Source organism: Oryza brachyantha, chromosome 3 (assembly GCF_000231095.2).
Source record: "Oryza brachyantha chromosome 3, ObraRS2, whole genome shotgun sequence".
In the NCBI taxonomy this organism is placed as follows: domain Eukaryota; kingdom Viridiplantae; phylum Streptophyta; class Magnoliopsida; order Poales; family Poaceae; genus Oryza; species Oryza brachyantha.
The window spans coordinates 10412480-10534375 of NC_023165.2; the positions used below are offsets into that span (position 1 = coordinate 10412480).

The window sequence follows — 121896 nt, forward strand, 5'->3', positions numbered from 1 at the left end:
CTTAGTGACATAAAAGCTATTGCTGAAAAATAAACTTCGATAACCCCAAATTAACTCTAAATTTAAGATTGAAAATTTAAATTTTGGATTATAAACATAAGCAGAATAAAAACGATGAGGTTAGTAGAGTAATTGCACATTGTGATACTCCTTAACTCGCTTCAGGTCTCTTATATGAGGTACCTATATCCTCTGCAAGTAGAGCCCATATATCAATGAGTAGCTCTTTGGAAGCACTGTTATAGAGGATTGTTTAGTTTTTTTATGGAAAAACTAAATGATATATTTATAAACGGAAAATAAGAATAACACTTATATATATTTATATACTTTTAGAAATCTAAAAGTTAATGATAGAAAATAAACTTTTGTTAAAAAAACTTAAAATCAACTTTAAATTTATGGTTAAAAATTTAAATTTTGGCTTATAAGTATAAACAGAAGCAAAAAGATGGGTGATAGTAATTAATTGAGAATAATGATTACAAACTAGATTTCTTTCTTTCTAAAAAAGTCCTAAAAAAGGTCTTTACAAACATCACACTGTAAATGATTTAACATACGTTAACGCATTAACCGTAGGAGTGAGTGCGATGAGTGACGTCGGTGAGTTTAAAGAAATGACATATATGTGCTTATATGATGGAGACCAAAGAAAAAATAGCATAGATTTACCTCTAGATTTATATTCAGGTGTAGTATGAACTTTAAGACATTCAGAGATAAACTATATATTAATAAATTAATATATGCTTATCTGGTGTTATTGTACAAGTTGAATCTCTGTTATAGATGTTACGAAATTTTTTAGAACTTTTAATTGAGCTTGCTCTAGTCAAGAATAGAAAATTTTTTTTATCTCAGTCAAGAATAGAAATTGGCCTAAGCCATTCTAAACCAGGGTCATCACTTTTACTTATCCGTTCTGTGCTAGGAAAAGTAGTAATAGATTAGTATATGATTAATTAATTATTAATTACTTAAAAATATAAAATACATTAATATGATTTTTTAAAATAATTTTTCTATAAATTATTTTTAAAAAATACACTGTTTAACAGTTTAAAAATCATACGCGTGAAAAAAAGAGTGAGATTAACTTACCTCCCTGCCCGAACGCGGCCTAGGACGAGATGCAGGCATCCAGTTGCCTGTGTGATGCAAATCTGAAATGGGGCAAACGAGCACAGTAGAGTTGACCGGTGTCTCCAGCTTCCGTATGTATGTTTCGCACACGCACAGCAAGATCGCTTTACCGCTGTTCGTACTTTGGTACTACTTTTTTTCGTAATAACTTTATTTTTTATTTTTTTATATCCAACTATATGTTTTATTTAAAAATTTTGTATACAAATTTAAAAAAATTAGGCACGTATAAAGTATTATTCATATTTTATCGTCTAGTAATAATAAAAATATTAATCGTAAGAAAAATTTAAATAAAACAAATAGTTAAATATTTGATACGAGAAAAAAATAAAGTTATTATTAAAAGTACTTAGTACAGCGTATTACGTGTACCTTTGCCCCGGTTTGAAAATCCAGAGATGGGATGGACCCACCGGTGGGTCCCAAGACTCGCTATGCATGGTCATTCCCATGTGACCTGTGCATAGACAACCCGACACCCAGTAGGTTTTTGGCTATCAGGAGTATATCGAAGAGCATGCTAACTTTTACCAATTCAAATTTTAATTTAATTATTCATATAAAAAGTTTTCATCTTCAATTGAGTATAGTTCAACAAACTCCCCATCCCAACTCTACAAATCTTAACGGCCAGTTACCACTATTCAAAATTTACGAGCCTAACTCTAACCAAACCTTCATAATCCACTTCTATATTTCTTATAAAGTATGGATCCATCTCTATGAGAGACATTGGCCGTGTTCGGCAAGCTTCTTAACTTATCTTATCTTTCTCATTTTTCACGTATACGTTTCCGAACTGCTAAACAGTGTATTTTTTGCGAAAAAATTCTATAGGAAAGTTGTTTGAAAAAATCATATTAATCTAATTTATATTTTTTAAAATAATAATTAATTAATTAATCATGTACTAATCTATTAATATGTTTTTCGCGCCGGATAACTAACACCCTTCTCCCCTCAAACGAACACGGCCCTATAGATTGCCATCCAACTTGGTAGAATTGAGACATGCTAGATTTGATTATTGAGAGGACAAGTTTAGCAATTCTTGGAGTTTTTTCAATATAATTGAAAGAATTTGGTAAAGAGAGTCATTTAATCATTCTTTTCGAGAAAGTGTAAGGGATTTTGGGGTTGGAGTAATTTCAAATATATAGAAATAGAAAATAGCAATATGAATGCTTCACATACTAATTTATAGGAATTTATTCAAGAAGTTAGAGTAGATGTGAATTCTTTTTGTTTTTCCTCTACAACTTATAGAAGAGGTAAAATTTCCTCGGTTTACTGTACCTCGGTCCTACAACCTGATTAATAGGAATTATTTCAAGAATCCAAATATTTTATTTTTCCTCCAAAAGTAATGAGCCCTACTTAAAAGAGTCATATATGATTTAATTCTGGTACTAGAAAAAAAATATCTAAATGAAGGTAGGTTATTCCACGATGTTATGTTCAAGAGTGGACCCGCCCCTATGACATTTAGGTAACTCTCGATTTGGAATAATGCATCATGTGCTTTGCAAGATTTAATGATGGGTAATGTAAAAGTTATGTCAACAATAGTATATTGGATACTCTCAATATCGTGTGCCACGATTTACATAATTATTATTTCACGTCCTGAGGGTAGTGTGTGGCCTGTCCAAATTTAGAACTAGTCGGTTAACCCTATTTATGTATAAGCGACATGAGAATATATGTCCACTGAGTATGGTTTTACGTCTTGAGCCTGTTTAAATGGGGAGGTTGGTATGAAGATTTTAAATTAAGTTTCACATGGTGATGGTTAAAATGAGATTATTATGATGATGGTGATTTAAGTTCTATTATTGCCTTGCAAATTACTCAAATTATGCCATGTTACTGTACTCAAATTGCTATCTTACCATGATTTAAAATGTTTCTTTGAGGCTTGAAAGCATTGCAAATAAAACTAGATTTATGTAAATTCTACTCTAATATAGCCATGCCTCGTTAGCCACCAACATTTAACATAGACTCTTGTATAGTAGTATTGCCGCACTGAGTCCCATTTTATTCTCTTTGTGTATGTCTTGCTTTTGATATGGATGCAAGAGTTGTTAATGCTGAATGAATTGAGGGTGAGCAGGATGTACCAGATGGTCCAAACGGAGGGATTTACCACTAGTCAGCAACATGTTGGGTTTTATGTAGTACTATGCTTCCAAGGATTGTAATATAATTAAACACCAAATATATATGAATCTGTACTTATTATCAATATAATTAAGTTTGTTACCCTTTGGGTTTTAACGTGAGTGGTTAGTTTTTCCTTGGCGAACAATTCACAAGTATTATATGTATATGGATCCCACTTGCATGAGCCTATGTGGTAATTCCGTTTAACATAAAGCAACCTAAATTTTGCAATATTTTTGGAGAGAATATCATGAAAAATTTAAAAGTTGAAAGTCAGGAACTAGGATCGGAGATGTCAATGCATCGGGTCAGATAGAACTATACCCATCTTTGTCGGCCTGATCCATACCCGATAGGGTTGGCGGAAAGAACTCTACGCTTGTACCAGTCTCCATCATATATGAGTATGATTGATGGGTACCTAATTGGTTCCATATGAATAATTTGTCAATATATGGAAACTTAATAAAGAGCAACATGAAAAAAATTGGAAAATTATCATCAACTATTTATAATAGCAACCCAAAATATCACCAAGCTAGCATAATTGCACCAAAAATCAAGATTTTAATGGTCCAATAGAAAAGAGAGAGGATAAATAGACAGGTTTACACATGGATAAATATAAAACTTGACTACTGCTCACTGGTTTTTTTTGCCATATGCGGGCATGTCCATAGGAAAAATAAAACAGCCCATACGCATGATTATCAATTTAGGTACCCATGGATACCCGGACTCGTGATAATGTTGTCAACCCTAGCCTAGGATGTGTTCGGAGGAGCATCTGTAACTTATGTTTTGGATGGGGTATATAAGGAGAGACAAAATGTTGGTACCAAAAGCACCCTAAGGACCGTCGATGTTGCCTAGAAAACGGGGGGGGGGGGGGGGGGGGAGGTGAATGGATGATTTCTAAAATTACAAAAAAATAGTGGAATTAGCATAGATCGAGTAGACCGGGATTGGGTCCTAAATAGAACGTCAGATAGTTCGGCTATACTGTGTCAGACAATTTGACTTTCACATAGAAAGACAGTAACAAATGCAAGGGATATAGTCCAAAATAGTTTAACTAAGGGTGGATAAATGACTCCCACTGGATAAATGACTCTACTAAGTACGACCTTAATCATCTTCACTGGAACAGTTCGGCACGACATTCGGACTATCTAGCCTTCTCCAGAAAATGGTGTGCCTGGATTTTCCAACATGGCTCTAGACTGCCCAGCTTACTACATATCAACAACACCTGGATATTCAGACCTTGTTTGGATAGTTTCATCCAACTTAGTGGCTTGATGGCCATATTTTAGACGGATTGTCTAGGTCGACACTAAACTGTTCAGTCCGTTACGATCTTAGCACAACCTTCTCTTGTTCGGTCGGAGCTTTTTCTCGCCCACTTCCACTATAAGAAAGATGGGTGCTCAACAACGTGTCACTCCTTTTAACCTTGACTAGCCCGTTGGTGTTGTGCCAAACACTTGCTGCTTCACCACTGCATTGGCTCTTTGTTACCAAGCCCTCGCCTACCCTTTCTCATGCATAGTCATTCACGTAGCCAAGTCTTGTCAATCCTTTAGCTTAGGTTGCTATCTCTTGTCACTCATTGTGTTGCATCACAAACATAGCATATTATACTTTATTTTTTGTCTTCCTCAGACTAATATACTACTTATCAACTCGTTAAACACCTTAATGACATAAACGTTTGTCATCAATCCTTCCAAAAGTTGTATCGGGGTTGGATACACTTTCAGATACTTTTTTTACACACATAAGGCTTGTACTCAACTAAGCATTGCATTTGTAGGAACACCTTCCGTAGCACCACATACTTGCTTATGAAAATGTTTGGAGGCCCGTTTGTCAGTCTAAAATGAAGAAAGAGATAGATTGTCAGTCCAAAATGAAGAAAGAGATAGATACAATAGTACTAGAACGTCATCGTGTGGAGAGAGGTCCGTTATTTGTTTTTATAATCAAGTAGCAACAACCTAAGAGTAAACCCAACAGCTCTTCCAAATTTCATCATACATATTATCATTTGAATGATCATCTAAAATAAGTTCTCTATTCATATCATACATCACTCCAACAGAACATCTATTTTGTATCATCCATAGATATTTTGTTAATATTTTTTAACCGTCTACTCTCATGTTGATATTGCTCTATGCTCTTGTGATCGGATGTTAAAATATAGATGGAGGAGAGAGAACATCTAAATTTGGATGACATCTATATTTTTGTATGATGGGATGCATGATCCGCTGGAACATGTTTTTATCTTTATATTATCTATTTTCAATATGAATGATACGATGCACGGGCTGTTGGTTTTGCTCTAAGATGTCTATACGCCTGCAGCACTCTTGTGGTGACCTGCAATAGGTTAAATACATTTAGGGTGATAAACAGTATTTTCCATTATTTTTTCACTGTTGTAAAAATAACTTTATTATATGAAGAAAAATACTAGAATACCTTTTATTTTATCAAATGCCAACGCAATTATCCATCGCTTCATGTACCTGCGATTCGTTTTATTCATTAATTTTACAAACATATTTGCTATAAACGAGATAGACAAAAAGTAATCTTAATTTAGGACATAGAGAGTAGAAGAAATTTTATCATTCGAATTTGTTCCACGATACAAGAGATTTTATGATCTCGAGACCCACTTATTTTCATCGATCAACTTGTATATTATTTTATTATTTACTATATCGATCCAAAAAAAATTTACTTTTAGTTACTCTTGTTTCTCACCTAAAAACTTTACCTTTTGAGCAGTTATTTTATTGAAGTTTGAAAATATAAAGAAAAATGCATTAGGGTTCGGAAAAAAATAGTCGTCTTAGTATCGGCAGCTTTGCATAGATAATATACAGTGAGCTAAGTTGGTAGCTTTGCATAGATAATATACAGTGAGCTAAGTTGGTAGCTTTGCATAGATAATATAAAGTGCGCTAAAAATAAAGTATTACTTATTAACTTGTATAATCACTTTATCTCACATCAGTAACCTTCTATATTGTTTTATTTGTTCACATATAACTTTTTTGTGATATACTGTCTTCTTCTTGTGGATTTTCATGTGACTCATGTTATTTATAAAATAAATAAAATATTTAAAAACAATAGTCAAACAGAGTGTAATATTTATATTTTATCATCTAATAACAATAAAAATATTTATCATAATTTTAGACGTCAACCTCGCACATAAACCGTGAAAAATGTGATACGGAGACAATATTTTTTATTATTAATGCTTTCTTACTTATTGTAAAAAGAGCCGTAAATCCCTTCATGCTTTTACGAAAGTTTCGTAGCAGGACTCGTCACAAAAAAAAATCGCAAAAAGGACTTTTAAAAAGGGAGTGTCCAGCCAAAAGTTTCTTGTGAAAGCTTTATACTGTAGACTGCCAACAAAAGCCTGCAAAGTTTGCTGGACCCTGAACATGCACAGCAGCCACAGGCAATCTTTACCCAATGAACAAAATAATTGGCAGGACACGACATTTGAAAAGCACTGGTCGAATTCCAAGAAAAAATAAATTATTTTTTATTTTTTTCGTGTCTAAGATTTGACCATTCGTCTTATTTAAAAAATTTATATAAAACTTAAAAAAATTAATCACGCATAAAGTATTATTCATATTTTATTAACTAGTAACAATAAAAATATTAATCGTAAAATAAAACGAAGAGTTAAAATATTATATCAGAAAATTAAAAATGAAATTATTATGTACAGAGGCAGGAGTAAACAGAGCGTCTCTCGGTCACGGGCAACGGGAGTACTAACAAAAGTGAAAAAGTTAAGGGCCTCAATGAAATTTTTGGGAGTAGCGTACTAGTAGCGTTTTGGTCAAACCTAAATAAGCAAGACCAAATCTTGGAGCCGCAGGCCCACGGCCCACATCCCCGCCGCTAATCTAGTATTCCTACGTTGTACTATAGTATATTATCTTAATTTGGTAGTAATTGCAAGTACTAGTATCTCACTAAAACGAAGCTACGTCGTTTGCATTAGCTATGCCTAAGTTAATATCCTAATGACCAGATGACGCCACTCTGGGGCGAACAGGAGAACAAGCCCGTTCGGGCCCAGCTCTCACCCGCTTCCGGTCCCGGAGCCTGGTCCCGCGGGGCAAAGCCCTGTTGGGTTTTGTTTGCTCGCCCAGTGGTAGTCCAAGATGCAAACCTGCGTGCAGATAAGCTCAGACGCATGCACGCCGGCTCGGGGCCACGGCTGCTGCCACGGCACAGGTGTGGGCAAGCGTGGTACGGTAGAAGGGGATAAGCAGGGCGTGATACGGTATCGTGGTGCTGCGCCCTCTCCTCTCCAAGAGTCCAATTTGGCCTGGGCTTGCCTTTACCTGTGGGTGTGGCTGGCTGAATGGACACTGGAGGAGCCGGCTGTGCCCGCCCTGCGTGCGCAGCGGCTTGCATGTGGCCGCCATGTGCACACGGTCTGTCCTAGATTTGCTGTACTACGGCGGCTGCCGGCGCTCGGTTTGCATGTGGATTACGATCAGGATTGGGATCGTCCACCGATCTGTCTCCTCGGCCTTGGTCGCGCCGAGCGAACTGCGGCGAACCTTCTGCCGTTCTGCCCTGCGTGTGTGCACACGAGTGCACGAAGCGATGCGCCGGCCGCCGCGCCGTGGCTGTCAACGCGGCTGCCTGCACGCGCGGTAGATACACATATTAGGCCGAATCTGTAATAGGGGTGTATGCTACGTACGCTATGTGTAGTCGTTTAGTACCTCGCATCCGGTCATCCCTATTCGGCATTCGATCCATTGACCCGTAATTTGTACTCGCGGGAGCACAGAGCAAAAGAACGAAGCCGGAGACAAGACAACAGATCGAAGGAGAAGAGGCCCCTAGTTGGCGCCGACCAAATTCGAACGTCCATTATCCAAAAGCAGACTCGGCTGGTGGACTGGATTAGGGCAGCGGGAGACCATTAGGTCAATCTCAATGGGGTTTTACGGGCAATAAATAGTGTGTCGCGTCGCCTTTTTTGATAATGTGACAAAGTATTAATAAAGAGGAAGAGATGAAATAAGTTTCATGGAGATGAAATAAGTTTCATGGAGATGAAACCTTCTATACATTGTTACCTTGACAGTTTGTATCTTACATGTAACCTAATAAACAATAATAGATAAAACTATGTATTGAGAGATATGTTTTATTCTAGTTTTAAATTTTTTTATAACATATCACTCTAGATAAGGCATTAATTATGCGGGCGAAGCCAAGCCAACTGGGCCGGTCGGTCGTCAAATCCAAAAGAAATCGGAGCGAGGGTGCACTTAAAATCCTCAACGGTGCACACCACACCAATCGATTTGTTCTCCCGCTCTCCCGCTTGCTTGTTTCGGTTTGGCGTAGTAGGCGCTTCACTCGCGGGTCCCGATGGTGGGATTCAAATCGCGCATGGGAGACCGCGCTGTTTCTCTGCTCCGCGACTGCGTGCGGACCGGTGCAGTGCGCACTGCGATCCTGCGCGCATCGATGTGCTGCGGCCGCCAGCGTTGCCGTATTTTGCTTAGAGCAAGTTTCGTATTATAACCAACTACTATCTCAAATTCATATACAGTTAATTTAATAGTCAATTCATATAAGGGCAAGACTAATAATATAGGAAACCGTTGGCTATAAGAATCCTTATAGTCTTCTCTTATCCTATCCATATAATAGTTAGCTATTTACAATTAATATAGGGTCCACTTGTCTCTCACGGAGTTCCTTGTTTCTCATGCCGGAGCTGGCTATAAGCTTATACGCTATAGCCCGCTTCTCCTCTCTCTCCTCCACCTCAGCATTTAGTCAGCTTATAGTCTGCTATTATACTTGCTCTAATATTTACCGATAAAACATCAATATATGGTTTCACATGTCATACACATATTTTATCTTAGAATCCATGTGTAGCTGGCTATAAATTAGTAGTTCACCTCTATTCTCTCTTTCATCTTATCTCTTTAAAATATGTTTATAGCTGGCTTATAGCCAGCTATTGTACCTGCTCTTACGGTATACTCCCTCCATCCTTAAAAAACCAACCTTTTGGTTTTTTGTCAAGCATTTGACCTTCCGTCTTATTTGAAAAAATTTTAAAAAAACTTAAAAAATTAGTCACACATAAAATACTATTCGTGTTTTATCATTTAATAAAAATAAAATTATTAATCATAAATTTTTTAATAAGATGGAGAGTTAAACATTGTATTAAAAATTAAAAAGTTGATTTGTTTTGATATGGACGGAGTAGGCCTCGTTACTTTCGTTACTTTGGTTCCCAAAATTGCAGATGCTGTGAGTATCAAACATTATAGGCCGATCTATGCTTTAAATGAATGTTTCAAAATTATTAGTAAAGCTATTACGAATAGACTAACTAAAGTTGCTAGTAAAATTATCTCTCCTACTCAAACTGTTTTTATTCTAGGTAAATTCATTTTAGAAGGGTGTGTTATGGTGCATGAGGTAATTCATGAGCTGAAAAGATCTAATAGAAAAGGGATTTTATGGAAATAAACTTTGAAAAAGCCTATGACAAAGTTTGTTGGGAGTTTGTTATAGAGGTTACGAGGAAGAAAGGTTTCTCTGATAAATGGTTAGGCTGGGTGAATGCTTGCATAAGAGGTGGCAAAGTTAGTGTAAAAATTAACAATGAGAATAGTCCTTTTTTCAATACATATAGAGACTTAAGACAAGGGGATTCTCTCTCCCCCCTACTTTTTAATCTTGTTAGTGATGCTCTAGCAGCTATTTTTGATAGTGCAAAGAATTCAGGTTTGCTTTCTGATTTGGTTCCTAATTTAGTACCAGGGGGATTACTCATTTGCAATATGCTAATGACACTATTATTTTTATTTCTTTGTGTGAGAAAGAGATTGCTAGTACAAAGTTTTTGATGTACTCCTTTAAAGAGATGTCAGGTTTAAAAATTTATTTTCATAAAAGTGAGGTTTTTGGTGTCGGTTTAGAGATGGATGAGCATTATAGAGTTGCTAATCTTTTAAACTGCCCGAGAGGGACTTTCCCTAGGAAGTATCTAAGTTTTCCAATTGGATCTGAAAAAATTTCTAATGAACAGTTTAGCTATATTCCTGAAAAATTGGGAAAGAGATTGGGTTCTTGGATGTGTGGAAATATGTCCTATGGAGGTAGAGATATATTGATTAATTCTTGTTTGTCAGCTATTCCTAACTACACTATGGGTCTGTATTTAATTCCTGAAGGCATTCATAGAAAGATGGACTCGATTAGAGGTCGTTTTTATTGGTCTGGAATTAGTGATAAAAAGAGATATCATATGATCAAACGGAAAGACTTAGCTTTTCCAGAAGAATTTTGGGGCTTGGGCTTTACTAATACCAGATGCATGAATATTGCGTTGTTGCCTAAATGAATTTTTGAAAATCTTTCTGGGAGAGATAGTATGTGTCTTGATTTACTTAGGAAGAAATATCTGAGAACAACACCTTTTTTCCGTAGTTCGGTAGAACGAACCTCACAATTTTTTTAGAAAATCAGGCATGTGATTTGTAAAGACTACCCAAAGACTGCATACATGCCATCTTTTCCTACTACTTCCCCCACTCTTATGTAATGTCTCGGATGCCGACGTAGCGCTGGCACCGGAGGTGGTGATGAGATTGATTGTCGCATGACAAGGAAGAATGTCAACGGGACATTCGCATCGATGACGGCGCCGAGCACCTACTGCTAAAAGGCGTCGTGTCTCCAGTGACGGACCCAAAACAGAAATTACCGGAGGTCCAATATGTACTAATTATCTAATTTTTATACTGGTATCCTAATTAATATGATATAATTTAGTAAGAATTGGATAATTTACCCGGGGTCCGAGGACCCCGAGAAAGTGTATATAGGATTGTCACTGGCGTCTTCCACTAGATAAGGCGAGTGTACATGTTGCACGACGTCTGGGCAGAGCTTAGCTATGGGATTGTCGAGCAATACGACGTTGCCACCATGGGTAAGTAGGAGACTATGCTAGACACGAAGGCTTCACATCTTGAGATGGTTGTGACGAAGATGGTGGAGGGACGGTCAGGGATGTTGGGGGACTTTAAGTAGGGATGATAATTTGGCCCACAAGTGTTGGTATCCATGGGTACCACGCCTGATGGCTCGTGTATAGGTTCACTCGTGTATAGGTTCACTTTTTTCCCATGGGTGCATCCATGCCAAACCTAAGAACCTTGAGGGCAACAATTGACTTATATTTTACCCGACTAACCTACGCCTGACCCGACATACGTGTAATAGTTAAGTTAGGTCATCCCTGATATCCCTTTGTACTTGTCTCATTTGATGTCTTTGAGATTTAATGAAGTTATGCTAACTTTGTGTTACTCTTTGAATAGTTGGTGGCTTTACAAGAATAGATTGTGTTACTCCTTGTTATGAGATCTGCTCTGTCCAACAAAAAGTACCTCGAGGTACCAAATCGTTTCCCACCACTGGATCTAGCTGAGTAGGATGTGCACTGTTAGATCCAACGATCAGAAACGATTTGGTACCACGAGGTACCGGTACCTCGAGGTATTTTTTGTTGCTTTTTATTAGACTGAGGGAAATCTCCTTTGTTATATTACCTGTCTATTGAGATATTATTAATATGAAACCTACTAGTTACCCACCAAGCATACATGTGCTCACTGGGCATGGATTTCGGCACGAAGTTCTACCTAGCAACCCTATCGTACGTGGTTGGGTGCACGAAGTTGGGTGATGGGTCGGGTATGGATATTCTCTACCCGTGTTATGGATATGGGATACCCCATAGACATGTACTTATATTAGTAGAAATCCTAAATATTGAATCCTATATGGAAACAACGCTCACATATGTGGATAGAGTCCTGAGCAAACAAGGAGACTCGGATAAGGAGTAAAATATAGATTCCAACTTGGATTATACCAAGACCGTTCATATAGTATACATACTTATCGTCCTAGTTCTACTCAGACAATGGGATATCATAGGGTATAAATACAAGACCCTATGAGGAAGAATTCAGTAAGCCTTGATAGAACAATAGACTTTGAGGGACAACTAGAAGCCAAACAACAATCACATTGAATCAATATAGGAGTGGCCTGACAATACCTAACCACCTACATAGCTATGACTAGACTAGGATTTCCTCCTTGTATATTGTACCAATGTGAGATTGATATAATAGTAACACCAACATTTGTCAATAGGAGTATGGGTATAACCCGTCATCAGAGGGTCCAGACCTACAATCTCCGTATACTTTAGGCATTAGCCAAACCCTACATCCTCGAATACCATAGTCGGATATCTATTCGATAACCATGTTAGACTAGATCCATTGAGATCACTATATGTCTAGGTCAGCACGGCGGTTGGCTTGTCAACTGGTAGCAGTGAAATATGCTAATGGAGTCTGAACTTTCCCCATAGCATCATACATGAATGTCATACGGCTGTCGACCCGGTCCTGACCAAGGCCACCCTAGTACTCCCCCTTCTTGTTGAGGGTTGGCAGAGGTAGCGGCAATATAGTTGGCCATAAGGCCCGAGGCTCAACGGCTCGGCCCAAGCACGACACGGCCCGGTCAGTGTCGGGCACGGGCTGACCCGGCCCGATGGTTGGGTCGTGCCTAGGCCGTACCCTCGGCACGGTGGGCTGGCCCGGCACGGCCCGGTTCAATAAAAAATATTTAGGTACCTAAAATAGACTTAATTTATTTATATATGGCCTAGCCCAAAAAAGAAGTATGTAAAATAGACTTATTCTAACCATATGTAACACAACCCCAAGAAGAGGGAGCGAAAATAGACTTATTTTAACAGCCCAAAGAAGTAAGCGGTTGAAATATAGACTTATTTTTTGAAGAAGCACGATGGACCATCGTGCCTTCGAGCCGGCCCGATACGGCCTGAGTGATATTAGGCCATGCCTAGGCCGTCGGTGCCGCCCGTGGGCTAGCACGGCCCGGCATGTTGATCGGGCCATGCCCAGCCTGCCCATTTGGCCATCTATAAGTGGCAACGGCAGCCAAAGCTCGATATCCTCGCCGGCATGGGTTTTGCCTAGAATCTGTGGCAAAAGTGGAGAAAGGTAGAGAAGAGGAAGTGCAGCTAGGACGGAGAGGGAGTAAAGAGGAAGAAGTTTTCTTAAGAGCAAGTATAATAGTAGACTATAAGTTGACTATAAGCTGATATGGAGGAAAGAGGTAATGAAAAAAGGGTGGAGTTGGCTCTCATGCAAGAGCCAGCTATACACCAACTCTAAAAAAAATACATTAAATGCAAAGGTAAGAGAAAGAAATAGGAGATAAAAATTATAGCCAACCTTATAGCCAATCTATTATATGTGTTGATTATAATATAAGCTTATAACTAGTAAGTTGGCTTTACTATTAAACTTGCTCTAAGGTGACCACTTACATCTGGGTTCCACTGTAATATTCTTTATTTTTCTTGTTGAGTGTACTCCCACGTTGAATATGTAGTATAATCCAGGTCAACATGCCATGTGTTCACTGAGTAAGACAAAATTACCCTTCAAACCGCTCTGAGAGCCAAAATGCAACCGGTTTCGTTTCAGTAGATAAGGGAGGCGGTATATGTGACCAAGGGACGTAAATCAGACTAGGATTATAGTTCAGGGAGGTAAAAAGGACTTTTTGTGCAGCAACAGTTTTTCCTCGCTGTACTTAGGAAGTTTAAGATTTGATGAAGCAACTCAGCGTCTAAAAACACTGGGTTTTTAATTTCTAACTTGTTTATTTTCTGAATTAATTACATACTATCAAAATCTGGATGAGAATCTAAAATATTTGGAGAAACTGGAGACTCTAGAAAAAGTTACCTGTTAAATGCTCCCCAATCAGGCCCTTAGACTGATCCAAGAAATCATAACCTTAAAATACAACTCCCACAAAAGCAAGAGGAAAGATATTACTAATTAATTAGTAAGTTCATACCACAACACCAGAATATTACATGACATGGCGATTACAAGTATACAACAATGGGAGAACAAAGATAAAAAAAAGGATGCCTTCTTTTGCTGTTAGATTTTCCCCGGCATTACCAGAACAAGGGAGAATAACACTAATCTAAACACCCCCGTATACAAAATGAATCAGGATCAGATAGTGTTCGTGGCAGCAATTACGGTTTCCACGGTGCAGGAGGCGGTGGGGGCGAAGGGAACATCGGCGGCACGGCAGAGAACATAGTGTTCTTATCCACGCCATGGCCTTCCCCTGACAAAGCTACCAATGCTGCAACTAGACCGGCATTGCCAGCTAGAGTTGCTTCCGTGTAGTTGTAATTCCTGCGAACATCCTTGAAGCCGTCATGGTGATCAGGGCCAGCAACCATCGCTCCGACGATGATGTTCGGGTTTGGCTTCTTGGTTTCCCTCCATTTCCAACCTCCTTTGCAGCCGTAGTGGACACCATTCTTGGGGATCGAGGCACCGCGATGATGAACACGCTTTGGGTAATGTTTTCCGTAGCCAACCACAAAGCTCATCTTCAAAGGATTTTTTCCTAAGATATATTCAATCTGAAATAAGTAGGAAATTAGTGCTAGGAGTTAAAAAGTAGCAGAAAAAATATTTTAACATTTGGAGTCTGCAAACCTACTTGAGTTCTTGCAAAATTGCGAAGAGTTTCAATCGGGTAGAAATGGGGGCCACAATACCACCCAGGGGTATCTGCAGCCTCAAGATAGTCACTGTACAAAGAAGCAAGGAATGCAGCGTTCACCACATACTGAAGAGGTTGTGCCTTCCCGTGATTCAACTGGATCAAACCACCTGAAATACAAGAATATTATGTAATTGTTCAAAATTTCAAAGTGTGAGTGTGATTCAATGAGTTGACAGTCAAACCTTTTGTTCTATTGAAAGAATTAAACATTGGAAGATAAGAACACATGATAATGCTTGTTTGATTGTGGAATGTTCTAAGGATCTCCTCGTATGGATAACCAGGACTCAAGAAGAGCCTTAACCTGCTCAAAAGAACCTGCAATGCCAGAACAAAAATAAGTACCGATAGATATCTTAAATCCATTTATTTGTTCAAATACATTTATTTTTACCAGCAACAGCTGTGCAGCAAAAAATATATTTTGTTTGGCTTTACCAAAGCATTACTTAGCTCTTCAAAGTTCACTATTACTAGCATATAAACTAAAGTTACCAGGTTCAATGGTACAAGTGGTTAAATTGTGTTGTGACCAGTAAAGGTAGGAAGTGGTTTACAAGTGTGTGCTGCTTTGATTTGTCATACGGACCAAAAACTGAAAAAATAACATATAGGAAGTGGTTGTATTCATTTAGATCCCAAATGCAGATTGCATGCTGAAGACTATCCTTATCATGATGGCCATGTTTTTAAGAATATGCGATTCCAAAGAAAACAAAGATGGAAAATAGGACAACACTGATATTGTACCAAATCTTAGTCAAACAAGTTGTGAACCTCTTTTGTCTATAATTGTTACTAATGATCTACAATTCTTTAGTAATTAATACTTGATGTTGACTCCACACTAGTTAACTGCAACTAACCGACCTGGCATATTGTATAGTAGAAAATTGGCGTTTCAACAGATACTAGTACTATGTTCTAATGAGAAGCATGTTAGATAAGGAATCTTCATGTCCAGCATCAACCAAGTACCAAATTAAATGCCAATGGGTCAACCTGGGGAATGTCTATATCATTACTTAAACTAAAGGGAAAAAAAGGAAGCAATTACCTGTGCACCGGTGAGCTTATTGTCCCAGCTGAATACACCATAGTCTGGACCACCCCAGTAAGCACCAGCATGCTTCGCAAGCTTGGGGTGTGTTGCCAGCTGCAGGTATGATGAATTGCCAGTTGCAAGGTACATCCATGAACCACCCCACACAAACTCATCCCAGTAGCTGGTTGAGTTGTAGAATTTTGCGGCATCCGAACCACCTGCACTATATCTTCCACGGTTTTGCCTTGCAAACTTGAAGAGGGTGGTAGCACCATGTACCAGCTTCTGCGAGTATGCCTTATTGTCCTTGAACACAATGGATGCTGCAGCCAATGCTGCAGCCATCTCAGCAGCAAGATCTGAACAAGCATGGCATTCAACTACAGGGCGAGGGTAGTCAATGTCCTCCGGTCTCATCCAACAATAGTGATCATTCGGCTGAGTTGAACCAGGCGATGTTGCACCGCTCCCCACCTGCACCCTCCATAAAACTCCATAAAATTCACATTAGCAATGGCTCTGATGGCAGGAACTATACTCCCTATGCATCCATGTTTGCATCTCTGTTTTACCTGCATAACGACGCGATCAATGGTATCCGCAGTTGAGTTGAAAGTTTTCAAGAAGTAATCGGCGCCCCACTTGATGGTGTCACGGATATGGCCAAGTTCCCCAACTGCCTCGTATTTAGCACTGTACTCGATGACGCTCCAGCTGAGGAGGGTCATGGAGAAGGCAGCTGGAAAGTTGAACTTGACGGCGTCGCCGGCATCAAAGTACCCTCCGACGAGGCTGCGCCGGACTGCCGGGTCCGAGAGTCCGTCCTTCAAGCACGAGTTACCGCGCCATGGTACATTGTTGTGCTTCGGAAGCTTTCCGGCTGCACCAAAAACGCAAACGGGGGGTATCATCAAAATGTGATCTTTAAGATGGAGAGACTATTCTTCCAAATAAAATTCTTGACATCTTTACGGATGGATCTGATGGACAGAACGGTTTGAAGTCCACTCCCATTGGTAGAGATCGAACGGAAGATATCCAAGCTAATAACCTAAAAATACTACAGTAACTCTCAAGCCATCGGAAGAAACCAAGCTAAAACTTGAAACGCTGCCCCCCGCAAAATCACCAGAAGAAAGAACAGAAAAATCTGATCTTTCCTGTTCTGCCCAGAAAGCCAGAAAACAAATCGAATCTTCAGAGCTTGTCAAAGCTCAGGCGCACAATAAATCAAATCCTAAATGCTCCCGAACAGAGATCACACAGATCGCCGTCAAAAACCACCATTTGTAACCTAGAACCACAGCAAACACGCAAAAGGGGAACCGGAACAGAGCGCGGACGCACTCACATTTCTGCGCATTGAAGAACATCAGCGCCTTGCGGAGCGCGACGGTGAAGTCGTCCGGCGGCGGCGGCGGGCGGTGGTGCCTGGGGATGGCCTTAGCGATGCCGGCGACGAGCCCCGCGAACATGCCGGCGGCGAGGAGCACCCCGACCGTCCACACGAAGTGCTTGCGGCTGACGACGAGGCACCCGAGGTCGACGTACTTCTTCTTCTTCCTGCCCTGGTCCCCGGGCCCGGCCAGCAGCCAGCTCTGCTGCGTCTCGTCGAGCGTCCGCGACAGCGCGCCCCTGTCCAGGTCCAGGTTCCGGCTCCGGTCGTCGTCCGTCGCCGAGTCGTGGCATATCTCCAGCGGCCCGCCCCACGGGTCCCTCCCGTACATGCTCATCTCGCCCCGCCGCCTCGCCGGTCGCCCCTCTCACAAAACCCTCCGCCACCGCCCACCACCGCACCGCCCAACCTCAGAACCCCTCGCGGTTCTTGCAATGGCGGCTGCAGCTGCACCGCGTGGTTCTTGGGACGGACAGTGAGGAGGAAAGGAGAAGCCTTTTGGTGTGCTCGCTTGCGTTTTGTGCGTGGTGGTGGTGGAGTGGGATTTGTTAGGGGGGATGAGTGTCAAAGTTTAGTACACTTGGGCTGTTTTTATTTTTTCTTGTTTGGTAATCAGGTAGTAGTGTTGTGTTGGGTCGGGATAGAGATGGACGCTTACGAGACAATCTTTGATAGGATTTCTGTTTTGTTTGGATCTTCTGGTCGTCTGGGTTTAGGAAGGGCAGTTCCAGTCGTGCCGTGCGAGTGCAGCTGTTTGAATGTTTGCTTAGTACAGAGTTTAATACTAGTACTGTGATTCTTTATTGAGTCAGTCACTGTTGTTTATCAACTTCTTTATTGCTAGTGAGAGTTAACTCTACTTTAGTATGACTGTGATTCTCATACCGGAATAAGCTCGCTTCAGAATTTTTTATTGGTTGTGTTTGGAAGGTGTTTATTAGAGTGTTTTTTCAGTTTTAAACATATGGTCTAGGAGTTTAAAAAAAAAGCAATTCTAAAAAAAAACTGTACATGCATGTGAGTTACAGTAAAAAATTGAGGGAATGGAGCAGGTGTACTTCGGATGAACGCACCTGCAGCCTGCAGGATACCTCAAACTGCCCTCTCCGATCGATCTCAAGTGCATAATCTGGAAGCACCTGGACTTAACTATAGTTGATTTGATGACTCACTGTGCTGGGAGGGAGTTACACACAGCTAATAAAGGCGACCGAGACAACTCACGGATTCTTCCATATGCCGAAGAATGAATGAACAGTGAATCGTTATGGTGATATCTTGATGGAGCAGGAGTATTAGCGTATAGGGGCTGCTCTCTTACAAGGCAAGGTACGGTGGAGGCCGATGGGACTAAGCAACAATGCAACTTGGGTCATGTTTAGACGAAAAATTTTTTGGAAGGAAGATCGTATAGATGTTTGATCGGATGTCGTAAGGGGTTCTTTGATACGAATGAAAAAATGAATTTCATGACTGGCCTGTAAATTGCGAGACGAATTTTTTTAGCCTAATTAATCCGTCATTAGCGCATGTTGGTTACTGTAGCACTTATGGCTAATCACGTACTAATTAGGCTCAAAAGGTTCGTCTCACGATTTCTCATATAACTGTGTAATTAGTTTTTCATTTTGTCTATGTTTAATACTTTATTTAGGTGTTTAAATATTGATGTGATGTTTTTGGGGGAAAATTTTTGGAAACTAAACAACCTTTTAGTTCTAAAAAAAATTCAAAAACATCACATCGAATCTTTGGACATCTAAATGAAGCATTAAACATAGATAAACCAAAAAAAACTAATTGCACAGTTATGTAAGAAATCGTGAGACGAATTTTTTAGACTAATTAGTCTATGATTAGACATAAATACTATAGTATCAATATGTGCTAATGACGGCATAATTAGGCTCAAAAGATTCGTCTCGCGGTTTCCAGGCGAGCTGTGAAATTCGTTTTTCATTTGTGTCCAAAAACCCCTTCCGACATCCGGACAAACGTCCGATGTGACAATCGCACCAAAAAATTTTTGCTATCTAAACAGCGCCTTTGTTAAGAGTCCAAAAGCCGAGTAACACTTTCTGGATTCTACTTTCCAGCCGCTGGATGGTTTAGGGGTTGTTTAGATAGGCTAAACTTTTTAGCCCCATGTCACATCGGATGTTTGGACACTAATTTGAAGTATTAAACATAGACTAATAAAAAAATAATTTCATAAATGAGTGATAATCAGTGAGACGAATTTTTTAAGCCTAATTAATTCATAATTAGAGTATGTTTACTGTAGCATCACATAGACTAATCATGGATTAATTAGGCTCAATAGATTCGTCTCGCGAATTAGTCCAAGATTATAGGTAGATTTTATTAATAGTTTACGTTTACAATTTATAATAACTGTTCAAATGGGACAAGCCCAAACACCCCCTTAGCATGCAACTGGCATGCTGAACAGTGAAGCAACCTTCTGGTTCAAGCTCACCCAGGATGAGTCATCTCTTGATGATCACGTATGGCCTCCTTTCGTAGCTTAAACATAACAGCGGCATCCTTTCGTAGCTTAAACATAACAGCGGCATGTTTTTTCACTGCTCTACCGCCCTTGGCCGTCCTTTTACCATATCAAGCTTCGGTATCTGGGACTTACAGTGCAAGCAAACTCCGTGTTGTTACTCATGGAGAGAGAATTTCTGAGAAAAATTTCAAGCTTGGTCCTTGGGTACAATGGGGACCGCACCATCACGTACGGTATGGCCACTTAACTTCGTTTGTGCAGTCCCCTGCAGCATTAACCGGACGCCGATGATCCAGCTGGCTGTCTCCGACGTGAACGCATCAACGGATGATGAGCCGCCGGCCGGTTTCGCCCTCTCCGCGTCGTGCTTTCCGCAGGAGAAGAAACCGCACCGGTCTTCTTGCTGCTGCTGCTGCTGCTGCTGCTGCTCCCGCGTGAACAGCCGCGAAGAGCCGTGGGCGAGCGGCTTGTGTGTGGTGCTGGAAGAAAGTGCAAGTGCGTACAGCTTGGATGGATGGATGTTGCGCCGAAATGGTGAGCGCGCGTCGCGAGGGGGGGTCCAGCGGCTTCGGTGTTAAGCCTGGTCTGGGGTTTTGGACCGGTGGCGTGGAGTTGGAGAGGTCCACCGGAGTTAACCGGGGCGCGTGATCTGGGGACGGGTTGTCAATGGTTGGATTCACGTGCTGCGGTGCCGGGTAGGCTAGGATTTATGTCGTTTGGATAGACAGATATAGGATTCCGTGTGGGCCGTTCGCTTTTCGTTCAGATCGTACTACTTCATCCATTTTTTTAATAACGGTTTTTATTTATATATTAATGTTTTATCATTCATCTTATTTAAAAAATTATATATAAGTAATCATTTTGTTATAATATATTTTATATTATCATAGAAATTTTAAATATATCTTATAATTGTGTATATTTGGATATAAATTTTAAATAAAATGAACAGATAAATATAGATTTAAAACTTAACTGTGTGATATATAAAAATACAAAGAAATTATAATGGTAGTACTTGGTCGATGAAACGTTAGCTCATGTCAATAAGGATGAATTTGATGGTGGCCACAAATGATTTGAATTATTCCATTTCTAGTAGTATTTTATTTTATCTTTTAGGGTTTACCTTTGTAGTCTACTCCTTACGTTCCAAAATAAACTATTTTTTTACGTTTTACCTATAATGTTTAACCCTTCGTCTTATCTTAAAAAAATTATGATTAAGATTTTTGTTTTTATTAGATGATAAATCATAAATAGTATTTTATGTGTGACTTTTTTTCAATTTTCTGAATTTTTTCCAAATAAAACGGATGGTCAAACGCTAGATACGAAAATCAAAATTTTATCTTCTTTAGGAACAGAAAGAATATGTTTGACTCATTTATCTACCATATCTAACTGTACTTCTAACATATATTTGATCATGGATTGATCAACCAAGCACTGAAACATGCTGCCATCAATGGTGAATCATCTGGTTGTAGATTTTGGGAGAACAGTACTAGCTAAGCTATTGCTCTCTTCATTTCATATTGTAATATTCATTACTTATGTCAAAATTTTTCTATTGATTGTTGTATATCGATAGTATATATGTTTATATTTATTAAACTATGTGCAAGTCTAAATACAGGGAAAGAATCTTATATTATAAAAGAGAAAGTCATACGTATATGGTGTGAGCGTGAATTAACATAGGGAGCAATTGATGGCACGACCAATGCCATTATTGAGGCATTTTTTTAGTTTCCAAAAAGTTTCCTCAAGAATATCACATTGAATCTTTGGACATCTAAATAGAGCATTAAATATTGATGAAAATAAAAACTAATTATATAATTATGGGAGAAATCGTGAGACGAATATTTTGAGACTAATTAGTACATGATTAGTCATAAGTGCTACAGTAACCTATATGTGCGAATCACGGATTAATTAGACTCAAAAGATTCATCTTAGAGTTTGCAGGTGAGTCGTGAAATTTGTTTTTTTATTTTGTGTCAAAAATTTCTTTCATCGTTCGGTCAAATATTTGACGTGACCCTTTTTCCAAAACTTTTTAGAATCTAAACGGACGTTGATAGGCGAAGGCAGGTAGCTCTCTTCGTCCTCGATGTACGTATATGGTGTGAGCGTGGATTAGCCATTAGCCAAGGGAGTGATTGATGGCATGGCCAATGCCCTTGTTGACAAGGGCGAAGGCAGGGTAGCCCTCCTCATCCTTGATGTTGGCGTTGCATCGCATTCTTTTGATCTAGTGTTGATACGTCATCGGGTTTCGCCAACGCTCGCACTATCGAGTTGTTGCGCATCATGGTTGGGGTTGGCACATCCATACACCTATGGGGTATTTGGTTGCATACCCAAAGTTACTGGGCCAAACTTTAGGTACAACATTGTCTGTTTGGTGTCATATTTGTGACGGGTCATATCTTTTAACCTATATGATCTCAGCATATTTTTTCATTAAACACGTCAAAGGTGTGACAACCATTTTACTAGCCAAATTTCGCTTGTATAAGGTGAGATTCGGCAAAATTAGGCATCAACTAAACAACCCCTTAATGTTGAATGGGACGTCAGTGGAGAGTGAGTTGAAATAAGGCCCGGTTTAGTTTTCAAAAATTTTCTAAAAACATGACATCGAATCTTTGGATACTTAAATGAAGCATTAAATATACATAAACATTAAAGCTAATTACATTGTTATGGGAAAAATCGTAAGACGAATCTTTTAAGGCTAATTAGTACATGATTAGCCATAGGTGCTACAGTACCAACATGTGCTAATGACGAATCAATTAGACTTAAAGATTCATCTCGCGGTTTTCGGGCGGAATCTGAAATTTGTTTTTTTATTTATGTCCAAAAACCTCTTCCGACATCTGATCAAACGTTCGACGTGACTATTTTACCAAAAAATTTTGGTAACTAAACAAAACCTAAAGAAAGATAAAAGAAAGATAGGAGCAAGAAGAGAAATTGGTTGATAGGTAGGATCTATTTTTTTTTCTTTGAATATAAGTCAACGTGGCATGTAGTCATGTAGACCACAGTCAATACTGCAAAAACGGATTCGAATTGCACTAAGAGCATCTCCAATAGATGACTAAAAACTTACCCCAATAATCTTGGATTGGGGTCATCTCAAAAAAAAATTGCCTTAAAAATAACTCCTAACTCCAACGATTCCCCTAAAATTGGATTCTAAAAAATTGTTAGTTGGCCACTTAGGAAATATTAGCCTGGGCAATTGTTCTTCTCTGGTTCCCATGGCGCTGTGGCAATTGTTCTTCTCTAGTTCCTATGACATTGTTTTAAGTAAGAGAAAATCTGAAAAATATCATTGACAAACGTCTAAGTCTAAAAAATACCATTGACGAATACAAGTTCTAAAAAATGCCATTGTACAAACGAACTTGTCTGAGAAATGCCTTCGCCGTTAGGGTTCCATCCGTTTCTACCGTTAAATACATTGTTCATGCTATAGCACTTAACGGAAAATTTGGACGGAACCCTAATGGCGATAGCATTCTTATAACTCGCATTCGTCGATGGCATTTCTTAGAATTAAGTGTTTGTCAATGTCATTTGTTAGATTTTCTCTTTAAGTAATTGTTCCAAGTCTCAAATAAATAAAATCACATATGGAAAGTATTTCACATGCTAGTAACTAGTAGCATATAGCCGTCATAAAGAAATGTTTTTTTCAAAGGTATGCATACCATCTCAATGACAAGGTTGGTGAGAATACCAACGGTCCAACATAGATATTGTGAGATTGAAAACCCTACTAGAAGGCCAAAATTTGGTTCAAGGAATATCTGATTTTGGGAATGCTAAAAACTTAGGAGCTTTCTTGGACAATTGTTGGAGGAACCTTTTAGCCCTCAATGTCAATATTTGATTTTTGGGACTTATATTGGTCTGTTGTTGGAGATGCTCTAAGGCTCTGTTTGGTTCCCAAAAAGTATTTCTAAAAATATCACATCGAATTTTTGGACATCTAAATAGAGCATTAAATATACATGAACATTAAAACTAATTGCATAGTTATGGGGAAAATCATGAGACGAATCTTTTGAGTTTAATTGGTACGTGATTAGACATAAGTGCTATAATAACTTACTTGTGCTAATGATGGATTCATTAGGCTCAAAAGATTAGTCTCGCAGTTTTTTGATAGAATCTATAATTTACTCACTCCGTCCCAAAATAAACCAATTTTTTATTTTTTACCTATAATTTTTGACTCTTCGTTTTATTCAAATTTTTTTTGTGATTGATATTTTTGTTTTTATTAGATGATAAATCATGAATAGTATTTTACGTGTGACTAATTTTCTTCTAATTTCCTAAAAAAATTTCAAATAAGACGGATGGTCAAACGTTGGACACGGAAACCGGAGAATTGACTTTTTTAGGGACAGAAGGAGTATTTTATAATTAAACTACGTTTAATACTTTAAATATGTGTCTGTATATCCGATGCGATGTTTTTGAAAAAAAATTGCAATCTGAACCAGGCCTAATATTAAAAGTTGCACTCTGTTTTACGATTGAGGAATGTAAATGGAACTCAGCCTAATAAGAGAGCGTAAGTAGACTTTTTCTTCAACATAGAAAAAGAGAGGGCCGAAGTACGAGAGAACGGGCTGCAGCAACGGCATGCTGAATTGGGCCTGAAAATCATTCCATTGCCAAGCAGGGCAGGCCCAATAAACAGCAGAGATATATTCAGTTGCAAATCATGTGGCGCATGAGTTAACCGACTGTTGCTACTTTGTTTACAACATATCTCAAGGATTTTTTTATATATATTTTGAGGATATTTGGTGCCATGGTTCAATGAATCAGCCTGTTTTTTTGGGCACATAACTTTAATAGGAATTTTTGCATGAAATGATTTAATTTACTCAGAATCTGTAGCATCATCTTTTTAGTTATGCTTATGCTAACAAGCCAAAATTACTTTTTATCTTAAATTTAGAGTTGACTTTGATAATTTTTTTCACTATAGTTTATTTCTCAGCCTTGACTTTTAGATTGTCAAGAATACATATATAATAATTTTATTCACAAATATTTTGTTTTCTTTCGCAAATACGCTGAACAATCACGTGGACATTTTATTTACATGTCTATCGGTCTGTCTTTAATTGTGTTGACCGTAAGATTATCCTAGATATACATCCCAGTCAAACATTAAATTCGACTTCAGTGATATGAAGAACGTGAACGTCGCATTTAATTAACTTTCATTGTGGGATGAAAAGGCTGACCAAAACATGGCTTTTGCAAATTTAGCATTGTTTAAATATTGTAAGTATGCCACTGAATGATAGTTCTAATGTAATTTTGTAATTTTCTAAAGATAATTTTATAAATACTGATTCAATCGGATGGCAAATTTGTTATCGCCCCAAACATATATTTCTTAGAATTTGCACGTGTACTTCTTAAACTGTAAAATAATATATTTTATATAATTTTTTATATAATAGTTTATCTTAATTTTATAGTAGTTAATTTCATTGTTTATAGTATTAAATAGCTATAAGAATCACGTTATTTTATCTTTCATCAACTAGAATAACACGCACCGAATTTATTGTGCGAGAGCGTGCCCACGAGTCATGATCTCACATCAATATAGCTTTGCGTGGTCAAAATCCGTCACAAAGCATCAGCAAAACGCAGAGTTATGTAAAGATAGTGGTTTTCTTGGGTCACGAAAAAAAAAAAGGCAAATATGTAAGTTGCCGTGCTGTGAAGTAGCACTAGCCCAACAGCCCATTCCCCTGTTGGCTGGAGACATGGAGCTTTATGCTCCACTTAAGATTATGGTAGGTGCTAGTTGCTGTTTATTGAGCGCACCAAGAGAGATGCAGTGGATTACTACTAACTAATACATCCACTACAACAACCTTGGTGTTTTTCTCTAACAAGGGCATGAGGCCCATTTAGATATACATCTTGGCTCCATCTTTTGCAGCCATCCTCACGTTCGTCGTGGTTGTCGTCATTTGAAGCAAGCAAGGTACCATGGTAGGCTTCGAGCCGATACCTCGGGCGCATACCTACAAGATCGCATATCCCCTATTCATCCACAAGTCAAGAAGAAACAAATTGACACAGTTGATAAGTTTATATATCACCGCCGTCCCCTCGTTCCGTGTTTGATGTAAAGTCAAATCGAAAGAATGTATATGAAATCATCGAAGGAGAGCAGATCCAAGAGCATTGCTCATCGTGTTGACGACGACCCGCTTGATAGTGAGGGGATGAGGGCATTGTGATATTCTATCTCGTTCGTGGCGATACGAAGGAGGCCCATCTAGATCCTGGAGTGGGCGAGCTTCATCACCCGCATCAGCTCCCCAACTGTCACCGACCAGCGCCACCACACCCTCCATGGACTACACGGATGACCACAACCTACCCTTAGTGCTTTTTTCATTTTTCTTGCCACAGTAGTGCCTTTGGCCCCTTCCTTCCCTAGCCACCATTCCCAGGGCACCCATCCTTGGACGACACCGACGACCTCAGCCTGAGCGCTCTAGGAATATATAATAGTGGAGAAGGAGAGAGAGAGCACACTCAGGAAAAGATGAATAGAATGAGGATAAGATGAGACTAAGATAACCATCGACTCTCTTTTTTAGGGTTAAAAAATATTGGTTGGGCTCGTTTTTACGGTGTTGGTTCTTTTAAAAACTAGCACACATACTAAATTATAGGTGTCGGTTTGAACTAATAACCAACACCTATAAGCCATCATCTATTAGGTGGTCTGCAGTCGTGTTTCGGTTGAAGTTTAAAGACTTTGCCGATATCACCGTAACCTCCATCCTCACGAGGCACCAAAAGAGTTTGCGGCTTGTTTTCATATGCTGTTGGAGTTGCATTCTTCAAAGTTGTCATCATCGTTGCCCTCAAGCTGACTGGAGCAGAGAGAGAAATATAACTAGGGACCTCATTGCTTTTGTCAAATCTATTAGAAGTCTAGAACCCTTCTTTGCAAGTTTGTATACCAAATAGGGCTGGATAACGAGCCAGCTCGGCTCAGCTCGTTAAGATAACGAGCTAGCTTGGCTCGGCTCGTTATCGTAACGAGCTAAAAACCCAGCTCGGCTCGTCTCGGCTCGTTATAAAGCTCGAGCTGGCTCGTTAGGCTCGTGAGCCATGCATAAAAAGTTAACCTAAATAATTTTTCAATAGGTTATACAAGAAAATTTTCATTTCAAACATGTAAATCATATGAAATTGTATTTAAATATTAAAGTTTGAACCAACAAATCACACGGTGAACCTATGAAGTACTGAACACATGCATTGTAGGGTGAAATCAATGAACGCCGGTGAATCTTGTGTCTTTGGTCTAGCTCGTTAGGCTCGCGAGCAGCTCACGAGCCAGCTCGAGCTGGCTCGTTATCTCTAACGAGCTAAAATGCTAGCTCGGCTCATTAAAAAAATAAAACGAGCCGAGTCGAGCCGAGCTAAGTTTGTCACGAGTCGAACGAGCTAACGAACCACGAGCTTTTTGTCCACCCCTAATACCAAAGTGTAATATGCGTAGTGTACCGCAGTTTCCCTGCAAATCTAGCTTCAACGCCAGCTAGCATGTTGCAATAAATTTCCCAGGCTTCTGGCCTCTGATTCCACTTATTTATGTTTCTTTCGTTATGGCTTTATGATAAGTCTAGCTAGAGCTGCATACATTTGATAAATTTAACTTAATTATAAAAACAATATAATCTTCCATCAATAAAAATAACTCATTCTTTTGTTTAGTTTCCTAGCTAATTCTAGGTCTTTAATGTTGTCTTCAACGCCGGCATCATCGCAGCCAAAGGCACGAGTCGTGCCGTGTAAAGACCTCGTGATGGTGTTTTGATTCTACCAGGCACTCTCAACGCAGGTTGGTCACTGCCTGAAGGATTCCAAAAGAGTTGAGAGACAAGGTTACTTGATGTATTTTTTTCATAAATTATAGTTTCATAATCTAAAATTACTGTAAAAGTAGCCCAATCATGCTACGAAATTACTCTGCTCCGAAATAACTATCCTGCTAACATGATTCAGGATTAGCCATCATCATCGACGACCATCATGAACTAAAACGCATGAGCCAGCCAGTAAAAAGAAGAGCTTCGCTTCATTTAACTTCTGAATTTTTAGTCCACCTTACCGAGTGTAAGAAAACAAACATGACTCTTTTCAAAACTATTTACCCATCGTTAATAATCTCTTTGTGAGTATATATTCAGATGGAAAAAAGTCATGTTGGATCAAAGCTCTGTTTTATCTATAACCTGCTGTGTATTTTCCCTTGCAGCAGGCATCAGTCCCTCTTCACTGTTGTCATACGGACTAACATCAGTGAAGTCCAAGAGAGTTGACAAAGTCTTGCAATACTAAATACAGTACTCCCTCTATATTTTTTTATATGACACCGTTGACTTTTAGGTACACGTTTGACCATTCGTCTTATTCAAATAAAATATATAATTATTAATTATTTTGTTATAATATGATTTATTATTATAGAAACTTTAATTATGCATTATACTTTTGCATATTTGGATATAAATTTTAAATAAGACGAATGGTCAAATATGATTCCAAAAGTTAACGGTGTCATAAATGAAAATATGGAAGGAGTAGTTTTTTTGTTCCTAGTTAGGCTGCATGACACTGACATCTTTGTACAGCAATATCTCATCTTGCCTAACTCCCAGAACAAGACATGGTTTTTACCCATAGAGCATATCTTGCCTGCAACAAAACTTTTCTCCCTAAAACTAAGACACCCATCTTTTATTTTACTTATGCTTATAAGTCAAATTTTAAATTTTTACCGTTAAATTTGAAGTTGATTTGGGGTTTCAATCACAATTTATTTTCTAGCCTTATCTTTTATATCAATAAGAATATATATATATATATATATTATTCACAAATTAATGTTTATTTACAAATATATCGTTTGTTTTTTCCTGTTCTAAGGGCCAACGTAAAAAACATCCAAACAACATTCATTTCCTTCTGTCAATCTGTCTACCCACAAACCTTTTTCTCCCTGTGCATGCCAAAGCTATTCTAGCACTTGATCATGGACATAATGTTGTTTAATCCCCACCAAATTGTCCACCCTCGACGTACCTTGGATCACACTCCCCCATCAGCACTAAGCTCATCCCCATCATCATCATCACTAAACAAACCATTTCTTTTTCTTGGCAAACTTTGTTTTCCTTTAGGCACCGCGAACCACCAGTCCACCACCAGGCGCTAGCAGTAGCACTGTCTACGACGTACGTCGCTGCCACGGTACAGGGGATCGAGGACTTGCCGTGGAGCGAGGGGTATGTTGATGAGGGCCGCGGGGCGTGTCCTCTTCCTCCTCGATCGATCCCTCCTTTTGACCCCTCGCGCGGTGGCTTCCTCGCGCGCGCGAGCACACCATGCACCTCGGCGTGCTTAGCTAGTGTGGTGTGGCGCCGGCCCGGCCGGGAGCTTGCATTGCTTCCAAGTCAAGTCGTCCTCCTGGTCTTCTCTCTCTCTGTCTCACTCTGTCGCTGTGTGCATCTCTCCCTCTCTCTCTCTCTCTCCCTCTCTCTCTCTAACCTCCAAGCTTATCATGCCGGCTTCTTGAATGCCCGTCCCATCATGAGGCGCATCATGCCATGCGGTTGTGGTGCCGGTGGTTGCCTTGGCGCTGTGCCTGCCGATCTAGATATAGCCATAGCTCTTTTTTTTTTTTTCTGAGCGACCGGGGCGACCTAAAACCGCACCTCCGGTAGCAGCTAGCGAGCTCGCACCGTTGCACGCAGTTCGTGTCGTCTGCATGCATGGAGGCAGCGACGGCGGCGGCGGCGGCGGCGGCGCCTGGAGGCTGTGCGAGGATGCGACGGGTGGCTCTCGGCTTCGTGCTGCTGCTCTCGGTGTGTGTCCGTGCGAGCCATGGCGTGACGGATAGCCAGGACAGTGAGTGCCATGATTCAACCGCTCATCATCTAGTGTTAAGATCGTTTTGTTTTTCAGTTTGGAACTATTGAGGGGCGATGTCTGTATGCATGCAAACCTAGTTTGCGATTCTTCGATGATTGGGATTGGAAGGAAAAATAGCAGCAGGCGTGTCTCCATGATTGTCCAATCCTGAAGGAGTGGGATAACCTTGTTTATGAAGCTTGTTGCTGCTCTGTAATTCTGATCTTGTTAATTATGTTATGTGATATCTTTACCTGGAGTAAAGAAATGAGCCATGGAGTTGGTTTGCAGCATCTGTTCTCCGCGCGCTGATGGATCAGTGGCAGAACGCGCCGCCAACCTGGGGGCAGTCTGACGATCCATGCGGCGATGCGCCGTGGGATGGGGTGGTATGCAGCAACAGCAGAGTGATCTCCATGTAAGTGCTCTGCTTCTATTAACTCTGCGTGTTTCCATTGCACGCTTTGCTCTACTCACTGCATGCAACGCGACTGTTTCAGTAAGATCTCTACCATGGGCATCAAGGGAGTTCTAGCTGCTGACATAGGGCAACTGACTGAGCTGCAATCCCTGTATGTAGCAGAGTACATACATCAAGATTGATCTTTCCTGAAAACTTTTGTGCTTTTAGGCTTGCAACGGTGAATCATGAGAGAACTTCGTGTGTGCAGGGACTTGTCATTTAATAAGGACCTTGGCGGTGTGCTCACTCCGAACATCGGAAACTTGAAGCAGCTTACCACCTTGTAAGTTCTGAAAAGTCTGTTATTAATCTATCATCATTGTTTTGCTGTTTATAAGCATAACCAAAACCATTAAAAAATAACTTATGGGTAAAACTTTTGAGAGTAATTTTACGGTCCTTGAGTAGGTACTAAGACGTACCAAAATATTTTGGTACTTCTAGTACCTTGAATGTAAAATTGCTCAATTTTTAATACGTGCTCTTAGTGGTCTAAAAGCAAATACTTGAAAATAAACTAAGATAGAAAAACCCTCAGAATCAATTCCAAACTTAAGTTTTCTGCCTCCTGAGAAGCTGGCATGTTCATGTGCTGCATGTTTTGCAGGATTCTGGCCGGTTGCAGTTTTCATGGCACCATCCCTGATGAGCTAGGGACTCTGCCAAAACTGTCATACATGTAAGACTTGGATACTGGTTTAGCAATTACAACTAGATTGTGCAATTGTGTTTCTGCAATTTAGTTTGTTCAGACAAAAACTGACATCAATTGTCTTCCAGGGCATTGAACTCAAATCAGTTCTCTGGAAAAATACCAGCTTCTCTGGGCAATCTTTCCAACCTCTATTGGTTTGATATCGCCGATAATCAATTGACAGGTCCCTTACCGATCTCGACAAACGGTGGAATGGGTCTAGACAAGCTTCTCAAAACCAAACACTTGTAGGTTCCTAAGAAGTTTGTTCATTCCTATTCCTTAAGAGGTCATACTAAATGGAATGTACCACTGATCATGTTATTCTGGTTCTCTGTAGCCACTTCAACAAGAACCAATTATCTGGTTCAATCCCAGATGCCCTCTTCAGTCCTGAGATGACGCTGATCCATTTGTAAGTTACTGACGTCCTGCTTCTTGATTTAGTTTGCAATTCAGTTAACACCGTACAAGTTTTGATGCAGGCTTTTTGATGGGAACAAATTCACTGGTAATATCCCAGACTCTCTTGGGCTTGTCAGTACACTTGAAGTTGTGTAAGTTTTCATCCATACAAAATGCTACACATGAAACTAAGCAAAAATTTCTTTGTTATATTGGATTTTATAAAATATTCCATTACTCTGTTGTTTGAACAGCCGGCTTGATAGAAATTCCCTCTCAGGGCCAGTTCCAGAGAATCTGAATAACCTCACCAAAGTAAACGAGCTGTAAGTTGTTCAGTAACCGCATAGATACAATTGACAGTTCCAGTGCACTTGCATACTGGAATAATCACACAGCAATCTATTGTGATGTTTCAGCAACTTAGCCAATAACCAGCTTACCGGCCCATTGCCTGATCTATCGCAGATGACCCAACTCAATTATGTGTAAGAAACTAGCACTGTACAACATTTCTTCTTCCAACTTAAAAACATACCACCAGTCAAGTTTGACCTGAATCTCTGTCCAACTTTACCACACAGGGATCTGAGCAACAACACGTTCGACCCTTCTCCCAGTCCACAATGGTTTTGGAGGCTGCCACAGCTCTCAGCTCTGTAAGTGTTCTCCAGTCGTTTCAGCTTTCAGAACATGCTCACGCATGACATAAACCAAACCTGACATGATAATCTCTGTGGTGTGCATCAAGGATCATACAATCCGGGAGGCTTTACGGCTCCGTGCCAATAAGGCTATTCAGCAGCCCACAGCTGCAGCAAGTGTAAGCTCACGGAACAAACTAGCTTGGCAGCAATGGCCTCAAACCCCACTCTGAAACCCACCATTCGCTGCAGGATCCTGGACGGCAACGCGTTCAACGGCACCCTGGACATGGGCAAGAGCATCAGCAGCGAGCTGAGCATCGTCAGCTTCAAGGACAACGAGCTCTCCTCCTTCACGGTCACCGCCAGCTACAACGGCACCCTCTCGTGAGTCCCGAGTGCGCCGATGTGTGCGTCCTTTGCTCCAACAATTTGCTGCTAAAACCTCTCTCGGCACGTCTCGGGCGTCGATCAGGCTGGCCGGCAACCCGGTGTGCAACCAGCTGCCGAACACGCAGTACTGCAACGCGACGCAGCGCGCGGCGGCGGCGGCGGCGTACTCGACGAGCCTGGTGAAGTGCTTCTCCGGGGCGTGCAACGCGGCGGCGGGGCAGAGCCTGAGCCCGCAGAGCTGCGCGTGCGCGTACCCGTACCAGGGCGTCATGTACTTCCGGGCGCCCTTCTTCGGCGACGTGACCAACGGCACGGCGTTCCAGGAGCTGGAGAGCCGGCTGTGGACCAAGCTGGGCCTCACCCCGGGCTCCGTCTTCCTGCAGGACCCCTTCTTCAACGCGGACTCCTACATGCAGGTCCAGGTCAAGCTCTTCCCCTCCGCCGGCGCCTACTTCAACCGCTCCGAGGTCATGCGCATCGGCTTCGACCTCAGCAACCAGACCTTCAAGCCGCCCAGGGAGTTCGGCCCCTACTACTTCATCGCCTCGCCCTACCCGTTCCCAGGTCAGCCCATGGACTGAACGGATTCAGACATTGTTTCAGCCCGATCGTTACCAAACCGACCGGTGTTGCGGTGCAGAGGACCGGTCGTCGTCGAAGAGCAGGAGCGCCATCATCGGGATCGCGGTCGGCTGTGGCGTCCTGGTCGTCGCGCTCGTCGGTGCCGCCGTGTACGCGCTCGTGCAGCGGCGGCGCGCGCAGAAGGCGAGGGAGGAGCTCGGCGGGCCGTTTGGTACTGGCCACCCTGACATGTCCGTTCTGGCAGCGGCGGCGGCGGTGACGCGCTGGCTGACACCTTGTGGGTGCATTCCTTGCAGCGTCGTGGGCGAGGAGCGAGGAGAGGGGCGGCGCGCCGCGGCTGAAGGGGGCGAGGTGGTTCTCGTACGAGGAGCTGAAGCGGAGCACCAACAACTTCGCGGAGGCGAACGAGCTCGGGTACGGAGGGTACGGCAAGGTGTACAGGGGGATGCTGCCGACGGGGCAGTTCATCGCCATCAAGAGGGCGCAGCAGGGCTCGACGCAGGGCGGGCACGAGTTCAAGACGGAGATCGAGCTGCTCTCCCGCGTCCACCACAAGAACCTCGTCGGCCTCGTCGGCTTCTGCTTCGAGCAGGGCGAGCAGATGCTCGTCTACGAGTTCATGTCCGCCGGCACGCTCCGCGATGGCCTCTCCGGGAAGAGCGGCCTGCACCTCGACTGGAAGAAGCGGCTGCGCGTGGCGCTCGGCGCGGCGCGCGGGCTGGCCTACCTCCACGAGCTCGCCGACCCGCCCATCATCCACAGGGACGTCAAGTCCAGCAACATCCTCATGGACGAGCACCTCACCGCCAAGGTCGCCGACTTCGGCCTCTCCAAGCTCGTGTCCGACACCGAGAGGGGCCACGTCAGCACCCAAGTGAAAGGAACACTGGTAAATTACACCACGCCCAACCGTTCCATGCTGCATCCGTCGTCGCCGGCGATGGCTGCTCGAGAGATCTGACTTGCTGTGGGCTGTGTTCTCCCTCTCCCCTACTTGCAGGGTTACCTGGATCCTGAGTACTACATGTCCCAACAGCTGACCGAGAAGAGCGACGTATACAGCTTCGGTGTGGTCATGCTCGAGCTGATCATCGCCAAGCAGCCGATCGAGAAGGGGAAGTACATCGTCCGGGAGGTGAAGCGGGCGTTCGACGCCGGCGACACCGAGTTCTGCGGCATCAGGGACATGATAGACGCCAGGATCATGAACACCAACCACCTGGCCGCGTTCAGCAAGTTCGTCCAGCTGGCGCTCCGGTGCGTCGAGGAGGTCGCCGGGGCGCGGCCGTCGATGAGCGAGGTCGTCAAGGAGATCGAGATGATGCTGCAGAGCGAGGGGCTGAGCAGCTCCTCCACGTCGGCCTCGACGTCCGCGACGGAGTTCGACGTCACCAAGGGCGCTCCTCGCCATCCTTACAATGATCCTCTCCCGAAGAAGGACAAGGACATGAGCACCGACTCGTTTGACTACAGCGGAGGATATTCCTTCCAATCCAAGATCGAACCCAAGTAGTAGAAGATAGCCGGATTGGGATTCTGTTTTTGGTCGACCTTTTCTTCCTCCTCACCAAGTGGATTATCGAATATGTAGAGATCCGACGAAATTTTCATTTTATGTGGTTCGTACATTGACACTCTCTTAAGAGTGATTTTGGATGGTGATTTTCTAATATATATTGTTAGAAGCATCATGAAAGATGCTATTTTCCTCTGTGCTAGCTGTATCAATGAAAGCCACCAAATCGGCCAAGACCAGAAGGACAATTCACAAAGGTGATTGTTTGTCTTTTTTTAAGAAAAAAACCAAACGTTATTTTAAATGAAAAAAATATGAATAGAATTTTATGAACATGCTTTCAGCAATCTAAAAACAAATGCTAAAAAATAAATTACGATGAGAAACCTAAAATTTACTTTAAATTTAAAATTAAATATAGCAAAAGCAAAAGGTAGGGCTGCAAGATTTTCACGGACAGAGATGACATAAGAACCAGTCATCAGAACAAAAACATAATGTCAGTACTGGAAAATAGCATTAAATAGTATTGAAAGTTCCATTCCAGCCTTCTCGTATCTCCTACCACTGCCAGTCTCCCGCCATGGCCACACTCCACTACCCTGGCTGGAGATAGTGTGAGAGACTTTGGAGGAGTTTTAAGATCTTGAACAGCAACAACCGATGAGAAACCAGCTTCTCAAAATCTAAAAAAAAGCTGGTTTCCTAGTTTGTGGCTCCTTAGTTTATTTTCTGGCTTCTAATTCATCTCCGAATTCTTTAACATAATCTAAGTGTTGTTTGGAAGAAGTTCTAGCTTCTATAGATTATATGAGAAACTGCAGTTGCTAGATGCTCTCCTAAACATGACCTTACAGTTAAATTTCATAGGGATTTAACCTAAATTCGAAATTATGTTCGACCCTTTCGAACAATTTCACCCCGATTATATCAAATTCATTCGATTCCAACTGAAATTGATTTCCCTCGTCTGCATGGTCTGAATTCTGATTTCTAGTGATCATGTGGTAAATCACACAGCAATTACTATCATTTGTGTCCTACATGTGTATAAACACATTCATCCTTTCAATAAAAAATGAATCAGTTTCATTACAAGAGAGAACACACAATGTTACATTAGCTTTCAAAATTTTGGATCATACATCCTTCTTCCTACGTATCGATCTGGAATGGGAATCCAACATCCATTGCTTATAATTGCTGTACAGTGTTAGAATGACGAATTGTGAAAAACAAATGAACATTATCAGCGCATCAAAGAGGAAAGGCCACCTCTTGGGGGGCTCTATTCGCAGGTATATAATTTGGAGTAACAATGAGCACAACAATGTCAGACTCATAACTGCCTTGGCTCCAGATGGAATGTTCACCCCCTTTTTGTAGCTCCCACCAGGTGAGTAGTAAATAAGACCGTAGAGACCAAGAATGGCTATATATTGTAGAAGAAGCTGATCACGGCAGATAAGTGGGTACATTGAGAAAAGGGCAAAGTACATGAACCATCCATACAACTGAGGTTCTTCTAGTACTAAAAGGCTTGCAGGCAAAAGAGGAAGCAAAATTGATTTCTCATGCACTGCAAACAGGTAAAAATGAGACAGATGAAACATTATATATCTACAATAAAATCAGAACCACTCAACTTAGCAAGGTTGAACATACCTTGGTATGAGAATAAGTAGAACGAAATTGAGCTGTTCAATAGAGAATAAAGAAAGCCAATATTACTTGGTGATCTGACTTGCTGAACAAATGAAGGCAGGAAAGCCAAGATGGTGGCAGAAAGACTCATGAGTTTCAGGGGTTTTATTGCAAACAGCCTCTTCCACTTGATAAGGACTGAAGTGCTACACCAAAAATTGGCAACATAGTCCTCGTATATGCCTCTCTCGAATGGAGCTAATCGAGAGATCACCTAAAAAGACACGCCTAACAAGATTAGAATAACTTAACAGGCTATGAACTAAGACAGCCATATGAAAAAAAAAATGTATGAAGGATTAGCAATAGCTCAAGGAAAATGCTATAGATCACAGTTATTTTATAAACTACAGAATGCTGCTTGCTTGGAAATAAAAATAGAAAATTGTAACAAGGATGATACGTATACCAATACCTGCATAGCAGCCTCATAAGAATGAAAAAATGGCCACCAAACAAGAGCAAATGTTCCCAGTACAACAAAACCAAGTTTCATGACCTCAACAATTGGATACTTTCGCTTCATACATTTTCCCAGAAGATGCCCAAAAAAAGCAGGTGCAAAATACAGGCTCATCTGCAACATATAACATATAAGAACCTAATAATAACTTTCACATTTATTCAATATGGCAGATAACAGTACTAATGAAGTGTCACAAAGAAATCATATTAGATTGTAGTTCACTTATTAGATTGGTTGTTGATCCATCATATCTTACTCTATTTGCCAACAAAGTGGCAGGTGGCACCTTGCATATCCATCTCTCTAGCAATTAGTATTGCAGCAAGCCAGCAACACTATACGCATGCCTCATTATTGTTTACTGCTCTATTGCAATTTCAGGAGATATATTACAACCAGCATTGTGTATCCTTGAGGTCTCCAATCACTAAGCACCCTTGAATCATTGGTACCGTGCACTGTCATAGTGACATTGCCATTTACGGGGAACAATTTTTAGGTGAAGCTAGTGTGGGTTTGCATGACAAGGCATTATGTAGGAATTAGGAAATATAAATTTTCATATTTGGTCATACAACATAAGAATTAGAAAGTAATTCTCCAGGTAAACGAGGAAACCTGCTTGTGATTGATCGAAAGACTGAAGAGCGCAGCAGCAACAAGCTCGTGCCTTGAAAAAACACCCGCAATAGCTCCAAGCGTCAACCCAAGGCTGATGCAATTATACTGAAACAAAATAGCTGCTTATCAGCGAATGGATGAAATACTCTGAGATAATCTCTGCATTATAGCCCCACTCCAATAAACACAAGTTTTCCTTGTCAGTACTATTCCAACCTGAAAATGGCCGTGATCGATCAATACTAAACATGGGTTAATCAGGCAAATGGCAAGCAACCACGTCCAACCCGCCGCTCCCTCCTCTCCAGTTCCACCAACCCCATGCTTAAAGTATGCCCACACGAACCACAGCGCCGCCGGGAAGAACACCACCAGATCGGACGACAGCACCGTCCAGCGCATCAGAAGCTTCCTGATTGAAGCAAACACCGAAGAAGGGTTTCAGCGACGCATCAACACGCACAATTCTGCATTGTCATAAGCAGCGAAGCTAGTAAATCGCGAAAGGAACTTACGATTCCGGGGACTCGAAGCCGCGAGAGGAGCGGAGTGCGACTGCGTCGGGGAGCGATGAGTTCAGCAGGAGGCCATGGAGGCGGCTCTGGTAGGCGGAGAGGGGCGGGTAGTCGAGGCCCCAGTAGGCGAGGTCGTTGTCGGAGGTGTTGCGGTACCAGTCGGAGGAGGGGAGGTGGAGGGTGAGCTCCATCCAGTGTCGCTGGGCCTCGTAGTCGCCGAACTTGGGCGCCACGCCCTGGCCGGAGTAGGGGCCGACGGAGATGAGCACGCGGACGAGGAGGGCGGCGAGGGAGATGAGGAGCCCGGTGGCGACAGGCGGCGCCGGCGGGTGCCATGGGAGGCGAGCATCGCCGGTGGGCGGATCTGGGGCCGTGGTCCGCGGCTTCTTCGGCTTCGCCATCTGGTTCCCCTCTCGCGGATCTCGAACTGCTGGTTCAAATGTTTGGAGAATTTGGGGTAGGTTTGTTTTCTCCGCAATCTGGTACGGAACTACGGATCAAATCATGTATCCTGTAAAGCGAAACCTTTCGAAAAACAAACACTGTTTATTTTTTAAGTTTGAAAGAGATAACTCAGTAAATTCAACGAAACCACATATATTATGACTGGGTTTTAAAAAATCACGTAACAGAGAAGAGTATTATTTTGGACCGAATATGAGTTATCGAAGTACATATAAAACTATCTTAGAGATATAAGTTCTTTAACACATTATGTGCAAGTTACCGTCACTTAATATTAATTATTTTATTTTATTTTAATATAGCACCAAAGTCAAATTAGTTAATAGTGTGCTTTTGTGAAACTCGTGAACATGTGTCTAGGGTTATTTTACATGTGCCAAAATCTCTATATTTTTATTCAACTTAGATCATAATATGTGCGATTCAAATTACAAAATCTTTTTTATGTACTCTCTACAATTTTTACGTTGGACTCTATTGATTTTAAACATTTATTTGACTACTTGTATTATTCATCTTTTGTAAGTACGTAAAATTATGTCATGGTTAAAGTAACAGTTATTTAACTACTTGTATTATTCACTACTGTATTAAGTGAATATAAGGTCATCTGGTGTAGAAAATAGTCGCAAAGATGCAACTCGAAAGAACTTAAGTCCCTATAGTGTATAATAGCCAAATCTAATTTATATGGTTTATAGTCGATATAAAATCACACCAAGTATAATGTATAGCAACTGTCTACCTGCCCTTCCAACTTATCATGTTGAGGACTCGGAAGCTATATTCAATGTTTGTAGTCGACGGCTAAGCCTATATTTGATGGTGACTTGTCTTCGTGTGGTATGCGGTGTATAAGTCTTGAGTTGATTTTGCGATGTTCTCCCCTCCTAGAAAATCTTGTATTTATACTATCTGTCCCTCCTCCAAGCAATACTCAAGACAACCTTACCTTTACCTATACTAGTAGGATAATCCTATTTTTACTTGGATGAACTACTCAATAACCGTCATTCTCTTAACTATCTTCCATCCATCTCATACTTGTGTCCATAACTAATAATTCTCTTCTATGCAATATTAGCTACATGGTATTCTCGGTGACCGTATTGTACGCCACATCTAATATTCGAACAATGACAAAATAAATAACAATATAAAATTTTGAATAATACAAATTGTCAACAGTAGATATAAAAGTTCAACTTTGACGTTGTTATCGTCTTCATCACAACCCTAGTTCCAATCATCCAAATCCACAGCCACAATTGAGCATACTCCAAGTGGCATCTCTTCTCGGTCGTTGTCATAGACATATGTCCCTAAAAGAAATTCCACTTCCAAATACCCAAACCTCAAATCTTAACCCGTTGGAGTTTATCGGAGAAGCCATCACCTTCAATGCTTCATGCTCCCTTGTATCATCCGAATCCGCTTCACCGGAGCACCAAGCCCTACACTACCCTTTGCCTCCAGATCTCAAACGCCCATTGTGCCTCTCCTGTGGCACTAAGGGGTTGTTTGGTTGACATACTCAATTTACCTAAGATTGTCACAATATTTTAGCCAACTTGTCTAAGGTTTGACTAGCAAAAATGAAGCTACGTTTTAGCTATCACTTGATAAGCTTGCCACAATTTATTGTGTCATTGACATGTGAACCCTATATATTAGAAGAAAATCTTGTTACAAGTGTGATAAAAACCAAACTCACACCTAACTTGAGTTATGACAAGCTTAGAGAGGTTATGATATACAACCAAACAATTACTAAATCTTCGGATACATGATCTATTATCTGACACAGATCTGTTCCTCTACATGTTATGAATAAAAGTTTTGTATGTGTAGTTTTAGCGATCTAAAAGCCAATACTGACAAATAAACTATAGTGAAAAAAATTCTAAATTCAACTCCAAATTCAAGTTTAAAAATTTAAAATTTGTCTTATAAGTATGAGCGGAGGCTAAAAGATGGGTTGGTTGCTTCTCATTTTTATTCAGTAGTGTCCCTGTAGCCATTGAATAAATTTATTCTGGTTTAGGTGTTTTAATTTTTGTGACAAAATTTATGGTCTGGCCCACTGTTTTATCATGTTTGGGCCTTTTCTACTACTGGCATTGCTTCTTGCCAAAACTGTAGTTTGGTAGTGCATAGAAATACTTATGCATTGGTCATGTTCTTGCTTGAATGTTTAACTGCACTGTATAACTGTCATTTGAATTTCAGCCCAAATATGGTTGAGGAGTTCCCTGTTGTTTCAGTCATAGCACCGACAGAGTGACATACCTCATTTGTGTTTTAGATTATGTAACATGTAACTCATATTCATGTACCCTCATTATTTTTATCTACATGTTTTTAACAAATTAAAAACAGATACTGAAAAATAAACTACGATAAAAAACTAAAATCAACTTTAAAACAAGCTACAATAAAAGCTCAAAAATCAACTTTACATTTAAAATTTAATTTATAATTTCGCAGAAACGAAAAAAAGCAACAGGAGAAGATAAAAGAAAAGATTCCTATTATAAGAGCCAGCCGTCCAAGTTGGCCGCACACAGCCGAACAAGAAAAGCCTCCATGGTGGAGTACGCGGCGCTGGTGCGCCTCACCGGGCTGCGCACCAGGTTCTTCTACCACCCTCCCCACGAAATCTCGATCAATCTCTCCTCCCCTCCCCTCTCCTCCATTCCCGCAGCCTCTCTCTCCCCCCCCCCCCCCCCCCCCCCCCCCACATCTCCTCACCGCCGCGGCGCAATAGATAGATAAATAAAAAAAATAAAAAAGCGATCGACACAACCAGATTTCCCCTTCTCCCCCGCTCCCCCGTCGCCTCCAGAAAAGCCGCGCCGATCGCGCGGCTCTCGCCGCAGACCAGGGTACGCTGATCAATCCCCCCCCCCCCCGTCCGATACCGATACTCTTCTCCCCCCGTCTCAGTCCACGCCGTCGCGATCGGTTCCGGCCGAAGTCGATGGAACAGGGACTGGACGAGCGCGAAAGCCGGGGAGAAGCTTGGGGTTTTTTCTTTTTTCGGTTTAGGGTTTTGATCGCGACACGTAACGGTGGGAGTTTGGTGTGGGGTGGGGGGGGGGGGGTGGGGGGAAGCCGGCTGTATACGCATGCTCGTGAGTTTTGATGGTGTAGCGTGATGGTGGTACAGGGAATTATGGGGCTGATTCTGTAGGGTACGAACCGGGGAAGCTTCACAGCAGAGTGGTACTGTGGAGTGGACGAGTGGCTGTGATTGTTTGCAGGTACAGTTTGCCTGCTCCGTTGGGTTTATTACAGCGCTGAGGATATTGTAGTGCTTAGCCATTGTTGCCATCCTGTGAGTTAATCCTGCATGCATGATAAATTGGGCGGCTTGGTTGACTATGGCACACAAATTGCGGAGTATAAAATTAAATAAAGAAGTACACATTGCATGTGCGTGTCTGTGTGGCAAAAATGTCTAAGGTAAGCGTTCTGTTCTTGATGGTAGGAAGAAGGTTGGGGGCCCGTTTTGCCACCACATCTGGTCATCATTATGGCATCCTGTTCCACAGAGTTCTGCATGCGGGTTTGCTATGCAGAAAGGTATGGATGTCATCTTTTAGGTTTCTAAAAGAAAAAACCAAACAACATATTTGCAAACAGAAAATAATTTGCGAATAAAACTTTTATATACATGTTCATATCGATCTAAAAGTCAAGGCTTTAAGATAAACTTCAGTACAAAAACCTCAAAATTTACTCCAAGTTAAGATTGAAATTTCAAATTTTGGCTTATAAGCATAAGCAAAAGCCAAAAGATGGGTGTCACTTTCTACCTTCAAGGAAAGTTTGATGCATTTTTATAATTTAGCTGGATCTGGAATCAGCATGATGGGTATTACATTTTTACATTTTTAAAAGCATCTGGTTGGTAGTACTAATAAATGATATTTTACATAATGATATCTACCATTTGAGAGGTTGAAGACGAAGAAGTTAAGAAAGGGAGATGAAGGAAAAGTTAGGCGTGTGATATGTTATGCACCAGTATACAAAAAGTTTACACCTAGATGACTATTTTCTAATATACATTTCATTAGTCATGACAGCCGTTTTTTGGTTTTTTGTGTGTGTCATCCGCGTGACACTAGCAACACTGCTGCTTATTCATGATTATTTCCAGCATGCTTAAATGTGTGAAACATTATTTAAAGTCTATATATGTTCATTACACTTACATTACTTCCATGACCTCAAAATAAGTTCCCCCTTTTAACTCTTCATTTCTTAATCATGTACAGAGTGATGGATTGACACTTGAGTGAGTTTGACCTGTAGGAAGACATTCAAACCATTTTATGGGAAAGAAGCAAATTTTATACACTATTTGCAGTGAGGAAGTTTGATCTGAGGCAAAACAAGTATTTCTGGAGAGATGTCATCCTCCTTGCCTACTCTACCAAAATTTATGAAAGATATCACAAGACCCCGTAATACCCAGAATATTCTGATGCCAGCGCAACTGCCAAATGATTCTATGGCTTTGCACCCAAGAGCCAGTGTTGTCAGATCACCATATTTACCCATGTTAGGATACGATTGTAACCCAATTGATCCTGTTTCTAGCCATGAGAGACAATTTATGGCAGCTCCCTTTATTTCTCAGTCATCAAATGTCGAAGTATTTCAGTCTTTATGTAATAATAATACCCATGGAGGACACACTGAGGCAACCTGGTTCCCTGCTGTCAGTGATGCGCCAGATTACATGGATACTATAACTATCCCTGATAATCATACCCAGAGCGGCACGTCTACTATTACATCTGATGTTGCTAAACAAAATGAATGGTGGGCAGATATAATGGATGATGACTGGAAAGATATTCTAGATGCAACAGCTACTGATTCCCAGTCAAAGGTATGCAATTGCAATACCATAAAGAGTAAAGTTGTAGCCCTTCTTGTGTCCTTAAAATTTGATATATTCCTGTTTATTTTAACATGTTGGCAAAAGTTTATAATATTGTAACATATTGAGTCTTTTGACATCAACCCTACTGGTAACAGTGGTACCGTTTCCATGTGGCCAATCAGGTTTCTCTTTTGTATTTAGTGGTTGAATTTGGAGAAATTTTGCCTGTCCAGCAACATAATTCCATAACCACAGAGTGGTATTTTATTTTTCTTATTGGAATTTGGAACACAAGGGGGTAACTATCTATTAATTTATTGAAACTCAAAAGCTTAAAAGTTGTGTGAGATATTGCTTGTTAAAGTGATTACCTGTACAACAGCAATGCTTATTCCTTGGTTGAATAGGATTGTGTTCTTGGTAGATTAAATATTTTGATTTAGCAAATCCTGTAATGAATTGTACGTGTTCTTGACATTAGGCTGCCACTGAAAATTCTAAGAAATGTATGCTGCATCATACTTTAGCACAATAGTTTTAATCCCTGATGCTATAGATATGCTCTCCTTTTTGTTTCTACATGGTTAAAATGCTAAATGTTCATGGATCTCTTTTGTTGCAGTCCATGGCCCAAGCTTCCAACTCGGCTGCATCACATCCCACTTTCAATCAGTCAACCTCATCCCATAGTGGTGATATTTGTCCTGTCGCAAGTCCTCCCAATAACAGTAATGCCTCTTCAAGTAAACAACGTATGAGGTGGACCCCAGAGTTGCATGAATGTTTTGTCCATGCTGTAAATAAGCTTGGCGGTAGTGAAAGTATGTCTTCGGTGTTGTAAATATCCCTCACACAGTTTTCTTATAATTATATATGAACCCTGTCTGACATTGACTAATAATTTTTTAAAAAACAACTTCAGAAGCTACCCCAAAAGGTGTGCTCAAGCTTATGAAAGTTGATGGTTTGACAATATATCATGTCAAGAGTCATCTGCAGGTTTTTTTTAACATCGCTGAATAGTATAATTGCACAAAGGAGACTTTAGTTTTGACTTTCTTATCTGCACTTGTTTTTACTGCAGAAGTACCGCACAGCTCGATACAAGCCGGACCTATCAGAAGGTTTATATTATGTGGATTTTCTCTTTCATTTTATTTGTAGATATTCTTACATATTGGAACACATTTTTTCATGGCAATGGCTTGAGTACAATTTTCATGATAATGGCTAAGGGCTGTGAATTTAATTGTAAAAACGTATTCTTCTGTGGTGGAAGGATCCCTTGTTGCAAACAGAACGCATGCAACCATATTCTAGTTTATGTGAGCTGTTAACACAATTCTAACCTTTTCATAATTCAACATGCAGGTACAGCACAAGAAGGAAAAACTACTGAGGAGTTATCTTTGGACCTTAAAACGTGAGTGGTCCATCATCCGTTCTCTTGTTTCATTGTGTTTTTGGTACACTTCACATTGCGCTAACTAGGAGGGTACTGTATGTTTTTAGCAATCAACATGCATTAAAGCTCAGATCAGGAGCTTAGGCATGACTATATGGCAGATTGTATTAATGACTACAATCAATAATTGTCTCGAGAAAAAGTTGGCCACACATATATACTTGTGATTTACTTACTACCATGATTTCAAAATAAGTGTAGTATTCTCCTACTAGCGTATGGTTTCAAAACTGCAGTTTGCTCTTGTAAGTTATGGCAGCATAGAAAATATACCATTTTTACTTGAAGTTATAGTGAGGTTACTATGATTGCCAAGGATTTAAGGTTGTTTTTTTGGTTATTACTGTACAGCTTTCTAAGTTACAGTTTGCTGCTTGAGGATTTTTTTTTTCATAATAGTGTTGAAGTATATTTCGGCAAGCAAGTTTTACTTGCATTATAATAGCTTTTATGCTGTTGTCTTCCATGCTAAGACCTTTTGCTTGCATTCAGTTTCATGATGTAAAGAAGCGTGTGTTGTCAATTGCGTCGAAACTGGTCTAAATCTGTGCTTAAATGCAGTGAAATAAAAAAGCAATAAACGCTTCTGCAAATAATTCTCTGATATCTACCTTCTAGATAAGAAAATTTGCTTTTGTCATTTATACTCTAAATGTAAATGCATCTGTGCAATACTTTTTCTGGTAGTTGGATTACCATGGTGCAGTATTGAGGGAATGTTGGTATTTGTGTTCATTTTTCTGTTGTATCAGAAAGTGCATGTTCTTCCCAGTCACCAGTACTAAATTCTCTTGCACTATACTGTTTTGCTTATTAGGAGCATGGATCTTACTGAAGCACTGCGCCTTCAGATGGAAGTTCAAAAGCGCCTTCATGAACAACTCGAGGTACTAGCTGATAAGAATGTTCCGTGGCTCTAAAATATATTCCCTCTGTCCCAAAATAAGTGATCATTTTGGCACTTAAAAGCCATATGAGGGAGGGGAGAGAAATGACCTCGATGTCCCTTACAGAGGATCGGTCGGGAGTACGAGTGGTTGGGGATAGGATGTGAAGAAAATTGAATGAGTGAGAGGTGGTTAATGGGATAAATAGTACTCTAAAGTGGTCGCTTGTTTTGGGAAATTTTGAATTCAAAGTGGTTATTATTTTAGGATAGAGGGGGTAGTTGAAATAGGCTCATTCTAGATGGAGCCTTGAGAAAATAGAAGAGGCACGCCACAGTTGCTAGCTGCTGCACTTTTGGGGAAACAAATGTGAAACTAAGGGGTTGTTTGTTTGGAGGGACTTATGAATAAGTCCCTTCACTTTAGTCCCTTTTAGCTCATAAACTATTAAACAGGAGGGACTAAAAGGGACTAAAACTATTTAGATCCATAAGTCTCTAAGGAAGGTACTAAAAGGGACTAAAGGCCTATAGTACACCTATTCTACTACTTTAAACCTTTATAGCTATGTGTGTGTGGTGTGTACTATTGAGTAGGTTATTTAATGAGGTTTTAGCCCCCTTTTAGTCGCTCCAAACAAACAGGATATGACTAAAAGAGACTTATGTTTTAGTCGTAGGACTGATTTTTAGTCCTAGGACTTATGGAAATAAACAGCACCTAAGATTGCTCTGGTCTTAATAATACAGGGGTATGGCATGCTTATATCAAATTCACATACCTGAAGCACATTTGATTGTTCAATTGCAGATCCAGAGGAAATTGCAGCTTCGAATCGAAGAACAAGGGAAATATCTGCAGAAGATGTTTGAAAAGCAATGTAAATCCAGCACACAGAAGGTGCAGGATCCATCATCAGGAGATGCAGCTACTCCATCTGAACCAAGCAATTCTGTAGACAAGGACAGTAATGCTGCCTTGGACCAAACAGAATAGGAGACAACCACCCTGGCCTTGCAGAATTTGGAAAATTTTCTACTAATGTAGGTGCCAACCAGAAAACTCAAGAAACTGACTTCCCTGATTCCCTAGCAACTGCAACTGATGGGTCGGAGCTCTCCCAAGAGAAGCGCCGTAGAGTGATATGAATCTTGATAGTTTGCCCACGGCATTCGGATTGTATCTGTTCTGCCCTGCCCATATCCTTGGTGAAAGAAAATTGGTTACATCTAAGTGTGAAATGTGAAATTCTAGTGCTGATCCAAACCTGGCTATTTAGAAGGAACATAAAAAAAAGGCCTAATGGAGAAGAGGAACCGTTTTGCGTCCGATTGTATAAATTAGTAGAAATAACTCATTTATCTCTGATACAGCAAAATAAGGAGATCTTGAGATCTACTGGGCTAGAATTTTTATTTCAGGGAGTCAATTGTAGAAGGCTATGGAACTCTTCTTCCTCCTCGTGGCACAGAAGATATTGAACTAGATACTTCCCTGTGTTCGACAATGTAATATTTTTTAGTTTTGTTCAAATTTATATAGATACTAATAAATTAGACAAATACATAAAATAAATATATTAATCAATGGATGAATTTAAACAAGATTACAAAGTTTTACGATATGGAACAAAAAGAGAGTAGAGTACAATATGAACGAAGAGAGTACTGAATATCGAGAGTCACTGGTATGTGGATTGAATGTGGACCAATGCTTATAAGGTTGAGCTGAACCTGTTTTAAGCTCTCAACTTTCAAGTCGAATAGTCGTGGGCTGCGGCAATTTCTCCTCAAGCTCAAGCACAAGGGCTCCAAACTAAAACTGCAACAGCGTAGCAGCTGGTACGAGTCTGCTGCTTCCGTACATCCATTGGCACGACCGAACGAGTGTGCAATGCAGCAATGGCACCCATCCGAACGGCAGCAGGTAGGTGATGCTGATTGCAGCGCTGGATGGTTTCGGAATCGGATTGAGATCACATACCGTCCCTACAAGGACAAGTTAAGCTACTGTACATATTAGATTATTAGCATCAGTATCAATACCCTGGTACCCACATGAATTTCAGCCCTTGGATTTGAATCCGATAGGTGGCAATGGATTTACACTACCAACTGCACTTGATTCAAATCCCTGTTAGATGGGGGAGGAGATATGCTATTGTGCACGCACATGTACATGAGCATAACATCAATAGTGTATGTAGTAGATTGGATGTGAATCTCTAACTTGTGCCATTAATCGGAATAAAAACATGAGATCTAAGGAATATCATATCTTGGATGTATAAATAAGTCGTAATAAGCTTGTTAAAATGAAGATGAAGGGTTTAAAAGCTTGGAAAGGACATCAACATATACAATTGATAGGAGCTCAAGAAAACATTTGGTGGAGTTTCCCGATTCTGGAGTCTATATAGTAATTTGAGAGATTAGCATGTCATCTATGGTTCTTGGTGCAACTCACTGATTTCAAAGCTAATCTTTAGAAGTCATAGACACGACCGGTCATGACTTTTGAGGGTCTCGGTACAAAACTAAATGTAGACACTTATCATACTATATAATAATAATAAAGCATATATAAATTATTGTGTTAAACATTTAAATTATATTCAGAAATAATATTTACATAGAAAATATAGTACATGCTACCTCGAAAATTTGGTACGAGGGCCCTGTGACCCCCCTAGTGGAGGCCCTGCCCATAATACGAGTGCTTACCTATCAAACAGTGGATTGACAGGTTATTAGAGGATGACTATGCCGATGGTTGCGCCTTTTTATACCTCCCTCTAAAACAACTGATACCACCCAACCTGCTTGCCAGAATTTGGAACATCGCTAGTGTTGCACTGTGACTAGATAAAATGCTGCCCTTGTACACTGTACGTTCTTCCATCCAACACCTTGCTCATGCCTTTGCATCGGTTGGAGGTTAAAGACGACTTACAAACATCCAACAACTAGGAAGCATGTGATTGGTATTAGAGGATATATCAGTTATCTACACATTGTTTCCCCTATTTATTTTCTTTTGCTCTACTAATATATGAGGTAAGCCCTTGCCTTATTTTTTCATTTTCAAAGAATTTTTTTGGATGTTTTTCGTATTTTCCCATGTAATGAGCTCTGAGTTAATCACGGGGCATCATTCTTGGGTACCATCACATCTACCTAGTTGTCTTGCTATCTATAGGTATAATAGGATAACTCAGTGAACTGCAAAATATACTATTTCACCTTATTCCTATGTGGAGGGAGAGAATTGAAGAGAGAACCTGAAGCGATGCACTAATCTATCACATGAGGATAGTACCACTTTTCACGCAGAAGCACACACCTGCAGCCAACCTTGGTAATAATTTACGCATTTTGCCCGGGGGGGTGGGGGGGCTAAGCCCGTATGATCATGTGCTTCCTCCTTTGAAACGTTGTGGCATTTGAATCATTATAACCATTTGGTCTATTGTCTAAAACCATGTCCAATTATCTATCTAGCTGAGTTGCTGTCATCGATTAGGCTGTAGATTAATTTGTGGTACACCAAAATGACTACAGAGATAGAGGTTAGTACTAATTACAACATTTGGTTTACTCTTGCAAATATTAAATTGATGGACCGTTGTAAGAAAGGATGGGTATAGCCAACTTACAGTTAGCATGTTGTATCTATTGCCTCTAAGCTCATGGTGATTTGGAGAAAAATAGGCAACAACTTGTACTATTGATCTTGTTCTTATAATCAGCATGTTGTATGTATTGTTTCTAAGTTAGCTCTCAATGATGTGGAGAAAAATAGAGCTAGCAACTACTTGTACCACTGATCTTTCTCTAATAGTGCTTATTACAACATTACAGCCAACATTTGGTGCATAGCAGGCGCAAAAGATCGTGAGAGTTATTGACCTTAGCTGAGTAGTTAGCTGCATCTTGGCAAGATTGTTCCTCTCCTTTGGATTTATTTTTCATACATGCCCTTGTGATGAGTTATGAGTTCGCGAAATCATGATAAACATCCATGGTGCCATCACATCCACACAACCACACACATTCTTACTACCTCGGTCGCCTAGCAAAGCACCAATGACTATCTTCCTCTGCCCCGTGTGGAGCAAATACTCGTCATGCCTTCATGGTCCGGTTTATTTTCCAAGCCACGCCCAATAGTTTCATGACCACTCACCAGCGTGGTGTAGTGTCCATGGCTGCATAGGCTCTCCTGGTTTTGGGGACAACCTAGCCTTATTGATCTCGCTGTGTTAATACTTGGATAGTAAGGGGTTGATTTTTTGAGTATTTTAGGGAAAAAGACAAACGACGTATTTATAAATAAAAAATAATTTGTGAATTATATATGTGTTCTTTATGATTTAAAAGCCAAGACTAAAAATTAAACTGCGTTAAAACAAATTCAAAATCAACTCCAAATTTAAAGTTAAAATTTAAATCTTGGCTTATAAGCATAAGCAGAAGCGAAAAGATAAGGCTGTAAGTTAGGGATGAAAATAGTACGGAAAGTCCTAAATCATTTTTGACCGTTTCACATGGTAATGGAAATGGAAACACTAAATGTTACCAGAAATAGAAACACATTTTTTCCGATCATTTTGTCGGTATCCTTTATTGAGCCGGTAATCACGAAAATTTATGAAAAATTTCTAAATGCCCGAAATAACTCCAACAAAGCAGTCTAGTAGCATGTTTTTTTTTTTTGAAAAATATCCAAAGACCCAAAATGGCATGGTACATTAGCCTTGTTGTGGCTAACCCTAACCCCCCTAACCCACCAAGCCACAACTCCCAACTGCATCCATCATGATCTGTCCTAGCCAGCATTGACGACTGAACCCAATCCGCTCTTTTGCCCCCATCGGTCGCAGTGTGTGCTCGTCTCGGCCACTCCTCCCTCCTTCGTTTATTATCTGTTGTATATTGGTTGTCGAACTTATTGTCAGTTTATCATATCATCGAGTTTTTGTTAGTTGTTACACTTATTATTTGTGGTATATCCTTACGTGCTCAAGATACTATGAATGACATGATGTTGATGCAGTTGGTCACGCATTCCTGCATAAGCATGGTTGAATATACACTATTACAGTTCATTTGTTTTTCACATGAATTTTGACTTCGGAAGGTTCCTTTTCCAAAAGCCCAACACTACCGATATTGTTATCGTTTTCAACTACCATTTTGTTTCCAAAAAATTATATGAAAATGAAAACGGAAGACAGTTCTCTGATTGTTTTCATCCCTAACTTCAGCATGTCTCATGGGTAGAAGCCATGCATGGGCAAGAGAGGTCCATTGGATAAGCATGACTCCACGGTGGCTAACTGTGTTCGCTGGCAAAGTTTTCCTATCTTTTTTTCTTATTTTTATGCGCATATTTTTTAACTGTTAAACAATATATTTTTATAAAAAGTATAAGTATTTCTAGTTTATTTAGCATAGATTAAAGTTAGATAGAAAAGACTATGATGTCCCTTAACAAATGAGGAGTTTATGGGAGTAAGAGGATATGTGGAGATAAGATGAGAAAAATTGAATGAAAAGTGATGAATGGAACAAATAGTGTTGATATTAGAAATGGTTATATTTTGGTATAAGATTGAAATCCTAAAAATTATTACGTTTTAGAATAGATGGAGTAGATTTTCAACTGTGGAAAAAGGTTTAAACGTCGTGGGATAGATCAGCTTGTATCGAGCTCAATTTGAATTGGCTTGAACTTGTATCCATTATGAGTCGAGCCAAGCTAATCTTTTAGCTCACATATCATACTATCATGAGCTACTCATTCAACTTATTTGTAGTAACATAGGTTGCATTCTTTTTACTGGATTATTTCCAGTTTATTCTTTGGCTTTTGCATGCATTGCTGTCAAACTGCCAAATAGTATGTTTTTTGCAAATTTATATATAAAACGTTTATTATATCATCTTTCTAAGTAGATTTTCAACTTTGTAGTAGTTAATTTCTTTGTTGGACTATTAAATAGCTATAACAAATCGGATAGCATTTCATCTTTCATCACAAAAAAAACCATGCCATCATATTTTTTGGTTCTGAACGAGTATTCAGTCCTTTAATCACTTTTAAATTATCTATATTTCATGAGTTTTTACTGCTTATTATTACATATATTAATAAACTTAAAATTATAAAGATAATAAAAAAGATAAAACTCTTTAACAGCCAAGTCAAGCTAGGTTTTTACCTCATCACGCTTGAGGAGCCAAAGATAATGAACCAAAATGAGCTGAAATATCCAACTGGCACTTAGCGGCGCTGTTGGTATACAACTGGCACTCACCGGCGCTGCTGACCTGGCTAAACCAGACGTTTCTGCTGACCCGCATTTGCGATATCGGGGATCAAACGTGTTTGCTGAGACGAAATTTATATTGAAATGTAGCTGAAATTGGAATACAACTCGATTTTTGGACAACTCTACAAAAGCTGAACTTGGAAACGTGATCCAGTCAGGATTATTAACTCCCCACTTGAAATACCAAGTTACCAACGTCTTTTCACCTGTGCTTTTACTTATATAAAAGGAATTTTCAACTAAAGTTGATTTTGGTTTTTTAATAAAAAATTATTTTTCAGCCTTAGCTTTTAGATTTTAGATTGCTAAGAATACATATCTAACATTTTCATCCACAATTTTTTTTGTTTGCAAATATTTCATTTGGCTTTTTCACAGAAAAAGCCAATCAAGGACCCCTCAAGTCTCCGACCACAAATGTTGGGACAGACACACAGGTTCGTCGTCACGACTCACGAAGTTGCAAGATGCCAACACACATCCAATACAAGGCAACAGAATTCGAAATTGAAAAAAAATGCTGGAGAATGAGAACGGGCTATATAACTCAAAAGACATCCAAACATCTATCTGTCAATCTCGTTGTGTAACTGATGGGTTTCTGACATCAAAATATACTTTCCATCATAAAAATGATGAACAATCAATGTGCATCTAAGAACAAAGAATTTGAATTTAGCCTGTGTATGCCCTTATTGACAGGACAAAACATGGGGTGTCAAAAAAATTCAACAAAGAAAAGAATTAACCTGGATCGATGAGGCGCAAGGTACCAATTTCAATAAAGGTTCCACAGCCCAACACCGATCATTCTGTCCCGTACTCTAGACTGTGAGAGTGATGCTCCCTTTACCTGAAGCCTCACTACCACTCATCATCATTGTCTACTGCATTATCGTTCAGCTTAAGACTAATTTCTCTAACTGTAGAAAAGCCATCCATCAAGCTCACTAGTTCAATGAACAGATGGTGCTGGATCTACTCTGTCAAAATTGGTGGCTAATAATGCTTTCCTGGCCCTTTTTTCCTCAATGGAAGTGCTCGTCCCCTCTAGGTATATAATACAGCAGCAGACGTAGCAATCTACCGTCAGATATTTTGTCTCCGAGGTTTAAGTGCACTATGGACTTACATTGCACTCATCCATGAATCGTTCATCTCGTGTAAGAAACCTCTTCCAGTACTTCCTGTAGTCCGGTATACCTAACTCAAGCCAAGGTTTCATGTTACCGTTATAATGCAATGATGCAGAATTCTGGACAACTTCCTCTTTAATGGCATAGTCATATCCAAGCCCAGATATAGTCAATGTTTCATCAAGAGGATATATGAGATGTTCGAAGGCAAGCAAGCTTATTGGCAAAACTGCAGTTCGCGCTGAAGCTTCATCATCATTGCGTTGGAACTGTAATAAAATAAACAAACATAATAAATTCCCAGAGAAAAATGAGAAGCAGTTCATTTCAATTACCATACTGGGCCATGATCCTGTATAATTAGCAAGTTTGTGGCCCGTGGCATGAAACAGAATCACTAAGCGTGCCATTCTACTTCAAGATGTGTTATTGCATTGAATTTTAAACAACTGACCTTTTTCAGTAGTTGAAGGTAATTCTCAGTGACATTATGCTCCCTCCATTTCTCCAAATCAATCACATTCACCCCAGAAATCCAAGCACACGACTGTGGATCATATGTTGTTTTACCCAGAAGGTTTCTTAGTTGTCCCAATCGCAGACCACAAAACTTGACAGCACCATTGACCTTATCTCCCATATCAATATTCCACAAGAAAGAGAGATCACGTTGAACCACCACATCATCATCCAACACAATAACCTTCCTTAAATCCTTTAATATTTCTGGGATGAAGAAATGTGAGTGACTGAATACTGATAAATACTCCATTCTGGTTTTTTCAGTAGGTCGTTCAAGATTACTTATGAAAACACGAAATTCCTCTGGTAAATATAACTGCTGGGTGCTAAATTCAGGCAAATTCTCCAAAATAATATGCTCATAGTTTATGACATGAACAGCTGACTCTCTGTAGGAGTTCCTTCCAAACCAGTGCTTCATGGCATAGAAATTTTGAGCATCAGTTAATATATGAAATACTACATTTTCGGTCTCCTGCAAAGGCCCAAAAGGAAAATCAGAAATGACAAGTGTAGAGAACATTCTAGCAACTTAATTTTGTTAAAAAATGATTACGCACCTCAGAATTACTAACGGTTGAGTTGATGACAACAGAAGCTGCAAGTACATTTTTAGATAATATGACATAGTGTCTATGGTCTGGAACTTTAAACCTATGCACAGCAGAATCATCTGAATCCAATGGAGTGGACTTAAAATATTCTACTGTCAGCCTCATGTTAAGACAATGATGACTTTTGGGCATCGTGTGAACACCAAGATTGTAAAGATATGCACTCTGCTTCATATGAAAATGAGCTTCATCCTCTGTCATATGAAGTATTTGGCGAAGCTTTCTGTCGACATTGTTACAATCAACAGTACATGCTTTAGCTCTTGCTATTGTTTGGTCCATCTTCTCTATCTTGATTTTGATACTGAAAGCACAATTTAAGTGTTAATTATTAAGAAACCCAGCATAGAGTCAGGTCTGAAATTTCTTTCAGGCTTCTTTTACATTGTTTTTACTTAAGTGCAAGTTCAACATTTACAACTCCGGAAACATATAGATGTTAAAAGAGCATTTTGACACATTAAGCTATCAAAAATGGATTTTGAACCTGTATGTGCATGCCAGTTACTTACAAGGATGGTAGATCAGCATCAACAATGGACTCACTGAGAACTCTCTCGTGTTCTTGGATATTTTGCTTCAAACCACGAGTCAGCGCCTCCTTCCCTTTCAGCTTGGCAATGCTAGGGTAGTACGACCGAGCTACAAATAGCTGATCTTTTAGTCTTTTCACAATGGCATCTTTCATAACTTCTTTGTGCTCTATGGACCAGAGGCAGTAACTCCCAAATTCAAGCTGACAAGCCTTAGCCTTTTCAACATCATCCGCATTTTGAACTCTGGCAGGTTTCATGTTATTGCCACTAATATTCTGAAATGAGTAAATGTTTATTCAAACAAAATGCATCAGTATACTCATTAAAAACGATAACCAAATTACAACCTAGCCTAAGGTCAGAGGGTGCAATTGCAACTAGCCAAGAGCCATCCATACTTCTGTGTGTCGAACTGGAACTTGTACTGGCTTTGCCTCTGGCTTCAGTTGTTCAATTTTTGGTGGAGGGGGGACTGCAGACAGCGCCAATTATTGAGTCAATACAGACAATCAAGTAAAACGCGAGTCTATTAAGGGAACAAAAAATAGAATAGATGGGCTACTCATACATAGCTTGACCAACATGAAACACCTATATCATCATGTCACACATGAATGCAAATATTGAAACTAGTAAAGAGCGGCTGTTGGGATATTGAAACAAATCAGAGTTGAATAGTAACTAGTCTCCATCCTCAATATGCTTCTTTTCTTCAAAGTTATACATCTTAAATTTAAATTGCCCAAATGGTGTTTCCTGTATTGTTTGAATATAGTGTTCACATATGTTCAACTGAGTCTAATTTATAATATTGCTAGTATTATTAACCAATACCTTTTGGTTTAGCGCTAACTTTGGAAGGTTTGGAAGGTTCAGTATCCCTATGGTGGTGTATGTTTGTACTGCTACTGTCCATGTGAATCATCCCAGGTGTATCCTGAAAAAACGAAGAGAGAAAGGTGTGAGGTATAAGGGATTTTAAAGTGCATATGGAGCTGTTATGGAATGCAGTAATTATTAAGAATAAAAGAAACAGATTATTTACTAATTAATATTTCTACAGGCATATATCTTCCAGATCATTCACAGTCCATAATCATGAACAAAGAGATTACAAAAGAGTGAGATTCTATTGATATGCAATATTACGTTGTTCAGTGGCTATGTGGGGATGATTTGTAGCAGTTGGATTTTGCGGTTCAAATTGTGTTAGCATGCCCTCTCTCAATTGTCATACTCAGTCCAAGAGAAATAGCATAGAAGCAGTGCAGTCTACAGAATTACAAGAAGTTCACCACATTCTCCAAAAGCTGACAGAATTACAAGAAGTTCACTGAATCAGTTCAGTTTGGCATGGTCTGTCTTAATATGCTCTTCAGTCACAAAATCAGTTGTGTTATTCCAAGTTGTTTCTTCTATCATGCATTCATACCACACATATTTTAAAAGAATGAAAATATATTTGCATGCAAATGCATATAACTAAATCAAAAAGGTTTTGTTGAAACCCAATAACCAACCAAGAATCTAAACTGTGTTACGGTGTTAGGAAGAATGAGGGATGCAAAGACATGATCAGACTATGAAACGTAAAACGTTCATGTTATTATTTTTATGGTTGTTGTTTTATACTTCCCAATAGAGGTGAAATGCAGCACGAAAACCAAGCTACCAGCCTTTGTCAACATGATCATGTCAGAGTTTTAAATTGCATGATTATGTCAACATTAGGGAAGCTAGCATAAGGAGGTACGCAGCTGTACAAATTAATCACTGTAACTACGTAACAAAAATATCAAAAAAAAATTCACAAACCTTTGTCTCTGCGTTGGCACCACTACCATCTTCCCGCCTCACTCCAGTTACTACACCGCTCCTTTCCAACCCCAAGCGTTCAAACGAAGGCAAATCAATCTCCTATACAAACACAAATCAGCAATAATACCATGAGGAGTAAGATATATCATCCCAACCAAACAGCACTGCTTTGGTAAGAAAACATACACAAAACTTTATAGAACTTCTTTCAGTATGCATATTTCTAGAAACAACAAGTTACCTGCTGGGGGCGTTCATCCGTCACATACACTGCATCAGAAACATCCAAACCAATCAGAAAACTGACACCCCAAAAAATCCCCAATAAGAGAACAGGCAAACAACAAAACAACAAATATTGAGCACAGTAAACGACGACGAAGGAACCAGCGAACACCCGGAACAGATCCGCAGGGAACGGCGCCGATCCGATCCGGGAGGCCGCGGCTGCACCCGCATTCCCCTGAATCCGGGGGCTTGAGGCCTCGGAGGACTCACCGGCAGGGAAGCGGTTCAAGAGGAAGGCGATCGGCACGAGCAGCGAGCAGAAGACGAGCGCCAGCACCGCCAGCCGCGGGCCCCTCCGCCTCTTCGCCGGCGGGGGCGTCGCCTTCATCGCCTCCTCCTCCCACCACCACTCCTAGCGATCTCCACCGCCGCCGCCGCCGCCGCCTCCTCCTCCCCCCACTCCCCTACCGATCATACCACACCCACACCGCCTCCACCGCCACCGCCGCGCGGGGCAGGCAGCGCCAGACGAATGCCTCCCGAGTCGGCCAATGGCTCGGGCCGGCGGTGGGCTCGAGTCGCTCGATCGGGCGAGTGGGGGGGGGGGGGGGATGGGACTCGCGATTCGGGAGAGGCGCGGCGCCGGATCCTCGGATTGGTTAGTGTGCGCGAGAAGCAAGGGGAGAGGGGAGGAATAAGCAGCGCTGAGAGAGAGAAAGAGAGAGACGGGATTTTGCTTTGCAGGACAAAGGAAGTGGCGGCCTTCCTGCGGGGGCGACGCGATGTGAATGTGATGATGCAACGCACTCTTTTCTCTCTCGCTCTCTCATGTTTTACTACACTCTAGAGATTTTATTTATTTCGATTTTTCTTTGCTGTTTAATGGCCAACTGGTTCACGTAATGAGATCAGCGGCGGTGGGGATGGCAGATCTTCTGCGGCTAAGGGCACGTACACCAATATAGATGGTTATGGTTTGTTTGATATATATATATATATAAATAGGCAACTTGTACAATAGATTGTTTGTAGCATATTTAATATTTTATTTTTAATGTTTTGTATTTTTTGCATACAATATTTCTCTAGAACGTAACTTGGGAGCACATGTCCAAGCAGTAGACGAATGAAGTGACAACCATCATCAAGTTTTCTTTGAGTTAATGATGTCACCTCGTATGGCAAATATGATGTGGTTTGTCACCTCGTATGGCAAATCTGATGTGGTTGTATATAAACGACCGTTCTATATGCCCTAATGACATTGACGTCATTGGTTTTGGGGTTTTGTCCAATTACCTGCTTTGCTTCTCATGTGTGTCCCTAGTCGATTTTATTCCTAGCATCAATTTTTTTAAAGGAAAAGTATAGGTTGTGATTAAAAAATAATTTACAGATAGTATTTTGTGTATGTGTCCTTAGCAAATTAAAAGTATATGTAAAAATAAAATATTAAATAAAACTCCAAATTAACTTAAATTTATGTTTCAAAATTAAATAGAACTCTAAAAGATAGTGTTTCCACTTTCGATGACACTGTAAACACATGGGTCATGGTTTTAGGATCAGAGTATTATGCTCATACCATGTAGTATGGACATTTTTCATGCGACAAAGATAGATAACCTAAGCGATGACACTGTAGTTTGATAAATAAAATTACATTGTTGTTGGTAATATAGATATAAAAAATTGAATTAGTCTTCACACAATAAATGGTACTAATCATAACAGAAAAATTGGTACATCCCAGACATTATCATTTCTTATTAATACTAATAAGCATTACATCTGGGTTTTTTACTTGACTTCCTATAATTGGTTTGTCAGCCGTTCCAAAATTTGACAATTTATATGTTTGAACCTATCAAGATTTAATTTTTTGGATAAACAACATTATTTTTTTGGAAATGCTTTCATAGTGATATTATTATCAAACTATCAAAAGTAGCAAGACAAGTTATGTCTTATGAAAAAAAACATTTGAGTAAAAAATAACCAAAGCAAACACGGGCTGTTTGGATCTAGAGACTTTTTTTAGTCCCTTGTCACATCGGATGTTTAGATATTAATTATGAGTATTAAATATAGACTGATAACAAAACTAATCGCATAAATAAAGACTATTTTATTAGACAAATTTTTTAAGCCTAATTAATCTACGATTAGCAAATGTTTACTGTAGCATCACATTCGCTAATCATGGACTAATTAGGCTCAATAGATTCGTCTCGCGACATAGTCCAGAATATGAGGTGAGTTTTGTTAATGGTCTATATTTAGTACTTCTAATTAGTGTCTAAACATTCGATGGACTAAAAAAGCTAAGGGAAACCAAACACCCCCTTGGAATTGATCAAAGTCCTACTACCTCCGTCTCATAATAATCTCATTTTTCGTTTTTCCGTGCTCAATGTTTGACCATTCATCTTATTTGAAAAATTTGTAACAAACTTAAAAAAATTAGTCATGCATAAAGTACTATTCATATTTTATCATCTAGTAAGAACAAAAATATTAATCGCAAAAAAATTTCAAATAAGACGAAGATTCAAAACATTATATCAACAAACTAAAAAATAATCATTTCGAAACGGAGGTGATACAAATTAACGAAAACATGGTGAGGTTTGATTTTAAATGTGATATATCACCAAAAACTACAATTTACTGCATGTTATGTTTTTAATTGGTCTAACTTGTCTTATCCATTCTAATTGGGCTCCTATGTAGGCATGCAAAGTGGCCAGGACAACACACCACACGACAATCCACAGAAGATCACCGGTGCAGCCACTTCCGATTACTACCAAAAATAGTATCCACCGACTCATTTAAATTTAATGACAACGACCGTGTAATGTGCATTTTTCTACCGAAACTAATTAACACAATAATAACATTCACTAAGCTTAACCTCACAATAATAACTACTGTGTGTTTACTGTCTGACCGTAATGCTATGTTTCCCCTAATACACCGAATGCCTAAAACTGAAAGAATGGTCAGAAAGGGAGAAGAAGAACTTTTTTTTTTTTGAACATCAAGAAGAACAATTCAGTATAGTCAGGAAATTCAGGGAAGGTGATGAATGACGATGATGGATCTTCCTGTCCTGTTCATGTTCTCACTTTCCCCTGTTGAAGAGCAGAAACCACGTCCAGGCTAGACTCACTAGAGCATGTACTATTTTTTTTAGCAACACTATAAATGATTCAGCTAGATCTAACTACTGCAGACAATTGCATGCCTTTCCCTTGGCAAGCAGCATGACATGATGGGTTCCCTTGGAAATTCAGTGAAATATAGAAGGTTCTAAAATATATACCGATATAGCCAACAGACTGAAGATATGTTCAAAGTTAAAGCATAGGAGTGATTCTATTCTCCGCATCAGCAACAAGAACTCATCCTTATAATGACATGTGTAAAAATAGAGTTAGGTATAATTTATTTGTTTATACACCAACATATTTTTATTACATTTATTTTCTTTTTATCCACCCATACAATTTTTTTTCTTAAGTAAACAGTAAGAGAGTCGATTTTGAGTCATTGTCATAAAGAACAACGGTTTTTTCTCATTAATTTCTTTTTCTCTTAATGTTATTATATTTGTTTACGTGATTCAGAGAATCAGGTAATAATTATCATCGTACGTGTGTGATCCTATATTCAAGTAAAGAACATTTTGCGTCATTTCCTTCCGTATGTATTTTCATATAAAATGTAGGGTCGTCGGTGCTTTTAAATACTAATAATGTTGCTACCTATTTTGACACCTAATCGCGTGTTAAAGAATGAGCAGGAATTGCGCGTGAATGATATAGTAGACAAACCTTATAGGGCACACATCCTTCAATGCTCCTCTTTTCTTATGTGGACCTATAACACCGGGAGATTATCCCATTAAAGATAAGAGTGAAGAGACGATCGGACCAACTTTCTGTTTGGTTTTGTGTCTCTTTCTTCATTAGCTACCACCGGTCCCTACGAAAGTCGGATTGTGCAAGAAAGGTTTAGAACCTGAGCAGATTGTTTGTATCCATCTGTGTTTGCGCGTTGTCACGTTTCCCCAATTTAATTTCTCATTTGAACAAAGTAACAGAAAGATATTTATGTAGGATTAGGAATCTTATTTATTCATACAGAATTTCAGGGAACTTGGAGGGTTTCCAGCATTATGTTGGCCACCGGTTTTTTCGGCAGACTTAGGCAACATGTTTTCTAATCATTTTTTATGGATTTTTTTATGGATTGATTAGCTCCAAGCTGGCCCTTAAAGCTGGGCACTGTTCGTAGTACTAAGTTACGTTGCCTAAAACATCTTTGCTAAAATATCTCAATTATTTATAAGCAAAGTTATTTGTCATTCTCCCTATCCCACGTACATATAACTTATCGCTTTAAACAAACAGAAAAATTCAATTAGTTTCTTTAAAAAACACCTTTTCTATAGAGTTATGCAGTCTATCGTTTTGTATTGACCTTTTACTTTATACACATATGTAATCTATCATTAATTAGATAAACATGTTGTAAATGCATTTTTTAAGGTTAATTCGTTTCATGCCACTGCAAATATGGCTATTCAGAAAAATGCAATTACAATTCACGTATTTAGATGGGTACCATCACTATTTTTCTAAATTGGATCCATGTCACGGCCGTGACTTTTCCCATCCACTCCGTCATCTCCCCTATTTCTGGCCGCAGCCGAAGCCGCGTCCGGCCACCGCCCAACCACGCTGCTGCCGCCGTCGTGTCGGGCCAGGTCGCTGCTTCCGCCGTCCAAATCTGACCGGAAGTCAGCCGCTGCCACCGTCCGAGAGTCGCCGTCCGGGAGTACGTCGTCGTCGTCGGCCTCCGCACGCCTAGTCCGCCTCGCCGGCGGCCTTCGCTCGGCCCGCACGCTCGCCGTCGCCGCCCTGTCTGCCGCTCGCTGTCGCTGCCCCCGGTTCCATCGTCGTCTTCACCTCCGACGGATAAGGAGGAGAGGGAAGAAAACAGAAGAAAGAAGGCAGATGGATGGAAAAAGTCACGACAGTGACATGGATCCAATTTGGAAAAATAGTGGTAGCACTCATCCAAATACATGAAATATAATGGTATTTTTCTAAATAGACATATTTGCAGTGGCATGGAACGAATTAACCTTTTTTTACTAGTCCTTTATATTGCAATGTGTGACTATGTCAATCGTACTAGACTACCTCTGTCCCATAATAACATTATTTTTCAATTTCTGTGTCCAATGCTTCGACCATTCGTCTTACTTGAAAAATTTATAAAAAACTTAAAAAATAGTCACGCATAAAGTATTATTCATATTTTATCATCTAGTAATAACAAAAATATTAATCGTAAAAAATTTCAAATAAGACGAAAAGTCAAAACATTGTATCTAAAAACTGAAAAATAATCTTATTTTAGGACAGTTAATAGCAAACATGTCACGAGCCAGCCATGTCAGGCCTTGTTTACAAGTTCCTACTTTTTTTTAAAAAAACATCACATCGAATCTTTGGACACCTAAATAAAATATTAAACATCGATGAACCAAAAAACTAATTGTAGCACAGTTGCGGAAGAAATCTTAAGACGAATCTTTTAAGCCTAATTAGTCCATGATTAGTCGTAAGTGCTACAGTAACTGCTAATGACGGATTAATTAGGCTCAAATAAATCGTCTCGCAGTTTCCAGGCTAACCGTGAAATTCGTTTTTTCATTCGTGTCCGAAAACCCCTTCCGATATCCGGTCAAACATTCGACGTGACACTTCTTCCAAAAAAAATTTTTAATCTAAACAGCGCCTTGGTGAAATAAAAATTTTTGCATATCATATCAGACGTTTAACCGGATTGGAAGGAGTTTTTGTATAAGAATGAAAAAACGAATTTCACGGCTGGCATGAAAACCACGAGACGAATCTTTTGAGCCTAATTAATTCGTCATGAGCGCACGTAGGTTACTATAGCACTTATGACTAATCATGTACTAATTAGGCTTAAAAGATTCGTCTCACGATTTCTCAGGTAACTGTGCAATTAGTTTTTCAATTTATCTATGTTTAATACTCTATTTAGATGTCTAAAAATTTAATGTGATGTTTTTAGATAATAATTTTTGGGAAGTAAACGGGGGCCTCAGTTGTAGGCAGCAGCGTACGCACAGCTGCAGGTACCAGTAGTAGATTCCAAATGCTACCCGCCACATTTCGCCTGCGGAAACATGCGACCTCCGTACCGTACCATAGCTTTCTCCTAACTCGGCGGCAGCACTTCCCATTCCCAGTAGCCGTTGTCTCCGATGATTTCGATTCGGCGTGCTCCGCCTCCGCGCCGAGGAATAGACGAGACGAGACGCGAAACGGCCGATGCCCATGCTGCCGCGTGCACGGGGCCAATCCCCGCTGTGCACCACGGTGAAAACCAACGTGCGTATCGCCGTTTCAACGACGCAGCCGAGCAGAGCAGGGGAGGCACAACCGCTTCGGGTGCCGGAGGCGAAGGTGAAAATAGGCTGTCGGGGGCTCCGGGCGATTGTTATATCTGCTTCAGGTAAGTACTGGTACTAGGGATGTATATTCTGTTGACAGATTTTATAAAAAAAAAACTTTCGGTCGGAAGGGGTGATTGTCAATTGATATATTTATAAATAAAAAATAATTAATGAATAAATTTTTTTATATGTCTTTTTAGCGATTAAAAGGCAAGATTTAAAAATAAAGTTCGATGAAAATACCAAATCAACTTTGAAAACTCAATTTTTGGTTTATAAGCACGAAGAAAAGTGAAAAGATAGTGTGAAAAACTCTATTTTGCAGCTGGTGGATCATCTCGAGATTTGTGCGTACTGATAAGATAAAAATTCATGCGCATAGCGAAAGAACTCGCAATCTCAAAATGGATAGCATGCGGTGTACACCGCTAAACACAGCTCCCAACACGACTTTCATATAACTACATAATAATTTTAAATATAGGTTATAATTACATTATAATTATATTCAAGTTATATTTAAAAATTTTATTCCTAAAAATATTTCTTACCCAACAAAAATGTCTGATGGTGTAGTCATCCATAGAAACTTGAGAGATTCCTCGGTTTGGAGTAATGACTAACTCACGTGAATAGGAAAGGTGGATGAGTATTAATGCATGCTTCGATCGATTTATATATTTATTTTATGTTTTGCTATACAAATTTTAGGAAAAAAAATTTCTTTGACTTTACCGTACTTCATTCCTATAAACCAAATAGTCCTCATAGGAATTTAGGATTCTAAACCTTTTGTTTTTCCTCCAAACCAGATAACGATGAGTTTTAGTGGATGCATCTCAAGTTCTCAACCCCTACAAATTTACCCATGCTAGCATACTTGAAAAAAAATTCCCCTGCGTTCTAAAGTGGGGTTCAGATTAGCCAATTAGCTACACTTAAAACGAAAAAAAACATGAATAGCATTTGATTAATTTAGTATTGATTATTACAATTTTGAAAAATAAATTTATTTGATTTTTGAAGCAAGTTCTATATAAAAATTTCCGTGCAAAATAATATTGTTTAACAGTTTTAAAGTGTGCTAACGAAAATCGATGATTAACTAAGCCTAAAAGGCTGAAAAGAACGATGCCATTTTATGTCTCATTGGGGTTATTTTGTAAGTTGTTTATGTTAGAGATCTCCGAACTACAGTGGGTTGCAAAGTTTTGTTAACAAAATGCACCATATAAATTATCTTTCCATTCTATTAGCTCTGTTTTCTCCTATTAAAAAGCTATGTTTTCTAATATATTGACATTTTTGGCTCTGCCATTTATATTTTGACCAATAAAATTACTAATATATTGCTCTATCTTATGTGTAAACATCATATTTATCTCAGCTACGATTGATACATCATATTTAGTTGCATAATTATGTCTATTTTTCGAGTAATTATATGAAAAAAATCACTTTTGGCCTGTCAAGTATAGTCTTATTTCGGTTTTAATCTCTCAACGTTTGGCACATCAACTTTTGAAAACATCCATATTTTCGACTAAACCAAGGTGGTTTTATATAAGATGCAACACGACATTCTAATTAACATTTAAATTAATTAATAATATAGGATTAGAGAGATAAAAGATAAATATAGAAACAAGATTAACACGTAGGTTGCGGTATGTTCTTCATTTTATCTATACTTTATTGTTGTTTATTATTGATTGCTATGTTAATGTTATCATCCTTTACCCACATTCGTGGACTCCACATAGGCACCACGCCATCATCAAAACAACTCCCATTTAGACCATAGTATGAAATGTGTGGTAGGTATTAAGAGTTTAGGAATCGTAAATAAATGGAATCATAGTTTTGGACTATTAGAACATTTGAGGAATAAAAAATGTTTTTAGTCGATGTTGTCAACCATGCACCTCTTTTTGGCAAAACACAAACAATGCAAACTCATTAGTTCATAATGAATGCACACCTGGACGCTTCATGTTCGACGGTTATATTGCATATAATTAAAAATAATTAGTCATAAATATAGTTATATGTGTGAAGTATAGAACTTAAATCTAGCCTAGTTGGATAGGGTTTATGACAAGGAGACTAACTAAGGTTATGTTCTTTTGAGCAGATGAAGATTTTCTAATTTTACGATAGCTATTTAATGATATAACCGATGAAATTAACTATTATAAATTTGAAAATATATTTTAGAAATATGAGATATGAATTTATATATAGAACTATTCTTTTAAAAACAATGTTTAACAATTTAAAAAGTATGCGCTGAAAACTAGAATAAAAAGCTAAGAAATATCTAAAGAAAGAAGGCAGCCTAGTTAGGTACGCTCATGGGACGAAGCACGAGATTTGAAAATCTTATCTTCCATCCTAAAATATAAATATTTCTAACATATTTAGTATGAATTAAGATTATAAAGAAAATGATATTATCTCCTTAATAAATGCATGAGACGTATATTTAGCTGAGACGCTAAGTGAGATAAAAATAAAAAAATGAACATGAATTGATCGATGAGACCAATGTTATGATAAAATATTGTCTAAAATATTTATATTTTAATATAAAATTAAATCACATAAATATTTATATATTTAGAACGGAACAAAAGCAGGCAGCATGACAAAACCGACAAACCACCCGCAGGAAAATCTTGCCCCTCCGCATGTGTCAGGTAGTGTGTAGGATGTAGTTGATCACATCATTGGCATGGCATACGACGGGAAGACATTATCAGCAACAAAACGGCCTCATGGGACGGCCCTTCCCTTCCTCTTGGTGTACGTGTGCTCCGCATGTGACCGTGTGAACTCGCCCGTAATTAAGCTGTCAACGCCGAGACGCTGCTATTACCAATTGCGCTGAGCGTGCTTGCTCATGATACGTATGCTGCTACTAGTGTCTAATTTATCCTCTAATTTAACACGGTGTTGACACGTTAGCACGAAGGAAGATATATAAACACTCCAGTACACTACTACTACCAAAAAAACCTCTGAGTACTGAGAGTAAACCGAGGACGTGGATTGGCCAGATCGTTTATACACTACTATTATTGTAACGCATGGTGGTTCTGTGGCAGGTGCCAGATCGTTTATTCTAAGGGTGCGTTTAGATTCTAAAAATTTTGAAAAGAATATCACGTTAGGCGTTTGTCTAAATGTCGAAAGGGTTTTCGGATATAAATAAAAAAACAAATTATAAATTCCGTCAAGAAACTACTAGACGAATCTTTTGAACCTAATTAATCCGTCATTAGTACATGTTGGTTACTGTAGCGCTTGTGGCTAATCATGGTCTAATTAGAGCAGGTACAATAACAGGCTATAAGCCAACTGTAAGAATATTTTAAAGAGATAAAGAGAGGATAGAGAAGAGAGGTGGGCTACTAATTTGTAGCCAGCTGCACGCGGATTTCAAGACAAAATATGTGTATGACATGTGAGACCATGTATTCATCTTTTGTAGCTAGCTATTGTATGAATTGGCTATTAGATTGACTATAGATGAATTGGAGCTAGTAGTTGGCTATACTATTGAACTTGTTGTTAGGCTTAAAAGATTCGTCTCACGATTTCTCCTATAACTGTGTAATTAGTTTTTTGTTTCATCTATATTTAATGTTCTATTTATATGTCCAAAGATTCGATGTGATGTTGTTTAGAAATTTTTTGGAACTGTTTTCAGGGCCTAAAGCGAGAATTGTTGGCAGTGCCAGTGTCTGGAACTGAAATATAGTAGTGAATGGAAAGAGACCACGAGGGACCTAGCCACCCATTCCCTGCTACAGCAGACTCGTTGACGGATATAGAAGGTGGTCTCTGAACCAAAAAAAAAAAAAATCTCAGCTTAGACCCGTAAAGACTTGATATATATCTGTAGAAAAAGAAAAATAACTCATGTCAAGGGAAAAAAAAAGCAAGAGAACAACTCATTTATTAACGTATATATGATGCATGTTTGATCAATTTGATGCTTCTATTATATGTTGCTTGTTATATTTAGAATATTTTAAAATTTATGTAAGTTGAATCATCCATACTAAAAACATATATGATTTTTATTTGCTTATGCATATAAAGTTAAATTGGATAAATTGAATAGTAACTCTCATCCAAAATTAAGCATTAGTATCTAAATAACTATTAGATTAACCTTAAAAACACTAAACTACACTAAGTAGGTTGTTTGGGATCAAAGTATCATATGGATCCAAAGGCTATTATTCTAGATGAATTGCCTCGCTGCATGTTGAGCTTTTGGTGATAGCGTATAGAGGATATATAGATGAAAGAGAAAGCTCATGCTCCTGTCAATTAACCCACGACGTTAGTTTATCAGCCATCTAGTTTAAAAACCCACTGTTTGATCGTGATAGATAGCATGGATGGGTTGGGTTGGGAAATTTTTTTATCATGTTCAGTTTGAACGTCCCTTTGGAAACGAAGCACGCAAAGCGCCCGGCCAGCTTTTGATGCAGCGACGGAGAGAAGGGGGTAAAGAACGTGCAGAGGGCAGAAAACGAAATACCGATGGATATTATAGTGTCAAGTGCACACCTGCAGATTAGCACTATATACACTCGATGTACCGTGGGAGCTACGGAAAGCAATTCAACAGGCAGCAGCACACGCCGCTGGAAGGAAGGAGGACACGGACAGATGAACCGATCGGCGCAGCAGCTGCGCAGGCAGGCACACAAGTTGCGTGAGCCCCATACAGCCTGAACATGCCTGGTGCTCAAACTGTGTGAGCCGTGCTGGGTCTAGCACTCGAGCTACCTGTACAACACTGTACAGTGTCATATCGGAGGCGTGTGCAGTGCGCCACTGGCAAGATGGCTGGCGGAAAAAACGTTGGGAGAGATCAGAGATAGTAGACGGCGGCACCATCGCGCTTTTTGCAGCTAGTTTCCACCGGTTTTCTGAGTTGCCGCCTGCCGCGCTCGGGTGTGTCGGCTCGGGCCCCGGAGGAATCGGGAAACCAGGGCAGATCGCGCGGCGCCTCGTCTCGTCGGCGCGGCCGGAGAAACTCCCCGTGTGCGCGTCCGCATCACGAGCGAGCGACGCGGCGTGTCGTGTCGTGTCGGGCGGGGGGGCCCTCTTGATGGAAGCGTCGGAGCGCGTGGGGGCAGATTCGGGAGGGAGACGAGTTTTTGTGTCGGCAGATCATCGTGTTCGGCGGCCCAGGCTGTTGCTGTTCCGCTTTGGGCCTCCTCTCTCATTTGACGCGGCCTCGTGTTGAACTCTCAACCCGGGTAGGACGGGCTGGGCCTCCAAACTTTCTGTACGCGATTCGTGGATGATTAAGGCTGAGTTTGGGGATGAAAAAAAAAAAAGAAGATACATAAAATGAACTGAGTAATGATTGTTTTAAAATAATAAAATTGATTAACATAATTTTAAAAGTAATTTTTATGAATGTAACGCGTTAACACAAAAAAGCTAGGTATTATTGTCACCCTCACTGTGTTAAAAATTTAGGAAGGAATAGGATGGAGTAGAAGACTTTATCAAATTTAATTGTAATTTCCCTTTTTAATGATTTTTTACTAGTTTGTTTTCCTTAATGTAAGTCAAATATAAGATCTCTTACGACGTCTCTCGTACGGAAAAATAGGAAGGGTTTACACCGTCACGTACGTACGTGGATGATTATAGGGAGGTGTCCTACTACGACGTGTGTCAGTGTGTGTCCGCGTCATACCGTCACGTATCTCACCGTGCCTACTGGTTTCTCACGAGAAAGAATTAAACAACGAAGCGTCTCTTTACACTTGGGCATCTCCCCCAGCTGCCTCGTCGTCGCGCCCAGAGGCTTCCAGCAGCAGCAGCAGAAAGAAGCCACAGCCCTCCTTTCTACCACTGCTTCAGCTGATCGACGCGCAATAATCTTTCAGCAAGCTGATCCGACGCGCGCACGCACGACGGAGGGAAGCGCGCCCATGGCGGAGGCGAGGCGGTGGGAGCTGGCGGGTCACCGGAGGCTGGGGAAGGGGAAGGGGAAGGTGGTGGGCGTGGTGGTGCTGGACGGCTGGGGCGAGGCGGCGCCGGACCCCTTCAACTGCATCCACGTCGCCGACACCCCCGCCCTCGACGCCCTCAAGAAGGTAGGCGCCGTGTGTTTGATCGATCGATGCTTCCCAGCTAGCTCTAGTCTGATGATCACATGGCGATGCCGAGACGTGTGCGTGCGTGTGTGACCGTGTGCTTCGCGCGGGGCATGCAGGGTGCTCCGGAGAGGTGGAGGCTGATCAAAGCTCACGGGACGGCGGTGGGGCTGCCTACGGACGACGACATGGGCAACAGCGAGGTCGGCCACAACGCGCTTGGCGCCGGACAGATATATGCTCAGGGGTAATACTACTACCACACCACTCTCTGCTTAAATTCTGGGTTTCTGCATGTACATGCAACTCTGTTTACTCAGTGAGCAATTTAACGGTACTTTAGAAGGTATCGCGAGATACTAAAATTTTAGTGTAAAATTTGATACCTCATAGTATCTAAGGTATAAAGAGGTATTGCTAACTCCGTTTCATAATATAAGATGTTTGATCTTTTTGTTACAATGTTTGATCATTCGTCTTATTCAAAAATTTAGTATAAATATAAAAAATAACAAGTCGTGCTTAAAGTTCTTTTGATAAAAAAATAAGTCACAAGAAAAATAAATAATATTTCCATAATTTTTTGAATAAAACAAATGATCAAACTTTATAAAAAATCAAACATCTTACATTATGAAACAGGGGGAGTAAAATTTACATAGAAAAAAATGGTACATCTTGGTATATTCTCAACGACCGTAAAATTAGTATTACTCTGTATATACATCAGTAAAGTTTCCAGCATCTGTATATTTCTGACGTGACAATAATGTGGCTAATTTCTCTAGCTAGTTCCACACTTGCAGTAGTATCATGTATGGGCAGCTTTAATCAACTCAATTTGATTGCTGAAGAACTAGAGTAGCATGGCTAAAATATTGCATACCCGTCTCAAAGGCCAACTTACCGATCAGAACACAACATGCAGTGCAAAACTGGTGGATATGGCGCTCGCCTCTGGGAAGATATACGAGGGGGAAGGTTTTAAGTACATCCAACAGTGTTTCGATAAAGGCACTCTGCATCTCATTGGCTTGCTCAGTGACGGAGGAGTACATTCAAGGATTGATCAGCTGCAGGTTGATACAATTAAATTTCAGTTTTCATCTGTTGATTGGTTATACTCGTGCAACTAGCTCGCTGTTAATGTTCTCTTGTGGGGACTCTTGCAGCTGCTGCTGAAAGGGGCCAGCGATCATGGAGCAAAGAGGATACGGGTTCATATCCTTACGGATGGCCGTGACGTGTTGGATGGTAGCAGTGTCAGATTTGTGGAGATGCTTGAGAATGACCTTGCTAAATTACGAGACAAGGGTGTTGATGCAAGATTTGCATCTGGTGGAGGCAGGATGTATGTTACAATGGACCGTTACGAGGTATGTCTCTGGCATTTCAATTCAGAACTCGGTTACTACTTCAAGAACTCACTACTCTTGAATATGACCTATGATATGTGAGCTAGCTGCATCATCCTACAGTTGTTCAATACTTTGCTTTTGCAATGTCATGGTACAATATTTTCTGTGCCGTAATATGACTAAAAGGTCACTGGTTTTACAGAATGACTGGCAAGTTGTGAAGCGTGGTTGGGATGCACAGGTTCTCGGTGAAGCGCCACATAAGTTTCAAAACGCCCTTGAAGCCGTGAAGAAGCTCAGGGAGGATCCAAAGGCCAATGACCAGTATTTACCGCCTTTTGTTATAGTTGACGAAAGAGGAAGTCCGATTGGCCCTATAGTTGATGGGGATGCTGTTGTGACATTTAATTTCAGAGCAGACCGGATGGTCATGCTTGCAAAGGCACTAGAATACGAGAATTTTGACAAGTTTGATCGTGTCAGGTTCCCCAAGATTCGATATGCCGGTATGCTTCAGTATGACGGTGAGCTAAAACTTCCAAGACATTTTCTTGTTGCTCCCCCAGAGATAGAGAGAACGTCTGGTGAATACTTAGCGCGCAATGGCATACGGACCTATGCTTGCAGGTAGACAGTACTGTACATCATATCGTCAAAAGTCTTTTCTCTGAGTGTTGGTACCTGAGTGTGGAATTTCATCTCCTTCCGTTCTAATTTTCAGTGAGACAGTCAAGTTTGGCCATGTCACCTTTTTCTGGAATGGGAATCGGTCTGGATACTTCAACCCAAACCTTGAAAAATATGAAGAAATTCCAAGTGACATCGGTATCCCATTCAATGAACAGCCAAAAATGAAGGCCGTGGAAATTGCAGAGAAAGCAAGGGATGCCATCCTGAGTCGCAAATACGATCAGGTATTTAACAAATAATTTCTTTAAGAAGAACTAGCAAGGGAGCTAATTGGTCATGCATGCTGCATAGATATGACATGATAGCTGTTAGTAGCAACTAATCCATTTTAACAGGCCTAATGCTAATGTGGTCATTTGTTAGGTAAGGGTAAACATAGCAAATGGAGATATGGTTGGTCACACTGGTGACATTGAAGCTACTATCATTGGGTGCAAGGCAGCTGATGATGCTGTTAAGGTGATCTTTCTTATAGTGCTTTCTCTGGTCCTGTAATTTAACAATTTGATAAGCCTCAAATTTACCATTGGTAGCCTTTTTATGCATGCTTTTCACTTATTGGGAAGATATACTTATGGTGGACCAAAATTCTTCATTTCAGATTATTCTTGATGCAATTGAACAAGTAGGTGGCATTTTCGTGGTCACTGCAGACCATGGCAACGCCGAGGACATGGTGAAGAGAGACAAATCCGGTAAACCGCTTCGCGATGAGGACGGAAATGTTCAGCCCCTCACCTCACACACTTTGAATCCAGTAAGTGCACTTGCAGATATGCTTGCTTTGGAGGCCAGTATGTGCACTTCCAGATCGACCTCGCTTTTGCCGAAACCATCTGCAGGTTCCCATCGCAATTGGAGGCCCTGGGCTTCAACCAGGGGTAAGGTTCCGGTCAGAGCTCCCCAGTGCCGGCCTTGCTAACGTTGCAGCAACCGTCATGAATCTTCATGGTTTCGAGGCCCCTGATCACTATGAGCCTACGCTGATCGAAGTTGTCGACAAGTGATGCCTATAATTTGACTGGTGATACCTAAGAGAAATGATTTGCCTATAATTAGACTTTTGGAGAAGTATGTACAGCCACTCCGTTTCTGTAAGTGCTGCAGACAATCCAATGAATTCGCTTTCCAGTTTTCCTGGTGGTTGCGTAGCAGGTTCAGATGTCATCAGAACCGATTTCCTGGTAGTAAATAAATGCTATGCGTGTGGTAAATAAATGTTGCCCTGCTGTATTTTTGACAATCTGTTCGACCTGAGGGCGTGCTTGCACTTTATTCTGGATAGGCACGTCTTTGTTGATGGTCTATATTTAACGGGAGGTTCTAAGGAACACTGCAAAACTGGCTTGATCTTCCTGTCTTCGCGGTTAAAAGAGTTAGATCAAGTTCGAGCATCCCCTCGGACCCACGCAATGAACTTTCTATTAGATCGCAGTTGCACCAACTGTTGGAATTGCAACTGCTGGAAAATGAAAACATGTACAAGAAAGTGAGAGGTAGAGACATTAGACGCAGAGGCTATATCAAATAGCAGAAAACCAGAACCAAAACAAAAGAAGCTGGCTCCGTCCGAACAATCAATCTCAATCTCAAACCATTCTCCCTCTTTTTTTTTACATCAGTAGACCTCCAAACTGGAAGGGATCGACTATCCATGTATCTCCGGGAGAACATGGTGTGCTATCTGAGCTTCGACTCGTTTGATCTGCTGCTCCTGAAGTTTGAGAGGGAGAAGAACGACCTCGATGCTGTAAGTACAAGGGTAGCAAAGATGTATTAGCGTGGGCTGCAGTTTATTAAAATCAGGATAGAAGTGATGACACGAACTAACATTTAGTTGACGGGGCAGCTCCAGTCCTATCCCGAAGCCTGTCTGAGCTCGTAGAGTTGAAGCTGCCGGTGGTTGTTTGAGCTGGGGAAGACCAAGCATATAGTTAAGCGTAGTCGAATGGGAAAAATAAATAAATATAAACTCAATCCGAGCAAGCATGAAAGACAAACGGCTCTTCCATTTCACAAACATTCCATAAATCTTTGCTTCAGGTTGTTTCTTTCTGAAGGTTACTCGGTCCTCGTGTGAAACAACAGTTTTTTTTACCTCAGTTTCTTAATTGTAGCCTATATAGAGGTAGCAAAGAAACGCATTTCAACCTACTTCAGAAACAATGTAGTGTACTTAAGGTTTCATGCTGCTAAATGGTGTAACAAAGAAAGGCTCAAACCAGTACTACTGTTAAGGTTCCTTCTATGGCAAATAGACTGAATGCAGAACAATGCAGTGTTATGGTGGAAAACGGTACCTGATAAGATGCTGTTAGTCTTGGAGCCATCAAAAGTTCTCCTGCTCGAATTTACACCTTCATTACCACCTCGTGGTTCTTCAAGTTCATCTTCTCCTTCAGAAACAACTGATGGGCTTGCCCAACCATTACTGTTGTTGTCGCCTTTATTTTTACGCGCAAACTTTAGAAGCCTCTTTAATCCCTTTGGAGAATCTTTATGAAAAACTATTGCAGGTGGGTTTTCAGCATTTCCCCACTCAATAATTTCCGGCTCATTGCTATCTGCTTGCAGCATTTGTGACAATGAGTGACGGATTCTAGGGCTTGAAGATGGCAATGGCTCAATTGATGGTGAGGTGACATCCTCAGGCACTACATTTTCACCCACATCAGTAACTTCTTCATGCTCTACCTCTACCCAGGCAGCTGATGAGATGCCCATGTCCTCATCAGGAGGAGGTTGAACCTCAGTGTTGGGCTCAACCAGGTCACTGGAGTCCATTTCTGTTGTAGCTAAACTTGGGGGCGAATTTTCTGTTTTTTCAATATTTAAGTCATTATCGAGCGAAATTTCTAAATTTTCATCAACATCATGTGCTGGTTGAGCAAGATCAGCCTCCAATACCTTAGTAGTTTTTGGCTGGATTGTCACAGTAGATTGCTCCTTATCTTCAGCTTGGGTAACATTTTCAATGTCATTGGGAGAGTCATCAAGTTGTGGCGCCTTACTCTTCACAGCACCAGAACCAGTAGTTTGACTGATCCCAGTGGATTTCTTTAATGGTTTTGATTCTAGTGGTACAACACTGCTTTTCTTTGCAACCTTGTTATACAAGCTTGGCTTTGTTGTTGCACTTGATTTATCATCTGAAACAGGCGAACTTTTAGGTACTCTGCTTGTCTTTGTTGCTGTCTTTGTCTTCTTTTCTTCATTCCCCTTAATTGCTGGCTTCGAGGCAGTTACAGTTTCTTTTTTGTTCTTCACCAGTTGAGCACTTCTTTCCACCTTTGAAGTTGGTTGAGAAGGCGAGGGCACTACTGGAGTTCTTCTCCGGCTGGTTGGTGTCGATGTTGAAACTGTACCAGGAGAACTTTTAGTTTTCTGTGCAGTAGTTGCTTTAGTCAAAGACCCACCTGACCATGAACTACGGGTCACAGGTGCAGGTGCAGGTGAAGGTGATGGCTTGGGCGAGCTCTTTTTGGCAGGCACTTTTGGGGTCAGTTCTTTGGGTAGGACCAGAGGTGATGAATTTCTCCGTGCCCTCTGTGGAACTGGTGAATTGCGTTTCTCCGTTGCAGTGCCTGTTTCGGGGGTAATTGCTGCCTTCTTCTGCCCAACTGTTTCCTTCAAGGGCCTGCTCACCTCCTTTGCTGGCCGTCTTCCACTTTTCTCAGCTCGAACTTTCGGGTCTCGCTTCTCTCTATGCTGGCCATGGAGTCCAACTTTCTGCTCATTTGTGGAATTGATCCCAGTAGCGGTGATGTTAGCATTCGAAAACTTTCCAGGCATGACCTGCATCATTTTCATTAACATCTGATTAAGCTCAGCTTCCTTCTGGCGATTCCACTCAGCAGAGGCCATTGCCCGATCACTATTTTCCTCTTGCCCAGACTTTGTCTGATCAACAAGAATTTCAGTGTGGGATGACACCGCTGTCTCGGTTTCTGGCACTGCGACACCTTGACCATCAGTGTGGAAACCTCCAGCGTCAGGTGTAACAACAGCGCTATATGCTGAACCTGGCACTGCCTTTGTTTCAGTTCCATCCTTCTCTGTATCAGATACTGTATTGCTGGATTTACTTTGGTATGTTGAATCTAAAGTTTTCTCTTCTGACTTATTGTTCAAAGAATCACCCATTCCTGCACTCCACCTTCTTAATACAGACTTTGTCGCAAACAAGCCAGCCTTCTTATTTTGTGAATCTGGATTCTGATCCTTCTGCTTGCTTTCAAAGAGGTTTATTGCATCCTGCACACTCATCCTTCTTACATTATTGTCGGATTTCCTTGGAGGTTGGTCAGTTTCACCGTTGCAACTGCCACTTTCATCATCTTTATCCAAAGGAATTCTTTGGCAAGGGGGGAAATAGCTGAGACTCTTGATGGCAATCGCTGTGGACCTACGAGATCCTGATCTACCAATTTGAACCCTTCGCATTGGAGAAGCAGATCTCCTAGGTGAAGCAGACCTCATGAGTGGTCGGCTTCTTTCGACAACGGCCTTGTCTGCATCGCTTGATTCAGACGAATCATCACTTTCTGTTGAGCTTTCACGCTCAATTTGAGCAAGCTTTGCTGGGGAGACATTGTTGGTGATAGGCCTCTGGATAATGGTCTGAGAGCTGATATTACGAGTAAGAAGTGCATTGTCTCTCTTGTCATTTTTTTCAGCAGTGGAAGCCTCCTGTTGGGAGAGCTCAGAGTGTTTGCAGTCCGGGATCAACAGTAGGCATCGCATCAACCAGCTAACAAACAAGAAACACAGCAGTTAACTTTTGATATACAAATTAAAAGAAGACGTACATAATTTCAGTGATGAGGATGTAACATATGCACAGTCTTAAAAGGTAAGCTATTTCCAAGTGATCATGTAGGTCAGCTCTTCCAAAGAAGGACAGAGTCAGATAGTGTAATTATAGATGTATAAGAGGTAGTTATTTGACATACTAAGTAACACGTTGTGGCATTTGCGCTTGTAGAAAAATCAGCGGCCATGCGCCCTTAAATGCGCAATGCTTTTGGACCATACCTGAACTCAGATGCACCAAAGTGCTGAACAAATGCGGATAAATCAGAGATATCTGTAGTCGACATATTGGAGACGACTGCTCTATTCAACATGACGAAGATCTCCTCTTTCAATACAGTCAACCTCAAATCCAGTGCTCGAAGCAATTCATTCCTTGCATAGTGATCATATAAAGCATCAGCTAAAAGAAGGGCAACATAAAGGAGAAAGAAAAAAAGAAGAAGAATTTACTTTGTGGCTTCAGAGGAATTTGGGCCAGCAGTTCCCTGAAAGATTTTTAAAGAATAAAATGTAAGAATAAAAAAATACAAAACCATAAAGCTTGTTCAGATCTTGCAAAAATGGATAGCAATTCACCTGTTGTTCTATGCCAATCGTGCCAAAAACACCTCCTGCAAAGACAAAATATTGCAATAAAGTGAGCTTGGATTTTAAGGGTCATTGAAGCTTGATACAGTAGTTAGAAATTTCAGCCAAAATTTCCCCTACTCAAACAAATACCATCTAACAAAAACCTTCTACCTTTGTATAGCGACTTTCTGAAGGTATGCTTTATTGTAGAACATATTACAAAATAACTGGAACTTTTGAGTACTTATTGAGGAACTTGAGGCATACATGGTTAATTAAGATTGCGACCTACCAACAATTCACAGAATCTTATAGAAGGATGGGTTATTCTCAGGTTTCTAGTTGAAAACAACTGTTGTTAGTTACAAGCAAAAAACCATTGATTCAATGTAAGGAGCTAGAGAACACTTGGTCTACTTTACGGGTCAGCAACAAGATGATCTCAACTAGGAATACTACCATTGTTAATAAAAGTCTAAAAAACCAAGCCAACATATCATTTAAAGGTTGTTTATAAGAAATTCCAGAAAGAGAGAGCAATGGGTGAACCAAATATTTCTTTTGATGTACCTGATAAAGCACCACCCATAGGATTTTGTTGATCCTACAAAATTAAATGCTCATTATTTAATGGTATTTGCAATGAAATGTTCAGCTTGTGTTGACTAAAAATTCCAGGTACTTTAGGGGAAAAGTAGTGATACCTTAGAACAGAGAGATTGATGGAACTTTCTAGTTTCCTCCAGTTGTGAGATTTCATGTAAAATTCCATTCACCGATTTTGAGGCATCTGATGAATTCACGATATTCAGGAACCTGGAAGGGGGATCCAATTCCGTCATGGTCTCTGCTGGTAGAAACATAAAATCTACAAAAATGGTGGTTGCAAATACCGTGCTATGGTGGATTTTGTGAACCAGGAAGATCCTTTTGCATTCCCAGACAACGACAGTTTAAAAGTGCCAGTTGCTGAACAAGATTGGAACTTCCTAGCATCCTCCAAGTGCAGGACTAATTGATCAAAAGGACCAGATGCAATCAATTCTGTATTCCCTTTACTGCAAGCAATTGCCTCGTATCTGTAGAAGAAAAAAATTTGAGAAAGTTGCAGGGTGAGATTCATGTTTTTACCAAAGGAAATTGTCAATCATAATAGACTCGAGCAATCATCAGTCCATCATATACGAAAATCCCATTTCAAACCACACGCAGAAAGGAAAAACACCAAGTGCATTCTAGAGGAGAAAAAATGCAGGTATATAATTTTTAGAAAAACAGATAGAAACATTAAACAACTATAACAAAGGAAAAAAATTAGCAAAGCTCACCTGTTCTGGGCTGAGGATACTTGGAAGACAGCAGAATCAAGCTCCAAATTGCTAGCAACTGCCCCCTCCATGATGCTTACAACCCTGACGACGAACTAGGTGCTCAAATATCAATCAATTCTCACCATATTAATAGTTCCTCGTCCACTTCAAAACCCTGCAAACAACAGTACGAACGTCAGTTACCCTGTAAAATAAACGGGTCCCAAAGAAGAAATGGCTGATGCCAGAAACACAAACAATAATGACCCCAAAATATGAGTACTGTTCTTCTTGTTGAGTGATCCTCCTAGCTTTGAGCCTACACCAGTTATTTCTTACATCAAGGGAGCTTAGCAGCGTAAACAGATGCAGCATGCATTAGCAAATCCACACAGTCTGCTGCTCTATTCCCCACACCGCAGACGAAATTTGTACACTAGAAAAGATCAAGGTACGGATTACAATACCGGGGCATAACCAAAACCCAAAATGCTCGGCAGCTACTTGGAGCTTATGAGTTCATTTTTACAGTTTGTGCAATCTTAATCACAGATCAGAGGGAAAAAAAAACAGAAAACGAAACGGGAGTCTATACAAAATTTTAGCACCATCACTTCAGATCTTTCAGCTCGGCTATCAAACCCAAGCACTGGCCACATTGACTCAGAACGGCCAGGTTTCTAACTAATCGGAAGTTCAGAACCAGCGCAACATGCCCGGATCCAAAACCCCAAATCCGAAGTTCCGAACTATCAAAACCAAAACCAAAGTCCACAGCCCACAGAGAGATCCAGCTCCACCCGCCCCCCCCCCCCCCCCACCTCCACCCCGGGTTCGCGTGCACCGAAGCGACAGAGGCAAGATCCAGAGACGACAGCGCCAGCTAGCCGACCCCCTCACGCTTCGAGCCGAAGCAAGCAAAACGGGCACCCCCAAAAAAAAAACGCAGGGGCCGAATGTGCCTCACCAGATCGAGCGGCGGCCTCGGCTCCCCGCATCCGATCGGGCACCCTCCGCCGGCCGGATCGAGAATTCGAAAAACGAACCGGAAAACCCTCTCCGCTTCTCTTCTGTCGGCTGCTCGGGGTGCGATGCGAGGGAGGAGGAGGAGCAGAGCAAGCAAGTTGCTGCAGAGAAGCGAGTGGAGCGTGTGGGGAGGAGGAAGAGGAGGAGGAGCGTGGTGGAACTGGAAATGGACGCGAGGAAGGAAAAAGGGACAGGTGTGGTGGGGTGCGCGGGGTTTAAATGGCGGAGCGCGACTCGGGGGGGGGGGGGGGGGGGGGGGAGGAGGTGGGTGGTGGGGAACGACACTGCGGTTTGGAGGTATTAACGTGTCCTGCCACTGGCGCGGGCGAGGGCGAGGCGTCCGCCCGTCTCGTCTCGGTGTGCGGAGCGTGTAGTGGGACCGTGGAGTAGTGAGTTTGAATGCGGTGGTGGAAATTGGAACGGAAGGACACAGAGAAACGGGGATGGACTTACAAGGCGAGGCGAGGCGAGGCGCGGGCGTGCGTCGGTCGGTGGGGATGACCCGCTCCATCGCCCATCCAGAATTCCTTTGTGGAATTTGGTTAGGTGCGACTTGCGAGCACCATGCAAGTGCTTTTCATGTGCAGATGGTGTTGCTCATTTGTAATTTTGTATACCTACGTGACTGGCTAGTAGTTCAATTATTACAATCTGGAATATATTGAAATGAGCCAAAATGTCGTTGTATCTCTTTTGCGGACGATAATACTTCTGTATATATTCAAGAATAGTAATTTATCCGTATAAATAAAGATATGTCTGTATTATAAGGGTTTTAATCCATGCATTATAGCGGACACATATAATGAAGAATTAGATCCATAGGATATTCTAATCCACTGCTTATTTGTGGTTTTTAGGGGAGAGTTTTTTTTCTTGAGGACACTTCTTTGGCCTAAGATGTGATTTTAAAATAACCAATGTATACAGTATATAAAATAAATTGAATATTAAAATACCAAACCTATGGATTGGTGATTTCAATGTTATCGTAATGATTTATCTACCATGCAATACTATTTGCGAAGGAGGGAAACTATATAGCTATAACATTGTGTATGTAATATCCAAAAAAATATTCTCCAAACTTAACTTTTATCCATATAAATAGTATGTTATTATAATATAATTTGAATGTTAGTCACATGTAATTATATAAAACCTTTATTTGTTTAATGGAAGAGAGGCCTGTGCGATTTTAGGATCAAATCGAGTCCCAACAGTGGCTATCACGAATCTTGACCTGCATTCAACGGTCAAAAATCTAACATGTATAACTATCACAAACGGTCCGTATGAATTTTACCATGCACCCAACATTCATAAAATCCGACGCTAACGTATATACTACATTTATTTCATATTATATGAATTTAGACAACATTAAAATATTTTATAATATAAAACAGAGAAAATATAGATCGATCATGATCCGATTAGAGAAGGTTCCATCTAGGACGAGACGTAGCCATCTACAGTAGGTAAAGGATTTAAACGCTGGTCGTCCTTCCCCTCCTGAAATCTCCTGATCCGTGGCCGCCGGGACGGCAAAGAACCCGATTCGACCCGAAGGACGCAATGCCATCGTGCACGTTCGTACGCCCGCTACCACTCCCGTACCGTACGTGCTCCATGTGACCGTACATCTACGGGATTTTCGTGCACCGTGTATACGCCTCTGCGCCGAGGTCTCGCGTTCGGGTCCTCGACGTAAAATCCCGGCCCGTGCAGTCCCGAAGTATCGGCACCGCGCAGCGCGCATTGCTCTACGCGGAGGCGGAGAGCCGACGACGAACGGCGTGCCGGAACGAAAACCGGTGTTGGTAGGTCAACACCGCAAAGGCCGCAGTTAACGCCACGCAGCAGAGAGGGTGGGGTCCCTGCAGCCATCCGTACCCCCGCGTATAATTTGACCGTCTTGATTCTCTACGCATGTAACTAGGCTAGCTTTGAGGGGAGGAAAAACAAGGAGAAGAATAACCTATGAAAAGTAAGTTCGAGTCATTACTACATTATTATTTAAATATTATTCATTTTAGACTTAAAGTTACATTAATAAAATTTTGTTAAATAATATATAATAAAAATATCATTTAGTTTAGAAAACATTCGAACGAAAAATAAATAAGTTTATCCGTTTCCCCTTCCGCTGAACTCTCCTGTAATGCATTCTGACATATAAGCCCGCGAGGCCGCGACGTTAAAAACGTAACAATATGTTAATATATGATTAATTAATTATTAGATATAAAAAAACTTAAAAATACATTAATTTGATTTTCTAAAGCGACTTTCATATATAATTTTTTTAAAAAAATACATCATCGAAAAGTTTAGGAAGCATGCGCAGCGTAAAAGAGGAAATATAGGTGTGAGTATAGTGTTGCAGAATGCGACCTAGACCGCGTTCGGCTCTCCTCTTTCCAACCCCAGATTTCCTCTTTTTTATGCACACGCTTTACAAACTGCTAAATGTGTATTTTTTTATGAAAATTTTCTATAGGAAAGTTAATTTAAAAATCATATTAATCTATTTTATATTTTTATAATCAATAATTAATTAACCATGTACTAATTTATTACTACGTTTTCCACACCGATACCTAACCCCATGCCCCTCATGCCAAACATGGCCCTAGTATGCTCCCAAGGCAGTCTCCTTTTAGATGATGTATGCTTCTACTAAACACTTTAAGTTTTTAATAACCTTTTGGACAATATTTTTTTAATGTTTTTTAAAAAAACTCGTGTGCACGGTGTCGATGTATTGTATCAACTATAATATATAATATATGGTGGTGGCACATGACCGAATGTATGATCGTGTGCAGGAGTCGAGTGTTTACCAGGTTCAGACTCTCGTGAACAAGAAAATATTTTGCTCCTGCTTGTATATATATTAATTGTCTAAAACCGTATAACAGACCTAACAATGATCTATTAGATTGTGTACCTCAGGGACCCTATCTGGTTGGAGGGTTACAAAGATATAAATCTAATCTAACGAGACCAAGCTTATCCGACTCATGTCAGGCTAGCTATGGAAATTCAGATATAGAAAACCTAATCCTTACAATCCAACATCTATCTTTGCAGGTTTCATTTTCTATACAAATACGCATAGTACACGGGCATCCCATACATAGATCTATTAAAGAAATACTATAGAAATGTTAATGATTCAATAAACTTGTTTTGATACATAATTGATGTTTTGAAATCTTGACCAAATCTTTTTTATGATAATGTTTCATTAAATTTCATCCTAAATATTAACTATTTTATTGCAGGGAAATAACTCATTGGCATGCGAGTGAATACAGAGAAATGGAAAGATATTTAGTTTTTCCCTGTTAAAAAAATATCTTTCTTCTAATTTTAACCGCTAGTAGTATAATCAAACCAACAACACATGGTAACTTCGTTATATTCTGCCCCAATATAATTTATAAAGAAATCTAGCAACAATAAACACGGCTAGACCGCTTGTAAAGTAGCATCATGAGTGGAACCCTGTCCAACAAGTGGAAACCAGAACCACATAAGATCAAGTTTAATAGTATAAGCAACTACTAGTCTCAATTCATCTATAGTCAATTTAATAATCAATTTATACAATAGTTATCTATAAAATATCAATACATGGTCTCACATGTCATACACACATTTTGTCTTGAAGTCCGTGTGTAGCTGGCTACAAATTAATAGCTTACCTCTCTTCTCTCTATCCGTTTATCTCTTTAAAATATATTTAGAGCTGACTTATAGCCTACTATTTTACCTGCTCTGATCCACCTCCCATGCTAGAGAAACGTTATTAGCGTTGAAAACATAAAAAAGAAAAAAAACTCACCTCCTATCTGCCACAGCAAATCCAACTTGGGAGTGGAGTTGGCGAGTGGAACATGGACGAGGAAAGTCGTGCGCTGCGGTGCGCACGGCCGCACATGCAATGTTTCGCCCTTTTGTTTACCCTCGCATCTTCCATGGATCGTTTTTACCGGGAAAACGACACTGTTGCAACGACGATGACCCTTAATATGCACCGTCGGAATTAGCAATCACGTACGCTTGGAAGATGGAATCCAACATGGTTTTATTTTGATTATTATTTTGGCCGTATGGTCTCACGCCGTGCTAGCTTGGTCCCCGGATAGCGGTAATCAGTGGAGAAGATATCGCTATCACCACCTGATTTTCAATGATAATACTTTGATGGTACTCAATCCAAGTTCTTCGTCCATATCGGGCTAATTGTCAGTACGAACGTTATATCTTTTCACTTTTATTTATACTTATAAGATAAGATTTAAATTCTTAATCTTAAATTAAATTTATGAGTTCTTTCACCGAAAGCTTATTTTTTAGTCTTGGCTTTTAAATCACTATGAATACATATATAAAATTTTTATTAAGAAATTATTTTTATTTACACGAACACCAGCGGTCCCTAAACTTGTGAGCATGTCATCTAGGTCCCTAAACTCTCAAAATACATTTTTGGGTCCCCGATCTTGTCCGAAGGTGTCATATAGGTCCAAACGGACACCGGCGTAGCCAGGGGGTGGTCCGGGTGGTCCTCGGACCACCCAAAAAAATATCGATCAGCCCTTAATACCCAAAAATGATAATTTTTATTGATTGCAAATGATGTAACATAATCATCTTTATTAAGCAGGATGTATTTTAAAGTGGATGTAGCCATTAGAATTTAGAAGGCATATACTTGATAAGAAGAAATATAGTACGGTAATATTCTTTAAATTTTTTTAGGCATTTAGGCTTCTATTTTATTGCAGGGAAGCCATATAAGTTTCTTTGAATCAAAATTTTATTTAACTACTAATTTTATATGTTTTAAGATGATTTATTCATATATCCTACTGCACTTGTAGTCTATTCTATTATCTATATATATATATATATATATATATATATATATATATATATATGTGTGTGTGTGTGTTAGCATCATTATATTTACTGTATTTATGAAAAAAATTGGTCGGACCACCCATATACTAAATCCTAGATCCGCTACTGCAAACGGGCTCCGACTCGCTCCGTTCGCTAACGTGGTATACCACGGTAGCGCCTACGAGAAGGGAGAGAAAAGAATAAGGAAGAGAGAGATAGTGACATGTGGGGCCCACATGACACCACCAATACGTAGGCGCCACTGTGGCATGCCACGTCAACGGATGGAGCAGATCGGATCCCGTTTAGACCTATATGACACTCCCAGACAAAATCAGAGAACTAAAAATACATTTTGAGAGTTAAGGGACCTAGATGACACATGCACATAAGTTTAGGGACCGCTGGTGCACTTCACTCAAAAAATAAACAATCACCCACCCACTCTAAGACCATTTGTAAGAGAATGACTATCTCACTTGCCATATTTAAATTTAGCAATTGTGCAAAAAAAATGTTATTCAAGAGAGTGACTATTTGACTTGCCATGTTATTTGAATGGCTAAACTTGAATCCTCAATGGTCAAATCTAACAACTCATTCCCCCACTAGCACAATTGCTATCCGTGGGTCCCACGTGGATGTGACCTCTTGTCATCCTCCCCTTGCCAAGATTTAGAGTGTGGGGATCAGAGATGGCAACGGGGAATTCTCCGTCGGGGGTTACACCACCAGACCCGTCCCCGTAAAGGAGAATTTTCCCCGTCCCCGTCCCCGTGAAATGCAACAGGGCAACATTTTCTCCCATCACCATACCCGTGCGGGGAATTTTTCCCCGTGGAGCCTCCATCCCCGTGAACAATACAGCAGCAAGACAACAAGATAGCAATTCCAGCTATAGAAGTTCAACCCATCAGCAAGACAGCAACAATAGAATTAATTATACATGAAAACAATTCCCAGTTTGCATGGTCACTCATCAACAAGACATGTTGTCCAGGCATAGTGCATACATAAAAACATAGTTTTGCAGTAGTTCTTTCATGCCAACCGCCAAATATCCAAAAGCATTCCAGTATGGCACAGTTTACAATTTATCATGGCATATAATAGGGGTTACAACTCATAAAAATAGACATTAGATTAGACAGTAAAGACTAAATGAGATTGTTTGGAAGGAAATGAGCAAGATCCGAGCCATGTCCGTGCATTCATTTCTTCAAACAAGAGCAAGTCCCTAAATTCCAGAATTAGCAAAAGATATCGAAATTAGTCAAGTACTTGATATGGATATAACAAATAATGTCAGTAGGAGACTAGGAGTTTGATTGCCAATTTTTAGTTGTGAAAAGAATACCTCAATTCCATCTTGGATCTCTTGAAGGCAAGTCCAAAAACTTGTTGCTTCTTCATTATCACCTACAAGATAACAACAATGAGAGTTATTTTGCATCTATTACATTATAAAATCTACGTTAAGCATGATCTATAAATAAAACAACTTATGCACCTTTATACTTATTTCGCAGCCAATCTTGTGAACACATTAAGGCCTCTAAGAGTTCTGGAGTAAGCCGGCTGCGATGCTCACTAAGAACCCTTCCACTTGTGCTAAATGCAGATTCTGATGCAACTGTGCTAACAGGAATAGCAAATATGTCTTGCTACTAGTGAAGAAGAGTGGGCTTTTGCTAGTGAGGTACTTGATAGGCTCAAGTTGTTTAATGACATCATTGCAATATTTTCTGGAACAAATTATGTGACTTCCAATATTCAGCTACTTAAAATCTGTGAGGCTAAAGAGCAAATTAGGAAGTGGGCTGTTTGTGGTGATTCTACCATAGAGGAAATGTCAATTGAAATGATTGTGAAGTTTGATAAGTACTGAAAAGATATTCAAGGGCCAATGGGCTTGGCCACCATTCTTGATCCTAGGTTTAAGACTGACTACCTCCTTGGGTTCATTGAGACCATCACTGGTGAGTCAAGTGAAGAGTGTGCAACAAAAGTTGCTGAGGTGAAAGACACTCTGTATGATTTGATGAAGGAGTATGAAGCGGAAGATGATGAGGATAACACGGAATCTTCGGCTCCTCCACTTGTAAATTCTGATTTATTGTCTTCAATCACAGCATATGTTACTAGTAGGAGGCCAACAGCAATGCGATTTAAATCAGAGCTAGACAAGTACCTAGATGATGAGTTGGTTTCAATTAATACAGAAAACTTTAAGATTCTTAATTGGTGGAAGGTGGCTGGAACATGCTATTCTACATTGAGGAAGGTAGCATACAATCATATAGCTTCTCAACCCGTGTTGCACGGTTAAAAACACGTGCACAAGGTAAAGCAATACTTAGCATCCTATAGGTGGAATTCCACCTAGTTTTGCAATCAAGGCCTAACTTGTGATCCATTTTAACTTTTACGTGCTTTGCAATTTCCTCAAATTTTTCTACTCTTTTAGGTGTGGCTGTCCAAAAGGCAACACTTTCTCGAACCTTTGCAATTGAATCTTTAATCACATCTAAACCATCCCTCACAATCAAGTTAAGAATATGGGCAGCACAACGCATATGCAATAGTTTCCCCTCTAGCATGAGTTTACGTTTGCCAATCTTTTTGATGAGTTCAGAAATAACCTTATCATTTGTGGTGCAGTTATCAAGAGTTAAAGTTGATATCTTCTCATCAAGATTCCATTCCACCAATGCTTCATAAAGATGTTCACAAATAACTTCAGTTGTGTGTGGAGCAAGCACATATATGAATCTACAAATGAAATATTGCAACAAGATTAAAATGTGCAAATTTAAGATGATAACAAGTAGATTCTCATTTGTGAATCATGTACCTCATGATAATGCTTTGAAGCGTCCATGAATCATCAATGAAATGGGTTGTGATAGCCATATAACCTCTTCTTTGATTATCAGAGGTCCACAAATCTGTGGTAATACCCACTCTAGACTTAGCTCCAGCCATATACGCTAGTGCCCTTTTCTTTTCTTCCGTATATGTATCCATAATATCCTTCCTAAATTCAGAAATTAAACAATAGACTCATCAATTAATCAAACTGCAAAAGTGCAAAACCAAAAATATAATAGATGAACTGAAATTACCTAATAGTGTTTCGAGTCACCATCTTAAATAATGGCTGAAGTGCACTAACAAATCTTCTGAAGCCAATATGATCAACAATAGATAAAGGATACTCATGTAATATAATCATGGCAGCAAGCTCTCTCCTAGCCACAGCTGGATCAAATGTGTATGTATCCACATATACTTTCTCTCCCTCGATGGAATTGAATCTCAACGAAGATTGTGCAAGTGTCTTAGGTCCCATCTTGATCTTTCTCAATGTGCAAATTTTTAAATGATCATGTAGATGAGAAGTCCCATTGGTGCTCTTCCCCCCAAGTCGCTTGTGGCAGTGAAGGCACTCAGCCTTTACATCACCACAAACTTTGACCCTCTTGAAATCCTTCCAAACAACAGAAGTAAGCTTCCTCTTTGTGCCAAAATTCTCGGCTTCATCTTCCGGCTCATCATCCTCAATTTGTATTGGCTCAGAATCATTAACAGACTCTGCTTGTGGTGGAAGTGACTGTGATTCTTGCTGGCTGCTACTCCCACAACCAGTACTAGCTGTGGAATTTGTGGTAAATCTGACAATTGACAGATAAATATAGATGAATATATCTTTCAACCAAAATCTGAATACTTGAATTGAAAAATCTCTATTATGAATCATACTAAAACTTGATACACATAAATTAATAAATTTGCAACATATACTCCAAACACCTTATCAGGCAACATCTAAAAAAATCAAGCAAGGCGTAAAATAATAAATGGAATCCAATTTACACATTCTAAATTGTTAGGAGCTTAGAATTACGAAAATGGAGCTAAAAAAATATAAAGGGTTTGCGTGAAATCGAACCCCATGGATTTGAATAAGCGCAGTCCATCGGCGGAGGTTGATGCTTCTGGAGTTCTTGGAGCAGAAGGAGCTATTGCCTTAGTCAAAGCAGAAGGAGCTCCTGCAATCGCAAGACGGCTTTTTGGCCTTGTGGCGATCCTTTTTATAGGTGGTTTAGGTGGACGACTACAAGCCTTTGCGCCGGAGCCGGAGGAACCAGATCTGCCCACATTAGCAATGGCAGATCCAGCAACAGGCACGACAGCGGGTGTGGCTGCAGCGCTTATAGCATGCGATGGCTGGTCCAACTCCGCATTGGCGTCCCTTATTGTGGATCACCAAATGTGAGTTAGTGACTCAATGAGATGAGGCAGCCATGTAGGACGAATTTAGTGGACGGGGACATAGTACTATAGGCACACAATCTAGGCAGGGCTGCTGATTTCGGACTTAGGAGTACGAGTGCTAGATGTGCTCACCTTGCATCGTCGTCGGAGCTTAGCGGCTGCGAAGGTGAAGCCATCGTCAATTGTCACGGCGGCGGCGACGACTCGGCGTTCGGGGGCCGTCGGCGGCAGCGACTCGGCGTTCGGGGGCCGGCGACTCGGCCTCCAGCCGGCGGCGACTCGGCGTCTAGGGGCCCTCGGCGCGGCGACTTGGCGAGTCGGCGTCTAGGGCCGGCGGCGGCAGCTACTGAGTACCGAGTGGCGAGAGAGAGAGACAGAGAGGGATGAGCGGATCTGTGGATGGGTGGCTAGGGTTTCATTTTTCCTTATATACTTGGCCTCAATTTTATGGGCCATATGGGCCAGGCCATGTGCATATATATATTTCCAGGTCTCCACGGGTAGCGGGTATGGGGAACGGTTAACCATACCCGAACCCGCCAGACCCGACGGGGACTCTTTTGTCTCCATTTAATCCTCCATGGAGGCTAAATTTATACCATCCCCGCCTCCTAATAGGAGAATTCCCCGCGGGGAATCCTCTGATGGATAACCATTGCCATTCCTAGTGGGGATGTTAACGCTAGATTTTGGCAAATGGGTGTTATTGATTGAAACACGGTTAAAGATCGAATCGGCTGGGAACAGGAAGCTTGAATCGACTGGAACATGAAGCTGGACGCAAAAGGGTTGCAGCGAAAGAGCTCGAATCGGACAAGAATGGGAGTCCGATTGGGCCTAGAGCCTGGAGATAAGTTTGGTAGTTAACTGTGAGTCCGTGTAGATTAATTAGGATTTAACTCAAAGTTTGTTTAGGATTCTGTTATTTAATTAGAGTCCGAGTAATGTAAAGTTAGGTAGTAGTGGATTCTTATCCGGTTAGTTATTTCCCGGGGCTATAAATATAAGTGCCCGGGGTCTTTGTAAATATCTCTGGATCAATTAAACTTGGCGCATCGCCTCAAATCTTCGACTTGCTTGAACTTTCAGCGCGGGGTTTGTCAGCTTCGCAATGTAAGTTCGAGTTCGTCAAAAACCTATTGATCAACTAAGACAGAACTGTCTCGATTAAGTTCGATCTTCTGCTTGGTTGATCAGCGGGCTGAGTTCTATTATTGCTTTGATTTATATTGATTTAAAGTAGTAGTAGTTCTCGATCAAGGTCTCGCAAATTCTTCTGTTTGATCCGTTAGCGTGATGATGGTGAATTTGGTTCTGTCTCGGTTTAGTCTGATCAATCTGGTTCACCAGGATTGCGATAGTAGATTAGACCGGGAGCTTGCGAGAGCTTACTCCTGGAGTTCTAGCTGGCGTTATCTTGAGTAATTCATTGATCGGTCTATTAATCTCGTCGGTCTTCATGTTTCTATGGTTATGTCATGCTAGATTGCATACTGTCTCGGTTAAGTCCGATCTATGTTTATTTGGTATGATCTGTCCATAGAAGTCCGTCCGATCGGCTGAGTTTAATAGATTGGTTGGTGGGTTACGATGATTTGCTATTTTGTTGTTCGCATGTTATAATAATTGTCTGATGTTATATGTGGCTATGTTTAGATCTGTACTGTCTCGATTAAGTTCGATCCTCTAGATCTGGACTAGGCATGTATGTTGTTGGCTGTCATTATTTATGTGAATAATTAGTGTAGCATTTTAGTTTATTGTATAAATTCCATGTTTAGTCTCGTATCAGTTAATAATTTAGCGGATGATAAATGTTGGAGTGGTTCGATTGGCCGAGTAATCTTAAAACTGTCTCGGCTGGGTCCGATCTTTTGAGATAGTTTGCTGGTTGACCTATCTGGTGTTTATTCTGCTTCTGACTCAGCCGATTGAGCATATTTTACTTGTTATCATGAAATTCCTGCAAAGCCGATCGTCTGGTCCATCGGCTAGGGTCCTGGAGCGGTGTCGGTTATCCGGCCGATAGCGAGTTCAGGGTTAACTGCTTTTTCTATGTTATATCTTGTCAGTTACAGGATCAAACTGACTGGCATGCCCGGTATTCTAAGAATTAGGTCCTATACTGGAATGGTCTAAGATTGATTCCCAGGCCTATTTGTGTGACCGTTGATTGTTATTTTCAGCGACAATAGGGGATGGATAGTCTCTTGGAGATGTTCTATGAATTCGAGTTGCCAAAACTGAAATAAATAGCTAAATTTTAATTTGGAGAGTTAAAATTTAGCCATTCTCTTGGAAATGCTATGATACTCTGGTCTCTATGAGCTCTTTGTCAGTGAGCCCCGCAGAGAGAACAATTAACTTTTTGCCACTCTTAGGAATGACACTAATATATTTACCACTAGATCCACATGTCATAGACACATGAAGGCCCACATGTCATAGACAGCGAGTAACAAATATGTTATGTACTATTTCTAAAAGTGACAAAAAGTTAAATGCCCCAGCAGAGTAACCAACAACGTTGTCAGAGTATCTCTAGCCCATCTCTTACACAGTGATTCTAAATTTCACTATATGTTCCTCAACCTGTCTTTCAAATCTCACTCGTATATTTTTCTAATTTTAAGTATATTCTATAAATATTTATAGCTAGCATAATATTGAGATAACCAGCGGCATGAGTAAAGACGGAACGACGACATATGCGATCTTGGAACAAAAAAAAATCTCATCTTAAGCGACATATACATATGTGTGTGTGAGAAAAGTCATTTATTAACATATACAAAATATATTTTTGATCAATTTTATATTTCTATTATCTATATTATATGTTATATTTATAATAATTAAGAAAATTATGTAAGTTGGACCGTTGAAAATAAAAAAAACCTAAATATGCCACTGTTACGACGTGATACAAAAGGGTGCGGTGGGCAGTGGGGGTCATCTTTTTGTTTTTTTAAAAAAAACCAAACAACAAATTTATAAAAAAAATCACGAATAAAACTTCTATATACGTGATTATAACAATCTAACAGTCTGAAACAAAAGATGGGAGGTGGAATACTGTGGTGGCTACGGTACGGGTGATCTTGGAAGGTCATGGAGCATAGCTGGATAACAGGGGAGGGACGTTCCAATCTGATAAGTATGATTTCTTTTTCGATTTTAGCATCCGAATCATGTAATTCACTGGCATGAGTGCATAAAACAAAGCCAGCAAGAAATGTAAATTTTACAATAGTAGTAGTAAGTACAAACGATGATCGTTTGGCTTTTTCAATCATGCTTTTAAATATATCCTCATAAATATTTGTAGCTAGAATAATAATTATGAATATTATTGTAAAAGTCAAAGGATATATTTTCAAACAAAAAATTTATAAATAATAATTTTCTCTGTAGGTTCTCAAGGTTCTAAAGTAAATGCTAAAAAATAAATATGATGATCCCAAACAACTCTAAATTTAAGATTGAAGATTTAAGTGTTAGCTTAAAAGTTTAAGAAAAGCGAAACTATGAAGCCGACAGTTTGGATATCCAAATCGTAAAGCTGCCGTTTAGACCGGATGAAATTAATTTAGGGGTTGTTTGAACGAATTCTGGTTATTTGAGGTGTACGATAGACAGTTCCACTGTTGAGAATAATTATATGGCTCAGATCGTTTGTCTTGAGGGGTAAAATGGACTCAAGATCTTATGTCACATGGCCAGCTATTTCATTGGTATAAGCATGAGTTTTTTGCGCAAGAATGGGCATACGCAAGTCGCAAGATACACTAGAATGAAATTCAGCTTCATGAAGAAGGTGGTGGGTACGTTGGGTTGGGCATATGCATGTGAAAAGAAGCTGTGACGGTGTTCAGCTTTTTCATCTTGAACCCCAGAAAGAAATGCCCCCACAACAACGCTAGCTGATGTGAAAAGGTCCCAAAAGCATTTGGCCTACCTCATGTGATGCCATGTGATGGGAGTAGAGGTGGTGAAAAAGCTACAGCTAGCTAGTTGCCGGGAGCAAAACAATGCTGCAATGGTGCCATTGCAGCTGGAGCATCCATGCCCGTAGGTACATGCTGGATGCAGCATGCGATTGGAGGAACTGCGGGCTGAAGTAGTAATTCCTCTAATCCTAGATACTACTATCTGTGATCGCTTTTCCACAGGCGCAGTATTATAGTCCCAGCGATCCTGGATTAGGTGAAAAACCAGTACAATTTGCAACAAAGAAAAGGTAGCACTGCATCTGCGTTACTATATCTTAATTCTACTGTATCAGTCAACACACTTTGATGTACTGTACTAGTACTTTATTGGATGAAGCTGAAGCCCACACTTTTGCAGATCTTGTTTAATCAGAAAGCGTTCATTACTTGAGGGAGGGCAAGATTTGGAGTGCCCTAAAAAACGAGACAGTGTCAATTTGTCATGGACAGGCAGGAGGATGTAGTACAGCTGCCAACCTTTATGCTTCTGGTGCCCACAACGATAAACGCTAGCTTAGCTAGGCCAGGGTGACGAGAGGCGCAATTCGATCGATCGGATTTAGGTGGAGGCCGGAGCGCGGTGACCACGGCGGTAGTACACGATTACGTGTGGTTTTCCGGGGGCAAGTCAATCATGGCGCCGGGCGGCCGGCCGTTGGGTGCAGAGAGGATGTTGTCACGGACCGTGACATTCCATTACTCGTACGTGCGGATCTGGTTGAGTTCGCCAACCAAACGGGCGCACCCAGGCCGGCCCGCGGCACGTACCGTGACCGACGCGCGCACTCAAAGCGACATGAATACATGACGCTTTTGCCGCTGCGAGTGAATGCATCGCACGCACACGAAAAGCCAAAAAGTAGCGCGTCCGTCGTTGCGCGCGCGCGCTTTGCTTCCACCGACAGGCAACGCATAGATGCGCTTTCATCTAGCTATGCAGTTTTCGTGATATAGATTAGATGTATGCAGAGCTCTGCCCACTCATGAGTCATGGCTAATATACATGTGGACCATTGATGATAATCCCAATGAAGAGTACAGATTTCTCCGTTTTGTTAGTTTATATTGTGTACAGGGTCGTAGCCGGATAAAAATCGTGTTGCACGCTTGAAAACAGTCTTGACACGTACCATAATCTATAGTCTGCAAAATCATAAGAAAACGGTATAAGGATTTTTCATGTTTATGATTTTAACATTCTACTAATAGAAACTAGAAACATAAAATTTAAAAACAGAATGGTTAAAGAGGATAATATTTTTTATAATACTTTTTTGAAAAACGATATCAATACGGTCAGGGACTTTCATACAGTTTTTATCCGTCCCGAGAGTTCCCACCCCCATCTTTGAGTGTTTTGAGGCACAACGCCCACATCCTGAGCTGAATGTTTACGACACGGAGTTATCTATAGTGGCGTGGTTGGATGGTTGCTGCCACAATGAAAACAGAAAGTGTACTACCTCTGTCCTATAATAATCTTATTTTCGTTTTTTTGTGTGCAACGTTTGACCATTCGTCTTATTTGAAAAATTTGTATAAAAATTTTAAAAAATTAGTCACATATAAAATACTATTCATATTTTATCATCTAGTAATAATAAAAATATTTATCAAAAAAAAAAATTTCAAATAAGAGGAATGATCAAACGTTGGACACGAAAAAATAAAAAATAAAATTATTATGGGACGAAGGTAGTATGCACCAACAATTTTTTTCGCAGCATCAGCAACTGCAGCCAGTGACTGTCCACTGAATGAGTCACAGCACCACTCCATCCACTCACCAGTGGTTGCCGCGAGGCCAGGACGCGTAGGAGATAAGAAAGCAAGGGCCTCGTTTTGCCTTTCACCGCTGCACGTGTGGGGCCAGCGCAATCTCGCCTGGCTTGCTAGTGCCTCTAGCTGTTTCGCGTACGTGTGAATTAATGGACACCTACGTCGACTACAAATGATGGCTCTGATGAGCGATCAACCGCGAATCCAAATTGCGTGTACGGATTCGACGGAGAGAATTCAGAATCACATGCAGATGCCAGGGTGAACGACGGACGAGCTCGTTTCTTCTGCTGCATCCTGCATGTGATGAGGGCTTGTTTTTCTTCGATCGACCGAACGAACCAACACATGTGCAGCTAGCCAATAAGGCTTCGCACGCAGTCGATCGACCTCTTTGGAAGGTCTCTTTCTCTATATGTCTGTCCTGCAGATTATGCCAAGAGAAGAAGCCGGTTTTTCTGGTAGCCAAGCACTTACTGCCCGGTGCCGGTGCACCCGTATGATTTCATGGAGCCATACCTGAAAATCATCGTTGCAAGGCCTGGCACCGGCGACGCACGCAGGCGTAGCAATAGCATGCAGCCCAAGCTAAGCAGAGGCCCAGTACGAAAAGCCCAAGAGGCTTTTCGTCACAACGTGAAGGCCCAAGTAGAGCCCAACGCACATACGAGAAGGCCCGTATAAGGCCCAGAGCGTAGGGTCCACGTGCCAGCCCCTCCCAAGGATTTCTATGGGCCTCGAAACGGCGCGGTGCAAAGAAAACCGTGTGCTGCCATGGAGGCTGGAGCCATTTTAAGGCGCCCTCCCGGCTAGTCCCGTCTCGTCCAAAGATAAGGCTAAGAATCTCCGGCCGTCGTCGTCCTCGACCTCAAAAGCCTCTCCCCGCGCGCCGACACGGCCACGACCAGCTCGCGCTCCAGCTCGGGCCCCTGCGTCCGGCAGCCGAGGAGGCAAATGGTGGCTCCCGCGACGCTGTCCCTCCGCCCCTGCGCGACCCTCGCGCCGTCCCGGGCCGCTGTGCCCCGCGTCGGCGGCGCGGTGTTCGTGCCCCCGCCCGCGCGGTCTCCACCCGCCGCCGTCGCCGCCGCGGCCTCGTGCTCGCCGAGGCGGCGCCCGTTGCCCCGCGCCGTGGCCGTCGACGCCGACCAGCAGGGCTCCCCCGAGCCTCCCGACCAGGTAAAGCGACCTCCCGCACTAATTTCCATTTCGATTCTTGCAATTCCCCGCTCGGTTTGAGACGGAGATGGTGGTGGTGTTGGTGGCGGTTGGACGCAGGAGGCGAAGCCGAAGAAGTACTACTTCTTGGTGGCGAACGCCAAGTTCATGCTGGACGAGGAGGAGCACTTCCAGGAGCAGCTCAAGGAGAAGCTGCGGAACTACGGGGAGCGCGACAAGGAGGTTGACTTCTGGCTCGTCGTGGAGCCCAAGTTCCTCGACAGGTTCCCCAACATCACCAAGCGCCTCAAGCGCCCCGCCGTCGCTCTCGTCTCCACCGACGGCAACTGGATCACGTGAGTGCTCCTCTCTCCATTGATCGACTCAATTGCAATCGCGATGCTCCATTACCACGACACGAAACATATCTACTTACGTAGTGGAGAGTAATTAAAACACAGAGTCCCATCGTTCTTAAAAAAACCTGTACAATAATATGTGTTATAATCAACATTGAGCAAAGTACAAACTGCAAAGGCCCCATACCCACAGAGTTAGGGGGGTAAGTGGGATAGCCCGCTAACCCGCTTATAAGCCAATTAAGCGGGTATAGCTTGGTGGGTTGGCCCACTTACACCCTAGCACAGAGTCCCATCAAATGCTTGCTTCCATTTCTCTCTTATTATCCCGCATCAAATGTGGCTCAAAGTAACGCTTTGCTGCATTGCTGATCCTACACCTACGTACAATATACTAGCAGTATGTATTGCCAGTATATGCAAGGACATTAGGAATTTGCTAAAAGATTGGTAAGGTCAGTATAGTAGTTAGTATTTCAGTTCAGTCCAATATTAACCTAACTTTTGGCGTGGCTACTAATGCGGCATTTTCACACGTGGTGAACAACGATGGAATGCGGAATGGAAATTTTGATCGAGCGGGAGTAGTAAAAAAAATGTCTAGATTGTCTATATGATGTGAATTTCCCACAGCGTAACATAGAAATACAGATTTGCCCTTCTAAATTTTATCCTGCAATCTAATTAAGTGGTAGATCAAATCAATCTACGTTCTTGGATTGTTTATATGGATGGTCAATATATTCTACCAAAAAAGTTCTCAAAAATAAGGGCGACTAGTTTGGTTAATATCCATGCATTGTTTCTCAACGAAGTTCCAATTCGGAATGAGAAATGCCTAATCTTTGCAGCTAATTATACATTCCAAAATATAAATAAAATTAGAAAATTTTAAGCTTTAGTCAAAAGATTATTGTTTAGTCACTTTGGTGGTCACTTTTTTATTTTTGAATGGCTTAGATTCCCTTTTCAAGCACCCAATTGGTGGTGGAATTATTGTAATAATGAGAATCATAAAATCAATGTAAAAATGGTTATGTTTTAGAATGAAAGGAGTACTACTATTCTAATAAATCACTAATTACTCGGGGGTGTTTCGACAATATACTGAGATAAGAGTAGGGGGCAGCAGTACCTGTCTCCTTTCTTTTCCTAGTTTTTCCTTCTTTTGGTTCTGTACTGGCGCTTTAGTCGGTCCCAGGCTCCCAGCATTCTATTGCTGCGTTGTAGGCTTGTAGCCTACATTTTCTTTCCCTATCTCAGGGCCCACTTGAATCACATAAATGCAAAAACAAAAGGAATAGAAAAAATATAAGATTCTGACAGGAATGTAAATATAAAACAGAGGATTACAGGAAAAACATAGAAATGACCGTTTGATTAGACCACAGAAAAAACACATAAATTTAAGGAGAGATAAAAACTCATAGGATTTTTTTCCATGAGGTAGAATCATAAAATCAATAGGAATTTCATATGGTACATTCCTTTGATTCAAAGGATTTTATAGAAAAAATTCCTATAGGAATAAAAACCTATAAATTTTCTTTGAATCAAAGGGGCCTTAATGAAAATCGGTCGGCATTTCCAGCCGTCCCGGCAAAAAAATAAATCACTAATTACAGCAAATGTGCTAGCAGTGCCTTGTCCATCAGACTTCCGCTCATGGTTGTGAACACATTCCCATGAATTAGTAAGTCATTCTTTGGCTATATATATATACACCACAAATCAGTAAATTGCGTATCTCGCAACTGTAAACGGGGGGTGCTGGTAGCACCTTGGTCGCTAGATAGAATACTTCTCTTATAAGACCAGCTAGGTAAATTTGAGCCCAAAATATTCTGTACAAAAACTGCTGAACGACCATTTTCCAGTCTGATGTGTTTACTGGCCACATTTCTAATATTTGCGGCCTATCTTCTCGTTTTTGCTTATGCTTATAAATTAAATTTTGTTTTTTCAACCTTAGATTTAGAGTAAATTTTAGGCTTTTTATCGTAGTTAATTTTTCAGCCTTGTCTTTTATATCGCTAAGGATACATATATAAAATTTTTGTTCACAAAATATTTTTTATTTGTAAATATATCATTGGTTTTTTTCTAAATAAGCCAAACAGTCTTTGGAAAATAGGGATAAATCTGGTGTATTTTACTGGTAGTAAATTTAATCCATACCGTTGATCTATTATCGGACGACTGTAATTAAATTGTACTATCAATAATATTAGGTGCAGTAGAAATTTGAATGAGTAATATCGTCCTTTTTATTGGGATCTTTATTGAAAAAACAAAATTACAAAATACTGCTAATCAAGTAATTACCAAAGTATAAAATATTATTTTTTTACTGGTAGTATAATACTACAAATAAAATACATTGGAGAGTTGCCCTTGGAAAATACATAAGCTTTTTACCCTGAATAAGCCTTGTCTTCGTCTAGATCATGCTTCAAATGGAATATACATAAGTTTTTTACGGTCCTTGGAAAGCATTGTGAGGTAGTTGGTAACTTGGTATGACTGGAAAAATTGAGAAGTACATCTCATATAACGAAGCCTGTGAGTCTATGTTTTGAGTTTTGCCCAAGTCGATATTCCTTTGAAAATTTAAGTGATCCTCCATTCCATATGCTATGATGCCTGGATCTGTTTCTTATATGTCATGGCTCACGATAGTGACCTACAAATGTCATTTTCTCAATTTTTTTTTCCATCCAATGCATTAACCGCGTAGGAACTAGGATATGGACATATTGGTTATGAGTCGGCGAGTCGCTTGCATCCTGAACACACTGATTTGATGCGAAAGCTAGTGAGACAACACAGAGAGAATGCTGGCCGTGAGCATGTGACTGCAAGTGTGCATCACATCGTTTTCGGATTTGTCATGATGTATCGACATGGTGTGAATCGCCACGACCAGACCAATCGTGCCTCCAACCATCCAAATAGGAAGTGGACCAAATAATCACTTAGATAACCACCATATACAGACTTAATAATCTTGTTGCTGATACTGTTACTCCATCAACTTATTAACTACTTTGGATTTAAGTAGCATGACAGTCCTAAATGTTCCTCATTTCATTCTTCTGTTGTCAGTTTCATGAAGTTGAGGCTGGACAGGGTCCTAGCGGACCAATTCGAAGCAGAAACACTCGAGGATGCATTGGCTTCTAACCCTGCCGAGTTGAAATTTGATAAGCCTGACAATTGGACAGCTCCATACCCTAAGTATGAGTATGGATGGTGGGAGCCCTTTCTACCTCCAAAGTCCAGCAATGGCACGGCATAGAGAAGACCGGCAATCCATATGAGTAATGTGAGTTTTCTTCCATGCAAGTACCCAAATGTAATCTAAATATTAACAATGTTTATGTAGCACTTGAGGCTTGGTGAGTACAGTTAGCTACAGTAGTTGCAGAGTTGCTGTGCTTTTTGGTAATACCAGATAAGCGGTGATTTTGTTTTGGAAGATGGTGGTTTAGCTGTGGTTGGGCCGTTGGGGTATAATGTTCTTCATGATGCACATTGCTGTAAATTGTACCACGGGAAAAATGCAATCTTCCAGGTCCTATATTATTTCTGAACCACCACCATGTGCACCAACAGTGTGCACATTATTTTCCATTCTGCAGAAACAGCCACCATGGAAACAAATTGGTGGTGTCAATGATAACAGATAAGGCTCGAGGGCATTGACGGTCTACTCTAGCCATTAGTCATATATAATCATAACATCTCATGATGCAACATAATCATATCCTTTCGTTATTCCAAGACATTAGTACCACTAACTATTTACTATTAAAGCTCAGTAATTGTCACATGTTCAATTTTGAAGCAGCAATGGGATCCATTATTATCTCAAGCTTTGTCCATCATTGGCGCTTTCCTTGATAATCAAAAGCAGAGTAGAGAGAATATAATCCAGAGATGATGCCAGCTCAAAACACACTACTCTTTGAAACCGATCAAAACATACTACTGGTACAAAGGAATAATTACATTAAACCAAGTAACCAAGCACACGCTTACAATTTTAACAAAAAGACCATAGTTCTGATAAAGGCCACGTTGTTCTTGCATACATAAAGTTTGTTGGATTAGGAGGAATACAGCGATACAGATGCACAAGACCTGGCTACATGCCTACATTAGTGACGGGTAAACCCAAGAGTTAACATACAGCGGTGAAATTACAGTCATCATTACCTGCATTATGACCAACCTACAACAAACACCAGTTCACTATTGATTGAAACAAATCTTCAGATGCTTCAGAATCTGCAAATCAATAGAGTACGTTACTTGAAGGCATATGCATGGAGACATGTAATAAGAAAGCGATGCATAACGATATGAAGTGGAGGCTGTAGAGCATACAAACATGAAACATGCACTGGATGCAAGTTGTTAACATGTGGCTGGTATTCTTAAACAACACATTAGGTTGGTGTCGCAATCTTCATGTGCTTAACACTACTGCACTAATGAAAGAGCCAGAAAATTGGTCCATGTGAGCATTAATGATATGGCCTTTTAGATTTAAAACAATCGAGGTTCGTTTGGGGTGAAGGGAATTCAAAAGTATTCCGTACAAGAGAAAGGGGTTAAAATAAATACCTTTTCAAATTCTATGCAAAAAAACAACACAAATAGAGAAGAGAGGTTTGGATAACACACACACATAGCACATGCAATTTTTTTCTACGAAATCACTACGGAACAGTCTGTTCGGTAGGAATTTCAAAGTAAGTTGTGACATTAAATCCTTTGTTTTAAAGGCATCGGCATGGTATATATTCTATGGGGCCATAATCCAACAAACTTGCCATGTTTTTCATAAGCTATGTTAGTACTATCTCCATCCTAAATAAGTGCACTTGTAGCAAACAAACATGGATACAAAATGACCCAAACGCTCCTCAGAGAAGCTGGGAATGGGGTTAGTTAGGGGTAAGATGGTGGAATTTTGAACGAAAGGTGATTGGGTAAAAGTAGTAGTTAAAGTGTATTTTTTTGTGGAACAAAAATTAAATCCTAAAATATTTATTTTAGGACGGAGATAACACTTGTGAATTTTCCCTAGCTTTATATGAAATGTAGCGGTTTTCTATGGAAGTTCTATGCTTTAAACATGGCCACAATATTTCCAGTGGAAAATCCTGTCAAATTCTTTTTCTTCTTTCTGTACCATTTCTCCTGGCAAGGCACTTATTCAAACGACAGCTCAATACGCCAACGCGTAAAAGGAAATGGTAGGCATGTGCACGAAAGCACCACGAAATTGAAGAAAGAAAAAAACTTGGTGAAGTTGGTCAACTTTCCTCTAAGATATGGATAGGAATAATTTAACAATGCTTAAATAAATACCAATAAAACTTAGCATGCCATTTATTTTCAATAATGTCGCATTTCATGGTTGTCACAGAGAAAAAAAATTCTCAGCCCTACAATTAAGCTGATCGAAGTCAAGAGCAGGAGAGGATTCACACAGGACGATCAAGAAATTGTCTAGCAGAGACGCGTTGCAATGCCTGGATACATACATGGCACGCCGGAGAGGACGAAGGCCGCCGGCCGCCGTCAAGCGCCCCACACGGTGATCCCCTGCATCATGCACTTGAACTCGCCGAAGTCGACGCGGCCGTCGGAGTCGCGGTCGACGTTGCAGATCATCTCCTGCACCGTCGCCAGGTTCCGCGCCTCGGGGAGGCCGAGCTTCTTGAGCACGGCCTGCAGCTCGGCGGCGGAGATGAAGCCGTCGCCGTCCTCATCGAACACCCGGAACGCCTCCTTCATGTCGCCCTCGTCGTCGTCCTCCGCTCTCTTCCCGGGCTCCTCCTCCTCGAGGGGCCCGAAGAGCGCGTCGCCGAGCGCGCGGTGGAGGGCGTCAAAGTCCCCGAAGCGGAGCCCCGCGGCGCCGGCGGGGATGTAACCCCCGACGGTGGCCTCCAGGCTGGCGCGGTCGGCGCCGAGGCCGAGCGCGTCGAGCGCGGACGCCATCTCGTCGAGCGTGATCTCGCCGTCGCCGTTGCGGTCGAACAGGTCGAACACCCTGCGCAGGCGCAGCGCGTTCAGGCTGCCGTTCCGTAGGCGGAACGACGGCGAGGGCTTCCTCGACAGCGACGGCTTCACGTTCACGGCGGGGCTGTCCATCGCGCGCGCTTCCGATCCCCTTGGCTTCGTTTACACTTGTTCCCGCCGAGATGTTATTACTATGATACGAGGCTTACCACGACTCCACGAGTTCTTATAGAGAGACGAACGTGATGACGATTGACCAGTAGCCACACAGTAAAGAAAACAAAAAAAAATGATGTGTCGCCATCAAGGGTAATACTAACAAAGTTCATTGCACTGGAATTTTGCTTAGGCGTTGTTCAGTTTGTAAAAACTTTTTAAAAACATCGCATCGCATCGAATTTTTGACACACATTTGAAGTATTAAACGTAGTCTAATTATAAAATTAATTTTAGATTTTGCCTGAAAACCGTGAGACAAATCTTTTGAGTCTAATTAATCCGTCATTAGCATATGTTGGTTACTGTAGTACTTATGGCTAATCACATCCTAATTAGGTTTAAAAGATTCATCATGATTTTCGCCATAACTGTGTAGTTAGTTTTAATGTTTATGTATATTTAATGCTTCATTTAGGTATCGAAAGATTCGATGTGATGTCTTGAGAACAGAGTCTTATACGGATTGAAATTGTGAGAGGACTTATCTAAACACAAGTTGGTTCTGCAAACCATTTATCCACGTCAAGAGACTTTTACAACATGCAGCCCACCTTCTATTTGGCAGCCGATCGAGATGGGGTTGGCAGAAGTGTCCCAAAACGCAACTTAGTTCTGGCAAGTGATACTGTTTTACTGGTTTCTGAAAGAGATTATTAGTTGGCCAAAAGAAGCCGCCGCCGTATGAGCATCTCGCCCACCCTAACTCATACCCAAGAGCTTACGTTACAGAAGTTTTTTTTTTTTTGGGTTCATCTCGCTAAAACAAGCTTCCCTTGATAACAGTAGCAGGTGTATTTGGTGGGTCAGGGTTTGCGAAACCACAGTAGCCGCCATGATAATCGCAGCTACCGCATCTCCACTTGGGACGGTAGCAATAGGACATGGCTTGAGTTGCTAAATTTTGCTCCAATTCAATAAATTAGATTTTTTTAAAAAATACGTGTAATATGGATTGATTTATAGAGTTGTTTGGTGGAATAAATATGTGAATCTTTGACGAATATTAAGGTTCAAAATATTGTTAGCCAAAAAAAACATGGTTCATCATGGCCCATGAAGGCCATGCATTTTAATTTTCAATTGTGCTTCATATTAATTGCTATGTGTGTTGTCATATATAATTGTTTGAATATCCCTATTTAATAGATATCATGCCGATTTTTTTCTATTTTGCAAACACTAGAAGCTGATTCAGCGTGGGTGTTGGGGGCTGAAAGATTCCCTTGAAAGATAAGGGCATTCCCAACCCAATGACTAGCCCAACCCAATGACTAGGATCCATAGCATTAAATAAGTTGTCATTAGGATGCAAGATGATGTGGCAAATGAATAAATGAGAAAAGAGAATGAAACCATGTCTTACATGAGACATGGTTTCTACATAACATCCAAAATATCATGTGAGATAAGTAGTATTAAATTGAAGTATAAAATAATGGTGTTTGCATTGGAAGAGTAGTGTCTAGTACTAGTTTCTTGATGATGGGAAGTTTATGGAGACTATATCTAGTGTTATGGGTTAGAAATGCCCCAAGAGAAATGAAGAGGAAAAGAAGGGAAAGGAAGAATAATAGGGGGCTCAAGGAGGGAAGTCAATTACACTCTCTTTCACTACTCTCTTTCACTAGGATGGATCCGCCCATAACTATGTTTTAATTGTTACAAATATATTATATTACTATTTTCTATTATTTTCAAATATTTTTTGGATTTTTTCTTTTATCCTCAGATTTGTCTGCTCATGTTTTTCTGCACAAACCGTACGGTTTTTGGGCCAGCCATGTGTTATTTTCTTGGCCAAACCATGGTTACCACTAGATTTGAATTCTGAGTTTTCAAATTTAAATTTGCCAATGGTTTCCACAAAAATTGCGCGGTAACCGCCCTACAACGAACGCATGCCTTCGGTGACTCCGACTTAAATACAACCCTGATTTGGTTGAACCAGATTCCCTCAATTTCCTGATTCAACAAACTTCCCTTATAACATATAACAGTGGATGTATTCAGTTGAACAAGAATCCCTGAATATCCTGCGATTCAACATGAATCACGTTCATGCTGACTAATTTATGGGGGGCCAAAGCTAACAGTAGGATAAATAACGGCAATTTTTGGCCAAAAACTAACAGCAATTTGTCGATTCAATTAGTCAGATTCCCCAAATTGCAATATTTTGTGCATCTGCGTGGGTAGGTCTGTTGACCCGACCACATCCCATGTGTTCGTGCTACCAACCCATGCATTTCAGCCAATACGATTGTCCTGTCCCTGTTTGAAAAGCCCCGCTCCTTGGCCGCTGTTCCGGACATGATCAGCTTTTATTAGGACCCAAAATACACCGACGATGCGGTTCCCTCTGCAAATCATGTGCCATCTCCAGGAAAACGTGCACCCGAGATCCATTAGTGACCAACACGATCCTCACTGCACTGATTATCTAGACAGTTGTTTCCTTCCAGAAAAAAAAAAGATGGTCTAGACGTTTGCAGCTACCCTTGCACAGCTATACGCATTGTTTGTGAAGGAAAAAAAGGAAAAGAAAAATGCAGCGTTGAAGTCCCATTTCCGCCAAAAACACAGAGGCTTTCTCCAAGCTTTAATTTTCTGTCAACGGTTGGCGACATTTCTTACCGTAAAAGGCAGTTTTATAGGGCGTTTTAGTGGCCTAAAACTTAGCAGCCTCGTCTTGTTTCTTCGGTCGTCGATCTAGACGGGCAACGGAGAGGAACAGCGACAAGTCTGGATAGACGCCGGAGTTTGAACTGTGCGCAAGCGAATATTTGCGCGCGTTTTCTAGATCGCCAAGAAAGGGCACCGCAGCCCGGGTCAGGCGAACGAACGACGATGATTCGATGATTCAGCGGTGCCGCGAACCGAGCAAGTCGCAAACTCGCAATATATGACCCGGGGAAAAAAGTCGCACAAGTCACGTGATAAATAGCCCAAAACCCGGAGAGGTGTAATGTAAGGGGTGGAAGATATTCTATCTATGATGTCATTATTATTAAATATGAATACTTAGTGATAAGGCAATCTCTTTATATCCGTTAGAACGTGTTTTAAATATGTCTTATGTGAAAATTTTCTATGTAAAAATTTATTTAAAATCAAATAATTCTATTTTTAACTTTTTAATAATTAATTCTTAATTAACCATATACAGCAACTCTAATGGTTACCCAAATTTCGTTTCCCAAATCTGATCTTTTAGCAAATTTGTAACCAATATGGTAAAATAAATTATTTTATCTCTAACCGTTAGAGATATTCCACTCGTCAAAAACAGACGTTGCTATCAAAACGGTTGGAAGTCAAGGGAGTTCACATCAGGTTGCCGTCGCTCTGGTCGCTCCCGTCGACGCCGGCACCGGCCGTGCCCCCGCGCCGCGTCGCCTGCTGTGCGCCGCCCACGCCCCCGCGGCACGCCTCCCGCGCCACCGATGAGTTCGTGTTTGCTGCTAGATAATGTGCATTCACAGATGATATAGTCCTACACAATTGATAGCTGCTTTCACGATTGAACAAACAGAAACAACAGATAAAGTGGAACAAGCAAGGGTGCAGCTAGGAATTTATTTCATACGATGTTCTTGTTCATTACCTGCTGCACTTAAATTTGTCACTACTCCATTCCGAGTTTCAGAGGTGGTGATTACGAGTGCGCGTCGGTGGAGCCAGCCGGGAAGGTGACGCATGACGGGTGAGCCGGCGTGGGGCGAGCGGCCGCCGGGGAGCCGGGCGAGCGGGCGACCAGGGCGCCGGGGCGCCGGACGAGCGGGCGACCGGGGCGAGTGGGCGTCGCAGCGGAGCGGCCGGCAGCGGCCGGAAACAGGCCTCGGCGGTGGCGGCGGCTCGGCGACTGGACGGCGGCTCGGCCACGCCAGGACTCCTCTTTTCGTGCACGAGAGAAACCCAGCGCCGTATTTTCTGGATACCAAGTGAAATCCGACTCTCATATATACACGTAAACGAGAGAACATGACAACTTGTCAAAATTTAAAAACCCGGATGAAAAACTATTGGAATCAAGTTTTTTTACAATTTATAAAAAACAGAGATAGCAAGTTAGGATGAGGAAGCGGTTGGAGTTGCTATAACCACGCCTCTCATTTTACTTGAGATCAATCAATTAACTAAAAAAGCCGAAGAGAACGCGACCCAAACAAGGGGGATCTCCATGGGAAGCGTTCGGGGGATCCCCGGGTTGCGGCAACGTGCGGAGGCGGCGTCGCCACGAGCCTGCGGCCACACGCCTGCCGCGATGGGGATGTTTACGAGGACGAGGCCGCGGTTTCGCGCATGCTGCCGCGGTGACGTGAAGGCGCGCCGCGGCCCGCGCGGTGGTTGGCTGCGGCTTCCTCGCTCTCGGAGGCCTGCCTGCTGGCCCGCTAGTCCGAGTCGTCCCCATGTGCGTTCTTCCTCCTCCTGATTCCAAATTTCCAACGATAGATTTACTCCTACCAATTCCAAGTTTCCAACGATAGTTTTACTCCTACCATATAGGTTTCAGTACTTTTAGTTATCAAATTGTTTCTTACCATCTAGCTAAGGATATGCACTATTGGATCCAACGATCCGAAACGACTTGGTACCACGAGAGAGTAAAATGGTCAATTTATTTTTAAATAAGACGAATGGTCAAATGTTGTAACAAAAAAAGTCAAACATCTTATATTACGAAACGTAGTAATAATTTATCGATATTATCCGGTAACTGTACTTAGTGAAATACGCTGTTTCCTACCAGATAACAATACGTCAATCTCCCAGGGCAGTCAATGGTGAGATCTAAATCACCTGTAGCGTACAATGATCCATTCAACGTGGGGCACGCATCACTGAATAGTTTGGAGCTGGAAAATATTTTTTTATCACTTGGATATGCACTCTTTTCATGTAGATAATTATTAAAAAAAATCAAAAATGACAATATAGAATTTAAGTGTTAAGCATACTATTAATCATTCCACCAATATGCAATTTCAAATTCTACTTATACAATTTATAATAAAAAATTAAGTGTAAGCATACTAGTTTCAGTTTAATTTATCATTTTCTTTCTTATGACGGGTAGAAATTGTATGCTTGTGCAGTAATATATCTCAGACTCACCCGCGCCAACATAACTTTATTTTTCAGTTTTTGGATACTCTTCGTCTTATTTAATTTTTTTACGATTAATTTTTTTATTATTAATGGATGATAAAATATAAATAGTATTATACGATTGACTAATATTTTAGTTTTTTAAATAATTTTTTCAAATAAGACGGATGATCGAACACAAGATACATAAAAAAATAAATCTTTTAGGATAAGACAGTATTAACCAATATTATTATATTAATTTTTTTAATAGATGATATAATTCAACTGAACTACGAAAATATTGGAGCCCAACAATTTTCTGGACCGAAGGACAGTGACTCGTATCGCATCGTCGCCGCACACTGTGCTTATGCTACAACTGTTTTTCACACGTCAAGCAGATCATACCCGAGGTCCACCGGCACCGGAACGTACAACACCGCTCATCACTAAGGCGATGGCAAAACAAAAATTTTTGTTAGCCATATTCGATGTTTTATCGGACATCGGAAAAGATTTTCGGACATGAATAAAAAAAACGAATTTCACAACTCGTATATAAACCATGAGATGAATCTTTTAAGTGTAATTAATCTGACATTAGCGCAGGTAGGTTACTGTAGCACTTATGACTAATCATGGACTAATTAGGCTTAAAAGGTTCGTCTCATGATTTCTCACGTAACTGTTCAATTAGTTTTTCATTTTATCTATGTTTAATGCTCTATTTATATATCCAAGATTCGATTTAATGTTTTTGAGAGTAAATTTTTGGAAACAGTTTAGCCTAAAAACACGTAGAGAAAACTTTTATTAGCTAACACTCTTTATCCCGTGCAACCAAATATGCAGTTTTGTAGTTTTGTTCTATTAACTAAAACACTATGTCTAATTATATGCATTTATAAGATGTGCTTTTATTGCTAATATAGATAAAAAAGGTTTAATTATGCTCCGCCTTTAAACATTTAACAGCCGCGCCGCGCCGCGTTCTCGCGTTTGGATGGCAAGTGGCAACCGCGGAGAGCGCGACGGGAGGCGTAACACGAACGTGTCATTGGAGAGGGTCGCGTGCCTGCCTGCCAACTAACGCAAGTGGCGCGGTAGAAAAAGGCTCTTTTACAGTAGTAGTAGACCCAAGGTACAATATTGCTAGATAGTTAAATGATGCATACGCGCGTATGGTATGTCTGGTTGATTAACGGCGAACCACCGCCACATGGACGCGTTTTCTACGCGGCGGGCGACTCTCACCCGCTTGCGTGTTCGATCATGCAGTCGCGCGTGCATGTGTAACTGCCGTGCGGCCATGTCATAAGGTTCATATTTGGTTTTACAAAAGAAAATTCAACAGTAGATTCAATCTACGAATAAAACTTTTATATACGTGTTCATCGCGATCTAAAGCTAAAAGTGAAAAAAAACCGATAAAAAACTCAAAATCAACTCCTAATTTAAGGTTTGGATTGACACTTGACGTATGATGGCAACAGGATGCTCGATCTTTTGTTAGGTGAGGGTAACTGCCGATTCGGAAAATCTTGACACACATGATCTAGCTTCTCCGATCCCTCTGATCGTAACGCCATGTCTCCTTTGTTAGCAATCGAGCCGAAACCCAATTGACCTTATCGAGAAAACTAATCCATGCGTAAGAATTGAAGAACACAAGCAAGAATAAGAAATATAGCAACTCAATTATATATAAATGGTTAATAAGCAACACAAGCAAGAGATGAGGTTTCACAAACCAATGTATCCGTTTTAATACAAACTAGTCTTGGAGACCGATGCATACTCAAACTCGAGTTGGACCAGGCCTCCTGTTTTACTTGAACATCTTTGATGGTCTTCTCCAACTTCACACATCTTTCCAGGTATTTCATGATCCTCTCTAATGTTTTAAGTATAATAATATCATTAGGTATCAATCTATTTTTAAAACTATGAAAATAAGTAATTAGGAATGAGCCCAGCTACAAATTCAATTGGTGCGCGCAAGCTCTAATGATTGAACCTTACATAACAACTTGAGGAGTATCATGCATATGTGTATCTAAAGAAGTGATGTCCTCATCATCATTTACACTGCTCGGAGGATCAGAGCAAGTTTAATAGTATAGCCAACTACTAGCTCTAATTCATCTATAATCAATCAAATAGCCAATTCATACAATAGCTACCTGTAAAACATATACTACTATAGCCTACCTGTCATACACACGTGTCTTAGAGTCTGTGTTGCTCTTCTCTCTTTAAAATATGTTTATAACTGATTTATAGTCTGCTATTATACCTGCTCTCAGGGTGCCACAAAGCCCACACCTGACTGGCTACATCAAGATTACACGCGAACAAACGTTACAAGCTTGTGCCCTATATTTCTAGCATACGCCGAATGATCGTGGCGAAACAACCCAAAAAAATCAAATATATATTTTCTATTTACATAAATATACACGAAAGAAAAGAACTGTGAACAAATACAGGTGTCTAAGACACCGGCATACATTGCGTACATCATTCACAGAGCGGCACCACGCCGGTGCCGCGACACAGTGGAAAGGCACATTTCCGCAATTCCTATTTTCATGTGCCCTAGTTACACATGAGGTATTTTCATGTGCACTAGTTACACATGAGGAAATAGTTAGTTCAAAGTAAAAATTTCAATTCTAGTATAGCGGCAAAAAATAATCTTTAGAAATAAGTATACACATAAAGACAAAGCAACAATGCGTCATTATATATATACGGTGGTGCTACACAACGTCACAAAAGCGATGTGCTACGAAGCAACGTAGCGCGTCACATAACGATCAACCAACCAACCTCCACGCCAGCCTACCTTCCTCCCACCACCACCACCACCAAAATTAGTGGAGTTAAAAAAAACTGATAGATACAAGTGTTGAGTTAAAAAATAACTTATATATGCGTTAAGTTTTACAATGATATGTTGTGGAGTTAAAATTTAACTGATGACAACGTAAAAAATGTGTACGTTTACTGCTAAGGAGTTAAAAATTAACTTATTGCAAGCAAAAAATGTTGTATCATGTTTGCAAGTCCAGTTAAAATTTAACTGGACTATCAAAATATGAAGATGTGGAGCGATGGAAAGTGTGCTAAATCACGCGGTAAATTTTTAACTCGAATCGCTACATGCGGTCTGTTGCTTCGAAAGTTAAAATTTAACTAGTAACACATGGAGGTGGGATAGGAGCGATGGGCAATGCGGTATGTTGCTCCGAAAGTTAATATTTAACTGGTATCACATGGAGGTGGGATAGGAGCAATGGGCAGTTTATGGGGTCAGGGGTATCGATGTTGAATCAGGTGTTGAGTATAATGTGTGTGTGCGTGTACATATATATATATATATATATATATATATATATATATATATATATATATATATATATATATATTATAGCTACGGTGAGTTGTAACTCACGGGTTGTTTCGTGAGTCGGGGTCCAAAAACATATCAAATTACCTCTAAATTTTGATTTATATGGCTAGCTGAGGCAACGATGGCGAGCGGCGGTGGCCTCTTCGTCCTCCTCCCGACCTTCTCTATTGGGTGAGCGCTCGCAAGCGGCGACCGCGGGGGAGAGCGGCGTTTCTTTTTCTGTTTCTTTTTTTTTTTTGCTTTACTTCTATGCGTGCGTGCGCGCGTGTGTAATTTTTTTTTTCCTTTCCCCTGTGCAACTGTGTGTATAATTTTTTCCTATGGGGAGGATAGATGGCCGAATGATTAGTCCTTCTGAACTAGTAAAGATATACAGGCACTACGGACGGAAAACAAAACAATTTTTTTTTTCGCGAAACACCACAGTCCCAAGTCCCAACCCATAATCTCTTCTCATCTGTTTTAACGACCGAGAATGCTATACACACCACTGATTTATACGACTATCATCCGACTAGTTGACGGTATCATCTGTGAGCGTGAGCTATTAGTTTAGTGGGCTGTAATTGTTGGGACGCCGTCATAGCTCGTCTTTCGGTCGTTTCAGTCTTGCATGCATCGGACGTATATCAGAGTTGTTTAATGATACATATCCATATGTTAGTTTGAGGACACAGGTAGACCAAATACAAAAGATAATAAGTTTATCTGAGGTCTTTTATTTTATTAATAAATTTGATTTTCGTTCTCCAACCGAAAAACCAGTTACAACGGATCTAAAACTGGTGTGGAATAAGTCGTAAGTTGGTTTAGATGGTGGTTTCGGCTAACGTGGTACCTATGTGTCTAGTTTGACTCGGTTCTCATCCTGACATGATATTGACGTGGCACATAAAGAAAAAATTAACAATTAAAAACTAAAACAAAATATGTGAGCCCACCTAGACGTCAAATGACAAAATTTAAGAAATAGTGGGACTCACCTGTTAGTGGCTCCACTTCTTCCACCTCATCCTCTCTCTTCTCTATCCACGCAAATTCATTGAAGACTGAGGAAGTCGATCTAGTGGAGGGTATCGCCGTAAAGGACCCACCTTTTTTTTTAATTTTTACTTTTTGCAATTTGCTTTCATTGCTACGTCACTGTCACGTAGGACGAGGACCGAGTCAAACTAGCCACATAGGTGCCATGTCAGCTGAAACTGTCGTCCAAACCACATTGGGACTAGGGGTGGAAACGAGCTAAGTCGAGCCGTAAAAACTTGGCCAAGAACAGGCTTGGCTTGGTTTGGCTTGTTTCAAAGCTCGAGCCAACTTGAGCTAGCTTAGTTAGGGATGCCGGCGGCGCGGGGGGTGTCGAGATCAAGCGACATTAGGGAGGGAGGATGGAGCTAGCGCAACCGCACAGGGAAGGGAGGCGGTGCCGCGGTGGCCGACAACTCCTCTCATCGCAGTCGTGCTTGCTGTCTCGGTCTCAGTGTGATGGCGGCGTGGCATCGTGAGAAGCCAGTAAGGGGAGGGGAGTTTTTCTCGTGCGAGCACATAATAGGTTAGGGTTTCTCTATTTCTCATGGGTAGACAACTTGTTAATTGGCCAGGTCAGTTTTTTCACAGCTCGACAAGCCTACCGAGCAGCTTGCGAGCCAGCTTGGGCTCAGCTTAATTTGCAAACGAGCTATGGAGACAACCTGAGCTTGTCTCGTTTAGTTTTCGAGCCAAGCCGAGCTTCACGAGCTCGAGCCAAGCCCGAGCCGAGCTCACGAGCCTAAGCTTTTTGTCCACCCTTACTTGGGACTTATTTTATACTAGTTTAAATAGTTGAGTGACCTGTTATATCTAGTATTGTGTTTACATGACAAAAATCGAAGCAGCTGTTTAGGGATCTCAAATGAACTTATTTTATACAGCAGAGCCAACAAACTCACACATTTACCGGCCCAATCCATACGAGTGGCAACACGGGCCGACCATATTTGGGATCGGTGCTTCGAGAGGAAGCAAATCAAGATCCGCAAGCAGCGAAGGGGAAGAAGAACAGAAGTGAGAAGCCGAGAACCCCGCGACGCCACCGCGGCCGCTGAGCTTCCCCGCCGGCGAGGACTGGACCTCGCTTCCCCCGCTCCTCGGCTAGATCCAGCGTGATCCCCCACCACGAGGTGCTTCCTCCCCCCTGCCTCTCGTCCTGTTCTCCTCCCTCCTTGCTAGGTACACGCGCCCGGCCAGCAGTAGGGTTTCCTCGCATAAAAATCGATCTTAGATTGATCTGTTAGTGGTGCTTTGATCTGGGGCGCCCGCCAGCGCTGGGCATATGGATTGATCTGTTGGGTTGAACGGGTAGGGGATCGTCGCCTAATTCCTAGCACGAGTAGCTATTCTCGATTTGATATAGCTATATATGTGTGTGACGTGCGAATTCTCTTCTGGATAGTGGTCACTGTACCAGTCTCATGATCTTGATCATTGCTCATGTTGAATCATTTATCAATAGCATCAATAGTATCATGGCTGTTTTCTTTATTAGTGCGAACCTTGTGGTTTTCTTGAAAATTCATGTATATAATTATAATTATATATATTCAATTGCTTGTATTGTTCTAGTGAAAACCATACTGTCTGTATGCTTTGGTCTATATTCTTCTCATTCCACGATGATGCTACCTTTCCAATGTTGCGTATCGAGAAATTATGTTGCTGGTTATGATGGTTTGGCAGGTAGTTGCACCGGTACTTATGAATCGTTTTGAACTAAAATACCTACTACCTGCAGGAATGGGCTTGTGGACGTTGCTGGAGGGGTTTTTGCTTCTTGCAAATGCATTGGCGATACTAAATGAAGACCGTTTTCTTGCCCCCAGAGGATGGAGCGTGTCTGAAGTCTCAGGAAATGGACAAACAAAGTCACTGAAGGGTCAGATCGTAGGTCTCATCTACGCCACACAGTTTTTGAGGATGCCATTGATAGCACTTAATGTTCTTATCATTGTTGTCAAGTTGGTGTCAGGCTGACACTGTGAAGGTTTCAATTGTTGGGTTTGATTGATTTCAATTCCAGCATGATGTAAAACTATTTTCACTAAAGATTTCTGGAACTATGTTAATTTGTCTCTAAATATTCCTTCTTGTGATTGTTCTAGTAAATTAATCTGAGCAACAAATTGTTTCTTTGTATCATAACATATAGGCTGCACAATGCGCTGTGAGGGTTCCTTTTCCTTATTTCTGTTCTGAATCAACCGCACTTTGTTTTCATATGCTCACTGTTGTTTGACATTCAGATACTGGTTAAATGGAAGGTATCGCTTCCTAAGGTCCTACCTCATGTCGGCCCATGATAAACTGTACTTTTGTCTGGCCCAACCTTAGCTGAGTATTACCATATTTTATCACTTGTTGTACATGTCTCCAGAGAATTATATCTATCCCAACCTCTTATATTATGTAGTTTATTTGATGGCTGTTCTGTAGTATATGTACAGTAAGCTTAAACATTGAACAATGTTTACCCTGCCTTTTGTTATTAACTCATCATGGACTTGTGAACTTTTAGATGATGTCCACTGGAGTAATATAAACTTTTCTGTTGCAAACTGAAGAATGCTCTGAGTGTGTTTATCATGCATGTATACTGCATCCCTTGTTCTGGATAAACAATTTTTGGTTCTTGACTTCCTTGACATACATTTACTTTAATGTTTCCAGTATATGTTCCATTATGGTACTCACAACACAACCATATGATGTTGACATAAACCATTGTTCATTGATATCTTCCCTATAGCTAAACATATTTAAGCTGAGTTCTCAACATGCCATCAGAAGATCAAGCCTTCATAGTATGGAGCTGTATATATGTACATATTTGATGCATTCATCAGATTACAGTTTTCTCTCCATCGATCTGGATAGACACTGCAATTATTATGTCCAAATTACAACCCTATTAGTGTCTATGTGCACCTTGCACTCTTGTTAAAGTGAGGTCCACACCAAATTCTGGCTCCACAATGAGTTTCAGTGTTGGAGAATGCTCATAGTGTGGTGAAAGCTTCAATACAAACTTAGAGATGATGAGAGAAATCAGGGTTTTGAGCTCAGCCATAGCAAATCCCTGACCAAGGCAAGTTCGAGCACCAGCTCCAAATGGCAAGTAGGAATGTAGCTGGGGTTGTGCATTGGAGAAGCGCTCTGGGTTAAAGTCTTTCACATCTGGACCCCACAGATTGGGATCAAGGTGCATTGTGGAAACAGGGATGTAGATGTTGACACCTTTTGGTATGTGTACACCCCCAAACTTCAGTTCCTGAAGGGCCTGCCTTGATACAAAGGCGCCTGCTGGGTATAAACGCAAAGTCTCCTGGATTACCATAGTCAACTACAAGCAGAGAGGACCTGGAAGTTAGTGAGCTATTGTAAAATAATGTTCAATTTACTGCAAAGTGCACTAACGGACTGTTCATAGTATGATGTCGTATTGTCGTGGTCTTCTTTTTTATTTTTTGCAAAATTAAAGAGATGCATTTCTCCAATTGAGTGAATTGAAGATGAAGAAAAGGAAAAGGAGCATACATTCTTCATTTTCTGAAGTGACTGAGAGTCTACTGGCCGACCCTCACAGACCTCCTGCACTTCCTCTCTCACCTTACCCTGCCATTCTGGATGTAGCCCAAGGAGCATTAGGCACCAGGCAGCTGTAACGGCCGTGCTCTCATATCCTGCAAAATATATGCTCTTGCAGTTATCCACTATAAAGTTCTCTGCCTCAGCGAGGTCCACCTTGCTGCTGCTTGCACTGAGAAGAATTGCACGCAGTAAGTTCCTTTCTTCCCCGCTTTCCTTAACAATTTCTAGTATTAGTTTGTGCACTTGTTTGTGAAGCTCCCATGCTTGCTTGTTCCTCTTGGTGGGAAAAAACCTACAACATCCAAAATTTTATCTCTTGCAACTGAATTGAAATGGTGATTGTCAACATGTTGCCTGGAATCAACAAAAATCTTTATAATTTCTGTACTAAAGAAATGCTTGGTTGCTAACCTTAGGCCAGTCATTTCAGCTAGTACATTTGGCTTGGACACAGCCTTTTGTAGTTCTCTGATCTTTAGAAAGATATTCTTTCCTTTGATGTAGCTGCTTCCAAAGCATGTTCTAGAGATCACATCCGCAGAGTAAGCCCTTATGTCATCATCAATCTTAATATCTACGTTCCCGCCATTTTTGTCAATTCTCTCTTCCCATGAGCAAAGCAGTGTTTGTGCAGAATCTACCATCAGATCCACCATGCCCTGGGTATGTGAAAAACAAGGTGTATGATTGCTCTTAAATTTCTGATTCCAATTTACTGATGACAGTATAAGAATAAAACCCCCTGTGTAAGTGTGATAAACATCTCGTCAGAAGTTACTGAAAGTGGTCCTAACTAGAGTGGGGTCTTATCGCACGTTATCTAGGTGGATCAGAATATTGTAGTTTTGCTGTTGGGAGTGGTCCTAAATCCTAATCAGAATTTTTAATGCTCACAAGTCACAACACATTATCTAGCTGGATCAGACTGTAGTACTAGTCACTCTGGTCCAGGACTCCAGGCTTTCTTACGTTAAATTGTCATTCTGAATTGTGTTTGCAAATAAGCGGCAATATGTAGACCCACAACTTTATTTCACCCTGAATCTATGAGATACCCTGCAAATAAGGGCTAAGGTTTTGCACTAATAGCATTCGAGTCTTCTTTGCAACCCAAGTCTATTTGAGCAAACATCTCACTGTCAATTTTTTTTGGGTAGCTACAGTGGGTGACATCAGAATCATTCGGGAACTCAAGAGTTGCAGTTTGCCATGATATTTTTTTATAGTAAAGTGCACTAGCGGTACATAAACTTGTGTGCATGTGTCATCTAGATCCCTAAACTCTCAAAATGCATTTTTGGATCCCCGAACTTGTTCGGGGGTGTCATATAGGTCCAAATGGACTCCAACCCGCTCCATCCGCTGACGTGGCATGCCACGATGGCCCCTACGCGAAGGGAGAGAAAAGAATAAGGAGGATAGAGATACTGACATGTGAGACCCACATGACACCACCAACATATAGGCGCCACCGTGGCATGTCACGTCAGCGGATGGAGCGGGTCAGAGCCTGTTTAGACCTATATGACAACTCCAGACAAGTTCGGGAACCCAAAAATATATTTTGAGAGTTTAGGGAACTAGATGATACATGCACACAAGTTTAAGGACCGCTGGTGCACTTCACTCTTTTTTTTTTATATGCACGTAACATAGCTGGATGTTAACTGGTTGCTGACACAGTTGTGATGCATTGCTCATTCATACCTTGACCTTGTCCAGGAAGAACTCACGGGCGATGATCTTCCTCTGGTGCGCCCACGCCTCCCCGTTGGATTTGAGGATGCCCCCGCCGAACAGGGGCTCGTGCGTCGCCTTGAGGTAGGAGCTCTTGCCCAGGTCCAGCGACACGCACAGGTTGATGTCCCGGACCACGTCAGGCCGGCTCACGTGAAGGAACACGACGTTTCCCATCGAGTAAGTGAATATTGGCCCTGCAATTAATCGTAAAGCTGAACAACTCAAATCATATGGAGCAGTAGATAAAAATAGTGAGTCGAGATAAATTCGTAAATCGATCTGATTATGACTATTCCTGTTTTGACGGCTAGGCGGGTATTTTCACTTTCATTTATACTCATAAGTTAAAACTCGAATTTTCAATATTAAATTTATGGTTGATTGTGAATTTTTTCACAACAATTTATTTTATCTTAGCTTTTAGATCGCTAACAACATATATATAATTTATTCACAAATATTTTTTGTTTGTAAATATACCGTCGTCAAAAGACCGCACCCTAAATTTGGCATGTACTAGATAGGTGACCAAATAACAACCTAACATGTACGGAGTAGCAGACATTTGATTACATGGACTCCAGTCCAGAAATGCCTCGCACGCATGCGCTGTCCAAATCAATCCAACGTGGAAATGGAGGAACAATTTGGGATCATGCCGCTTGCTCGCCCCCCTCTCTCTCTCTCTCTCCCTCTCTCTCCCTCTCGCATCAGCTGGCTGGACTATGCATGGCCTGGAAATGGCACTGTGGCGCAGCGTACGGCGGGCATCCAACAGTCGCCCGTGCCGGCCGATCGGAAAGCCAAGGCCAAAAGCCGCGGCAGGGACAGACAAACATAGCCCGCCCCGCGCGCGGCGACCACCGGACCCTACATGAACAGCAGCTGAGCCCCACCCACCCATCCACCGACCGGGCGCTGCCTGCCGGCGTCACGCCTCCCTGGCGTGGCCGCCGCCGCCTCCGCCTCGCCCAACCAGGGGACGCCCGCCGCGCCCGCCCCCGCCCCGACCGTGCCACGCACCGCCCAGTTGCTCTCCTCTCCTCTCACGCGCGCGTGCTCGCGTCGTCGCAACTCGCAACGTACGGCTGGGGAGTGCTGGGGGCGCACATACATCACCCACCGTTAAAAGGCCGGACCCTTCGCTGGCTAGCTCGGCTTGGCGCGGGGGCCCTTCCCACGTTTACGATGGTGAAATCCTGAAAAAAAGAAGGTCCTATCGACAAACAGTAGATTTCACGCTTTGCACAATTGCACTGGATAAGTGGAGATATCAGAAAATGACATTGTAACTGTTTTGTCTAGAAGGATGTTATTGCTGTTAGTTTCATGCTAGTAGCCATACGTTAAGTGGATGTTGGAAAATCATCGTATTAGACTGAGTCAACATGCTTAAAATCCCCATACGCTCTTGTCCTTCGAAGCAGGGGCGAAGCCAGGATAAATGGTCGCCAGGGTCAATACTTATAGTAACTGAGCATTAACCGAGGTTAGGACATAGTTTAGTGGGGTCTAAGCTGGTCAAAAAGTCGCTGGTACGAGGTTGACTAAATTTTCGTCGGTGTCGGCTAACCCCACCAATGAACTATCTTCGCCCCTACTTCAAAGATGAGTTTAAATCATCTGTATTACTGTTTAATGACATTTGGACCTACATACTGTTAAGCCTACATGTCAATGAACAGTACTTTAAAATAATTACGATGACAGAGCAACATGGGGTCTTCATATCTTAGTGCCGTCATGACTCAAGATTTTGGTTTGTTATGTGATGGCACTTTTGGGTACTTTAAAATTTTTGATTCAACTTATTGAAGAAAATGTCATTTCTTAGATAAATTGGCCCGCACAATAATATTTTCTAGAACTGTTGTTTGTCAATAACAAAAAAATGATGCATTTTTTTTAAAAAAACTTCTTTAGAGTAGCCGCATTGGATCTAGGTTGCCATCTCAGCCAGAAGAGTGGCCTCGTGGGTGTGTTGTCCAAACATAGGTATGAAAAGTATTGAGTTGGAAAGTAGCATAGTATCTAGAGACACCGTCTGGAGAGTTGTATGGTACCAACAAGGTTCTTTCGCTTTTACTTTTCACTTTTTAGGCTCATTCAAGCTATTAAGCTATTGTATATTGAGTACGTAGGAATAGCCTCATGATATGTTTAGACCGTGGGGTACACACTCTCTTCTTAAACCAAATCTTAGATCATATTACATTGTAAATGTCCTAACAAGCACACACCGGACCCTAGCAATATGATGCGAGATGTTAGACTTATTAATTACTAGATTTGTCAATCAAATATGACTTGAACTTATTGCTTCCAGAATGCAGCATGGCTGCACGGGTGCCCTCATTTAGAGTAGAAAAAAGAGCAAAACAACATGCCATTGCAGCACAAAATTAAAGAACATAATACCACAGAAAGAGGAGATTGCCAACTATCGGAGCCACACAGGTAATACACACAAATATGAATAGAAGAGGTTGATGGAACAAGTAGTGTCAAATAATATTAGAAATATTTATATTTTAGTTAATATTTAAGTATTAGAAATGCTTCTATTTAAAAAGGACATCATCCCCACGAAAAAGTTAATAGCAACTCCCTTTGACTTTTCACCCGTCGAAATTTCTGATATACACATACTATATATATACTGTGGCGTTCTTTTGAGGTATTCTGGGTGGACCTGGGCTTCATAATCTCCTCGCGCGTCACCCGTCGACACGTACGTGCGGCCGGCGTTGCATGAGGCTCGAGGCGTTGGAACCGGTCGCGCGCGCTTGTCCGGGAACAGGTGCTCACTCGTCTACACGACGTGACATGTCGGGGGTTTTGGCACTACATGGCGTTGCTGAAGAAGCCAAGCCCAACCAACCAATCGGGTGATGGATCGGTATATCCTCTGCGCTAGCGAGCTAGCCCCGCACATCACAGGAGCAGTACTCCGCGCCCATGCAAGATTGCAAGCCCGCCGCCCGCGGGCTATTTGTGCAATAAAAAATAAAATTGATCGTTGGTGCCTCTTTATCTCCTTGTGATTTCATATCATTGAGATGTGACTTGATTGTGCTCCCGATCGATGGGACTTTGATTTGTGGAATTTGATGGCCTTGTGATTGGTGTTATAGTGTTATTGACTTGTCGCACCATTGATTTGATTACGGTTACACCGATCTTTTCGTTTTTACCAATATTTATAAGTTAAAATTTAAAATTTAAACTTTTATGTTTAGAGTTGATTTTAAGGTTTTTTCGTTGAATTTTATGTTCAACACTTTTAGATCGCTAAGAATACATATATAAAAATTTTAATTATAGATTATTTTTCATTTGTAAATATATTGTTTAAATTTTTGCATGAAAAAAAACCAAACAATCACTCGTTCAGTGTGTTGAGTATATCTTGGAAGGATCATTTTATATCTCTGGTATATCGCACCAATAAGGACAGCCGCAGTGATAGAAAAATGTATTTCATATAGCATTGTATATATCATACTTTACCATATAGAAGATGGCCGTAGCATGACAAATATCACGAGGCAGCTCTATACTATAAACCACCTCCATGAAATAAACTAATATGTAATATGATATATCTTTGTTTCTATCTCTTTCCCCAATACTATACGTGATTTGAAATTTTCTATTATAATGAATTAGACATGGCATGAACAAATTTGTCGTAATAGAAAATGTTGGATGAGTGTTTGGGTTTTTTTATGAAAAAGCCAAACGGCATATTTGCAAGTGAAAAATAATTTGTAAATAAAACTTATATATATATATTCTTCTCGATCTAAAAGTTAAAGCTGAAAAATAAACTTCGGTAAATAAAACTCCAAAATCAACTCTAAATCTAAGGTTAAAAAATTTAAATTTTAGCTTATAAGTATAAGCGAAAAGATCGTAGGGTATAATATTTAAACCTAGGGTTGAACATGAGTATTACTCCCTCTATTGCATAATATTATCCCATAATAAGGCAAGCCCACCTCTAATACAAAGACGAATAAAGTGTTATATCTATCTTTTCTCTCATTTAGTACCGTGGTCGGGTAAACACTAGTAATTCCTAGTATTTGACTAATCGCCGGTGCAGCAATAATGCAATAAGATTGCGGTCTAGTGCATTCTGACTTTCTGAGCAACAAATTTAAGCGGTTGTACCAACAACGACTAGTCTACGATCTTTCAAATAGGGGAAAAACTAGGTTACTTTTATGGGAGCAGAGTTGCACTTGGTGCAGCATGTCATACAGTATACTCGTCCTTTTGCATCGCATCTGAACAAAACTACATGACGGGATCTGGCTACTAGCTAGCTATTAGCTACAGATTACGCGTCACCTCGACACTCAATTCCAGCTTAATTTTCTTTATGATTTGCTTGTTATCTTCACCCTTCTATCAGATTGGGTCCAAAGAAGTTGTAGACATGTACTCTGTAGAAGGTGATGACCAGCTCACCTAATGTTATCATGCTGTCCAATACATACAGTAACAGCGACGCCAAAGGTTGCTTAATTAGCATCAATGAGTTGGCCGTGAACAGTAGTTTAGTCAAGCTGTTAACATTGGGATGGCTACAATTAAAGTAAGATCGACATCAAGTTGGAATGGTGGATCGATTTGTTGATTTGATTTGATATAATTTAAACACTAATCATTGCCGGAGCCCGAAAGGGATGTCACTTGTTGATAATAACGGGGTAACACCTTTCTTTTTTTTAAAAAAAAAAAGTCGAACCAACAAATTAAACTCTTTCCTTTTTGGCTACTCGGAATTCTGGCTTACTGACGCCCAGTAATGAATCAATTATTGATAGCTACTCCATCCATTTTTTAACCATTCTAGTTTATTCCAAAATAACTTTATTTTTGAGTAATTATTAATTTGATAAAGTTGATGGTATTTTAGTCTTTTAGGTTTTTACTGGTAGGTGTGCGAGGAG

General features: G+C 40.8%; 10 protein-coding genes and 2 long non-coding RNA genes across 13 annotated transcripts; 5 read left to right on the plus strand and 7 right to left on the minus strand.

Annotated features, from left to right (window-relative positions):
* Window positions 1-14276: 14276 nt before the first annotated feature.
* Window positions 14277-18114, minus strand: LOC102718064 (endoglucanase 9). Its single transcript, XM_006649964.3, has 6 exons — window positions 17469-18114; window positions 16690-16997; window positions 16130-16591; window positions 15255-15390; window positions 15007-15179; window positions 14277-14926 (listed from the first exon to the last, which is right to left on the minus strand). The coding sequence occupies exons 1-6, from the start codon at window positions 17848-17850 to the stop codon at window positions 14528-14530; spliced, it is 1860 nt and encodes a 619-aa protein (XP_006650027.1). The 5' UTR covers window positions 17851-18114; the 3' UTR covers window positions 14277-14527.
* Window positions 18115-29785: 11671 nt separating this feature from the next.
* On the plus strand, window positions 29786-34906 carry LOC102712069 (leucine-rich repeat receptor protein kinase HPCA1). The gene is made up of 17 exons (XM_040522159.1): window positions 29786-30024; window positions 30319-30445; window positions 30528-30599; window positions 30699-30773; window positions 31098-31169; window positions 31271-31432; window positions 31525-31599; window positions 31670-31741; window positions 31844-31915; window positions 32009-32077; window positions 32174-32248; window positions 32341-32412; window positions 32486-32620; window positions 32709-33190; window positions 33267-33419; window positions 33505-34097; window positions 34209-34906. Exons 1-17 carry the CDS (start codon window positions 29889-29891, stop codon window positions 34719-34721), a joined length of 2955 nt encoding a protein of 984 aa, XP_040378093.1. The 5' UTR covers window positions 29786-29888; the 3' UTR covers window positions 34722-34906.
* Window positions 34907-35783: 877 nt separating this feature from the next.
* Window positions 35784-38481, minus strand: LOC102718344 (probable dolichyl pyrophosphate Man9GlcNAc2 alpha-1,3-glucosyltransferase). Its single transcript, XM_006649965.3, has 6 exons — window positions 38031-38481; window positions 37732-37927; window positions 37513-37620; window positions 36844-37005; window positions 36390-36642; window positions 35784-36303 (listed from the first exon to the last, which is right to left on the minus strand). The coding sequence occupies exons 1-6, from the start codon at window positions 38429-38431 to the stop codon at window positions 35864-35866; spliced, it is 1560 nt and encodes a 519-aa protein (XP_006650028.1). The 5' UTR covers window positions 38432-38481; the 3' UTR covers window positions 35784-35863.
* A 2747-nt stretch (window positions 38482-41228) lies between these two features.
* LOC102718630 (protein PHOSPHATE STARVATION RESPONSE 1-like) lies at window positions 41229-47283 on the plus strand. The gene is given in 9 exon segments (XM_040522160.1): window positions 41229-41380; window positions 42779-43398; window positions 44015-44213; window positions 44315-44391; window positions 44477-44516; window positions 44764-44815; window positions 45675-45744; window positions 46555-46723; window positions 46726-47283. Coding segments are annotated over 8 exon segments (1260 nt in total). The 5' UTR covers window positions 41229-41380; window positions 42779-42912; the 3' UTR covers window positions 46893-47283.
* A 5351-nt stretch (window positions 47284-52634) lies between these two features.
* LOC102718908 (probable galacturonosyltransferase 7) lies at window positions 52635-57458 on the minus strand. The gene is made up of 9 exons (XM_006649966.3): window positions 57203-57458; window positions 56946-56974; window positions 56702-56803; window positions 55721-55823; window positions 55285-55358; window positions 54863-55161; window positions 54297-54654; window positions 53669-54211; window positions 52635-53483 (listed from the first exon to the last, which is right to left on the minus strand). Exons 1-9 carry the CDS (start codon window positions 57318-57320, stop codon window positions 53199-53201), a joined length of 1911 nt encoding a protein of 636 aa, XP_006650029.1. The 5' UTR covers window positions 57321-57458; the 3' UTR covers window positions 52635-53198.
* An 11833-nt stretch (window positions 57459-69291) lies between these two features.
* LOC102712346 (2,3-bisphosphoglycerate-independent phosphoglycerate mutase-like) lies at window positions 69292-72957 on the plus strand. Its single transcript, XM_006651279.3, has 9 exons — window positions 69292-69568; window positions 69688-69815; window positions 70497-70647; window positions 70741-70944; window positions 71129-71553; window positions 71648-71840; window positions 71980-72075; window positions 72218-72373; window positions 72459-72957. The coding sequence occupies exons 1-9, from the start codon at window positions 69404-69406 to the stop codon at window positions 72621-72623; spliced, it is 1683 nt and encodes a 560-aa protein (XP_006651342.1). The 5' UTR covers window positions 69292-69403; the 3' UTR covers window positions 72624-72957.
* A 53-nt stretch (window positions 72958-73010) lies between these two features.
* Window positions 73011-79498, minus strand: LOC102719185 (protein stum-like). The gene is made up of 11 exons (XM_040521660.1): window positions 79279-79498; window positions 78330-78486; window positions 77895-78080; window positions 77706-77817; window positions 77572-77605; window positions 77008-77042; window positions 76882-76916; window positions 76651-76803; window positions 73917-76366; window positions 73448-73528; window positions 73011-73364 (listed from the first exon to the last, which is right to left on the minus strand). Exons 2-11 carry the CDS (start codon window positions 78398-78400, stop codon window positions 73297-73299), a joined length of 3225 nt encoding a protein of 1074 aa, XP_040377594.1. The 5' UTR covers window positions 78401-78486; window positions 79279-79498; the 3' UTR covers window positions 73011-73296.
* A 5720-nt stretch (window positions 79499-85218) lies between these two features.
* Window positions 85219-86955, minus strand: LOC107303907. The gene is made up of 3 exons (XR_005811268.1): window positions 86897-86955; window positions 85612-85673; window positions 85219-85491 (listed from the first exon to the last, which is right to left on the minus strand). It is a non-coding gene; the product is annotated as an uncharacterized LOC107303907 (long non-coding RNA).
* An 8161-nt stretch (window positions 86956-95116) lies between these two features.
* Window positions 95117-99412, plus strand: LOC102712623. The gene is made up of 3 exons (XM_040521760.1): window positions 95117-95479; window positions 95579-95814; window positions 98923-99412. The coding sequence occupies exons 1-3, from the start codon at window positions 95258-95260 to the stop codon at window positions 99113-99115; spliced, it is 651 nt and encodes a 216-aa protein (XP_040377694.1). The 5' UTR covers window positions 95117-95257; the 3' UTR covers window positions 99116-99412.
* Window positions 99413-99571: 159 nt separating this feature from the next.
* On the minus strand, window positions 99572-102026 carry LOC102719467 (probable calcium-binding protein CML27). Its single transcript, XM_006649968.3, has 2 exons — window positions 101373-102026; window positions 99572-100107 (listed from the first exon to the last, which is right to left on the minus strand). Exon 1 carries the CDS (start codon window positions 101980-101982, stop codon window positions 101410-101412), a length of 573 nt encoding a protein of 190 aa, XP_006650031.1. The 5' UTR covers window positions 101983-102026; the 3' UTR covers window positions 99572-100107; window positions 101373-101409.
* A 10531-nt stretch (window positions 102027-112557) lies between these two features.
* LOC107303850 lies at window positions 112558-113726 on the plus strand. Its single transcript, XR_001549818.1, has 2 exons — window positions 112558-112731; window positions 113343-113726. It is a non-coding gene; the product is annotated as an uncharacterized LOC107303850 (long non-coding RNA).
* Window positions 113727-114290: 564 nt separating this feature from the next.
* Window positions 114291-117124, minus strand: LOC102719749 (cytochrome P450 714B2). Of its 2 annotated transcripts, none has more exons than XM_006649969.3 (4): window positions 116903-117124; window positions 115607-115854; window positions 115142-115487; window positions 114291-114947 (listed from the first exon to the last, which is right to left on the minus strand). In XM_006649969.3, the coding sequence occupies exons 1-4, from the start codon at window positions 117107-117109 to the stop codon at window positions 114516-114518; spliced, it is 1233 nt and encodes a 410-aa protein (XP_006650032.3). In that variant the 5' UTR covers window positions 117110-117124; the 3' UTR covers window positions 114291-114515. The 2 variants fall into 2 exon arrangements, with proteins under 2 accessions (XP_006650032.3, XP_040378788.1); XM_040522854.1 differs by lacking the exon at window positions 116903-117124 and adding an exon at window positions 116628-116681.
* Window positions 117125-121896: the final 4772 nt, after the last annotated feature.

Bases quoted from the DNA above. Each gene is read 5' to 3' on its own strand.
- LOC102719749 (XM_006649969.3), bottom strand. From the start codon at position 117,109: ATGGGAAACGTCGTGTTCCTTCACGTGAGCCGGCCTGACGTGGTCCGG. The intron at 115,855-116,902 runs GTATGAATGAGC...TCACATACCCAG, and splicing joins TCTTCCTGGACAAGGTCAAG to GGCATGGTGGATCTGATGGT. The intron at 115,488-115,606 runs GTTAGCAACCAA...TGGATGTTGTAG, and splicing joins GCTGAAATGACTGGCCTAAG to GTTTTTTCCCACCAAGAGGA.
- LOC102718344 (XM_006649965.3), bottom strand. From the start codon at position 38,431: ATGGCGAAGCCGAAGAAGCCGCGGACCACGGCCCCAGATCCGCCCACC. The intron at 37,621-37,731 runs GTTGGAATAGTA...ATTTTGTTTCAG, and splicing joins TCGATCACGGCCATTTTCAG to TATAATTGCATCAGCCTTGG. The intron at 37,006-37,512 runs GTTTCCTCGTTT...TATATGTTGCAG, and splicing joins TTTCGATCAATCACAAGCAG to ATGAGCCTGTATTTTGCACC.
- LOC102712069 (XM_040522159.1), top strand. From the start codon at position 29,889: ATGGAGGCAGCGACGGCGGCGGCGGCGGCGGCGGCGCCTGGAGGCTGT. The intron at 32,621-32,708 runs GTGAGTCCCGAG...GGCGTCGATCAG, and splicing joins AGCTACAACGGCACCCTCTC to GCTGGCCGGCAACCCGGTGT. The intron at 33,191-33,266 runs GTCAGCCCATGG...GTTGCGGTGCAG, and splicing joins CTCGCCCTACCCGTTCCCAG to AGGACCGGTCGTCGTCGAAG.
- LOC102712346 (XM_006651279.3), top strand. From the start codon at position 69,404: ATGGCGGAGGCGAGGCGGTGGGAGCTGGCGGGTCACCGGAGGCTGGGG. The intron at 71,554-71,647 runs GTAGACAGTACT...TCTAATTTTCAG, and splicing joins ATACGGACCTATGCTTGCAG to TGAGACAGTCAAGTTTGGCC. The intron at 72,374-72,458 runs GTAAGTGCACTT...AACCATCTGCAG, and splicing joins CCTCACACACTTTGAATCCA to GTTCCCATCGCAATTGGAGG.
- LOC102719467 (XM_006649968.3), bottom strand. From the start codon at position 101,982: ATGGACAGCCCCGCCGTGAACGTGAAGCCGTCGCTGTCGAGGAAGCCC.
- LOC102718064 (XM_006649964.3), bottom strand. From the start codon at position 17,850: ATGAGCATGTACGGGAGGGACCCGTGGGGCGGGCCGCTGGAGATATGC. The intron at 16,592-16,689 runs GTAAAACAGAGA...TGGAGGGTGCAG, and splicing joins TTGATCGCGTCGTTATGCAG to GTGGGGAGCGGTGCAACATC. The intron at 15,180-15,254 runs GTTTGACTGTCA...CTTGTATTTCAG, and splicing joins TTCTTTCAATAGAACAAAAG to GTGGTTTGATCCAGTTGAAT.
- LOC102712623 (XM_040521760.1), top strand. From the start codon at position 95,258: ATGGTGGCTCCCGCGACGCTGTCCCTCCGCCCCTGCGCGACCCTCGCG. The intron at 95,480-95,578 runs GTAAAGCGACCT...GGTTGGACGCAG, and splicing joins CCCCCGAGCCTCCCGACCAG to GAGGCGAAGCCGAAGAAGTA. The intron at 95,815-98,922 runs GTGAGTGCTCCT...TTCTGTTGTCAG, and splicing joins ACCGACGGCAACTGGATCAC to TTTCATGAAGTTGAGGCTGG.
- LOC102719185 (XM_040521660.1), bottom strand. From the start codon at position 78,400: ATGGAGGGGGCAGTTGCTAGCAATTTGGAGCTTGATTCTGCTGTCTTC. The intron at 78,081-78,329 runs GTGAGCTTTGCT...TTTCTTCTACAG, and splicing joins GTATCCTCAGCCCAGAACAG to ATACGAGGCAATTGCTTGCA. The intron at 76,367-76,650 runs GTATGGTCCAAA...CTTGTTTGTTAG, and splicing joins TTTGGTGCATCTGAGTTCAG to CTGGTTGATGCGATGCCTAC.
- LOC102718908 (XM_006649966.3), bottom strand. From the start codon at position 57,320: ATGAAGGCGACGCCCCCGCCGGCGAAGAGGCGGAGGGGCCCGCGGCTG. The intron at 54,655-54,862 runs GTAAGTAACTGG...TTGTGCTTTCAG, and splicing joins GATGCTGATCTACCATCCTT to TATCAAAATCAAGATAGAGA. The intron at 53,484-53,668 runs GTCAGTTGTTTA...ATTTTATTACAG, and splicing joins ACCTTCAACTACTGAAAAAG to TTCCAACGCAATGATGATGA.